Source organism: Asterias amurensis, chromosome 4 (genome assembly GCF_032118995.1).
Source record: "Asterias amurensis chromosome 4, ASM3211899v1".
NCBI lineage: Eukaryota > Metazoa > Echinodermata > Asteroidea > Forcipulatida > Asteriidae > Asterias > Asterias amurensis.
This window is the reverse complement of record NC_092651.1, coordinates 14801206-14903584: the sequence shown is the minus strand read 5'-3', so window position 1 is coordinate 14903584 and position 102379 is coordinate 14801206. Positions and strand designations below refer to the sequence as shown.

The 102379-nt window shown below is 36.7% G+C and overlaps 1 protein-coding gene across 9 annotated transcripts; it reads right to left on the bottom strand.

Annotated features, from left to right (window-relative positions):
* Window positions 1-4644: 4644 nt before the first annotated feature.
* LOC139936720 (uncharacterized) lies at window positions 4645-99691 on the bottom strand. 9 transcript variants are annotated; one of them, XM_071931613.1, is made up of 14 exons: window positions 99588-99691; window positions 90305-90420; window positions 85720-85874; window positions 83313-83435; window positions 82769-82876; window positions 82020-82187; window positions 73302-73441; window positions 68347-68492; window positions 66717-66977; window positions 66129-66287; window positions 7245-7400; window positions 6472-6637; window positions 5214-5478; window positions 4645-4784 (listed from the first exon to the last, which is right to left on the bottom strand). In XM_071931613.1, the coding sequence occupies exons 4-7, from the start codon at window positions 83367-83369 to the stop codon at window positions 73340-73342; spliced, it is 435 nt and encodes a 144-aa protein (XP_071787714.1). In that variant the 5' UTR covers window positions 83370-83435; window positions 85720-85874; window positions 90305-90420; window positions 99588-99691; the 3' UTR covers window positions 4645-4784; window positions 5214-5478; window positions 6472-6637; window positions 7245-7400; window positions 66129-66287; window positions 66717-66977; window positions 68347-68492; window positions 73302-73339. The 9 variants fall into 9 exon arrangements, with proteins under 9 accessions (XP_071787714.1, XP_071787710.1, XP_071787707.1 ...); XM_071931609.1 differs by lacking the exon at window positions 90305-90420 and having other exon boundaries at window positions 6472-6660; window positions 99588-99688; XM_071931606.1 differs by lacking the exon at window positions 90305-90420 and having other exon boundaries at window positions 99588-99688.
* Between the last annotated feature and the right edge of the window lie 2688 nt (window positions 99692-102379).

Here is a 102379-nt window from a genome sequence, read left to right as displayed (position 1 = left end):
AGTTTGGGTTATGGGCCAAAATTATAAAAAAATCTGTGATGCCGGCATCACCAAATTTTCAGATTCCGGGTCAACAAATTTTCAGTGATTTTATGGTTTCAAATGATACAGAAAGGACTACTAAACACATTTTATCAGTGTGGGATAGCTAATCCAGCAAAAGTTTGAGATTTATTGAGCATTTTGTAAGTTTGGGTTTTTGGGCCAAAATTAAAAAAATCTGTGATGCCGGCATCACAAAATTTTCAGATTTCGGGTCAACAAATTTTCAGTGATTTTATGGTTTCAAATGATACAGAAAGGACTACTTAACACATTTTATCAGTGTGGGATAGCTAATCCAGCAAAAGTTTGAGATTTATTGAGCATTTTGTAAGTTTGGGTTTTTGGGCCAAAATTAAAAAAATCTGTGATGCCGGCATCACCAAATTTTCAGATTCCGGGTCAACAAATTTTCAGTGATTTTATGGTTTCAAATGATACAGAAAGGACTACTAAACACATTTTATCAGTGTGGGATAGCTAATCCAGCAAAAGTTTGAGATTTATTGAGCATTTTGAAAGTTTGGGTTATGGGCCAAAATTATAAAAAAATCTGTGATGCCGGCATCACCAAATTTTCAGATTCCGGGTCAACAAATTTTCAGTGATTTTATGGTTTCAAATGATACAGAAAGGACTACTGAACACATTTTATCAGTGTGGGATGGGTTCACAAGCAAAAGTTTGAGATTTATTGAGCATTTTGAAAGTTTGGGTTATGGGCCAAAATTATAAAAAAATCTGTGATGCCGGCATCACCAAATTTTCAGATTCCGGGTCAACAAATTTTCAGTGATTTTATGGTTTCAAATGATACAGAAAGGACTACTAAACACATTTTATCAGTGTGGGATAGCTAATCCAGCAAAAGTTTGAGATTTATTGAGCATTTTGTAAGTTTGGGTTTTAGGGCCAAAATTATAAAAAATCTGTGATGCCGGCATCACAAAATTTTCAGATTTCGGGTCAATAAATTTTCAGTGATTTTATGGTTTCAAATGATACAGAAAGGACTACTGAACACATTTTATCAGTGTGGGATGGGTTAACAAGCAAAAGTTTGAGATTTATTGAGCATTTTTTAAGTTTGGGTTTTAGGGCCAAAATTATAAAAAATCTGTGATGCCGGCATCACAAAATTTTCAGATTTCGGGTCAACAAATTTTGGGTGATTTTATGGTTTCAAATGATACAGAAAGGAATACTGAACACATTTTATCAGTGTGGGATGGTTTAACAAGCAAAAGTTTGAGGTTTATTGAGCATTTTGTAATTTTGGGTTTTTGGGCCAAAATTATAAAAAAATCTGTGATGCCGGCATCACAAAATTTTCAGATTTCGGGTCAACAAATTTTTAGTGATTTTATGGTTTCAAATGATACAGAAAGGACTACTGAACACATTTCATCAGTGCGGGATGGGTAATCGAGCAAAAGTTTGAGATTTATTGAGCATTTTGGACGTTTGGGTTTTTGGGCCAAAATTTAAAAAATCTGTGATGCCGGCATCACAAAATTTTCAGATTTCGAGTCAACAAATTTTCAGTGATTTTATGGTTTCAAATGATACAGAAAGGACTACTGAACACTTTTTATCAGTGTGGGATAGCTAATCGAGCAAAAGTTTGAGATTTATTGAGCATTTTGGAGGTTTGGGTTTTTGGGCCAAAATTTAAAAAATCTGTGATGCCGGCATCACAAAATTTTCAGATTTCGGGTCAACAAATTTTCAGTGATTTTATGGTTTCAAATGATACAGAAAGGACTACTGAACACATTTCATCAGTGTGGGATGGGTAATCGAGCAAAAGTTTGAGATTTATTGAGCATTTTGGACGTTTGGGTTTTTGGGCCAAAATTTAAAAAATCTGTGATGCCGGCATCACAAAATTTTCAGATTTCGGGTCAACAAATTTTCAGTGATTTTATGGTTTCAAATGATACAGAAAGGACTACTGAACACTTTTTATCAGTGTGGGATAGCTAATCGAGCAAAAGTTTGAGGTTTATTGAGCATTTTGTAATTTTGGGTTTTTTGGTCCAAAATTAAAAAAATCTGTGATGCCGGCATCACAAAATTTTCAGATTTCGGGTCAACAAATTTTGGGTGATTTTATGGTTTCAAATGATACAGAAAGGACTACTGAACACATTTCATCAGTGTGGGATAGGTAAACGAGCAAAAGTTTGAGATTTATTGAGCATTTTGTAAGTTTAGGTTTTTTGGTCCAAAATTTAAAAAATCTGTGATGCCGGCTTTACAAAATTTTAAGATTTCGGGTCAACACATTTTGGGTGATTTTATGGTTTCAAATGATCCAGAAAGGGCTACTGAACACATTTTATCAGTGTGGGATGGGTAATCCATTAAAAGTTTGAGATTTATTGAGCATTTTTTAAGTTTGGGTTTTAGGGCCAAAATTAAAGAAATCTGTGATGCCGGCATCACAAAATTTTCAGATTTCGGGTCAACAAATTTTCGATGATTTTATGGTTTCAAATGATACAGAAAAGACTACTGAACACATATTATCAGTGTGGGATAGGTAAACGGGCAAAAGTTTGAGATTTATTGAGCATTTTGTAAGTTTGGGTTTTTGGGCCAAAATTAACAAAATCTGTGATGCCGGCATCACAAAAATTTCAGATTTCAGGTCAACAAATTTTCGGTGATTTTATGGTTTCAAATGATCAGAAAGGACTACTGAACACATTTTATCAGTGTGGGATGGGTAAACAAGCAAAAGTTTGAGATTTATTGAGCATTTTGTAAGTTTGGGTTTTTGCGCCAAAATTAACAAAATCTGTGATGCCAGCATCACAAATCTTTCAGATTTCGGGTCAACAAATTTTGGGTGATTTTATGGTTTCAAATGATAAAGAAATGACAACTGAACACATTTTATCAGTGTGGGATGGGTAAATAAGCAAAAGTTTGAGATTTATTCAGAATTTTGTAAATTTGGGTTTTGGGTTTGAACTGAAAAAAATCGACTATGCGGGTATGGTAAAACATTTCTGATTTGGGGTCAACAAATTTCCTTTGGTTTTATGGTTCTCAATGATACAGAGTTTGGACTACTCAATACATTTCATCAGTCGAGACTGGGTAAACAACAACTTTTTTTAGATTCATCAGAAAAAACAGTGATGCCGGCTTTACAAAATTTTTGGGTGAGTTTATGGTTCCAAATGATACAGAAAGGACTACTGTCACAAGAGGGCTCTGTAGTTTATGGTATTATTTGATTACGTGCAGGACATGTCTAGACAGCTAAAACGTAAGTTTGGGGCGTTGCCCTACCTCATTGACCATATATGGTATTAACAGGGTTCCATTTGTAAGTTATTTCTTGCATAGTAATGAGGTGATTTTGTATTGGGAACCTTACGGGCAGTGGATTGTCTGAGGTTCAGATCCGTCCAGCATCTCGAGGAGTGCATTAGCACAGTTTGGTGTTAGCCTAAGAAGCGATTGGCGCCAGCCTAAGGTAGTGGAGTCATGTTGGGCGATAGCCTAGTAATGTTTGGCGATAGCCTAAAGTATTAATGTAGTCGCGATAGCCAAAGTATTGCTGTCGTATTTGGCGATAGCCAAGGGGTATAGCGATAGCTGTTTAGCTGATAGATAAATAATTTGGTGGATGCAAGGGCAGTGCAGCAGAGGACAGACGGTCCAGACTCCGGAGAGACTCCCGGGCCTAATGATGAGAAGGATTGGTGATGTAAACTTGAAACAAACTTATATTGCAGGCAGTGGGCGGTGGAAGCCAGAAGAGTAATTTATGGCCCAATAGTCGTCGAGACTTTGAAGGATTATTGTTGAACTGATTTGTGACATCGTAATTTAATAATTTATTTGTACTTTATTTTCCTTTGTTAAATTGGTCCAAGTGTAAATACTCAATTGTAAATAAATAAGTTAGCATAAAACGCGTTAATTCACAAGTCACCGTTTATTTGTAATTTTGTGGTGTGCTTGGAGGAACAGTTTTCTTTAGTTTTGATTTTTGGTATTTGGGATAACACGGCTTTGTGACAACTACTGAGAACAATACTGGCATGGGCAAATTTTCAGAGTTGGGGGTCAAACAACTTTTGGTGTCTTTATGTTTTCAAATGAAACAGAACAGTTTACTGAAGACATTTCATCAGTGCAGACTGAGTCAATCAACCAAAGTTTGACACACATTGAGAATTTGTTGATGTTGAGTTTTTAGTAAAAAATCTGCCATGCGGGCATGGGACAATGTTCAGATTTAGGGTCAGACAATTTTCGGTGATTTTGTGGTTTCAAACGACACAGAATAGACTACTGAAGACATGTTATCAGTGCTGACTATGTTAATGAGTAAAAGTTCAAGATATAATTGAATTTTTGTGAAGTTCTCTATTAAACTTCCTCTATAGTAGGTTCCAGTTAAATATTGGAAGACAAAATCAACCAAGTGTTGTCTCATTGGTTGCCATTGTTGAAAGTATTTGCAAAAACTTCTGCTTTTTATGGGGAAAAAGAGTTATTACATGTGCATATATAATCAAGATTACTAGCAGAGAAAGCAAAGAAAAGTAAGCATGGATTACCTTAAGGCTATACGACGTATGCATCATCAGAGGCGCAGAGACTCTTGGACTAAATGGAGAGCAGCAAGTAGTACAAGTGGAATGGTGCAGGCAAGATTGCAGGGTGGGAAGAAGAGGCGTAGGGTGTAGAGGTGGCAACTGTCCTGTCTCAGCTTTCACCTGCAGTTTGTAGGGAAAATGACCTAACAGTGTTATAATAACAGTTCAGAATAAATTCTTACACTGATTTCTGACCAAGCTTTACTTAAAAACCAATGATTTTGTTTAGGAAAGATCAAATAATTTGTTTAAAGGATGAATTATATCCTGTATATTTCAATAATGCAATCAGAAAGTAGCTACGATATCTCAAAGTGAGTTCAATGTGTGAAGATTTTGATAATACAGATTGTCTTAAATGTTGGTACAATTACATTTCAAGTGTAACACTCCAAAGTGTGCGATGCTAGTATTTCAAGCCTGTATCTAGTACACAATACTTCTTGTACCAATTTAATTTCACTTTTCAGTTCACACAGTTTCACAAGTCATCTAACTGTTATTGTTGTGAACCATTTTGATGGTATAGAGGATGGGCTAACACTTTACCAAAATCTCCAACAACAAAAATGCTGAATACTGCCTGCTATTGAGAGTTGGCTGACCAAATTCTCCAACGCTGAAAATGTTTCCAGTGAAACAGAGAGAGTGTTTGTCTCTTAAAGGTTGACTCGCTGATGAGATCAGGGGAAGTCGGTAGGCATGAAGACAGACAAACTTTTGAGAAGCACCCAGTGAAATTCAGTCACCCATCAGTGGCACAGGGATGAAGTTTTTAAATGATACAGAATGGAATACTGAACACATTTTATCTCTGTGGAAAGGGTATATGAGAAATAGTTTAAAATTTATTAAAAACTTTGTGAAGGTTAATTTTTAGTCAAAAAATATTTAAAAATCTGTGATGCCGGCATCAAAACATTTTGAGATTTTGGGTCCAAAATGTTCATTGATTTTATCCACATGATACAGAACGGAATACTGAACACATTTTATCAAGGCAGATCATTTTCTGCATTACTTCACAGTGTAACGTTTCTCTGGATCATTTTTTTCCACAAACACTGATTAAGGCTTCTAACCAAGGGTTTAATTGCAATTAACTTTAGAGTGATCACCAAATGTACACCTTCCCTTGAACAACCTCTGGCGTACAGGGGCGCTTTAACATATGAACCCTAAACACAAAACCTTGGTTTCCTAAAAGGCTTTACTTGGTGCAAGACAGGTAAGCTGTCAGGGAAAAACATGATTTTCCTCAGGGTGAGGTATGAAACCTCCAGGCCGGCAAGGGCACTTTTATTCCAAGGGGTGCTGGGTTTTGCCAGAGACACGGTAGGCGAAGCCAATACGGCGTGGGGTCCGCAGCCTGTTTAAGGGGCCCGCAGCCCGTTTAAGGGGCCCAGATTTCTTTGGGCTCCTAGATGCTCAGCTGTCGTGCATTCTGAGCCATTATTTGGCACTTAAATTAATCTTTCGGAGGTGGGATACTATCAGCAATTAAAAAAAATAATAACCCCATAATGGACTTCATTTAACAAAAACAAAAAGGAAATACAGCACTAAATATTCTACAAAAGGTTTTTTTTTAAACAGCATCGACAGCTATGTTCTAACAAACCAGGGGCGTCAATCCTTCTTGACTCTGGGGGGACATACCATTTATAGCATGGGGTCCGGGCCCGCTTTATATATGAAACCTCATGACTGCAGCCTTCAATGGATTCCAACTTCTGACCACGAACTTGGGGTAAGATCTCTGCCAGAGGGTTTTAAGTAAAACATTTACATTAAAATTATGACTCACTTGTAGACTTGTTTCCGGACTCACTTGAGTTCATCAGATGTTAGAGCAAGATTTGGCTTCTTCCATGAGAAATAGTCTGGTACTTCATGATCTTCTACCTGGGTGTCTTCTCTAAATCGTGTGTCTTCTCTTGATCTCGGACAAAGCTTAAGAAAAAACAATAATTCTACGCTTTTTGTGAAACGTACTCTACAGGATTAGAAAGAGAAAAAACATCACTGTTCAAATTTGGTCTGAAGTTCATACTAGAACCATGACATGTTTGCATTCACAGGTTTGTTATTTTAAATGTTAATTTATGCATTATTGGGATATACCAAGTGAAAAGACTGGTCTTTGACAACTAGCAGAAGTGTCCAGTATAAAACATTGTGAGAAACGGCTTCTTTTGAAGTAACATCGTTTTCGTAAAAGAAAATATTTCTCACTAAAATATTTGAATTTGGTGTTAAGACCTCAGAATTTGATTTTGAGGCCTCGAAATCAAGCACCAGAAAGCACAAAATTTTGTGTGACAAGGGTGTTTTTTCTTCCATTAACAATTTACAACTTACATAACTCAAATCAAATAGGCCACTTGATAGAAGGTATATAAGGCCCATAATCTGAAATTCTGCCATGAATGGCTGATGAACTGCACATGGATTATCCCTGTTGTTATAACTGTTGTTGATAATCCATGTGCAGTGGCGTTTGTTGGCGAAGCAAAAAGTCACATGAATCTACTTTTAAAGTATAATTTAGCCAGTTTTGCATCAACCTAAGTAGCCTACCTTATCTTTAGAACAATATTATGTTGTTTTCAAGATCTCATAGTCAAAGTGGATGCCCAGTAGATGATCCATATTCCTGCTGCGGCACATGCTGCGGCACATCTTGAAGTAGAGGTAAGCTTTAGATCCAAGGCAGCACTGGTCCAAGTCAATCCTCTGCATATAGGAGAAACAAAATGATTAATCCTTACCTACTGGTATCCTTTACAATCTAGCTAATAATGGTTCCACTTGAATGTCATTTGATTCAACAACTATAATCTTCGCCTGAGGCTAGAAACACCAGAGTCTGACAATTTCGGACAGTTCATGGCTAATGTAAGCTTGTACTTTGAAGGGCCTCTCATTTTCACACACAGCCCATCCCAATTACATCTGCCACCCAGAACACCATGTGTCCAGACTGGCTGTCTGGGATTTGACAATATTTATGTGTTTTTATTTTAATGACTTCTAGCCACCTTCATTGGTAGGTTTAGAGGAGGAATTGAACCATGGAGATTTCTACCTCCATGGTTAAACAAACCCCTATTCAAAGCACCGCAGGTGTCCAAAAGATAAAAATGACTTAATCCAAAATGGGCTTGTGTTCACAGTGAGTTCATTATTGTCCAGCGGACTAAACTAGCCCATGAGGTAGAATATTTGGTCTTGCATCAGCGACCCCCCCCCCCCCCCCACACCCATGGCTAGTTCCAGTTCATTACATTGCGCATGCGTTTTCCACAGAGTTTGGATCCGCTATATGGACCTCACGGTCATCATGTAGCCCAACAAATACGGCCAAATCACTTCATATCCTTGGGCCACAGCATGCAATTCCATTTCTGTGCCCGCTGAAATTCTGATTCGCCCCGTCTTCGATCAAGAAAAAAATATTACACGCTGTTTGAAGCTTCAAATTGTTTTCGAGAGTGAAATTTAAATTGGAAATATCTCACAACTATAGTTGAGTAGTCGTAGCCTACACACATGCTCATGTTACTTTAACAAAAGTGTTTTTCAATCAAAAAATAGTCTGGTACATCACTGTTAAATAAAGTTGTTGAGGGAAGGAACTAGTACAACCAAACTTTGGTGTTAATTCTCGGTCCTATGTGTGTAGCTAGCTGTGTTTATGTGCCACTTTCTTGGTAAAACAAAACCTGTTCATTGTCATAAACCTGCGTCAATTTTAAAAAGTGGTACTAAAAACTGGTTCTGTTGCGATGTCCACTTGGAACTTTTTTGACAAAGGGAAACACCGGGGACCGGCACTGTCAGGGACTAAATAAAGGTAAGGCCGCCAGAAGAGAGACGCGAGAGACAGATGTTTTGCTTGTTCATACAGACACGCTAGTACTCACTGTCGATCCATACACAAGGATGATGTAACCTTTTTTGCCACGGTCGTTTGGGCTCAAATAGACCAGAAGAAGCAATAATTTTTGGGGTTTAGTTTAGCCTAGCTTTGTGGATCAAATTGACCCTGGCAGACCAGATCTGGGGGTAGGGGTTGAGCTTTGAAAAATCTCACGCATTGCTGGCCTGTGGACTTGGCATCTCTGGAATTGTGTATGGTTGTGTTGGTCCCATTGACTTGTGTATGGTTGTGTAGTTTCCCATTGACTTGTGTATGGTTGTGTAGTTTCCGATTGACTGGTGTATGGTTGTGTCAATTCCCATTGACTTGTGTATGGTTGTGAAGTGTCCCATTGACTTGTGTATGGTTGTGAAGTGTCCCATTGACTTGTGTATGGTTGTGTAGTGTTCCATTGACTTGTGTATGGTTGTGTAGTTTCCCATTGACATGTGTATGGTTGTGTAGTTACCCGTTAATTGTGTATGGTTGTGTAGTTTCCCATTTGTGTGTGTATGGTTGTGTAGTGTCTCATTTGAATTGCAGACCTACCAAGTCTCACGCATTAGGCGTGAGACTCACGCATTTGGGCTCTATTTCACGCTCACACGCACAGCAACCATTTTCTCACGCATTGGGGCCAGACCGACAAAAAAAAATTAAAATTAACGTCATGCATTGCCAAATCGCGCTCGTGTGTACAAAAAACGCAATCTACAATGTTTGCACAATCTTCAGATTGCACGCAGTTTATCAGAATCATCACTTTTGTGTACAAACTTTGTACAATTAAAGCACAAATTTGCATATTGCACTCACTTTTGCTCTCTCAGCAGGTTCTACTAAAATTCGGCAGAGCGCAAAACGCTTATTGCGCACAAGTTTTCCCGACTCATTTTAGCAAACTCGTTAAATGCGCTCCACTAGCAAAGACACAACAGGCAGAGGAAGTGAGCGGAGGATTTGGGACATCATTTTTAGTCAATTGTTTTTTAGTTAGGAAGGAAATAATTTGACACAATCGTACATCCACATTAACCATCAACATATTCTGTGTACCTCATGTTAGTTTTAATTATGGTTTAAAATGATACAGGAAGGACTACTGAACACATTTTATCAGTGTGGGATGGGTAATCGAGCAAAAGTATGAGATTTATTGAGCATTTTGTAAGTTTGGGTTTTTGGGCCAAAATTAAAAAAATCTGTGATGCCGGCATCACAAAATTTTCAGATTTCGGGTCAACAAATTTTGGGTGATTTTATGGTTTCAAATGATACAGAAAGGACTACTGAACACATTTTATCAGTGTGGGATGGGTAATCGAGCAAAAGTTTGAGATTTATTGAGCATTTTGTAAGTTTGAGTTTTTGGGCCAAAATTTAAAAAATCTGTGATGCCGGCATCACAAAATTTTCAGATTTCGGGTCAACAAATTTTCAGGGATTTTATGGTTTAAAATGATACAGAAAGGACTACTGAACACATTTTATCAGTGTGGGATGGGTAATCGAGCAAAAGTTTGAGATTTATTGAGCATTTTGTAAGTTTGAGTTTTTGGGCCAAAATTTAAAAAATCTGTGATGCCGGCATCACAAAATTTTCAGATTTCGGGTCAACAAATTTTCAGGGATTTTATGGTTTAAAATGATACAGGAAGGACTACTGAACACATTTTATCAGTGTGGGATGGGTAATCGAGCAAAAGTATGAGATTTATTGAGCATTTTGTAAGTTTGGGTTTTTGGGCCAAAATTAAAAAAATCTGTGATGCCGGCATCACAAAATTTTCAGATTTCGGGTCAACAAATTTTCGGTGATTTTATGGTTTCAAATGATACAGAAAGGACTACTGAACACATTTTATCAGTGTGGGATAGCTAATCGAGCAAAAGTTTGAGATTTATTGAGCATTTTGTAAGGTTGAGTTTTTGGGCCAAAATTTAAAAAATCTGTGATGCCGGCATCACAAAATTTTCAGAATTCTGGTCAACAAATTTTCGGTGATTTTATGGTTTCAAATGATACAGAAATGACTACTAGACACATTTCATCAGTGTGGGATGGGTAATCGAGCAAAAGTATGAGATTTATTGAGCATTTTGTAAGTTTGGGTTTTTGGGCCAAAATTAAAAAAATCTGTGATGCCGTCATCACAAAATTTTCAGATTTCGGGTCAACAAATTTTTGGTGATTTTATGGTTTCAAATGATACAGAAAAGACTACTGAACACATTTTATCAGACTGGGATGGGTAAACGAGCAGAAGTTTGAGATTTATTGAGCATTTTGTAAGTTTGGGGTTTTGGGCCAAAATTATGAAAAAATCACAAAATTTTCAGATTTTGGGTCAACAAATTTTCGGTGATTTTATGGTTTCAAATGATACAGAAAGGACTACTGAGCACATTTTATCAGTGTGGGATAGCTAATCGAGCAAAAGTATGAGATTTATTGAGCATTTTGTAAGTTTGGGTTTTTGGGCCAAAATTAAAAAAATCTGTGATGCCGGCATCACAAAATTTTCATTTTTCGGGTCAACAAATTTTCTGTGATGTTATGGTTTCAAATGATACAGAAAGGACTACTGAACACATTTTATCAGTGTGGGATAGCTAATCGAGCAAAAGTTTGAGATTTATTGAGCATTTTGTAAGTTTGAGTTTTTGGGCCAAAATTTAAAAAAATCACAAAATTTTCAGATTTTGGGTCAACAAATTTTCGGTGATTTTATGGTTTCAAATGATACAGAAAGGACTACTGAACACATTTTATCAGTGTGGGATGGGTAATCCAGCAAAAGTATGAGATTTATTGAGCATTTTGTAAGTTTGGGTTTTTGGGCCAAAATTAAAAAAAATCTGTGATGCCGGCATCACAAACTTTTCAGATTTCGGGTCAACAAATTTTCTGTGATTTTATGGTTTCAAATGATACAGAAAGGACTACTGAACACATTTTATCAGTGTGGGATGGGTAATCGAGCAAAAGTTTGAGATTTATTGAGCATTTTGTAAGTTTGGGTTTTTGGGCCAAAATTGTAAAAATCTGTGATGCCGGCATCACAAAATTTTCTGATTTCGGGTCAACAAACTTTCGGGGATTTTATGGTTTCAAATGATACAGGAAGGACTACTGAACACATTTTATCAGTGTGGGATAGCTAATCGAGCAAAAGTTTGAGATTTATTGAGCATTTTGTAAGGTTGAGTTTTTGGGCCAAAATTTAAAAAAATCACAAAAATTTCAGATTTCGGGTCAACAAATTTTCGGGGATTTTATGGTTTCAAATGATACAGGAAGGACTACTGAACACATTTTATCAGTGTGGGATGGGTAATCGAGCAAAAGTATGAGATTTATTGAGCATTTTGTAAGTTTGGGGTTTTGGGCCAAAATTATAAAAAAATCTGTGATGCCGGCATCACAAAATTTTCAGATCTCGGGTCAACAAATTTTGGGTGATATATGGTTTCAAATGATACAGAAAGAACTACTGAACACATTTTATCAGTGTGGGATGGGTAATCCAGAAAAAGTTTGAGATTTATTGAGCATTTTGTAAGTTTGGGTTTTTGGGCCAAAATTGTAAAAATCTGTGATGCCGGCATCACAAAATTTTCAGATTTCGGGTCAACAAACTTTCGGGGATTTTATGGTTTCAAATGATACAGGAAGGACTACTGAACACATTTTATCAGTGTGGGATAGCTAATCGAGCAAAAGTTTGAGATTTATTGAGCATTTTGTAAGTTTGGGTTTTTGGGCCAAAATTAACAAAATCTGTGATGCCGGCATCACAAAATTTTCAGATTTCGGGTCAACAAATTTTCGGTGATTTTATGGTTTCAAATGATACAGAAAGGACTACTGAACACCCTTTATCAGTGTGGGATAGCTAATCGAGCAAAAGTTTGAGATTTATTGAGCATTTTGTAAGTTTGAGTTTTTGGGCCAAAATTTAAAAAAAATCACAAAATTTTCAGATTTCGGGTCAACAAATTTTCGGTGATTTTATGGTTTCAAATGATACAGGAAGGACTACTGAACACATTTTATCAGTGTGGGATGGGTAATCGAGCAAAAGTATGAGATTTATTGAGCATTTTGTAAGTTTGGGTTTTTGGGCCAAAATTTTAAAAATCTGTGATGCCGGCATCACAAAATTTTCAGATTTCGGGTCAACAAATTTTGGATGATTTTATGGTTTCAAATGATACAGAAAGGACTACTGAACGCGTTTTATCAGTGTGGGATGGGTAAACGAGCAAAAGTTTGAGATTTATTGAGCATTTTGTAAGTTTGGGGTTTTGGGCCAAAATTATAAAAAAATCTGTGATGCCGGCATCACAAAATTTTCAGATCTCGGGTCAACAATTTTTGGGTGATTTAATGGTTTCAAATGATACAGAAAGGACTACTGAACACATTTCATCAGTGTGGGATGGGTAATCCAGCAAAAGTTTGAGATTTATTGAGCATTTTGTAAGTTTCGGTTTTTGGGCCAAAATTGTAAAAATCTGTGATGCCGGCATCACAAAATTTTCAGATTTCGGGTCAACAAATTTTCGGTGATTTTATGGTTTCAAATGATACAGAAAGGACTACTGAACACATTTTATCAGTGTGGGATGGGTAATCCAGCAAAAGTTTGAGATTTATTGAGCATTTTGTAAGTTTAGGTTTTTGGTCCAAAATCCCAAAAATCTGTGATGCCGGCATTACAAAATTTTAAGATTTCGGGTCAACAAATTTTCGGTGATTTTATGGTTTCAGATGATACAGAAAGGACTACTGAACACATTTTATCAGTGTGGGATGGGTAATCAAGCAAAAGTTTATCATTTATTGACCATTTTGTAAGTTTGGGTTTTTGGGCCAAAATTATAAAAAAATCTGTGATGCCGGCATCAGAAAATTTTCAGATTTCGGGTCAACAAATTTTGGGTGATTTTATGGATTCAAATGATACAGAAAGGGCTACTGAACACATTTTATTAGTGTGGGATGGGTAATCCATTAAAAGTTTGAGATTTATTGAGCATTTTGTAAGTTTGGGTTTTTGGGCCAGAATTAACAAAATCTGTGATGCCAGCATCACAAAATTTTCAGATTTCGGGTCAACAAATTTTCGGTGGTTTTATGGCTTCAAATGATACAGAAAGGACTACTGAACACATTTTATCAGTGTGGGATGGGTAATCCATTAAAAGTTTGAGATTTATTGAGCATTTTGTAAGTTTGGGTTTTTGGGCCAAAATTTAAAAAAATCTGTGATGCCGGCATCACAAAATTTTCAGATCTCGGGTCAACAAATTTTGGGTGATTTTATGGTTTCAAATGATACAGAAAGGACTACTGAACACATTTTATCAGTGTGGGATCAGTAATCCAGCAAAAGTTTGAGATTTATTGAGCATTTTGTAAGTTTGGGTTTTTGGGCCAAAATTGTAAAAATCTGTGATGCCGGCATCACAAAATTTTCTGATTTCGGGTCAACAAACTTTCGGGGATTTTATGGTTTCAAATGATACAGGAAGGACTACTGAACACATTTTATCAGTGTGGGATAGCTAATCGAGCAAAAGTTTGAGATTTATTGAGCATTTTGTAAGTTTGGGTTTTTGGGCCAAAATTGTAAAAATCTGTGATGCCGGCATCACAAAATTTTCTGATTTCGGGTCAACAAACTTTCGGGGATTTTATGGTTTCAAATGATACAGGAAGGACTACTGAACACATTTTATCAGTGTGGGATAGCTAATCGAGCAAAAGTTTGAGATTTATTGAGCATTTTGTAAGTTTGAGTTTTTGGGCCAAAATTTAAAAAAATCACAAAATTTTCAGATTTCGGGTCAACAAATTTTCGGTGATTTTAGGGTTTCAAATGATACAGAAAGGACTATTGAACACATTTTATCAGTGTGGGATGGGTAATCGAGCAAAAGTTTGAGATTTATTGAGCATTTTGTAAGTTTGGGTTTTTGGGCCAAAATTTTAAAAATCTGTGATGCCGGCATCACAAAATTTTCAGATTTCGGGTCAACAAATTTTCGGGGATTTTATGGTTTCAAATGATACAGGAAGGACTACTGAACACATTTTATCAGTGTGGGATGGGTAATCGAGCAAAAGTATGAGATTTATTGAGCATTTTGTAAGTTTGGGGTTTTGGGCCAAAATTATAAAAAAATCTGTGATGCCGGCCTCACAAAATTTTCAGATCTCGGGTCAACAAATTTTGGGTGATTTTATGGTTTCAAATGATACAGAAAGGACTACTGAACACATTTTATCAGTGTGGGATGGGTAATCCAGAAAAAGTTTGAGATTTATTGAGCATTTTGTAAGTTTGGGTTTTTGGGCCAAAATTGTAAAAATCTGTGATGCCGGCATCACAAAATTTTCAGATTTCGGGTCAACAAACTTTCGGGGATTTTATGGTTTCAAATGATACAGGAAGGACTACTGAACACATTTTATCAGTGTGGGATAGCTAATCGAGCAAAAGTTTGAGATTTATTGAGCATTTTGTAAGTTTGGGTTTTTGGGCCAAAATTAAAAGAATCTGTGATGCCGGCATCACAAAATTTTCAGATTTCGGGTCAACAAATTTTCGGTGATTTTATGGTTTCAAATGATACAGAAAGGACTACTGAACACCCTTTATCAGTGTGGGATAGCTAATCGAGCAAAAGTTTGAGATTTATTGAGCATTTTGTAAGTTTGAGTTTTTGGGCCAAAATTTAAAAAAAATCACAAAATTTTCAGATTTCGGGTCAACAAATTTTCGGTGATTTTATGGTTTCAAATGATACAGGAAGGACTACTGAACACATTTTATCAGTGTGGGATGGGTAATCGAGCAAAAGTATGAGATTTATTGAGCATTTTGTAAGTTTGGGTTTTTGGGCCAAAATTTTAAAAATCTGTGATGCCGGCATCACAAAATTTTCAGATTTCGGGTCAACAAATTTTGGATGATTTTATGGTTTCAAATGATACAGAAAGGACTACTGAACGCGTTTTATCAGTGTGGGATGGGTAAACGAGCAAAAGTTTGAGATTTATTGAGCATTTTGTAAGTTTGGGGTTTTGGGCCAAAATTATAAAAAAATCTGTGATGCCGGCATCACAAAATTTTCAGATCTCGGGTCAACAATTTTTGGGTGATTTAATGGTTTCAAATGATACAGAAAGGACTACTGAACACATTTCATCAGTGTGGGATGGGTAATCCAGCAAAAGTTTGAGATTTATTGAGCATTTTGTAAGTTTGGGTTTTTGGGCCAAAATTGTAAAAATCTGTGATGCCGGCATCACAAAATTTTCAGATTTCGGGTCAACAAATTTTCCGGGATTTTATGGTTTAAAATGATACAGGAAGGACTACTGAACACATTTTATCAGTGTGGGATGGGTAATCGAGCAAAAGTATGAGATTTATTGAGCATTTTGTAAGTTTGGGTTTTTGGGCCAAAATTAAAAAAATCTGTGATGCCGGCATCATAAACTTTTCAGATTTCGGGTCAACAAATTTTGGATGATTTTATGGTTTCAAATGATACAGAAAGGACTACTGAACGCGTTTTATCAGTGTGGGATGGGTAAACGAGCAAAAGTTTGAGATTTATTGAGCATTTTGTAAGTTTGGGGTTTTGGGCCAAAATTATAAAAATATCTGTGATGCCGGCATCACAAAATTTTCAGATCTCGGGTCAACAAATTTTGGGTGATTTTATGGTTTCAAATGATACAGAAAGGACTACTGAACACATTTTATCAGTGTGGGATGGGTAATCCAGCAAAAGTTTGAGATTTATTGAGCATTTTGTAAGTTTGGGTTTTTAGACCAAAATTTTAAAAATCTGTGATGCCGGCATCACAAAATTTTAAGATTTCGGGTCAACAAACTTTCGGGGATTTTATGGTTTCAAATGATACAGGAAGGACTACTGAACACATTTTATCAGTGTGGGATAGCTAATCGAGCAAAAGTTTGACATTTATTGAGCATTTTGTAAGTTTGGGTTTTTGGGCCAAAATTAAAAAAATCTGTGATGCCGGCATCACAAAATTTTCAGATTTCGGGTCAACAAATTTTGGGTGATTTTATGGTTTCAAATGATACAGAAAGGACTACTGAACACATTTTATCAGTGTGGGATAGCTAATCGAGCAAAAGTTTGAGATTTATTGAGCATTTTGTAAGTTTGAATTTTTGGGCCAAAATTTAAAAAAATCACAAAATTTTCAGATTTCGGGTCAACAAATTTTCGGTGATTTTATGGTTTCAAATGATACAGGAAGGACTACTGAACACATTTTATCAGTGTGGGATGGGTAATCAAGCAAAAGTTTGTCATTTATTGACCATTTTGTAAGTTTGGGTTTTTGGGCCAAAATTATAAAAAAATCTGTGATGCCGGCATCACAAAATTTTCAGATTTCGGGTCAACAACTTTTGGGTGATTTTATGGATTCAAATGATACAGAAAGGGCTACTGAACACATTTTATCAGTGTGGGATGGGTAATCCAGCAAAAGTTTGAGATTTATTGAGCATTTTGTAAGTTTAGGTTTTTGGTCCAAAATCCCAAAAATCTGTGATGCCGGCATTACAAAATTTTAAGATTTCGGGTCAACAAATTTTCGGTGATTTTATGGTTTCAAATGATACAGAAAGGACTACTGAACACATTTTATCAGTGTGGGATGGGTAATCAAGCAAAAGTTTATCATTTATTGACCATTTTGTAAGTTTGGGTTTTGGGGCCAAAATTATAAAAAAATCTGTGATGCCGGCATCACAAAATTTTCAGATTTCGGGTCAACAAATTTTGGGTGATTTTATGGATTCAAATGATACAGAAAGGGCTACTGAACACATTTTATCAGTGTGGGATGGGTAATCCATTAAAAGTTTGAGATTTATTGAGCATTTTGTAAGTTTGGGTTTTTGGGCCAGAATTAACAAAATCTGTGATGCCAGCATCACAAAATTTTCAGATTTCGGGTCAACAAATTTTCGGTGATTTTATGGCTTCAAATGATACAGAAAGGACTACTGAACACATTTTATCAGTGTGGGATGGGTAATCCATTAAAAGTTTGAGATTTATTGAGCATTTTGTAAGTTTGGGTTTTTGGGCCAAAATTTAAAAAAAATCTGTGATGCCGGCATCACAAAATTTTCAGATCTCGGGTCAACAAATTTTGGGTGATTTTATGGTTTCAAATGATACAGAAAGGACTACTGAACACATTTTATCAGTGTGGGATAGCTAATCGAGCAAAAGTTTGAGATTTATTGAGCATTTTGTAAGTTTGGGTTTTTGGGCCAAAATTGTAAAAATCTGTGATGCCGGCATCACAAAATTTTCTGATTTCGGGTCAACAAACTTTCGGGGATTTTATGGTTTCAAATGATACAGGAAGGACTACTGAACACATTTTATCAGTGTGGGATAGCTAATCGAGCAAAAGTTTGAGATTTATTGAGCATTTTGTAAGTTTGAGTTTTTGGGCCAAAATTTAAAAAAATCACAACATTTTCAGATTTCGGGTCAACAAATTTTCGGTGATTTTATGGTTTCAAATGATACAGAAAGGACTATTGAACACATTTTATCAGTGTGGGATGGGTAATCGAGCAAAAGTTTGAGATTTATTGAGCATTTTGTAAGTTTGGGTTTTTGGCCAAAAATTTTTAAAATCTGTGATGCCGGCATCACAAAATTTTCAGATTTCGGGTCAACAAATTTTCGGGGATTTTATGGTTTCAAATGATACAGGAAGGACTACTGAACACATTTTATCAGTGTGGGATGGGTAATCGAGCAAAAGTATGAGATTTATTGAGCATTTTGTAAGTTTGGGGTTTTGGGCCAAAATTATAAAAAAATCTGTGATGCCGGCATCACAAAATTTTCAGATCTCGGGTCAACAAATTTTGGGTGATTTTATGGTTTCAAATGATACAGAAAGGACTACTGAACACATTTTATCAGTGTGGGATGGGTAATCCAGAAAAAGTTTGAGATTTATTGAGCATTTTGTAAGTTTGGGTTTTTGGGCCAAAATTGTAAAAATCTGTGATGCCGGCATCACAAAATTTTCAGATTTCGGGTCAACAAACTTTCGGGGATTTTATGGTTTCAAATGATACAGAAAGGACTACTGAACACATTTTATCAGTGTGGGATAGCTAATCGAGCAAAAGTTTGAGATTTATTGAGCATTTTGTAAGTTTGAATTTTTGGGCCAAAATTTAAAAAAATCACAAAATTTTCAGATTTCGGGTCAACAAAATTTCGGTGATTTTATGGTTTCAAATGATACAGGAAGGACTACTGAACACATTTTATCAGTGTGGGATGGGTAATCAAGCAAAAGTTTGTCATTTATTGACCATTTTGTAAGTTTGGGTTTTTGGGCCAAAATTATAAAAAAATCTGTGATGCCGGCATCACAAAATTTTCAGATTTCGGGTCAACAAACTTTCGGGGATTTTATGGTTTCAAATGATACAGGAAGGACTACTGAACACATTTTATCAGTGTGGGATAGCTAATCGAGCAAAAGTTTGAGATTTATTGAGCATTTTGTAAGTTTGGGTTTTTGGGCCAAAATTAAAAGAATCTGTGATGCCGGCATCACAAAATTTTCAGATTTCAGGTCAACAAATTTTCGGTGATTTTATGGTTTCAAATGATACAGAAAGGACTACTGAACACCCTTTATCAGTGTGGGATAGCTAATCGAGCAAAAGTTTGAGATTTATTGAGCATTTTGTAAGTTTGAGTTTTTGGGCCAAAATTTAAAAAAAATCACAAAATTTTCAGATTTCGGGTCAATAAATTTTCGGTGATTTTATGGTTTCAAATGATACAGGAAGGACTACTGAACACATTTTATCAGTGTGGGATGGGTAATCGAGCAAAAGTATGAGATTTATTGAGCATTTTGTAAGTTTGGGTTTTTGGGCCAAAATTTTAAAAATCTGTGATGCCGGCATCACAAAATTTTCAGATTTCGGGTCAACAAATTTTGGATGATTTTATGGTTTCAAATGATACAGAAAGGACTACTGAACGCGTTTTATCAGTGTGGGATGGGTAAACGAGCAAAATTTGAGATTTATTGAGCATTTTGTAAGTTTGGGGTTTTGGGCCAAAATTATAAAAAAATCTGTGATGCCGGCATCACAAAATTTTCAGATCTCGGGTCAACAATTTTTGGGTGATTTAATGGTTTCAAATGATACAGAAAGGACTACTGAACACATTTCATCAGTGTGGGATGGGTAATCCAGCAAAAGTTTGAGATTTATTGAGCATTTTGTAAGTTTGGGGTTTTGGGCCAAAATTAAAAAAATCTGTGATGCCGGCATCACAAAATTTTCAGATTTCGGGTCAACAAATTTTCGGTGATTTTATGGTTTCAAATGATACAGAAAGGACTACTGAACACATTTTATCAGTGTGGGATAGCTAATCGAGCAAAAGTTTGAGATTTATTGAGCATTTTGTAAGTTTGAGTTTTGGGGTCAAAATTTAAAAAAATCACAAAAGTTTCAGATTTCGGGTCAACAAATTTTGGGTGATTTTATGGTTTCAAATGATACAGAAAAAACTACTGAACACAATTGATCAGTGTGGGATGGGTAACCCAGCAAAAGTATGAGATTTATTGAGCATTTTGTAAGTTTGGGTTTTTGGGCCAAAATTTTAAAAATCTGTGATGCCGGCATCACAAACTTTTCAGATTTCGGGTCAACAAATTTTCGGTGATTTTATGGTTTCAAATGATACAGGAAGGACTACTGAACACATTTTATCAGTGTGGGATGGGTAATCAAGCAAAAGTTTGTCATTTATTGACCATTTTGTAAGTTTGGGTTTTTGGGCCAAAATTATAAAAAAATCTGTGATGCCGGCATCACAAAATTTTCAGATTTCGGGTCAACAACTTTTGGGTGATTTTATGGATTCAAATGATACAGAAAGGGCTACTGAACACATTTTATCAGTGTGGGATGGGTAATCCAGCAAAAGTTTGAGATTTATTGAGCATTTTGTAAGTTTAGGTTTTTGGTCCAAAATCCCAAAAATCTGTGATGCCGGCATTACAAAATTTTAAGATTTCGGGTCAACAAATTTTCGGTGATTTTATGGTTTCAGATGATACAGAAAGGACTACTGAACACATTTTATCAGTGTGGGATGGGTAATCAAGCAAAAGTTTATCATTTATTGACCATTTTGTAAGTTTGGGTTTTGGGGCCAAAATTATAAAAAAATCTGTGATGCCGGCATCACAAAATTTTCAGATTTCGGGTCAACAAATTTTGGGTGATTTTATGGATTCAAATGATACAGAAAGGGCTACTGAACACATTTTATCAGTGTGGGATGGGTAATCCATTAAAAGTTTGAGATTTATTGAGCATTTTGTAAGTTTCGGTTTTTGGGCCAGAATTAACAAAATCTGTGATGCCAGCATCACAAAATTTTCAGATTTCGGGTCAACAAATTTTCGGTGATTTTATGGCTTCAAATGATACAGAAAGGACTACTGAACACATTTTATCAGTGTGGGATGGGTAATCCATTAAAAGTTTGAGATTTATTGAGCATTTTGTAAGTTTGGGTTTTTGGGCCAAAATTTAAAAAAATCTGTGATGCCGGCATCACAAAATTTTCAGATCTCGGGTCAACAAATTTTGGGTGATTTTATGGTTTCAAATGATACAGAAAGGACTACTGAACACATTTTATCAGTGTGGGATAGCTAATCGAGCAAAAGTTTGAGATTTATTGAGCATTTTGTAAGTTTGGGTTTTTGGGCCAAAATTGTAAAAATCTGTGATGCCGGCATCACAAAATTTTCTGATTTCGGGTCAACAAACTTTCGGGGATTTTATGGTTTCAAATGATACAGGAAGGACTACTGAACACATTTTATCAGTGTGGGATAGCTAATCGAGCAAAAGTTTGAGATTTATTGAGCATTTTGTAAGTTTGAGTTTTTGGGCCAAAATTTAAAAAAATCACAACATTTTCAGATTTCGGGTCAACAAATTTTCGGTGATTTTATGGTTTCAAATGATACAGAAAGGACTATTGAACACATTTTATCAGTGTGGGATGGGTAATCGAGCAAAAGTTTGAGATTTATTGAGCATTTTGTAAGTTTGGGTTTTTGGCCAAAAATTTTAAAAATCTGTGATGCCGGCATCACAAAATTTTCAGATTTCGGGTCAACAAATTTTCGGGGATTTTATGGTTTCAAATGATACAGGAAGGACTACTGAACACATTTTATCAGTGTGGGATGGGTAATCGAGCAAAAGTATGAGATTTATTGAGCATTTTGTAAGTTTGGGGTTTTGGGCCAAAATTATAAAAAAATCTGTGATGCCGGCATCACAAAATTTTCAGATCTCGGGTCAACAAATTTTGGGTGATTTTATGGTTTCAAATGATACAGAAAGGACCACTGAACACATTTTATCAGTGTGGGATGGGTAATCCAGAAAAAGTTTGAGATTTATTGAGCATTTTGTAAGTTTGGGTTTTTGGGCCAAAATTGTAAAAATCTGTGATGCCGGCATCACAAAATTTTCAGATTTCGGGTCAACAAACTTTCGGGGATTTTATGGTTTCAAATGATACAGAAAGGACTACTGAACACATTTTATCAGTGTGGGATAGCTAATCGAGCAAAAGTTTGAGATTTATTGAGCATTTTGTAAGTTTGAATTTTTGGGCCAAAATTTAAAAAAATCACAAAATTTTCAGATTTCGGGTCAACAAAATTTCGGTGATTTTATGGTTTCAAATGATACAGGAAGGACTACTGAACACATTTTATCAGTGTGGGATGGGTAATCAAGCAAAAGTTTGTCATTTATTGACCATTTTGTAAGTTTGGGTTTTTGGGCCAAAATTATAAAAAAATCTGTGATGCCGGCATCACAAAATTTTCAGATTTCGGGTCAACAAACTTTCGGGGATTTTATGGTTTCAAATGATACAGGAAGGACTACTGAACACATTTTATCAGTGTGGGATAGCTAATCGAGCAAAAGTTTGAGATTTATTGAGCATTTTGTAAGTTTGGGTTTTTGGGCCAAAATTAAAAGAATCTGTGATGCCGGCATCACAAAATTTTCAGATTTCGGGTCAACAAATTTTCGGTGATTTTATGGTTTCAAATGATACAGAAAGGACTACTGAACACCCTTTATCAGTGTGGGATAGCTAATCGAGCAAAAGTTTGAGATTTATTGAGCATTTTGTAAGTTTGAGTTTTTGGGCCAAAATTTAAAAAAAATCACAAAATTTTCAGATTTCGGGTCAATAAATTTTCGGTGATTTTATGGTTTCAAATGATACAGGAAGGACTACTGAACACATTTTATCAGTGTGGGATGGGTAATCGAGCAAAAGTATGAGATTTATTGAGCATTTTGTAAGTTTGGGTTTTTGGGCCAAAATTTTAAAAATCTGTGATGCCGGCATCACAAAATTTTCAGATTTCGGGTCAACAAATTTTGGATGATTTTATGGTTTCAAATGATACAGAAAGGACTACTGAACGCGTTTTATCAGTGTGGGATGGGTAAACGAGCAAAATTTGAGATTTATTGAGCATTTTGTAAGTTTGGGGTTTTGGGCCAAAATTATAAAAAAATCTGTGATGCCGGCATCACAAAATTTTCAGATCTCGGGTCAACAATTTTTGGGTGATTTAATGGTTTCAAATGATACAGAAAGGACTACTGAACACATTTCATCAGTGTGGGATGGGTAATCCAGCAAAAGTTTGAGATTTATTGAGCATTTTGTAAGTTTGGGGTTTTGGGCCAAAATTATAAAAAAATCTGTGATGCCGGCATCACAAAATTTTCAGATCTCGGGTCAACAATTTTTGGGTGATTTAATGGTTTCAAATGATACAGAAAGGACTACTGAACACATTTCATCAGTGTGGGATGGGTAATCCAGCAAAAGTTTGAGATTTATTGAGCATTTTGTAAGTTTGGGTTTTTGGGCCAAAATTGTAAAAATCTGTGATGCCGGCATCACAAAATTTTCAGATTTCGGGTCAACAAATTTTCCGGGATTTTATGGTTTAAAATGATACAGGAAGGACTACTGAACACATTTTATCAGTGTGGGATGGGTAATCGAGCAAAAGTATGAGATTTATTGAGCATTTTGTAAGTTTGGGTTTTTGGGCCAAAATTAAAAAAATCTGTGATGCCGGCATCATAAACTTTTCAGATTTCGGGTCAACAAATTTTGGATGATTTTATGGTTTCAAATGATACAGAAAGGACTACTGAACGCGTTTTATCAGTGTGGGATGGGTAAACGAGCAAAAGTTTGAGATTTATTGAGCATTTTGTAAGTTTGGGGTTTTGGGCCAAAATTATAAAAATATCTGTGATGCCGGCATCACAAAATTTTCAGATTTCGGGTCAACAAATTTTCGGTGATTTTATGGTTTCAAATGATACAGAAAGGACTACTGAACACCCTTTATCAGTGTGGGATAGCTAATCGAGCAAAAGTTTGAGATTTATTGAGCATTTTGTAAGTTTGAGTTTTTGGGCCAAAATTTAAAAAAAATCACAAAATTTTCAGATTTCGGGTCAACAAATTTTCGGTGATTTTATGGTTTCAAATGATACAGGAAGGACTACTGAACACATTTTATCAGTGTGGGATGGGTAATCGAGCAAAAGTATGAGATTTATTGAGCATTTTGTAAGTTTGGGTTTTTGGGCCAAAATTAAAAAAATCTGTGATGCCGGCATCATAAACTTTTCAGATTTCGGGTCAACAAATTTTGGATGATTTTATGGTTTCAAATGATACAGAAAGGACTACTGAACACATTTTATCAGTGTGGGATCGGTAATCCAGCAAAAGTTTGAGATTTATTGAGCATTTTGTAAGTTTGGGTTTTTGGGCCAAAATTGTAAAAATCTGTGATGCCGGCATCACAAAATTTTCTGATTTCGGGTCAACAAACTTTCGGGGATTTTATGGTTTCAAATGATACAGGAAGGACTACTGAACACATTTTATCAGTGTGGGATAGCTAATCGAGCAAAAGTTTGAGATTTATTGAGCATTTTGTAAGTTTAGGTTTTTGGTCCAAAATCCCAAAAATCTGTGATGCCGGCATTACAAAATTTTAAGATTTCGGGTCAACAAATTTTCGGTGATTTTATGGTTTCAGATGATACAGAAAGGACTACTGAACACATTTTATCAGTGTGGGATGGGTAATCAAGCAAAAGTTTATCATTTATTGACCATTTTGTAAGTTTGGGTTTTTGGGCCAAAATTATAAAAAAATCTGTGATGCCGGCATCAGAAAATTTTCAGATTTCGAGTCAACAAATTTTGGGTGATTTTATGGATTCAAATGATACAGAAAGGGCTACTGAACACATTTTATCAGTGTGGGATGGGTAATCCATTAAAAGTTTGAGATTTATTGAGCATTTTGTAAGTTTGGGTTTTTGGGCCAGAATTAACAAAATCTGTGATGCCAGCATCACAAAATTTTCAGATTTCGGGTCAACAAATTTTCGGTGATTTTATGGCTTCAAATGATACAGAAAGGACTACTGAACACATTTTATCAGTGTGGGATGGGTAATCCATTAAAAGTTTGAGATTTATTGAGCATTTTGTAAGTTTGGGTTTTTGGGCCAAAATTTAAAAAAATCTGTGATGCCGGCATCACAAAATTTTCAGATCTCGGGTCAACAAATTTTGGGTGATTTTATGGTTTCAAATGATACAGAAAGGACTACTGAACACCCTTTATCAGTGTGGGATAGCTAATCGAGCAAAAGTTTGAGATTTATTGAGCATTTTGTAAGTTTGAGTTTTTGGGCCAAAATTTAAAAAAAATCACAAAATTTTCAGATTTCGGGTCAACAAATTTTCGGTGATTTTATGGTTTCAAATGATACAGAAAGGACTACTGAACACATTTTATCAGTGTGGGATAGCTAATCGAGCAAAAGTTTGAGATTTATTGAGCATTTTGTAAGTTTGAGTTTTTGGGCCAAAATTTAAAAAAATCACAAAATTTTCAGATTTCGGGTCAACAAATTTTCGGTGATTTTATGGTTTCAAATGATACAGGAAGGACTATTGAACACATTTTATCAGTGTGGGATGGGTAATCGAGCAAAATTTTGAGATTTATTGAGCATTTTGTAAGTTTGGGTTTTTGGGCCAAAATTATAAAATAATCTGTGATGCCGGCATCACAAAATTTTCAGATTTCGGGTCAACAAATTTTCGGGGATTTTATGGTTTCAAATGATACAGGAAGGACTACTGAACACATTTTATCAGTGTGGGATGGGTAATCGAGCAAAAGTATGAGATTTATTGAGCATTTTGTAAGTTTGGGTTTTTGGGCCAAAATTAAAAAAATTTGTGATGCCGGCATCACAAAATTTTCAGATCTCGGGTCAACAAATTTTCGGTGATTTTATGGTTTCAAATGATACAGAAAGGACTACTGAACACATTTTATCAGTGTGGGATAGCTAATCGAGCAAAAGTTTGAGATTTATTGAGCATTTTGTAAGTTTGAGTTTTTGGGCCAAAATTTAAAAAAATCACAAAATTTTCAGATTTCGGGTCAACAAACTTTCGGTGATTTTATGGTTTCAAATGATACAGGAAGGACTACTGAACACATTTTATCAGTGTGGGATGGGTAATCGAGCAAAAGTATGAGATTTATTGAGCATTTTGTAAGTTTGGGTTTTTGGGCCAAAATTTAAAAAATCTGTGATGCCGGCATCACAAAATTTTCAGATTTCAGGTCAACAAATTTTGGGTGATTTTATGGATTCAAATGATACAGAAAGGGCTACTGAACACATTTTATCAGTGTGGGATGGGTAATCCATTAAAAGTTTGAGATTTATTGAGCATTTTGTAAGTTTGGGTTTTTGGGCCAGAATTAACAAAATCTGTGATGCCAGCATCACAAAATTTTCAGATTTCGGGTCAACAAATTTTCGGTGATTTTATGGCTTCAAATGATACAGAAAGGACTACTGAACACATTTTATCAGTGTGGGATGGGTAATCCATTAAAAGTTTGAGATTTATTGAGCATTTTGTAAGTTTGGGTTTTTGGGCCAAAATTTAAAAAAATCTGTGATGCCGGCATCACAAAATTTTCAGATCTCGGGTCAACAAATTTTGGGTGATTTTATGGTTTCAAATGATACAGAAAGGACTACTGAACACCCTTTATCAGTGTGGGATAGCTAATCGAGCAAAAGTTTGAGATTTATTGAGCATTTTGTAAGTTTGAGTTTTTGGGCCAAAATTTAAAAAAAATCACAAAATTTTCAGATTTCGGGTCAACAAATTTTCGGTGATTTTATGGTTTCAAATGATACAGAAAGGACTACTGAACACATTTTATCAGTGTGGGATAGCTAATCGAGCAAAAGTTTGAGATTTATTGAGCATTTTGTAAGTTTGAGTTTTTGGGCCAAAATTTAAAAAAATCACAAAATTTTCAGATTTCGGGTCAACAAATTTTCGGTGATTTTATGGTTTCAAATGATACAGGAAGGACTATTGAACACATTTTATCAGTGTGGGATGGGTAATCGAGCAAAATTTTGAGATTTATTGAGCATTTTGTAAGTTTGGGTTTTTGGGCCAAAATTATAAAATAATCTGTGATGCCGGCATCACAAAATTTTCAGATTTCGGGTCAACAAATTTTCGGGGATTTTATGGTTTCAAATGATACAGGAAGGACTACTGAACACATTTTATCAGTGTGGGATGGGTAATCGAGCAAAAGTATGAGATTTATTGAGCATTTTGTAAGTTTGGGTTTTTGGGCCAAAATTAAAAAAATTTGTGATGCCGGCATCACAAAATTTTCAGATCTCGGGTCAACAAATTTTCGGTGATTTTATGGTTTCAAATGATACAGAAAGGACTACTGAACACATTTTATCAGTGTGGGATAGCTAATCGAGCAAAAGTTTGAGATTTATTGAGCATTTTGTAAGTTTGAGTTTTTGGGCCAAAATTTAAAAAAATCACAAAATTTTCAGATTTCGGGTCAACAAACTTTCGGTGATTTTATGGTTTCAAATGATACAGGAAGGACTACTGAACACATTTTATCAGTGTGGGATGGGTAATCGAGCAAAAGTATGAGATTTATTGAGCATTTTGTAAGTTTGGGTTTTTGGGCCAAAATTTAAAAAATCTGTGATGCCGGCATCACAAAATTTTCAGATTTCAGGTCAACAAATTTTGGATGATTTTATGGTTTCAAATGATACAGAAAGGACTACTGAACACATTTTATCAGTGTGGGATGGGTAATCCAGCAAAAGTTTGAGATTTATTGAGCATTTTGTAAGTTTGGGTTTTTGGGCCAAAATTTTAAAAATCTGTGATGCCGGCATCACAAAATTTTCAGATTTCGGGTCAACAAACTTTCGGGGATTTTATGGTTTCAAATGATACAGGAAGGACAACTGAACACATTTTATCAATGTGGGATAGCTAATCGAGCAAAAGTTTGACATTTATTGAGCATTTTGTAAGTTTGGGTTTTTGGGCCAAAATTAAAAAAATCTGTGATGCCGGCATCACAAAATTTTCAGATTTCGGGTCAACAAATTTTCGGTGATTTTATGGTTTCAAATGATACAGAAAGGACTACTGAACACATTTTATCAGTGTGGGATAGCTAATCGAGCAAAAGTTTGAGATTTATTGAGCATTTTGTAAGTTTGAATTTTTGGGCCAAAATTTAAAAAAATCACAAAATTTTCAGATTTCGGGTCAACAAATTTTCGGTGATTTTATGGTTTCAAATGATACAGGAAGGACTACTGAACACATTTTATCAGTGTGGGATGGGTAATCAAGCAAAAGTTTGTCATTTATTGACCATTTTGTAAGTTTGGGTTTTTGGGCCAAAATTATAAAAAAAATCTGTGATGCCGGCATCAGAAAATTTTCAGATTTCGGGTCAACAACTTTTGGGTGATTTTATGGATTCAAATGATACAGAAAGGGCTACTGAACACATTTTATCAGTGTGGGATGGGTAATCCAGCAAAAGTTTGAGATTTATTGAGCATTTTGTAAGTTTAGGTTTTTGGTCCAAAATCCCAAAAATCTGTGATGCCGGCATTACAAAATTTTAAGATTTCGGGTCAACAAATTTTCGGTGATTTTATGGTTTCAGATGATACAGAAAGGACTACTGAACACATTTTATCAGTGTGGGATGGGTAATCAAGCAAAAGTTTATCATTTATTGACCATTTTGTAAGTTTGGGTTTTTGGGCCAAAATTATAAAAAAATCTGTGATGCCGGCATCAGAAAATTTTCAGATTTCGGGTCAACAAATTTTGGGTGATTTTATGGATTCAAATGATACAGAAAGGGCTACTGAACACATTTTATCAGTGTGGGATGGGTAATCCATTAAAAGTTTGAGATTTATTGAGCATTTTGTAAGTTTGGGTTTTTGGGCCAGAATTAACAAAATCTGTGATGCCAGCATCACAAAATTTTCAGATTTCGGGTCAACAAATTTTCGGTGGTTTTATGGCTTCAAATGATACAGAAAGGACTACTGAACACCCTTTATCAGTGTGGGATGGGTAATCCATTAAAAGTTTGAGATTTATTGAGCATTTTGTAAGTTTGGGTTTTTGGGCCAAAATTTATAAAAATCTGTGATGCCGGCATCACAAAATTTTCAGATCTCGGGTCAACAAATTTTGGGTGATTTTATGGTTTCAAATGATACAGAAAGGACTACTGAACACATTTTATCAGTGTGGGATCAGTAATCCAGCAAAAGTTTGAGATTTATTGAGCATTTTGTAAGTTTGGGTTTTTGGGCCAGAATTAACAAAATCTGTGATGCCAGCATCACAAAATTTTCTGATTTCGGGTCAACAAACTTTCGGGGATTTTATGGTTTCAAATGATACAGGAAGGACTACTGAACACATTTTATCAGTGTGGGATAGCTAATCGAGCAAAAGTTTGAGATTTATTGAGCATTTTGTAAGTTTGGGTTTTTGGGCCAAAATTGTAAAAATCTGTGATGCCGGCATCACAAAATTTTCTGATTTCGGGTCAACAAACTTTCGGGGATTTTATGGTTTCAAATGATACAGGAAGGACTACTGAACACATTTTATCAGTGTGGGATAGCTAATCGAGCAAAAGTTTGAGATTTATTGAGCATTTTGTAAGGTTGAGTTTTTGGGCCAAAATTTAAAAAAATCACAAAATTTTCAGATTTCGGGTCAACAAATTTTCGGTGATTTTATGGTTTCAAATGATACAGAAAGGACTATTGAACACATTTTATCAGTGTGGGATGGGTAATCGAGCAAAAGTTTGAGATTTATTGAGCATTTTGTAAGTTTGGGTTTTTGGGCCAAAATTTTAAAAATCTGTGATGCCGGCATCACAAAAATTTCAGATTTCGGGTCAACAAATTTTCGGGGATTTTATGGTTTCAAATGATACAGGAAGGACTACTGAACACATTTTATCAGTGTGGGATGGGTAATCGAGCAAAAGTATGAGATTTATTGAGCATTTTGTAAGTTTGGGGTTTTGGGCCAAAATTATAAAAAAATCTGTGATGCCGGCATCACAAAATTTTCAGATCTCGGGTCAACAAATTTTGGGTGATATATGGTTTCAAATGATACAGAAAGGACTACTGAACACATTTTATCAGTGTGGGATGGGTAATCCAGCAAAAGTTTGAGATTTATTGAGCATTTTGTAAGTTTGGGTTTTTGGGCCAAAATTGTAAAAATCTGTGATGCCGGCATCACAAAATTTTCAGATTTCGGGTCAACAAACTTTCGGGGATTTTATGGTTTCAAATGATACAGGAAGGACTACTGAACACATTTTATCAGTGTGGGATAGCTAATCGAGCAAAAGTTTGAGATTTATTGAGCATTTTGTAAGTTTGGGTTTTTGGGCCAAAATTAACAAAATCTGTGATGCCGGCATCACAAAATTTTCAGATTTCGGGTCAACAAATTTTCGGTGATTTTATGGTTTCAAATGATACAGAAAGGACTACTGAACACCCTTTATCAGTGTGGGATAGCTAATCGAGCAAAAGTTTGAGATTTATTGAGCATTTTGTAAGTTTGAGTTTTTGGGCCAAAATTTAAAAAAAATCACAAAATTTTCAGATTTCGGGTCAACAAATTTTCGGTGATTTTATGGTTTCAAATGATACAGGAAGGACTACTGAACACATTTTATCAGTGTGGGATGGGTAATCGAGCAAAAGTATGAGATTTATTGAGCATTTTGTAAGTTTGGGTTTTTGGGCCAAAATTAAAAAAATCTGTGATGCCGGCATCATAAACTTTTCAGATTTCGGGTCAACAAATTTTGGATGATTTTATGGTTTCAAATGATACAGAAAGGACTACTGAACACATTTTATCAGTGTGGGATCGGTAATCCAGCAAAAGTTTGAGATTTATTGAGCATTTTGTAAGTTTGGGTTTTTGGGCCAAAATTGTAAAAATCTGTGATGCCGGCATCACAAAATTTTCTGATTTCGGGTCAACAAACTTTCGGGGATTTTATGGTTTCAAATGATACAGGAAGGACTACTGAACACATTTTATCAGTGTGGGATAGCTAATCGAGCAAAAGTTTGAGATTTATTGAGCATTTTGTAAGTTTAGGTTTTTGGTCCAAAATCCCAAAAATCTGTGATGCCGGCATTACAAAATTTTAAGATTTCGGGTCAACAAATTTTCGGTGATTTTATGGTTTCAGATGATACAGAAAGGACTACTGAACACATTTTATCAGTGTGGGATGGGTAATCAAGCAAAAGTTTATCATTTATTGACCATTTTGTAAGTTTGGGTTTTTGGGCCAAAATTATAAAAAAATCTGTGATGCCGGCATCAGAAAATTTTCAGATTTCGGGTCAACAAATTTTGGGTGATTTTATGGATTCAAATGATACAGAAAGGGCTACTGAACACATTTTATCAGTGTGGGATGGGTAATCCATTAAAAGTTTGAGATTTATTGAGCATTTTGTAAGTTTGGGTTTTTGGGCCAGAATTAACAAAATCTGTGATGCCAGCATCACAAAATTTTCAGATCTCGGGTCAACAAATTTTGGGTGATATATGGTTTCAAATGATACAGAAAGGACTACTGAACACATTTTATCAGTGTGGGATGGGTAATCCAGAAAAAGTTTGAGATTTATTGAGCATTTTGTAAGTTTGAGTTTTTGGGCCAAAATTAAAAAAAAATCACAAAATTTTCAGATTTCGGGTCAACAAATTTTCGGTGATTTTATGGTTTCAAATGATACAGGAAGGACTACTGAACACATTTTATCAGTGTGGGATGGGTAATCGAGCAAAAGTATGAGATTTATTGAGCATTTTGTAAGTTTGGGTTTTTGGTCCAAAATTGTAAAAATCTGTGATGCCGGCATCACAAAATTTTCAGATTTCGGGTCAACAAACTTTCGGGGATTTTATGGTTTCAAATGATACAGGAAGGACTACTGAACACATTTTATCAGTGTGGGATAGCTAATCGAGCAAAAGTTTGAGATTTATTGAGCATTTTGTAAGTTTGGGTTTTTGGGCCAAAATTAACAAAATCTGTGATGCCGGCATCACAAAATTTTCAGATTTCGGGTCAACAAATTTTCGGTGATTTTATGGTTTCAAATGATACAGAAAGGACTACTGAACACCCTTTATCAGTGTGGGATAGCTAATCGAGCAAAAGTTTGAGATTTATTGAGCATTTTGTAAGTTTGAGTTTTTGGGCCAAAATTTAAAAAAAATCACAAAATTTTCAGATTTCGGGTCAACAAATTTTCGGTGATTTTATGGTTTCAAATGATACAGAAAGGACTACTGAACACATTTTATCAGTGTGGGATGGGTAATCAAGCAAAAGTTTATCATTTATTGACCATTTTGTAAGTTTGGGTTTTTGGGCCAAAATTATAAAAAAATCTGTGATGCCGGCATCAGAAAATTTTCAGATTTCGGGTCAACAAATTTTGGGTGATTTTATGGATTCAAATGATACAGAAAAGGCTACTGAACACATTTTATCAGTGTGGGATCGGTAATCCATTAAAAGTTTGAGATTTATTGAGCATTTTGTAAGTTTGGGTTTTTGGGCCAGAATTAACAAAATCTGTGATGCCAGCATCACAAAATTTTCAGATTTCGGGTCAACAAATTTTCGGTGATTTTATGGCTTCAAATGATACAGAAAGGACTACTGAACACATTTTATCAGTGTGGGATGGGTAATCCATTAAAAGTTTGAGATTTATTGAGCATTTTGTAAGTTTGGGTTTTTGGGCCAAAATTTAAAAAAATCTGTGATGCCGGCATCACAAAATTTTCAGATCTCGGGTCAACAAATTTTGGGTGATTTTATGGTTTCAAATGATACAGAAAGGACTACTGAACACCCTTTATCAGTGTGGGATAGCTAATCGAGCAAAAGTTTGAGATTTATTGAGCATTTTGTAAGTTTGAGTTTTTGGGCCAAAATTTAAAAAAAATCACAAAATTTTCAGATTTCGGGTCAACAAATTTTCGGTGATTTTATGGTTTCAAATGATACAGGAAGGACTACTGAACACATTTTATCAGTGTGGGATAGCTAATCGAGCAAAAGTTTGAGATTTATTGAGCATTTTGTAAGTTTAGGTTTTTGGTCCAAAATCCCAAAAATCTGTGATGCCGGCATTACAAAATTTTAAGATTTCGGGTCAACAAATTTTCGGTGATTTTATGGTTTCAGATGATACAGAAAGGACTACTGAACACATTTTATCAGTGTGGGATGGGTAATCAAGCAAAAGTTTATCATTTATTGACCATTTTGTAAGTTTGGGTTTTTGGGCCAAAATTATAAAAAAATCTGTGATGCCGGCATCAGAAAATTTTCAGATTTCGGGTCAACAAATTTTGGGTGATTTTATGGATTCAAATGATACAGAAAGGGCTACTGAACACATTTTATCAGTGTGGGATGGGTAATCCATTAAAAGTTTGAGATTTATTGAGCATTTTGTAAGTTTGGGTTTTTGGGCCAGAATTAACAAAATCTGTGATGCCAGCATCACAAAATTTTCAGATTTCGGGTCAACAAATTTTCGGTGATTTTATGGCTTCAAATGATACAGAAAGGACTACTGAACACATTTTATCAGTGTGGGATGGGTAATCCATTAAAAGTTTGAGATTTATTGAGCATTTTGTAAGTTTGGGTTTTTGGGCCAAAATTTAAAAAAAATTTGTGATGCCGGCATCACAAAATTTTCAGATCTCGGGTCAACAAATTTTGGGTGATTTTATGGTTTCAAATGATACAGAAAGGACTACTGAACACCCTTTATCAGTGTGGGATAGCTAATCGAGCAAAAGTTTGAGATTTATTGAGCATTTTGTAAGTTTCAGTTTTTGGGCCAAAATTAAAAAAAAATCACAAAATTTTCAGATTTCGGGTCAACAAATTTTCGGTGATTTTATGGTTTCAAATGATACAGGAAGGACTACTGAACACATTTTATCAGTGTGGGATGGGTAATCGAGCAAAAGTATGAGATTTATTGAGCATTTTGTAAGTTTGGGTTTTTGGGCCAAAATTTTAAAAATCTGTGATGCCGGCATCACAAAATTTTCAGATTTCGGGTCAACAAATTTTGGATGATTTTATGGTTTCAAATGATACAGAAAGGACTACTGAACGCGTTTTATCAGTGTGGGATGGGTAAACGAGCAAAAGTTTGAGATTTATTGAGCATTTTGTAAGTTTGGGGTTTTGGGCCAAAATTATAAAAAAATCTGTGATGCCGGCATCACAAAATTTTCAGATCTCGGGTCAACAATTTTTGGGTGATTTAATGGTTTCAAATGATACAGAAAGGACTACTGAACACATTTCATCAGTGTGGGATGGGTAATCCAGCAAAAGTTTGAGATTTATTGAGCATTTTGTAAGTTTCGGTTTTTGGGCCAAAATTGTAAAAATCTGTGATGCCGGCATCACAAAATTTTCAGATTTCGGGTCAACAAATTTTCGGTGATTTTATGGTTTCAAATGATACAGAAAGGACTACTGAACACATTTTATCAGTGTGGGATGGGTAATCAAGCAAAAGTTTGTCATTTATTGACCATTTTGTAAGTTTGGGTTTTTGGGCCAAAATTATAAAAAAATCTGTGATGCCGGCATCAGAAAATTTTCAGATTTCGGGTCAACAACTTTTGGGTGATTTTATGGATTCCAATGATACAGAAAGGGCTACTGAACACATTTTATCAGTGTGGGATGGGTAATCCAGCAAAAGTTTGAGATTTATTGAGCATTTTGTAAGTTTAGGTTTTTGGTCCAAAATCCCAAAAATCTGTGATGCCGGCATTACAAAATTTTAAGATTTCGGGTCAACAAATTTTCGGTGATTTTATGGTTTCAGATGATACAGAAAGGACTACTGAACACATTTTATCAGTGTGGGATGGGTAATCAAGCAAAAGTTTATCATTTATTGACCATTTTGTAAGTTTGGGTTTTTGGGCCAAAATTATAAAAAAATCTGTGATGCCGGCATCAGAAAATTTTCAGATTTCGGGTCAACAAATTTTGGGTGATTTTATGGATTCAAATGATACAGAAAGGGCTACTGAACACATTTTATTAGTGTGGGATGGGTAATCCATTAAAAGTTTGAGATTTATTGAGCATTTTGTAAGTTTGGGTTTTTGGGCCAGAATTAACAAAATCTGTGATGCCAGCATCACAAAATTTTCAGATTTCGAGTCAACAAATTTTCGGTGGTTTTATGGCTTCAAATGATACAGAAAGGACTACTGAACACATTTTATCAGTGTGGGATGGGTAATCCATTAAAAGTTTGAGATTTATTGAGCATTTTGTAAGTTTGGGTTTTTGGGCCAAAATTTAAAAAAATCTGTGATGCCGGCATCACAAAATTTTCAGATCTCGGGTCAACAAATTTTGGGTGATTTTATGGTTTCAAATGATACAGAAAGGACTACTGAACACATTTTATCAGTGTGGGATCAGTAATCCAGCAAAAGTTTGAGATTTATTGAGCATTTTGTAAGTTTGGGTTTTTGGGCCAAAATTGTAAAAATCTGTGATGCCGGCATCACAAAATTTTCTGATTTCGGGTCAACAAACTTTCGGGGATTTTATGGTTTCAAATGATACAGGAAGGACTACTGAACACATTTTATCAGTGTGGGATAGCTAATCGAGCAAAAGTTTGAGATTTATTGAGCATTTTGTAAGTTTGGGTTTTTGGGCCAAAATTGTAAAAATCTGTGATGCCGGCATCACAAAATTTTCTGATTTCGGGTCAACAAACTTTCGGGGATTTTATGGTTTCAAATGATACAGGAAGGACTACTGAACACATTTTATCAGTGTGGGATAGCTAATCGAGCAAAAGTTTGAGATTTATTGAGCATTTTGTAAGTTTGAGTTTTTGGGCCAAAATTTAAAAAAATCACAAAATTTTCAGATTTCGGGTCAACAAATTTTCGGTGATTTTAGGGTTTCAAATGATACAGAAAGGACTATTGAACACATTTTATCAGTGTGGGATGGGTAATCGAGCAAAAGTTTGAGATTTATTGAGCATTTTGTAAGTTTGGGTTTTTGGGCCAAAATTTTAAAAATCTGTGATGCCGGCATCACAAAATTTTCAGATTTCGGGTCAACAAATTTTCGGGGATTTTATGGTTTCAAATGATACAGGAAGGACTACTGAACACATTTTATCAGTGTGGGATGGGTAATCGAGCAAAAGTATGAGATTTATTGAGCATTTTGTAAGTTTGGGGTTTTGGGCCAAAATTATAAAAAAATCTGTGATGCCGGCCTCACAAAATTTTCAGATCTCGGGTCAACAAATTTTGGGTGATTTTATGGTTTCAAATGATACAGAAAGGACTACTGAACACATTTTATCAGTGTGGGATGGGTAATCCAGAAAAAGTTTGAGATTTATTGAGCATTTTGTAAGTTTGGGTTTTTGGGCCAAAATTGTAAAAATCTGTGATGCCGGCATCACAAAATTTTCAGATTTCGGGTCAATAAACTTTCGGGGATTTTATGGTTTCAAATGATACAGGAAGGACTACTGAACACATTTTATCAGTGTGGGATAGCTAATCGAGCAAAAGTTTGAGATTTATTGAGCATTTTGTAAGTTTGGGTTTTTGGGCCAAAATTAAAAGAATCTGTGATGCCGGCATCACAAAATTTTCAGATTTCGGGTCAACAAATTTTCGGTGATTTTATGGTTTCAAATGATACAGAAAGGACTACTGAACACCCTTTATCAGTGTGGGATAGCTAATCGAGCAAAAGTTTGAGATTTATTGAGCATTTTGTAAGTTTGAGTTTTTGGGCCAAAATTTAAAAAAAATCACAAAATTTTCAGATTTCGGGTCAACAAATTTTCGGTGATTTTATGGTTTCAAATGATACAGGAAGGACTACTGAACACATTTTATCAGTGTGGGATGGGTAATCGAGCAAAAGTATGAGATTTATTGAGCATTTTGTAAGTTTGGGTTTTTGGGCCAAAATTTTAAAAATCTGTGATGCCGGCATCACAAAATTTTCAGATTTCGGGTCAACAAATTTTGGATGATTTTATGGTTTCAAATGATACAGAAAGGACTACTGAACGCGTTTTATCAGTGTGGGATGGGTAAACGAGCAAAAGTTTGAGATTTATTGAGCATTTTGTAAGTTTGGGGTTTTGGGCCAAAATTATAAAAAAATCTGTGATGCCGGCATCACAAAATTTTCAGATCTCGGGTCAACAATTTTTGGGTGATTTAATGGTTTCAAATGATACAGAAAGGACTACTGAACACATTTCATCAGTGTGGGATGGGTAATCCAGCAAAAGTTTGAGATTTATTGAGCATTTTGTAAGTTTGGGTTTTTGGGCCAAAATTGTAAAAATCTGTGATGCCGGCATCACAAAATTTTCAGATTTCGGGTCAACAAATTTTCCGGGATTTTATGGTTTAAAATGATACAGGAAGGACTACTGAACACATTTTATCAGTGTGGGATGGGTAATCGAGCAAAAGTATGAGATTTATTGAGCATTTTGTAAGTTTGGGTTTTTGGGCCAAAATTAAAAAAATCTGTGATGCCGGCATCATAAACTTTTCAGATTTCGGGTCAACAAATTTTGGATGATTTTATGGTTTCAAATGATACAGAAAGGACTACTGAACGCGTTTTATCAGTGTGGGATGGGTAAACGAGCAAAAGTTTGAGATTTATTGAGCATTTTGTAAGTTTGGGGTTTTGGGCCAAAATTATAAAAATATCTGTGATGCCGGCATCACAAAATTTTCAGATCTCGGGTCAACAAATTTTGGGTGATTTTATGGTTTCAAATGATACAGAAAGGACTACTGAACACATTTTATCAGTGTGGGATGGGTAATCCAGCAAAAGTTTGAGATTTATTGAGCATTTTGTAAGTTTGGGTTTTTGGACCAAAATTTTAAAAATCTGTGATGCCGGCATCACAAAATTTTAAGATTTCGGGTCAACAAACTTTCGGGGATTTTATGGTTTCAAATGATACAGGAAGGACTACTGAACACATTTTATCAGTGTGGGATAGCTAATCGAGCAAAAGTTTGACATTTATTGAGCATTTTGTAAGTTTGGGTTTTTGGGCCAAAATTAAAAAAATCTGTGATGCCGGCATCACAAAATTTTCAGATTTCGGGTCAACAAATTTTCGGTGATTTTATGGTTTCAAATGATACAGAAAGGACTACTGAACACATTTTATCAGTGTGGGATAGCTAATCGAGCAAAAGTTTGAGATTTATTGAGCATTTTGTAAGTTTGAATTTTTGGGCCAAAATTTAAAAAAATCACAAAATTTTCAGATTTCGGGTCAACAAATTTTCGGTGATTTTATGGTTTCAAATGATACAGGAAGGACTACTGAACACATTTTATCAGTGTGGGATGGGTAATCAAGCAAAAGTTTGTCATTTATTGACCATTTTGTAAGTTTGGGTTTTTGGGCCAAAATTATAAAAAAATCTGTGATGCCGGCATCACAAAATTTTAAGATTTCGGGTCAACAACTTTTGGGTGATTTTATGGATTCAAATGATACAGAAAGGGCTACTGAACACATTTTATCAGTGTGGGATGGGTAATCCAGCAAAAGTTTGAGATTTATTGAGCATTTTGTAAGTTTAGGTTTTTGGTCCAAAATCCCAAAAATCTGTGATGCCGGCATTACAAAATTTTAAGATTTCGGGTCAACAAATTTTCGGTGATTTTATGGTTTCAGATGATACAGAAAGGACTACTGAACACATTTTATCAGTGTGGGATGGGTAATCAAGCAAAAGTTTATCATTTATTGACCATTTTGTAAGTTTGGGTTTTGGGGCCAAAATTATAAAAAAATCTGTGATGCCGGCATCACAAAATTTTCAGATTTCGGGTCAACAAATTTTGGGTGATTTTATGGATTCAAATGATACAGAAAGGGCTACTGAACACATTTTATCAGTGTGGGATGGGTAATCCATTAAAAGTTTGAGATTTATTGAGCATTTTGTAAGTTTGGGTTTTTGGGCCAGAATTAACAAAATCTGTGATGCCAGCATCACAAAATTTTCAGATTTCGGGTCAACAAATTTTCGGTGATTTTATGGCTTCAAATGATACAGAAAGGACTACTGAACACATTTTATCAGTGTGGGATGGGTAATCCATTAAAAGTTTGAGATTTATTGAGCATTTTGTAAGTTTGGGTTTTTGGGCCAAAATTTAAAAAAATCTGTGATGCCGGCATCACAAAATTTTCAGATCTCGGGTCAACAAATTTTGGGTGATTTCATGGTTTCAAATGATACAGAAAGGACTACTGAACACATTTTATCAGTGTGGGATAGCTAATCGAGCAAAAGTTTGAGATTTATTGAGCATTTTGTAAGTTTGGGTTTTTGGGCCAAAATTGTAAAAATCTGTGATGCCGGCATCACAAAATTTTCTGATTTCGGGTCAACAAACTTTCGGGGATTTTATGGTTTCAAATGATACAGGAAGGACTACTGAACACATTTTATCAGTGTGGGATAGCTAATCGAGCAAAAGTTTGAGATTTATTGAGCATTTTGTAAGTTTGAGTTTTTGGGCCAAAATTTAAAAAAATCACAACATTTTCAGATTTCGGGTCAACAAATTTTCGGTGATTTTATGGTTTCAAATGATACAGAAAGGACTATTGAACACATTTTATCAGTGTGGGATGGGTAATCGAGCAAAAGTTTGAGATTTATTGAGCATTTTGTAAGTTTGGGTTTTTGGCCAAAAATTTTAAAAATCTGTGATGCCGGCATCACAAAATTTTCAGATTTCGGGTCAACAAATTTTCGGGGATTTTATGGTTTCAAATGATACAGGAAGGACTACTGAACACATTTTATCAGTGTGGGATGGGTAATCGAGCAAAAGTATGAGATTTATTGAGCATTTTGTAAGTTTGGGGTTTTGGGCCAAAATTATAAAAAAATCTGTGATGCCGGCATCACAAAATTTTCAGATCTCGGGTCAACAAATTTTGGGTGATTTTATGGTTTCAAATGATACAGAAAGGACTACTGAACACATTTTATCAGTGTGGGATGGGTAATCCAGAAAAAGTTTGAGATTTATTGAGCATTTTGTAAGTTTGGGTTTTTGGGCCAAAATTGTAAAAATCTGTGATGCCGGCATCACAAAATTTTCAGATTTCGGGTCAACAAACTTTCGGGGATTTTATGGTTTCAAATGATACAGAAAGGACTACTGAACACATTTTATCAGTGTGGGATAGCTAATCGAGCAAAAGTTTGAGATTTATTGAGCATTTTGTAAGTTTGAATTTTTGGGCCAAAATTTAAAAAAATCACAAAATTTTCAGATTTCGGGTCAACAAAATTTCGGTGATTTTATGGTTTCAAATGATACAGGAAGGACTACTGAACACATTTTATCAGTGTGGGATGGGTAATCAAGCAAAAGTTTGTCATTTATTGACCATTTTGTAAGTTTGGGTTTTTGGGCCAAAATTATAAAAAAATCTGTGATGCCGGCATCACAAAATTTTCAGATTTCGGGTCAACAAACTTTCGGGGATTTTATGGTTTCAAATGATACAGGAAGGACTACTGAACACATTTTATCAGTGTGGGATAGCTAATCGAGCAAAAGTTTGAGATTTATTGAGCATTTTGTAAGTTTGGGTTTTTGGGCCAAAATTAAAAGAATCTGTGATGCCGGCATCACAAAATTTTCAGATTTCGGGTCAACAAATTTTCGGTGATTTTATGGTTTCAAATGATACAGAAAGGACTACTGAACACCCTTTATCAGTGTGGGATAGCTAATCGAGCAAAAGTTTGAGATTTATTGAGCATTTTGTAAGTTTGAGTTTTTGGGCCAAAATTTAAAAAAAAATCACAAAATTTTCAGATTTCGGGTCAATAAATTTTCGGTGATTTTATGGTTTCAAATGATACAGGAAGGACTACTGAACACATTTTATCAGTGTGGGATGGGTAATCGAGCAAAAGTATGAGATTTATTGAGCATTTTGTAAGTTTGGGTTTTTGGGCCAAAATTTTAAAAATCTGTGATGCCGGCATCACAAAATTTTCAGATTTCGGGTCAACAAATTTTGGATGATTTTATGGTTTCAAATGATACAGAAAGGACTACTGAACGCGTTTTATCAGTGTGGGATGGGTAAACGAGCAAAATTTGAGATTTATTGAGCATTTTGTAAGTTTGGGGTTTTGGGCCAAAATTATAAAAAAATCTGTGATGCCGGCATCACAAAATTTTCAGATCTCGGGTCAACAATTTTTGGGTGATTTAATGGTTTCAAATGATACAGAAAGGACTACTGAACACATTTCATCAGTGTGGGATGGGTAATCCAGCAAAAGTTTGAGATTTATTGAGCATTTTGTAAGTTTCGGTTTTTGGGCCAAAATTGTAAAAATCTGTGATGCCGGCATCATAAACTTTTCAGATTTCGGGTCAACAAATTTTGGATGATTTTATGGTTTCAAATGATACAGAAAGGACTACTGAACGCGTTTTATCAGTGTGGGATGGGTAAACGAGCAAAAGTTTGAGATTTATTGAGCATTTTGTAAGTTTGGGGTTTTGGGCCAAAATTATAAAAAAATCTGTGATGCCGGCATCACAAAATTTTCAGATCTCGGGTCAACAAATTTTGGGTGATTTTATGGTTTCAAATGATACAGAAAGGACTACTGAACACATTTTATCAGTGTGGGATGGGTAATCCAGCAAAAGTTTGAGATTTATTGAGCATTTTGTAAGTTTGGGTTTTTGGGCCAAAATTGTAAAAATCTGTGATTTCAAATGATACAGGAAGGACTACTGAACACATTTTATCAGTGTGGGATAGCTAATCGAGCAAAAGTTTGAGATTTATTGAGCATTTTGTAAGGTTGAGTTTTTGGGCCAAAATTTAAAAAAATCACAAAATTTTCAGATTTCGGGTCAACAAATTTTCGGTGATTTTATGGTTTCAAATGATACAGAAAGGACTATTGAACACATTTTATCAGTGTGGGATGGGTAATCGAGCAAAAGTTTGAGATTTATTGAGCATTTTGTAAGTTTGGGTTTTTGGGCCAAAATTTTAAAAATCTGTGATGCCGGCATCACAAAAATTTCAGATTTCGGGTCAACAAATTTTCGGGGATTTTATGGTTTCAAATGATACAGGAAGGACTACTGAACACATTTTATCAGTGTGGGATGGGTAATCGAGCAAAAGTATGAGATTTATTGAGCATTTTGTAAGTTTGGGGTTTTGGGCCAAAATTATAAAAAAATCTGTGATGCCGGCATCACAAAATTTTCAGATCTCGGGTCAACAAATTTTGGGTGATATATGGTTTCAAATGATACAGAAAGGACTACTGAACACATTTTATCAGTGTGGGATGGGTAATCCAGAAAAAGTTTGAGATTTATTGAGCATTTTGTAAGTTTGGGTTTTTGGGCCAAAATTGTAAAAATCTGTGATGCCGGCATCACAAAATTTTCAGATTTCGGGTCAACAAACTTTCGGGGATTTTATGGTTTCAAATGATACAGGAAGGACTACTGAACACATTTTATCAGTGTGGGATAGCTAATCGAGCAAAAGTTTGAGATTTATTGAGCATTTTGTAAGTTTGGGTTTTTGGGCCAAAATTAACAAAATCTGTGATGCCGGCATCACAAAATTTTCAGATTTCGGGTCAACAAATTTTCGGTGATTTTATGGTTTCAAATGATACAGAAAGGACTACTGAACACCCTTTATCAGTGTGGGATAGCTAATCGAGCAAAAGTTTGAGATTTATTGAGCATTTTGTAAGTTTGAGTTTTTGGGCCAAAATTTAAAAAAAATCACAAAATTTTCAGATTTGGGGTCAACAAATTTTCGGTGATTTTATGGTTTCAAATGATACAGGAAGGACTACTGAACACATTTTATCAGTGTGGGATGGGTAATCGAGCAAAAGTATGAGATTTATTGAGCATTTTGTAAGTTTGGGTTTTTGGGCCAAAATTAAAAAAATCTGTGATGCCGGCATCATAAACTTTTCAGATTTCGGGTCAACAAATTTTGGATGATTTTATGGTTTCAAATGATACAGAAAGGACTACTGAACACATTTTATCAGTGTGGGATCGGTAATCCAGCAAAAGTTTGAGATTTATTGAGCATTTTGTAAGTTTGGGTTTTTGGGCCAAAATTGTAAAAATCTGTGATGCCGGCATCACAAAATTTTCTGATTTCGGGTCAACAAACTTTCGGGGATTTTATGGTTTCAAATGATACAGGAAGGACTACTGAACACATTTTATCAGTGTGGGATAGCTAATCGAGCAAAAGTTTGAGATTTATTGAGCATTTTGTAAGTTTAGGTTTTTGGTCCAAAATCCCAAAAATCTGTGATGCCGGCATTACAAAATTTTAAGATTTCGGGTCAACAAATTTTCGGTGATTTTATGGTTTCAGATGATACAGAAAGGACTACTGAACACATTTTATCAGTGTGGGATGGGTAATCAAGCAAAAGTTTATCATTTATTGACCATTTTGTAAGTTTGGGTTTTTGGGCCAAAATTATAAAAAAATCTGTGATGCCGGCATCAGAAAATTTTCAGATTTCGGGTCAACAAATTTTGGGTGATTTTATGGATTCAAATGATACAGAAAGGGCTACTGAACACATTTTATCAGTGTGGGATGGGTAATCCATTAAAAGTTTGAGATTTATTGAGCATTTTGTAAGTTTGGGTTTTTGGGCCAGAATTAACAAAATCTGTGATGCCAGCATCACAAAATTTTCAGATTTCGGGTCAACAAATTTTCGGTGATTTTATGGCTTCAAATGATACAGAAAGGACTACTGAACACATTTTATCAGTGTGGGATGGGTAATCCATTAAAAGTTTGAGATTTATTGAGCATTTTGTAAGTTTGGGTTTTTGGGCCAAAATTTAAAAAAATCTGTGATGCCGGCATCACAAAATTTTCAGATCTCGGGTCAACAAATTTTGGGTGATTTTATGGTTTCAAATGATACAGAAAGGACTACTGAACACCCTTTATCAGTGTGGGATAGCTAATCGAGCAAAAGTTTGAGATTTATTGAGCATTTTGTAAGTTTGAGTTTTTGGGCCAAAATTTAAAAAAAATCACAAAATTTTCAGATTTCGGGTCAACAAATTTTCGGTGATTTTATGGTTTCAAATGATACAGGAAGGACTACTGAACACATTTTATCAGTGTGGGATAGCTAATCGAGCAAAAGTTTGAGATTTATTGAGCATTTTGTAAGTTTAGGTTTTTGGTCCAAAATCCCAAAAATCTGTGATGCCGGCATTACAAAATTTTAAGATTTCGGGTCAACAAATTTTCGGTGATTTTATGGTTTCAGATGATACAGAAAGGACTACTGAACACATTTTATCAGTGTGGGATGGGCAATCAAGCAAAAGTTTATCATTTATTGACCATTTTGTAAGTTTGGGTTTTTGGGCCAAAATTATAAAAAAATCTGTGATGCCGGCATCAGAAAATTTTCAGATTTCGGGTCAACAAATTTTGGGTGATTTTATGGATTCAAATGATACAGAAAGGGCTACTGAACACATTTTATCAGTGTGGGATGGGTAATCCATTAAAAGTTTGAGATTTATTGAGCATTTTGTAAGTTTGGGTTTTTGGGCCAGAATTAACAAAATCTGTGATGCCAGCATCACAAAATTTTCAGATTTCGGGTCAACAAATTTTCGGTGATTTTATGGCTTCAAATGATACAGAAAGGACTACTGAACACATTTTATCAGTGTGGGATGGGTAATCCATTAAAAGTTTGAGATTTATTGAGCATTTTGTAAGTTTGGGTTTTTGGGCCAAAATTTAAAAAAAATTTGTGATGCCGGCATCACAAAATTTTCAGATCTCGGGTCAACAAATTTTGGGTGATTTTATGGTTTCAAATGATACAGAAAGGACTACTGAACACCCTTTATCAGTGTGGGATAGCTAATCGAGCAAAAGTTTGAGATTTATTGAGCATTTTGTAAGTTTGAGTTTTTGGGCCAAAATTTAAAAAAAATCACAAAATTTTCAGATTTCGGGTCAACAAATTTTCGGTGATTTTATGGTTTCAAATGATACAGGAAGGACTACTGAACACATTTTATCAGTGTGGGATGGGTAATCGAGCAAAAGTATGAGATTTATTGAGCATTTTGTAAGTTTGGGTTTTTGGGCCAAAATTGTAAAAATCTGTGATGCCGGCATCACAAAATTTTCAGATTTCGGGTCAACAAACTTTCGGGGATTTTATGGTTTCAAATGATACAGGAAGGACTACTGAACACATTTTATCAGTGTGGGATAGCTAATCGAGCAAAAGTTTGAGATTTATTGAGCATTTTGTAAGTTTGGGTTTTTGGGCCAAAATTAACAAAATCTGTGATGCCGGCATCACAAAATTTTCAGATTTCGGGTCAACAAATTTTCGGTGATTTTATGGTTTCAAATGATACAGAAAGGACTACTGAACACCCTTTATCAGTGTGGGATAGCTAATCGAGCAAAAGTTTGAGATTTATTGAGCATTTTGTAAGTTTGAGTTTTTGGGCCAAAATTTAAAAAAAATCACAAAATTTTCAGATTTCGGGTCAACAAATTTTCGGTGATTTTATGGTTTCAAATGATACAGGAAGGACTACTGAACACATTTTATCAGTGTGGGATGGGTAATCGAGCAAAAGTATGAGATTTATTGAGCATTTTGTAAGTTTGGGTTTTTGGGCCAAAATTAAAAAAATCTGTGATGCCGGCATCATAAACTTTTCAGATTTCGGGTCAACAAATTTTGGATGATTTTATGGTTTCAAATGATACAGAAAGGACTACTGAACACATTTTATCAGTGTGGGATCGGTAATCCAGCAAAAGTTTGAGATTTATTGAGCATTTTGTAAGTTTGGGTTTTTGGGCCAAAATTGTAAAAATCTGTGATGCCGGCATCACAAAATTTTCTGATTTCGGGTCAACAAACTTTCGGGGATTTTATGGTTTCAAATGATACAGGAAGGACTACTGAACACATTTTATCAGTGTGGGATAGCTAATCGAGCAAAAGTTTGAGATTTATTGAGCATTTTGTAAGTTTAGGTTTTTGGTCCAAAATCCCAAAAATCTGTGATGCCGGCATTACAAAATTTTAAGATTTCGGGTCAACAAATTTTCGGTGATTTTATGGTTTCAGATGATACAGAAAGGACTACTGAACACATTTTATCAGTGTGGGATGGGTAATCAAGCAAAAGTTTATCATTTATTGACCATTTTGTAAGTTTGGGTTTTTGGGCCAAAATTATAAAAAAATCTGTGATGCCGGCATCAGAAAATTTTCAGATTTCGGGTCAACAAATTTTGGGTGATTTTATGGATTCAAATGATACAGAAAGGGCTACTGAACACATTTTATCAGTGTGGGATGGGTAATCCATTAAAAGTTTGAGATTTATTGAGCATTTTGTAAGTTTGGGTTTTTGGGCCAGAATTAACAAAATCTGTGATGCCAGCATCACCAAATTTTCAGATTTCGGGTCAACAAATTTTCGGTGATTTTATGGCTTCAAATGATACAGAAAGGACTACTGAACACATTTTATCAGTGTGGGATGGGTAATCCATTAAAAGTTTGAGATTTATTGAGCATTTTGTAAGTTTGGGTTTTTGGGCCAAAATTTAAAAAAATCTGTGATGCCGGCATCACAAAATTTTCAGATCTCGGGTCAACAAATTTTGGGTGATTTTATGGTTTCAAATGATACAGAAAGGACTACTGAACACATTTTATCAGTGTGGGATAGCTAATCGAGCAAAAGTTTGAGATTTATTGAGCATTTTGTAAGTTTAGGTTTTTGGTCCAAAATCCCAAAAATCTGTGATGCCGGCATTACAAAATTTTAAGATTTCGGGTCAACAAATTTTCGGTGATTTTATGGTTTCAGATGATACAGAAAGGACTACTGAACACATTTTATCAGTGTGGGATGGGTAATCAAGCAAAAGTTTATCATTTATTGACCATTTTGTAAGTTTGGGTTTTTGGGCCAAAATTATAAAAAAATCTGTGATGCCGGCATCAGAAAATTTTCAGATTTCGGGTCAACAAATTTTGGGTGATTTTATGGATTCAAATGATACAGAAAGGGCTACTGAACACATTTTATCAGTGTGGGATGGGTAATCCATTAAAAGTTTGAGATTTATTGAGCATTTTGTAAGTTTGGGTTTTTGGGCCAGAATTAACAAAATCTGTGATGCCAGCATCACAAAATTTTCAGATTTCGGGTCAACAAATTTTCGGTGATTTTATGGCTTCAAATGATACAGAAAGGACTACTGAACACATTTTATCAGTGTGGGATGGGTAATCCATTAAAAGTTTGAGATTTATTGAGCATTTTGTAAGTTTGGGTTTTTGGGCCAAAATTTAAAAAAAATTTGTGATGCCGGCATCACAAAATTTTCAGATCTCGGGTCAACAAATTTTGGGTGATTTTATGGTTTCAAATGATACAGAAAGGACTACTGAACACCCTTTATCAGTGTGGGATAGCTAATCGAGCAAAAGTTTGAGATTTATTGAGCATTTTGTAAGTTTCAGTTTTTGGGCCAAAATTAAAAAAAAATCACAAAATTTTCAGATTTCGGGTCAACAAATTTTCGGTGATTTTATGGTTTCAAATGATACAGGAAGGACTACTGAACACATTTTATCAGTGTGGGATGGGTAATCGAGCAAAAGTATGAGATTTATTGAGCATTTTGTAAGTTTGGGTTTTTGGGCCAAAATTTTAAAAATCTGTGATGCCGGCATCACAAAATTTTCAGATTTCGGGTCAACAAATTTTGGATGATTTTATGGTTTCAAATGATACAGAAAGGACTACTGAACGCGTTTTATCAGTGTGGGATGGGTAAACGAGCAAAAGTTTGAGATTTATTGAGCATTTTGTAAGTTTGGGGTTTTGGGCCAAAATTATAAAAAAATCTGTGATGCCGGCATCACAAAATTTTCAGATCTCGGGTCAACAATTTTTGGGTGATTTAATGGTTTCAAATGATACAGAAAGGACTACTGAACACATTTCATCAGTGTGGGATGGGTAATCCAGCAAAAGTTTGAGATTTATTGAGCATTTTGTAAGTTTAGGTTTTTGGTCCAAAATCCCAAAAATCTGTGATGCCGGCATTACAAAATTTTAAGATTTCGGGTCAACAAATTTTCGGTGATTTTATGGTTTCAGATGATACAGAAAGGACTACTGAACACATTTTATCAGTGTGGGATGGGTAATCAAGCAAAAGTTTATCATTTATTGACCATTTTGTAAGTTTGGGTTTTTGGGCCAAAATTATAAAAAAATCTGTGATGCCGGCATCAGAAAATTTTCAGATTTCGGGTCAACAAATTTTGGGTGATTTTATGGATTCAAATGATACAGAAAGGGCTACTGAACACATTTTATCAGTGTGGGATGGGTAATCCATTAAAAGTTTGAGATTTATTGAGCATTTTGTAAGTTTGGGTTTTTGGGCCAGAATTAACAAAATCTGTGATGCCAGCATCACAAAATTTTCAGATTTCGGGTCAACAAATTTTCGGTGATTTTATGGCTTCAAATGATACAGAAAGGACTACTGAACACATTTTATCAGTGTGGGATGGGTAATCCATTAAAAGTTTGAGATTTATTGAGCATTTTGTAAGTTTGGGTTTTTGGGCCAAAATTTAAAAAAAATTTGTGATGCCGGCATCACAAAATTTTCAGATCTCGGGTCAACAAATTTTGGGTGATTTTATGGTTTCAAATGATACAGAAAGGACTACTGAACACCCTTTATCAGTGTGGGATAGCTAATCGAGCAAAAGTTTGAGATTTATTGAGCATTTTGTAAGTTTCAGTTTTTGGGCCAAAATTAAAAAAAAATCACAAAATTTTCAGATTTCGGGTCAACAAATTTTCGGTGATTTTATGGTTTCAAATGATACAGGAAGGACTACTGAACACATTTTATCAGTGTGGGATGGGTAATCGAGCAAAAGTATGAGATTTATTGAGCATTTTGTAAGTTTGGGTTTTTGGGCCAAAATTTTAAAAATCTGTGATGCCGGCATCACAAAATTTTCAGATTTCGGGTCAACAAATTTTGGATGATTTTATGGTTTCAAATGATACAGAAAGGACTACTGAACGCGTTTTATCAGTGTGGGATGGGTAAACGAGCAAAAGTTTGAGATTTATTGAGCATTTTGTAAGTTTGGGGTTTTGGGCCAAAATTATAAAAAAATCTGTGATGCCGGCATCACAAAATTTTCAGATCTCGGGTCAACAATTTTTGGGTGATTTAATGGTTTCAAATGATACAGAAAGGACTACTGAACACATTTCATCAGTGTGGGATGGGTAATCCAGCAAAAGTTTGAGATTTATTGAGCATTTTGTAAGTTTAGGTTTTTGGTCCAAAATCCCAAAAATCTGTGATGCCGGCATTACAAAATTTTAAGATTTCGGGTCAACAAATTTTCGGTGATTTTATGGTTTCAGATGATACAGAAAGGACTACTGAACACATTTTATCAGTGTGGGATGGGTAATCAAGCAAAAGTTTATCATTTATTGACCATTTTGTAAGTTTGGGTTTTTGGGCCAAAATTATAAAAAAATCTGTGATGCCGGCATCAGAAAATTTTCAGATTTCGGGTCAACAAATTTTGGGTGATTTTATGGATTCAAATGATACAGAAAGGGCTACTGAACACATTTTATTAGTGTGGGATGGGTAATCCATTAAAAGTTTGAGATTTATTGAGCATTTTGTAAGTTTGGGTTTTTGGGCCAGAATTAACAAAATCTGTGATGCCAGCATCACAAAATTTTCAGATTTCGGGTCAACAAATTTTCGGTGGTTTTATGGCTTCAAATGATACAGAAAGGACTACTGAACACATTTTATCAGTGTGGGATGGGTAATCCATTAAAAGTTTGAGATTTATTGAGCATTTTGTAAGTTTGGGTTTTTGGGCCAAAATTTAAAAAAATCTGTGATGCCGGCATCACAAAATTTTCAGATCTCGGGTCAACAAATTTTGGGTGATTTTATGGTTTCAAATGATACAGAAAGGACTACTGAACACATTTTATCAGTGTGGGATCAGTAATCCAGCAAAAGTTTGAGATTTATTGAGCATTTTGTAAGTTTGGGTTTTTGGGCCAAAATTGTAAAAATCTGTGATGCCGGCATCACAAAATTTTCTGATTTCGGGTCAACAAACTTTCGGGGATTTTATGGTTTCAAATGATACAGGAAGGACTACTGAACACATTTTATCAGTGTGGGATAGCTAATCGAGCAAAAGTTTGAGATTTATTGAGCATTTTGTAAGTTTGGGTTTTTGGGCCAAAATTGTAAAAATCTGTGATGCCGGCATCACAAAATTTTCTGATTTCGGGTCAACAAACTTTCGGGGATTTTATGGTTTCAAATGATACAGGAAGGACTACTGAACACATTTTATCAGTGTGGGATAGCTAATCGAGCAAAAGTTTGAGATTTATTGAGCATTTTGTAAGTTTGAGTTTTTGGGCCAAAATTTAAAAAAATCACAAAATTTTCAGATTTCGGGTCAACAAATTTTCGGTGATTTTAGGGTTTCAAATGATACAGAAAGGACTATTGAACACATTTTATCAGTGTGGGATGGGTAATCGAGCAAAAGTTTGAGATTTATTGAGCATTTTGTAAGTTTGGGTTTTTGGGCCAAAATTTTAAAAATCTGTGATGCCGGCATCACAAAATTTTCAGATTTCGGGTCAACAAATTTTCGGGGATTTTATGGTTTCAAATGATACAGGAAGGACTACTGAACACATTTTATCAGTGTGGGATGGGTAATCGAGCAAAAGTATGAGATTTATTGAGCATTTTGTAAGTTTGGGGTTTTGGGCCAAAATTATAAAAAAATCTGTGATGCCGGCCTCACAAAATTTTCAGATCTCGGGTCAACAAATTTTGGGTGATTTTATGGTTTCAAATGATACAGAAAGGACTACTGAACACATTTTATCAGTGTGGGATGGGTAATCCAGAAAAAGTTTGAGATTTATTGAGCATTTTGTAAGTTTGGGTTTTTGGGCCAAAATTGTAAAAATCTGTGATGCCGGCATCACAAAATTTTCAGATTTCGGGTCAATAAACTTTCGGGGATTTTATGGTTTCAAATGATACAGGAAGGACTACTGAACACATTTTATCAGTGTGGGATAGCTAATCGAGCAAAAGTTTGAGATTTATTGAGCATTTTGTAAGTTTGGGTTTTTGGGCCAAAATTAAAAGAATCTGTGATGCCGGCATCACAAAATTTTCAGATTTCGGGTCAACAAATTTTCGGTGATTTTATGGTTTCAAATGATACAGAAAGGACTACTGAACACCCTTTATCAGTGTGGGATAGCTAATCGAGCAAAAGTTTGAGATTTATTGAGCATTTTGTAAGTTTGAGTTTTTGGGCCAAAATTTAAAAAAAATCACAAAATTTTCAGATTTCGGGTCAACAAATTTTCGGTGATTTTATGGTTTCAAATGATACAGGAAGGACTACTGAACACATTTTATCAGTGTGGGATGGGTAATCGAGCAAAAGTATGAGATTTATTGAGCATTTTGTAAGTTTGGGTTTTTGGGCCAAAATTTTAAAAATCTGTGATGCCGGCATCACAAAATTTTCAGATTTCGGGTCAACAAATTTTGGATGATTTTATGGTTTCAAATGATACAGAAAGGACTACTGAACGCGTTTTATCAGTGTGGGATGGGTAAACGAGCAAAAGTTTGAGATTTATTGAGCATTTTGTAAGTTTGGGGTTTTGGGCCAAAATTATAAAAAAATCTGTGATGCCGGCATCACAAAATTTTCAGATCTCGGGTCAACAATTTTTGGGTGATTTAATGGTTTCAAATGATACAGAAAGGACTACTGAACACATTTCATCAGTGTGGGATGGGTAATCCAGCAAAAGTTTGAGATTTATTGAGCATTTTGTAAGTTTGGGTTTTTGGGCCAAAATTGTAAAAATCTGTGATGCCGGCATCACAAAATTTTCAGATTTCGGGTCAACAAATTTTCCGGGATTTTATGGTTTAAAATGATACAGGAATTACTACTGAACACATTTTATCAGTGTGGGATGGGTAATCGAGCAAAAGTATGAGATTTATTGAGCATTTTGTAAGTTTGGGTTTTTGGGCCAAAATTAAAAAAATCTGTGATGCCGGCATCATAAACTTTTCAGATTTCGGGTCAACAAATTTTGGATGATTTTATGGTTTCAAATGATACAGAAAGGACTACTGAACGCGTTTTATCAGTGTGGGATGGGTAAACGAGCAAAAGTTTGAGATTTATTGAGCATTTTGTAAGTTTGGGGTTTTGGGCCAAAATTATAAAAATATCTGTGATGCCGGCATCACAAAATTTTCAGATCTCGGGTCAACAAATTTTGGGTGATTTTATGGTTTCAAATGATACAGAAAGGACTACTGAACACATTTTATCAGTGTGGGATGGGTAATCCAGCAAAAGTTTGAGATTTATTGAGCATTTTGTAAGTTTGGGTTTTTGGACCAAAATTTTAAAAATCTGTGATGCCGGCATCACAAAATTTTAAGATTTCGGGTCAACAAACTTTCGGGGATTTTATGGTTTCAAATGATACAGGAAGGACTACTGAACACATTTTATCAGTGTGGGATAGCTAATCGAGCAAAAGTTTGACATTTATTGAGCATTTTGTAAGTTTGGGTTTTTGGGCCAAAATTAAAAAAATCTGTGATGCCGGCATCACAAAATTTTCAGATTTCGGGTCAACAAATTTTCGGTGATTTTATGGTTTCAAATGATACAGAAAGGACTACTGAACACATTTTATCAGTGTGGGATAGCTAATCGAGCAAAAGTTTGAGATTTATTGAGCATTTTGTAAGTTTGAATTTTTGGGCCAAAATTTAAAAAAATCACAAAATTTTCAGATTTCGGGTCAACAAATTTTCGGTGATTTTATGGTTTCAAATGATACAGGAAGGACTACTGAACACATTTTATCAGTGTGGGATGGGTAATCAAGCAAAAGTTTGTCATTTATTGACCATTTTGTAAGTTTGGGTTTTTGGGCCAAAATTATAAAAAAATCTGTGATGCCGGCATCACAAAATTTTCAGATTTCGGGTCAACAACTTTTGGGTGATTTTATGGATTCAAATGATACAGAAAGGGCTACTGAACACATTTTATCAGTGTGGGATGGGTAATCCAGCAAAAGTTTGAGATTTATTGAGCATTTTGTAAGTTTAGGTTTTTGGTCCAAAATCCCAAAAATCTGTGATGCCGGCATTACAAAATTTTAAGATTTCGGGTCAACAAATTTTCGGTGATTTTATGGTTTCAGATGATACAGAAAGGACTACTGAACACATTTTATCAGTGTGGGATGGGTAATCAAGCAAAAGTTTATCATTTATTGACCATTTTGTAAGTTTGGGTTTTGGGGCCAAAATTATAAAAAAATCTGTGATGCCGGCATCACAAAATTTTCAGATTTCGGGTCAACAAATTTTGGGTGATTTTATGGATTCAAATGATACAGAAAGGGCTACTGAACACATTTTATCAGTGTGGGATGGGTAATCCATTAAAAGTTTGAGATTTATTGAGCATTTTGTAAGTTTGGGTTTTTGGGCCAGAATTAACAAAATCTGTGATGCCAGCATCACAAAATTTTCAGATTTCGGGTCAACAAATTTTCGGTGATTTTATGGCTTCAAATGATACAGAAAGGACTACTGAACACATTTTATCAGTGTGGGATGGGTAATCCATTAAAAGTTTGAGATTTATTGAGCATTTTGTAAGTTTGGGTTTTTGGGCCAAAATTTAAAAAAATCTGTGATGCCGGCATCACAAAATTTTCAGATCTCGGGTCAACAAATTTTGGGTGATTTTATGGTTTCAAATGATACAGAAAGGACTACTGAACACATTTTATCAGTGTGGGATAGCTAATCGAGCAAAAGTTTGAGATTTATTGAGCATTTTGTAAGTTTGGGTTTTTGGGCCAAAATTGTAAAAATCTGTGATGCCGGCATCACAAAATTTTCTGATTTCGGGTCAACAAACTTTCGGGGATTTTATGGTTTCAAATGATACAGGAAGGACTACTGAACACATTTTATCAGTGTGGGATAGCTAATCGAGCAAAAGTTTGAGATTTATTGAGCATTTTGTAAGTTTGAGTTTTTGGGCCAAAATTTAAAAAAATCACAACATTTTCAGATTTCGGGTCAACAAATTTTCGGTGATTTTATGGTTTCAAATGATACAGAAAGGACTATTGAACACATTTTATCAGTGTGGGATGGGTAATCGAGCAAAAGTTTGAGATTTATTGAGCATTTTGTAAGTTTGGGTTTTTGGCCAAAAATTTTAAAAATCTGTGATGCCGGCATCACAAAATTTTCAGATTTCGGGTCAACAAATTTTCGGGGATTTTATGGTTTCAAATGATACAGGAAGGACTACTGAACACATTTTATCAGTGTGGGATGGGTAATCGAGCAAAAGTATGAGATTTATTGAGCATTTTGTAAGTTTGGGGTTTTGGGCCAAAATTATAAAAAAATCTGTGATGCCGGCATCACAAAATTTTCAGATCTCGGGTCAACAAATTTTGGGTGATTTTATGGTTTCAAATGATACAGAAAGGACTACTGAACACATTTTATCAGTGTGGGATGGGTAATCCAGAAAAAGTTTGAGATTTATTGAGCATTTTGTAAGTTTGGGTTTTTGGGCCAAAATTGTAAAAATCTGTGATGCCGGCATCACAAAATTTTCAGATTTCGGGTCAACAAACTTTCGGGGATTTTATGGTTTCAAATGATACAGAAAGGACTACTGAACACATTTTATCAGTGTGGGATAGCTAATCGAGCAAAAGTTTGAGATTTATTGAGCATTTTGTAAGTTTGAATTTTTGGGCCAAAATTTAAAAAAATCACAAAATTTTCAGATTTCGGGTCAACAAAATTTCGGTGATTTTATGGTTTCAAATGATACAGGAAGGACTACTGAACACATTTTATCAGTGTGGGATGGGTAATCAAGCAAAAGTTTGTCATTTATTGACCATTTTGTAAGTTTGGGTTTTTGGGCCAAAATTATAAAAAAATCTGTGATGCCGGCATCACAAAATTTTCAGATTTCGGGTCAACAAACTTTCGGGGATTTTATGGTTTCAAATGATACAGGAAGGACTACTGAACACATTTTATCAGTGTGGGATAGCTAATCGAGCAAAAGTTTGAGATTTATTGAGCATTTTGTAAGTTTGGGTTTTTGGGCCAAAATTAAAAGAATCTGTGATGCCGGCATCACAAAATTTTCAGATTTCGGGTCAACAAATTTTCGGTGATTTTATGGTTTCAAATGATACAGAAAGGACTACTGAACACCCTTTATCAGTGTGGGATAGCTAATCCAGCAAAAGTTTGAGATTTATTGAGCATTTTGTAAGTTTAGGTTTTTGGTCCAAAATCCCAAAAATCTGTGATGCCGGCATTACAAAATTTTAAGATTTCGGGTCAACAAATTTTCGGTGATTTTATGGTTTCAGATGATACAGAAAGGACTACTGAACACATTTTATCAGTGTGGGATGGGTAATCAAGCAAAAGTTTATCATTTATTGACCATTTTGTAAGTTTGGGTTTTTGGGCCAAAATTATAAAAAAATCTGTGATGCCGGCATCAGAAAATTTTCAGATTTCGGGTCAACAAATTTTGGGTGATTTTATGGATTCAAATGATACAGAAAGGGCTACTGAACACATTTTATTAGTGTGGGATGGGTAATCCATTAAAAGTTTGAGATTTATTGAGCATTTTGTAAGTTTGGGTTTTTGGGCCAGAATTAACAAAATCTGTGATGCCAGCATCACAAAATTTTCAGATTTCGGGTCAACAAATTTTCGGTGGTTTTATGGCTTCAAATGATACAGAAAGGACTACTGAACACATTTTATCAGTGTGGGATGGGTAATCCATTAAAAGTTTGAGATTTATTGAGCATTTTGTAAGTTTGGGTTTTTGGGCCAAAATTTAAAAAAATCTGTGATGCCGGCATCACAAAATTTTCAGATCTCGGGTCAACAAATTTTGGGTGATTTTATGGTTTCAAATGATACAGAAAGGACTACTGAACACATTTTATCAGTGTGGGATCAGTAATCCAGCAAAAGTTTGAGATTTATTGAGCATTTTGTAAGTTTGGGTTTTTGGGCCAAAATTGTAAAAATCTGTGATGCCGGCATCACAAAATTTTCTGATTTCGGGTCAACAAACTTTCGGGGATTTTATGGTTTCAAATGATACAGGAAGGACTACTGAACACATTTTATCAGTGTGGGATAGCTAATCGAGCAAAAGTTTGAGATTTATTGAGCATTTTGTAAGTTTGGGTTTTTGGGCCAAAATTGTAAAAATCTGTGATGCCGGCATCACAAAATTTTCTGATTTCGGGTCAACAAACTTTCGGGGATTTTATGGTTTCAAATGATACAGGAAGGACTACTGAACACATTTTATCAGTGTGGGATAGCTAATCGAGCAAAAGTTTGAGATTTATTGAGCATTTTGTAAGTTTGAGTTTTTGGGCCAAAATTTAAAAAAATCACAAAATTTTCAGATTTCGGGTCAACAAATTTTCGGTGATTTTAGGGTTTCAAATGATACAGAAAGGACTATTGAACACATTTTATCAGTGTGGGATGGGTAATCGAGCAAAAGTTTGAGATTTATTGAGCATTTTGTAAGTTTGGGTTTTTGGGCCAAAATTTTAAAAATCTGTGATGCCGGCATCACAAAATTTTCAGATTTCGGGTCAACAAATTTTCGGGGATTTTATGGTTTCAAATGATACAGGAAGGACTACTGAACACATTTTATCAGTGTGGGATGGGTAATCGAGCAAAAGTATGAGATTTATTGAGCATTTTGTAAGTTTGGGGTTTTGGGCCAAAATTATAAAAAAATCTGTGATGCCGGCCTCACAAAATTTTCAGATCTCGGGTCAACAAATTTTGGGTGATTTTATGGTTTCAAATGATACAGAAAGGACTACTGAACACATTTTATCAGTGTGGGATGGGTAATCCAGAAAAAGTTTGAGATTTATTGAGCATTTTGTAAGTTTGGGTTTTTGGGCCAAAATTGTAAAAATCTGTGATGCCGGCATCACAAAATTTTCAGATTTCGGGTCAATAAACTTTCGGGGATTTTATGGTTTCAAATGATACAGGAAGGACTACTGAACACATTTTATCAGTGTGGGATAGCTAATCGAGCAAAAGTTTGAGATTTATTGAGCATTTTGTAAGTTTGGGTTTTTGGGCCAAAATTAAAAGAATCTGTGATGCCGGCATCACAAAATTTTCAGATTTCGGGTCAACAAATTTTCGGTGATTTTATGGTTTCAAATGATACAGAAAGGACTACTGAACACCCTTTATCAGTGTGGGATAGCTAATCGAGCAAAAGTTTGAGATTTATTGAGCATTTTGTAAGTTTGAGTTTTTGGGCCAAAATTTAAAAAAAATCACAAAATTTTCAGATTTCGGGTCAACAAATTTTCGGTGATTTTATGGTTTCAAATGATACAGGAAGGACTACTGAACACATTTTATCAGTGTGGGATGGGTAATCGAGCAAAAGTATGAGATTTATTGAGCATTTTGTAAGTTTGGGTTTTTGGGCCAAAATTTTAAAAATCTGTGATGCCGGCATCACAAAATTTTCAGATTTCGGGTCAACAAATTTTGGATGATTTTATGGTTTCAAATGATACAGAAAGGACTACTGAACGCGTTTTATCAGTGTGGGATGGGTAAACGAGCAAAAGTTTGAGATTTATTGAGCATTTTGTAAGTTTGGGGTTTTGGGCCAAAATTATAAAAAAATCTGTGATGCCGGCATCACAAAATTTTCAGATCTCGGGTCAACAATTTTTGGGTGATTTAATGGTTTCAAATGATACAGAAAGGACTACTGAACACATTTCATCAGTGTGGGATGGGTAATCCAGCAAAAGTTTGAGATTTATTGAGCATTTTGTAAGTTTGGGTTTTTGGGCCAAAATTGTAAAAATCTGTGATGCCGGCATCACAAAATTTTCAGATTTCGGGTCAACAAATTTTCCGGGATTTTATGGTTTAAAATGATACAGGAATTACTACTGAACACATTTTATCAGTGTGGGATGGGTAATCGAGCAAAAGTATGAGATTTATTGAGCATTTTGTAAGTTTGGGTTTTTGGGCCAAAATTAAAAAAATCTGTGATGCCGGCATCATAAACTTTTCAGATTTCGGGTCAACAAATTTTGGATGATTTTATGGTTTCAAATGATACAGAAAGGACTACTGAACGCGTTTTATCAGTGTGGGATGGGTAAACGAGCAAAAGTTTGAGATTTATTGAGCATTTTGTAAGTTTGGGGTTTTGGGCCAAAATTATAAAAATATCTGTGATGCCGGCATCACAAAATTTTCAGATCTCGGGTCAACAAATTTTGGGTGATTTTATGGTTTCAAATGATACAGAAAGGACTACTGAACACATTTTATCAGTGTGGGATGGGTAATCCAGCAAAAGTTTGAGATTTATTGAGCATTTTGTAAGTTTGGGTTTTTGGACCAAAATTTTAAAAATCTGTGATGCCGGCATCACAAAATTTTAAGATTTCGGGTCAACAAACTTTCGGGGATTTTATGGTTTCAAATGATACAGGAAGGACTACTGAACACATTTTATCAGTGTGGGATAGCTAATCGAGCAAAAGTTTGACATTTATTGAGCATTTTGTAAGTTTGGGTTTTTGGGCCAAAATTAAAAAAATCTGTGATGCCGGCATCACAAAATTTTCAGATTTCGGGTCAACAAATTTTCGGTGATTTTATGGTTTCAAATGATACAGAAAGGACTACTGAACACATTTTATCAGTGTGGGATAGCTAATCGAGCAAAAGTTTGAGATTTATTGAGCATTTTGTAAGTTTGAATTTTTGGGCCAAAATTTAAAAAAATCACAAAATTTTCAGATTTCGGGTCAACAAATTTTCGGTGATTTTATGGTTTCAAATGATACAGGAAGGACTACTGAACACATTTTATCAGTGTGGGATGGGTAATCAAGCAAAAGTTTGTCATTTATTGACCATTTTGTAAGTTTGGGTTTTTGGGCCAAAATTATAAAAAAATCTGTGATGCCGGCATCACAAAATTTTCAGATTTCGGGTCAACAACTTTTGGGTGATTTTATGGATTCAAATGATACAGAAAGGGCTACTGAACACATTTTATCAGTGTGGGATGGGTAATCCAGCAAAAGTTTGAGATTTATTGAGCATTTTGTAAGTTTAGGTTTTTGGTCCAAAATCCCAAAAATCTGTGATGCCGGCATTACAAAATTTTAAGATTTCGGGTCAACAAATTTTCGGTGATTTTATGGTTTCAGATGATACAGAAAGGACTACTGAACACATTTTATCAGTGTGGGATGGGTAATCAAGCAAAAGTTTATCATTTATTGACCATTTTGTAAGTTTGGGTTTTGGGGCCAAAATTATAAAAAAATCTGTGATGCCGGCATCACAAAATTTTCAGATTTCGGGTCAACAAATTTTGGGTGATTTTATGGATTCAAATGATACAGAAAGGGCTACTGAACACATTTTATCAGTGTGGGATGGGTAATCCATTAAAAGTTTGAGATTTATTGAGCATTTTGTAAGTTTGGGTTTTTGGGCCAGAATTAACAAAATCTGTGATGCCAGCATCACAAAATTTTCAGATTTCGGGTCAACAAATTTTCGGTGATTTTATGGCTTCAAATGATACAGAAAGGACTACTGAACACATTTTATCAGTGTGGGATGGGTAATCCATTAAAAGTTTGAGATTTATTGAGCATTTTGTAAGTTTGGGTTTTTGGGCCATAATTTAAAAAAATCTGTGATGCCGGCATCACAAAATTTTCAGATCTCGGGTCAACAAATTTTGGGTGATTTTATGGTTTCAAATGATACAGAAAGGACTACTGAACACATTTTATCAGTGTGGGATAGCTAATCGAGCAAAAGTTTGAGATTTATTGAGCATTTTGTAAGTTTGGGTTTTTGGGCCAAAATTGTAAAAATCTGTGATGCCGGCATCACAAAATTTTCTGATTTCGGGTCAACAAACTTTCGGGGATTTTATGGTTTCAAATGATACAGGAAGGACTACTGAACACATTTTATCAGTGTGGGATAGCTAATCGAGCAAAAGTTTGAGATTTATTGAGCATTTTGTAAGTTTGAGTTTTTGGGCCAAAATTTAAAAAAATCACAACATTTTCAGATTTCGGGTCAACAAATTTTCGGTGATTTTATGGTTTCAAATGATACAGAAAGGACTATTGAACACATTTTATCAGTGTGGGATGGGTAATCGAGCAAAAGTTTGAGATTTATTGAGCATTTTGTAAGTTTGGGTTTTTGGCCAAAAATTTTAAAAATCTGTGATGCCGGCATCACAAAATTTTCAGATTTCGGGTCAACAAATTTTCGGGGATTTTATGGTTTCAAATGATACAGGAAGGACTACTGAACACATTTTATCAGTGTGGGATGGGTAATCGAGCAAAAGTATGAGATTTATTGAGCATTTTGTAAGTTTGGGGTTTTGGGCCAAAATTATAAAAAAATCTGTGATGCCGGCATCACAAAATTTTCAGATCTCGGGTCAACAAATTTTGGGTGATTTTATGGTTTCAAATGATACAGAAAGGACTACTGAACACATTTTATCAGTGTGGGATGGGTAATCCAGAAAAAGTTTGAGATTTATTGAGCATTTTGTAAGTTTGGGTTTTTGGGCCAAAATTGTAAAAATCTGTGATGCCGGCATCACAAAATTTTCAGATTTCGGGTCAACAAACTTTCGGGGATTTTATGGTTTCAAATGATACAGAAAGGACTACTGAACACATTTTATCAGTGTGGGATAGCTAATCGAGCAAAAGTTTGAGATTTATTGAGCATTTTGTAAGTTTGAATTTTTGGGCCAAAATTTAAAAAAATCACAAAATTTTCAGATTTCGGGTCAACAAAATTTCGGTGATTTTATGGTTTCAAATGATACAGGAAGGACTACTGAACACATTTTATCAGTGTGGGATGGGTAATCAAGCAAAAGTTTGTCATTTATTGACCATTTTGTAAGTTTGGGTTTTTGGGCCAAAATTATAAAAAAATCTGTGATGCCGGCATCACAAAATTTTCAGATTTCGGGTCAACAAACTTTCGGGGATTTTATGGTTTCAAATGATACAGGAAGGACTACTGAACACATTTTATCAGTGTGGGATAGCTAATCGAGCAAAAGTTTGAGATTTATTGAGCATTTTGTAAGTTTGGGTTTTTGGGCCAAAATTAAAAGAATCTGTGATGCCGGCATCACAAAATTTTCAGATTTCGGGTCAACAAATTTTCGGTGATTTTATGGTTTCAAATGATACAGAAAGGACTACTGAACACCCTTTATCAGTGTGGGATAGCTAATCGAGCAAAAGTTTGAGATTTATTGAGCATTTTGTAAGTTTGAGTTTTTGGGCCAAAATTTAAAAAAAATCACAAAATTTTCAGATTTCGGGTCAATAAATTTTCGGTGATTTTATGGTTTCAAATGATACAGGAAGGACTACTGAACACATTTTATCAGTGTGGGATGGGTAATCGAGCAAAAGTATGAGATTTATTGAGCATTTTGTAAGTTTGGGTTTTTGGGCCAAAATTTTAAAAATCTGTGATGCCGGCATCACAAAATTTTCAGATTTCGGGTCAACAAATTTTGGATGATTTTATGGTTTCAAATGATACAGAAAGGACTACTGAACGCGTTTTATCAGTGTGGGATGGGTAAACGAGCAAAATTTGAGATTTATTGAGCATTTTGTAAGTTTGGGGTTTTGGGCCAAAATTATAAAAAAATCTGTGATGCCGGCATCACAAAATTTTCAGATCTCGGGTCAACAATTTTTGGGTGATTTAATGGTTTCAAATGATACAGAAAGGACTACTGAACACATTTCATCAGTGTGGGATGGGTAATCCAGCAAAAGTTTGAGATTTATTGAGCATTTTGTAAGTTTCGGTTTTTGGGCCAAAATTGTAAAAATCTGTGATGCCGGCATCATAAACTTTTCAGATTTCGGGTCAACAAATTTTGGATGATTTTATGGTTTCAAATGATACAGAAAGGACTACTGAACGCGTTTTATCAGTGTGGGATGGGTAAACGAGCAAAAGTTTGAGATTTATTGAGCATTTTGTAAGTTTGGGGTTTTGGGCCAAAATTATAAAAAAATCTGTGATGCCGGCATCACAAAATTTTCAGATCTCGGGTCAACAAATTTTGGGTGATTTTATGGTTTCAAATGATACAGAAAGGACTACTGAACACATTTTATCAGTGTGGGATGGGTAATCCAGCAAAAGTTTGAGATTTATTGAGCATTTTGTAAGTTTGGGTTTTTGGGCCAAAATTGTAAAAATCTGTGATGCCGGCATCACAAAATTTTCTGATTTCGGGTCAACAAATTTTGGGTGATTTTATGGTTTCAAATGATACAGGAAGGACTACTGAACACATTTTATCAGTGTGGGATAGCTAATCGAGCAAAAGTTTGACATTTATTGAGCATTTTGTAAGTTTGGGTTTTTGGGCCAAAATTAAAAAAATCTGTGATGCCGGCATCACAAAATTTTCAGATTTCGGGTCAACAAATTTTGGGTGATTTTATGGTTTCAAATGATACAGAAAGGACTACTGAACACATTTTATCAGTGTGGGATGGGTAATCGAGCAAAAGTTTGAGATTTATTGAGCATTTTGTAAGTTTGGGTTTTAGGGCCAAAATTAAAAAAATCTGTGATGCCGGCATCACAAAAATTTCAGATTTCAGGTCAACAAATTTTGGGTGATTTTATGGTTTCAAATGATGTAGAAAGGACTACTGAACACATTTTATCAGTGTGGGATAGCTAATCGAGCAAAAGTTTAAGATTTATTGAGCATTTTGTAAGTTTGGGTTTTTGGGCCAGAATTAACAAAATCTGTGATGCCAGCATCACAAATCTTTCAGATTTCGGGTCAACAAATTTTGGGTGATTTTATGGATTCAAATGATACAGAAAGGTCTACTGAACACATTTTATCAGTGTGGGATGGGTAATCCATTAAAAGTTTGAGATTTATTGAGCATTTTGTAAGTTTGGGTTTTTGGGCCAAAAGTAAAGAAATCTGTGATGCCGGCATCACAAAATTTTCAGATTTCGGGTCAACAAATTTTCGGTGATTTTATGGTTTCAAATGATACAGAAAAGACTACTGAACACATATCACAAGTGTGGGATAGGTAAACGGGCAAAAGTTTGAGATTTATTGAGCATTTTGTAAGTTTACGTTTTTGGGCCAAAATTTAAAAAAATCTGTGATGCCGGCATCACAAAATTTTCAGAATTCAGGTCAACAAATTTCGCGTGATTTTATGGTTTCAAATGACACAGAAAGGACTACTGAACAAATTTTGTCAGTGTGGGATGGGTAAACGAGCAAAAGTTTGAGATTTATTGAGCATTTTGTAAGTTTAGGTTTTTGGTCCAAAATTTAAAAAATCTGTGATGCCGGCATCACAAAAATTTCAGATTTCAGGTCAACAAATTTTGGGTGATTTTATGGTTTCAAATGATACAGAAAGGACTACTGAACACATTTTATCAGTGTGGGATAGCTAATCGAGCAAAAGTTTAAGATTTATTGAGCATTTTGTAAGTTTGGGTTTTTGGGCCAAAATTAACAAAATCTGTGATGCCAGCATCACAAATCTTTCAGATTTCGGGTCAACAAATTTTGGGTGATTTTATGGTTTCAAATGATAAAGAAATGATTACTGAACACATTTAATCAGTGTGGGATGGGTAAACAAGCAAAAGTTTGAGATTTATTCAGAATTTTGTAAATTTGGGTTTTGGGTACGAACTCAAAAAAAACGACTATGCGGGTATGGTAAAAAATTTCTGATTTGGGGTCAACAAATTTCCTTTGGTTTTATGGTTCTCAATGATACAGAGTTTGGACTACTCAATACATTTCATCAGTCGAGACTGGGTAAACAACAACTTTTTTTAGATTCATCAGAAAAAACAGTGATGCCGGCTTTACAAAATTTTTGGGTGAGTTTATGGTTCCAAATGATACAGAAAGGACTACTGTCACAAGAGGGCTCTTTAGTTTATGGTATTATTTGATTACGTGCAGGACATGTCTAGACAGCTAAAACGTAAGTTTGGGGCGTTGCCCTACCTCATTGACCATATATGGTATTAACAGGGTTCCATTTGTAAGTTATTTCTTACTTAGTAATGTATTGGGAACCTTATGGGCAGTGGAATGTCTTAGGTTCAGATCCGTCCAGCATCTCGAGGAGTGCATTAGCACAGTTTGGTGTTAGCCTAAGAAGCGATTGGCGCCAGCCTAAGGTAGTGGAGTCATGTTGGGCGATAGCCTAGTAATGTTTGGCGATAGCCTAAAGTATTAATGTAGTCGCGATAACCAAAGTATTGCTGTCGTATTTGGCGATAGCCAAGGGGTATAGCGATAGCTGTTTAGCTGATAGATAAATAATTTGGTGGATGCAAGGGCAGTGCAGCAGAGGACAGACGGTCCAGACTCCGGAGAGACTCCCGGGCCTAATGATGAGAAGGATTGGTGATGTAAACTTAAAACAAACTTATATTGCAGGCAGTGGGCGGTGGAAGCCAGAAGAGTAATTTATGGCCCAATAGTCGTCGAGACTTTGAAGGATTATTGTTGAACTGATTTGTGACATCGTAATTTAATAATTTATTTGTACTTTATTTTCCTTTGTTAAATTGGTCCAAGTGTAAATACTCAATTGTAAATAAATAAGTTAGCATAAAACGCGTTAATTCACAAGTCACCGTTTATTTGTAATTTTGTGGTGTGCTTGGAGGAACAGTTTTCTTTAGTTTTGATTTTTTGGTATTTGGGATAACACGGCTTTGTGACAATGACAACTACTGAGAACAATACTGGCATGGGCAAATTTTCAGAGTTGGGGGTCAAACAACTTTTGGTGTCTTTATGTTTTCAAATGAAACAGAACAGTTTACTGAAGACATTTCATCAGTGCAGACTGAGTCAATCAACCAAAGTTTGAGACACATTGAGAATTTGTTGATGTTGAGTTTTTAGTAAAAAATCTGAAACAATCTGCCATTCGGGCATGGGACAATGTTCAGATTTAGGGTCAGACAATTTTCGGTGATTTTGTGGTTTCAAACGACACAGAATAGACTACTGAAGACATGTTATCAGTGCTGACTATGTTAATGAGTAAAAGTTCAAGATATAATTGGATTTTTGTGAAGTTCTCTATTAAACTTCCTCTATAGTAGGTTCCAGTTAAATATTGGAAGACAAAATCAACCAAGTGTTGTCTCATTGGTTGCCATTGTTGAAAGTATTTGCAAAAACTTCTGCTTTTTATGGGGAAAAAGAGTTATTACATGTGCATATATAATCAAGATTACTAGCAGAGAAAGCAAAGAAAAGTAAGCATGGATTACCTTAAGGCTATACGACGTATGCATCATCAGAGGCGCAGAGACTCTTGGACTAAATGGAGAGCAGCAAGTAGTACAAATGGAATGGTGCAGGCAAGATTGCAGGGTGGGAAGAAGAGGCGTAGGGTGTAGAGGTGGCAACTGTCCTGTCTCAGCTTTCACCTGCAGTTTGTAGGGAAAATGACCTAACAGTGTTATGATAACAGTTCAGAATGAATTCTTACACTGATTTCTGACCAAGCTTTACTTAAAAACCAATGATTTTATTTAGGAAAGATCAAATAATTTGTTTAAAGGATGAATTATATCCTGTATATTTCAATAATGCAATCAGGAAGTAGCTACGATATCTCAAAGTGAGTTCAATGTGTTAAGATTTTGATAATACAGATTGTCTTAAATGTTGGTACAATTACATTTCAAGTGTAACACTCCAAAGTGTGCGATGCTAGTATTTCAAGCCTGTATCTAGTACACAATACTTCTTGTACCAATTTAATTTCACTTTTCAGTTCACACAGTTTTACAAGTCATCTAAATGTTATTGTTGTCAACCATTTCGATGGTTGAGAGGGTGGGCTAACACTTTACCAAAATCTCCAACAACAAAAATGCTGAACACTGCCTGCTATTGAGTGTTGGCTGACCAAACTCTCCAACGCTGAAAATGTTTCCAGTACAACAGAGAGAGTGTTTGTCTCTTAAAGGTTGACTCGCTGATGAGATCAAGGGAAGTCGGTAGGCATGAAGACAGACAAACTTTTGAGAAGTACCCAGTGAAAATCAGTCACCCATCAGTGGCACAGGGATGAAGTTTTCAAATGATACAGAACGGAATACTGAACACAATCTCTGTGGAAAGGGTATGTTAGAAATAATTTGAGATTTATTGAGAACTTTGAGTAATTTTTAGTAAAAATTTTTTAAAATCTGTCATGCCGGCATCAAAACATTTTCAGATTTTGGGTCAAAAATGTTCATTAATTTTATCAAAATGATACAGAACGGACTACTGAAAACATTTTATCAAGGCAGATCATTTTCTGCATTACTTCACAGTGTAACGTTTCTCTGGATCATTTTTTTCCACAAACACTGATAAAGGCTTCTAACCAAGGGTTTAATTGCAATTAACTTTAGAGTGATCACCAAATGTACACCTTCCCTTGAACAACCTCTGGCGTACAGGGGCGCTTTAACATTTGAACCCCACACAAAATAGTAATAATAAATAATAAAAACTGATTATAACGCGCCTTTTGCCAAAGGATACAAAGCGCCAGGTATTATTACTGCAAGGAGTGGGGCGATTTTTGAGATATAAGACCTAATCCTTAAGCACCGTGTAATGGTTTACAAGGTGCTGTGTCGCGAAATGCTGCCAATCCAGCCAGGAACACCGGGGCAAACCCCTTCTCTTTTCAATAAGTGCACTGGGTTCTTTTACATGCGTTTACACAACACATGGAACGTCTTTACGTCCCATCCGAAGGACTAAGCAATGGTTATGTGTCTTGCTTAAGGACACAAGTGTCACGGCTGGGGAGTCGAACCCACACTCTGCTGTTGAGAAACACCAGAGTTTGAATTCGGTGCTATTAACCGCTCAGCCACGACACTCACCAGAACATTTGTCTCCTAAAAGGCTTTACTTGATGCAAGACAGGTAAGCTGTCAGGGAAAAACATGATTTTCCTCAGGGTGAGGTATGAAACCTCCGGGCCCACAAGAGCACTTTATTCCAAGGGGTGCTGGGTTTTGCCAGAGACACGGTATGCCATACCATGGCGTGGGGTCCGCAGCCCGTTTAAGGGCCCCAGATTTTGTTGGGCTCCTAGATGCTCTAGTCATTTATTCTGAGCCATTATTTGGCACTTAAATGAACCTTTTGGAGGCGGGATAGTTTCAGCAATTTAAAAAAATAGTAACCCCATATTGCATTTCATTTAACAAAAACAAAAAGGAAATACAGCACTAAATATTCTACAAAAGTTTTTCTTTTTTAAACAGCATCGACAGCTATGTTCCAACAAACCAGGGGCGTCAATTCTTCTTTACTCTGGGGGGACATACCATTTATAGCATGGGGTCCGGGCCCGCTTTAAGTATGAAACCTCATGACTGCAGCCTTCAATGGATTCCAACTTCTGACTACGAACTTGGGGTAAGATCTCCGCCAGAAGATTTTAAGTAAAACATTTACATTAAAATTATGACTCACTTGTAGACTTGTTTCTGGACTCACTTGAGTTCATCAGATGTTAGAGCAAGATTTAGCTTCTTCCATGAGAAATAGTCTGGTACTTCATGATCTTCTACCTGGGTGTCTTCTCTTGATCTTGTGTCTTCTCTTGATCTCGGACAAAGCTAAAGAAAAAACAATAATTCTACACTTTTTGTGAAACGTACTCTACAGGATTAGAAAGAGAAAAAACATCACTGTGTCCAGACTGGCTGTCTGGGATTTGACAATATTTATGTGTTTTTATTTTAATGACTTCTAGCCACCTTCATTGGTAGGTTTAGAGGAGGAGTTTAACCATGGAGATTTCTACCTCCATGGTTAAACTAACCCTTATTCAAAGCACTGCAGGTGTCCAAAAGATAAAAATGACTTAATCCAAAATGGGCTTGCGTTCACAGTAAGTTTATCATCATCCAGCGGACTAAACTAGCCCATGAGGTAGAATATTGGGTCTTGCATCGGGGCGCCCCCCCCCCCACCCCCATGGCTAGTTCCAGTTCATTACATTGTGCATGCGTTTTCCACAGGGTTTCGATCCGCTATATGGACCTCACGGTCATCATGTAGCCCAACAAATACGGCCAAATCACTTCATATCCTTGGCCACAGCATGCAATTCCATTTCTGTGCCAGCTGAAGTTCTGATTCGCCCTGTCCTCGATCAAGAAACAAATATTACACGCTTCAAATTATTTTCGAGAGTGAAATTTAAATTGGAAATATCTCACAACTATAGTTGAGAAGTCGTAGCCTTCACACATGCTCATGTTACTTTAACAAAAGTGTTTTTCAATCAAAAATTAGTCTGGTACCAATACATTTGGCTTGATCTTATCACTGTTAAATAAAGTTGTTGAGGGAAGGAACTAGTACAACCTAGTTTTTCGAACCCAAACTTTGGTGTTAATTCTCGGTCCTGTGTGTGTAGCTAGCTGTGTTTATGTGCCACTTTCTTGGTTAAAAACAAAACATGTTCGTTGTCATAAACCTGCGTTAATTTCAAAAAGTGGAACTTTTCGACGAAGGGAAACACCGGGGACCGGCACTGTCAGGGACTAAATAAAGGTAAGGCCGCCAGCAGAGAGACGCGAGAGACAGATGTTTTGCTTGGTCATACAGACACGTTAGTACTCACTGTCGATCCATACACAAGGATGACGTAACCTTTGACCTTTGAAAAATCTCACGCACAGCTGGCCTCTGGACTTGGCATCTCTGGAATTGTGTATGGTTGTGTATATTCCCATTGACTTGTGTACAGTTGTGTAGTTTCCCATTGACTTGTGTATGGTTGTATATTTCCCATTGAATGGTGTATGGTTTTGTCAATTCCCATTGACTTGTGCATGGTTGTGAAGTGTCCCATTGACTTGTGTATGGTTGTGAAGTGTCCCATTGACTTGTGTATGGTTGTGAAGTGTCCCATTGACTTGTGTATGGTTGTGTATATTCCCATTGACTTGTGTACGGTTGTGTAGTTTCCCATTGACTTGTGTATGGTTGTGTATATTCCCATTGACTTGTGTATGGTTGTGTAGTTTCCCATTGACTTGTGTATAGTTGTATAGTTTCCCATTGACTTGTGTATGGTTGTATATTTCCCATTGAATGGTGTATGGTTGTGTCAATTCCCATTGACTTGTGCATGGTTGTGAAGTGTCCCATTGACTTGTGTATGGTTGTGAAGTGTCCCATTGACTTGTGTATGGTTGTGAAGTGTCCCATTGACTTGTGTATGGTTGTGAAGTTTCCCATTGACTTGTGTATGGTTGTGTATATTCCCATTGACTTGTGTATGGTTGTGTAGTTTCCCATTGACTTGTGTATAGTTGTATAGTTTCCCATTGACTGGTGTATGGTTGTGTCAATTCCCATTGACTTGTGTATGGTTGTGAAGTGTCCCATTGACTTGTGTATGGTTGTGAAGTGTCCCATTGACTTGTGTATGGTTGTGAAGTGTCCCATTGACTTGTGTATGGTTGTGAAGTTTCCCATTGACTTGTGTATGGTTGTGTATATTCCCATTGACTTGTGTATGGTTGTGTAGTTTCCCATTGACTTGTGTATAGTTGTATAGTTTCCCATTGAATGGTGTATGGTTGTGTCAATTCCCATTGACTTGTGTATGGTTGTGAAGTGTCCCATTGACTTGTGTATGGTTGTGAAGTGTCCCATTGACTTGTGTATGGTTGTGAAGTGTCCCACTGACTTGTGTATGGTTGTGAAGTTTCCCATTGACTTGTGTATGGTTGTGAAGTTTCCCATTGACTTGTGTATGGTTGTGTATATTCCCATTGACTTGTGTACGGTTGTGTAGTTTCCCATTGACTTGTGTATGGTTGTATATTTCCCATTGAATGGTGTATGGTTGTGTCATTTCCCATTGACTTGTGCATGGTTGTGAAGTGTCCCATTGACTTGTGTATGGTTGTGAAGTGTCCCATTGACTTGTGTATGGTTGTGAAATTTCCCATTGACTTGTGTATGGTTGTATATATTCCCATTGACTTGTGTATGGTTGTGTAGTTTCCCATTGACTTGTGTATAGTTGTATAGTTTCCCATTGACTGGTGTATGGTTATGTTAATTCCCATTGACTTGTGTATGGTTGTGAAGTGTCCCATTGACTTGTGTATGGTTGTGAAGTGTCCCATTGACTTGTGTATGGTTGTGATGTGTCCCATTGACTTGTGTATGGTTGTGTAGTTTCTCATTGACTTTTGTATGGTTGTGTAGTTACCCCTTAATTGTGTATGGTTGTGTAGTTTCCCATTTGTGTGTGTATGGTTGTGTAGTGTCTCATTTGAATTGCAGTCCTACTAAGTCTCACGCATTAGGTGTGAGACTCACGCATTTGGGCTCTGTCTCATGCTCACATGCACAGCAACCATTTTCTCACGCATTGGGGCCAGACCAGGAAAAAAAATAAAAATTAACATCATGCATTGCTAAATCACGCTCGTGTGTACAAAAAACGCAATCTACAATGTTTGCACAATCTTCAGATTGCACGCAGTTTATCAGAATCATTATTTTTTTGTACAAACTTTGTACAAACAGAGCACAAATTTGTATATTGTGCACGCTTTTGCTCTTCCAGCAGGTTCAACAAATTCGGCAGAGCGCAAAACGCTTATTGCGCACAAGTTTTCCCGATTCGTTTTAGCAAACTCGTTAAATGCGCTCCACTAGCGAAGACACAACAGGCAGAGGAAGTGAGCAGAGGATTTTGGACATCTTTTTTAGTCATTTTTTTTTTTTTTAGTTAGGAAGGAAATAATTTGACACAATCGTACATCCACATTAACCATCAACATACATGTATTCTGTGTACCTCATGTTAGTTTTAATTATTATGAAGAGGTTTTTGATGCATTTTGAAACACTTTTTTGTCCACAATTAAATTTCTGATTTTTTTTTTTTATAAAAAAAAATATATATATTTTTTTATCGAAAGGCCTTCTAAAACTGGAAAAAAAATTTATTCGAGGGTGGGGGGGGGGGGTTGAGCTTTGAAAAATCTCACGCATAGCTGGGCTCTGGACTTGGCATCTCTGAAGTAGGGTTAGTTTACCAATTTTGGATTAATGGGTTTATCCCCACGTCTGAACGTACCCTATGACCATGTCACACTGTTCTTCCTCCATGCACTGACCAATGTATAAATGTCCTATTTTCCCTTTCGGTCATTAGTTCTTCTCTAGTCTGCTCTCCTTGACAGACCTTCTGGCTAGCCCAGTGCAAAATAAATGCACTGTGAGCCTAATCCAGTCTTCTTGTTTATTCTTGCCTTATCTTCTCATCTTGACACTTCTCTGGATATGTATGCTGTATCGCTTCATAAATAAACAGTAGCAGTACTGTTTTAAGCCCAAAGAGCACAGCATAACTGAGTGTACAGTGTACTTAGTACTGTAGTTAAAACACAATAGTACTGTTTACAATAACACTATGCCTTCGATACCTTCCCTGGGTTGATCCCCGCTCTGCCCCTGGTACGTTCAAAAAGCTTTAACGTCACCACTGTTTCTAGGGGCTCACCCAAGTCAGCCCAAAGTGCCCTGTTTGTGGAATGACTGGGTCACTTGGGGCTGGCCCGAGGTGCATGATGTCACCACAAGAGGGTGAGTGATCGTTCGATAATAGCTCTTGTCAGGGGCTCACCCGACAAAGTTTAGAGCACCAGTAAAAAATATTTGTATAAGACCAGGGAAATCAGTCTGAAAAAGGTGTTAAGTTTTGCATAGGACATTTCATTTCCAGAACTTGTTGAGTTTAGAACAAAGTGAGAAAAAAAAGAATGTCAACAATCAATTCAAGATTTCACACGTTTGTTAAAATGCGCAGTACATAGTCACCACTAAAATGATGTAAAACAAACCATGCCAACTGTTTATATCTCTATTTAGTAAATTAATAGAAATTAAAATTTGAGGTCCACCAGTTTAATTAAAGAAAATCAAATCCTGAAGCAGTTTTTTTAAAGAGTTTTAGCAGAGACTTTATCATGAATAAAAGGCTGGCTGAGCTGATTGTATGTTTTTGGTGTCTTACAGATGATGATGCAGGTGTTAGAGCTGAAGTTTTGCTTTCATGTTATGCTCTCTACCAAATGCAGTTATAGATGGGTACAAGTTGTAGCAGAGGCCACCCTAAGCTGCACTTGATAGATATTCAGGAAAACTGTTGTATTCATTTAGAGTACTCCAGCATGGTGAGTGATCAAATAGTGACATCATCTGAGAGTGGTCTATAGGTGGATTGCACATAGCGTCATCAACCGCAATACTTAATTATAAACACTGGATAAGTGCACACGTGTCCGAGATGCACACAACTCTTGGTCAATACCTTTATACGCGTGCACGATTTTTGATGGTCAATGACATCATGTGCAATCCATTATCTATTGATGAGTGGTGTACTTTACCTTCCAATCAGATCCATGACTTTGGTAACTAGTGGAGATCAACTTTGGTTGTCTCTACTGCAGTCCATCTTCTGCATCATATTGAGAGAGTCCAACTTGTGGAGATTCATCAGGGTCTTGAATTGTTTACATCGTTGGCTCTTGACAGTGAAACGAAATGGTTATTTTTCCAAGTCTATGCATTCATGTATCAGTTTGTTGTAACCATAGAGCACATGAAATTTTGTATGTAGATTCCACTCACTGGTTTAACCACAGAGCTAGGACCCTTTAACTCCCATGGGTCATTAAGGTAATTGTAATGTAAACATTCTTGGGAGAACCCTTTTTCCCCAGACAGTGATTCTTTGCCCAAGGCTATTTATGGTTTCCAGTGTATCAAATTTTCAAACTGGGGTTGCTGGTTTAAGGCTCGGTCACACAGGCCCGATAACGAGAACGAAAACGATACAATAAAAATGCATGCCCTCGATTGGTTGAATGAGCGTGGGCGTATTCTGCGTGGAGCAATTCAACCAATCGTGAGCGTGCATTTTTATTGTTATCGTTCTCGTTATCGTTATCGGGGCCTGTGTGACCGGGCTTTTTACACTATATGGTGTATCTTTATATTGTGTGTGAGTATGCATTTACTTGTAAAAGTTGTAGTCACTGACCAGGGTTCATGTTGGAGAGTCATGAATTTATGAGTGTATTGTTTAAGCTTTTAGTCACTGTACTTTTTTGTTGTGTTACTCATTTTCTTTACACATTGTTTTAGCCAATAGGAGAGTTTTGTAAATGAAGCAGTGATCATGGGAGGGGCTTAGTAGAGCATATAAAAGAGCATGTTTTGCCCAAATCTAAGTGACAGACTTGGGATGCACTCCAAGGAACTACTGGATCTCATCAGGAGAAACAGTGGACGACTGGAGGAGGGAGGACTGGATTGGATCATTGGATCCTTGAGGATTGTTTAGGGAAAGCTCGCTCTGTTTGGGTTAAGGAACAACCCAACACACAGAGACTGTTATCCCAAGGGCTTGCTCCACTAGTAGGAATCCCCTAAACACTGCGCCAGCCACTGTCCTCGCTTTGACAGCCGTTTACTGTGCACCCTAGCCTAGTGGGTCATTACCACACTTAGTTCCACCTACATGTAGTATAATTTCACTAGACAAAACATAATATTGACTAATTGCCCCCTTGATAATGTATACCCTGTTGTAAGGTGAATAAATATAATATCTTTGTTTCACTATCTCTGGCAGTGGACACTATTAGTAATTGTCAAAGACTAGCCTTCACAGTTGGTGTATCTCAACATATGCATCAAATAACAAACCTGTGAAAATTTGAGCTCAAACGGTCATCGAAGTTGCAAAATAATAATAGAAGAAAAAGCCACCCTTGTCACACCAAGTTGTGTGTGTTTAGATGGTTGGTTTTGAGACCTCAAGTTATAAATTTGAGGTCTCTAAATCAAATTCGTGGAACATTACTTATTTCTCGAAAACTACTTCACTTCAGAGGGAGCCGTTTCTCACGATGTTTTATACCATCAACCTCTCCCTATTACTCGTCACCAAGAAAGGTTTTATGCAAACAATTATTTTGAGTAATTACCAATAGTGTCCACTGCCTTTAAGGAATTCCCCATTTACTCAAGTGTTCAATTTAAATCCTGGTGGTATATTTCCGTCAATTGATGTGGGATAAACTGCAAGTACTGCAGGTTATATAACTTTTAAGTATTCTCTTTGATGTATTCATCAAATATAATCACTAGCCTTAACATAAGCACAGATGCACAAACATACATGACCCTAGAACCAAATTTTTGAGGAGTTCATCGCAGAAAGGGAGTGGCTAATGCTTGATGCTCATGCAAACTCCAACGTCTCATTACAAAATATGGTGGTGTCTACTAAATTAAACTAGACTTAATTAATTGGGTAATAATACTCTTGTTAAGTGTGTTTTGAGAGATAAAAGCTAGTCTTTGCACCAACTTTGACACGCAAGTAAACACAATATACACCATTAATTTAATTTCAATGACCTAATTTGGAGTAATAATACTATTCTTTATAACTAAGATAAATGTAAGCCTTAACACAAAGCACAGGCGTGCAACCATACATGATATAGGCCCTAGAACTTTGTTCTTACGGCAGAACTTTTGTCATTCTGACAATAGAGGGGGTGCTCAAGATATTCCAGGTACTCATTACAAACTCATTACAACTTTTTTCAGGTTAACCCTAAACACGGACACAAAATGGCCTAACTTTATTCATTTGTCACTCTGGCAATAGAGGGCGTGGTCATCCTAGCGCTACTTCCCGCTACTCTTTACAAACTGTGTCTACTAGACTAAAATGTATCAAAAGATAAATGTATATCCTTTACATTAAACAAGGCATGCAAGCATACATGGTAGGCCTAAAGGCCCTATAACTTCACTTTATACAAAGTTCATTCTTTATGGCAGCACTTTCATCATTCTGACAGTAGAGGGGGTGCTCATGTTAGATATTCCAGGTACTCATTACAAACTCATTACAAACTTTTTCAAGTTAACCCTAAACAGAGACACAAAACGGCCTAACTTTATTCATTTGTCACTCTGACAATAGAGGGCGTGGTCTTCCTAGCGCTACTTCCCGCAACTCTTTACAAACTGTGTCTACTAGACTAAATTTTATCAAAAGGTAAATTTATAGCCTTTACATAAACACAGGCGTGCAAGCATACATGATAGGCATACAGTGCCTATAACTTAAGTTCATTCTTATGGCAGAACTTTCATCATTTTGACAATAGAGGGAGTGCTCATATATATTCTCAGTAAGCCTACTCATTACAAACTTTTTGAAGTATTTATCAATGATAAATACATAAAAACAGATGCAAAAGCATTGGTTACAAGATATAAAGCAAATTTTTAAGAGCTCATGGCAGAACATTATTATTTCTTTCAGTTTTGACAATAAAGGAGGTGTTTGATGCTAATTTCAATTCCCACGACTCATAACAAACTTAGGCATACTGATACATGATATATGCTCTGAAGTGAATTTTATCAAGTTTATTTTTATGGTAGAACTGACTCATTAATAATTTATTTACTTTTCTGACAATAGAGGGCACCCTTACTGCTTATAAATGTGACTTCTTGCTACTCCTTGCAAACTTAAGATGGTTTCTATTTTAGACTAATTTTATACTAAATTAATCCGGTCGTTAATGTCAGAGCATTCAGATTAGTCGTTCTACTTGATGTGGTACATGTATGTAGCTAAGTTTTCCAAAGGTCCACGAGTAAAGATTTTTAATATATGTGTTTGAAGAGAAAACCATTTAGCTTTAACAAACAAAAACCTAATTAAGAGAATGTTTGTTGATGTCATTAAAATTGATTTTCATATACCAAAGGTGGTAAAAGAAATGATGTGGGGAGTTCGTGTTTCCACAATTAATAAAAAAAAATGCAAAACTTCTTTGGCTTTTTATTATTATGCCAGTATTTAAGTATTACATTGAAGAAACTTAACATGTCAAACACTGGTCCTTCACAGCCCAAGAAAACTTCTGCCCAAAAAAACTTATTGTTTGCATCACTGGCTACGACCATATGCAATACAAGACAGACCATTAGAACTAGATGCCATAGTGGCATCATCACAAAGGAAGGTAAATTAACGTTGACCAACATCAACCAGCACCTATATTATGTTTGGGGTTTTTTTATGAAAAAAAATGAGGAGAATATTGGGAGGAAACTGTTAGTTTTTCGCTTACCTCCATCCATTGAATCTTGAAATGAATGAGCTTACCCAACTGATGATGTGTTCATCTCTTCCATAGACTGGTAGACACTGGCGAAGCACACACCACATATCCATAGACAAAACACACACACAGAGTCAATCCATAGACAACACAGCAGACACACGGCATGCAAGTAAGGGTTGAACTTTGTTCATTGAAGAAAGTCTCTTCACATGATAATAGTCAGTGCATGTTACAGAGTAGAGTTTGTAGGTTCATAAATTCAGGCACTTTGAGTTCATAAGAGTTTAGTACAACAAAAAAAGGTTTAAAAAAAAGTTAAGTTTACATTTCCTTGGTTAGGCACAGAGTTCATTATAGGCCTACCAAGGTTTGAAAAGTTTGGTACAATAGAAGAAGTTTAGTCCACATTTCCTTGGTTAGAGTTCATATACCAAGTGTGAAGAGTTCGGTGAACAAAGGAAAAATCAGTTCAATTGAAGTACTAATCGCTCATTAGACAAACTGAATTATCACCGTCCTCTCTGAAATTCTTCCAAAAGATCATGTCTGAAGTATTTGAAGTTCATGTTTATTTCTATTTTTGATCTTTGGAAAGAAAATTCACATGAAGGAACACTACTTGCCCTTGCTGAAACGCTCCCACTACGACTGAGGTCTTGTCGAAACTGCTGACTGTGGTCTCGGCCTCCGGAGGCAATGCGCGTGTTTGAATGCATGCCGTGTGTTTGGTGTCTCTCTCCCCTTCATGCTCGTGTCTCCGCCCGGTCATGTCATCCGTCTCCGTGCTCCCCTGGCCAGTGGTCGTATTGCTACAGCTACAGTCTTCGGGCAAAACTCCGTGGAATTCGCACAGCCAAGAGTTCCACAACGACGTTGCAGAACTCTCAAAGCCGTTTGCAAACTCAACACAGAATTGTCGCCCAAATTTGAGCAATAAATCTGTTCCAAAGAGTAGAAAATAGATGGCCCCCATCCTGCGGTTCTTGGCCTATATGAGGCCAGTGAAGTTAGTCTAACTGTTGGCTACAGTCTTCAGGCTAAACTCCGTGGAATTCGCACAGCCAAGAGTTCCACAATGAAGTCGGCCGACAGTTTGTTTTGTAAGTTCAAGTTGCAGACGTTCGTTGCCTAGTTCTCAAGGGCACTGCCAAACCTCGTGTAGAACTCTCAAAGCCGGTTGCAAACTCAACACAGAATGTTCGCCCAAATGTGAGCCACATATTCATTCCAAAGAGAATAAAAATGTCCCCTGGCCGGTGGTGGAAAGGTGGAACAACAGTCCGAACATGGGGGTAGACGGGTCCGAGTCACATAAAAATTCAGCTTTCTCCAAAACAAACCCACGTGCGTTTAAAGCACTATAGCTGCAGCACACACACCCTCTTTGTGCTGACACTTTTCTAGAAATGGCATCTCTTCCAAAAAGTGAGCAATTCGACAAACCGCATGTTTGCATAAAATAAAGGAAACCCGTTCCGTTTCGCTGGTATGCCGAATTTCGGCCAATCGAATGCCTAGTAAAGGCAAGTGGAAAATAAGCCCCGCCCATTGCTCACTTATGCTGTCACATCTCATACACACACGTGGGTGACAACAACTTTGGCTTGATGTCAAGTTTTCTTGATTTGCATACTAGAACAACAATTATGTAAAGGAATGTGCAGGTGTGCAAAATGTCGTCCGTTAGCTTTTTTGGATGTTGAATAGGATTGGGCATGTTGAGATAGCCTATTACATGTAATACACACACAAGCCTCTATAACGGAAAGGTAAACCTACTTTTCTTTACCTACAAATCTTAATTTCGATTCAATTGCCAGTGTCAATCGTACAACATGCACGCGCTGGTGTTTTGATTATGCCAAATAAATAAGATGACAACCAATATTATGGTAGGCTGCCCACATCACAAGACAACAATAAGGGCATAATAAAGCAAGTAAAGTTATCTAATTTCTAAAAATAAATACAACAATGTTGTATCAGTAAAGGAATGTATATTCAAGTAGTAATACTTTGTAACAAATAAAATCTTAGACGCCAACGATTGTCTGGGAATGAAACTTTTGTGGTTTTTAATGCATCTCACTAAAAAATTCTGCCTTCTTTAATTTCTAGGGAACTAATGCTGTTAAGCATACAGTCACAACTAAATATACCGGTACTTTATTATATAATCCAATGGTTTTTGCCAAGTATTTGTATTTATCTAAGCTCATGTATTGTCTGCTGTGAGGATCCGAAGGCTGGTTGTAATATCCATCAACAGAGGGCGCTATTTACAATTAACGGTCTCAAAATTTTTGGCAATTTTGGCGATGCATCACCCGCAAATGTACATGTATGCACCTACTATTTTTGTTCACAAATCTAGCCTTTCTTTGTTTTGCCTGTAAGCAAGGAAACTTGCTAAGCACAGAAAAGTATAGCTTAACAGAAACTGGTTACCAGACACAAGGCCACAATTATTTCCATAGCCCCTGAAGAAATTGATAAATTACACAAACTTTTTTCAGGGACAAGAGACTTCCATGTTATTTTTCATGTATCTTCCCCCACCCCTTCCCCAGATTGATGATAAACAATGAGTAAACGTTTACTCAAAATCATTGGGTTTCTTTAAAAGACACAGCTTTGATTAGTCGAGACACAACTGTGATTAGTCGATAGACCACGTTACCAATTACTTCCCACACACAAACAGAAATTTAAACATAAAACCCCACATTTGATAAGAATTGCACCATAGTTTAATCACTGGTGGAATGAGCTAAAAGGCCAGTGTCCAAACCTGTCCAGCTAATTACAGGTCAACGTCTAGCCAGACTGCGATTGGCCAAATTTTACGAATAATTAGTCACTGAAATGATTGCACCACATTGTCCTTCATGCCAAGTATAAAGATTTGTATCAAATAAATTTGTTTAGCTAACGAGCTCTTCATGCAAATTCAAGAAGTGTATAAATATGATTGTTCAAACCCCCAAATCATTTAGAAAGTTACAAAGTTACCCAATCAGTTTCTCCAGTGGTTTATTTTGTTCAGAACTGTTTATAGACGATGGAATGTGTGATGTAGTTCTTCATGTAGTGGTGCTTTATAATTGTATATCCAAGAACAATAGACCTTTAACCATGCTGTCTCCATATTGGTCATGTTTCTTGTATCGAATAACAGTTATGAATGATAATAACAATTTTGCAAATAGGAACCAGACTGGTTTGTTCAACAAGCCTCGGTTTGGTTACATTGACGTCAAGGGGAAAACTTCAACATGGCTGCACCATGATAAAGGTCTATACCCTACTCTTTCTGAATAACAATACAACAAATCACTGTCCGAAATGTTTTCATTTATATGTACGTTTATTTGATATTTACACTTTCTCAATTCCTGCTTTTTGTTTTAACTTCCCACACCACAACGTCCACATTTTACAACTTACATCTTACACACTGGCAATTTTTCTGACAATTTGTATAAAGAAGGACATAGATATAGTCTCCCAACAGAAAGGAGCATCAATGTACAAACACACACATCCACATGTTAACTGTGCTTAGCAGGAACAAATGTCGCTAAGAAACTGTATGCAGGGAACCGATCACAAGCAATATACAATCACATGGCATTTTAGGGAGCTAGTAACCTGTCTATCTGCGAAGCAAAGATTTTTTATGCTTAGTAAATTTGGCTGCTTTTCTTTGGAATTGTGCAGATATGAAAATTTGTCGACCTCCCCAATGTGAATAGGTGGGGAATGGTTCCCTGAAGGTTCATCGACAAACTGTTTTGCGGCCTTCTGTATCTACACCTGTACCGGTCTTAAGTGACCAGGGGTGGATTTCACAAGTTAAGACTTCTTTTATCTCCAGAATAGGTTGAGTTACTCGTCCTCACTTAGGACTAGCCTTAAGTTTTTAATATCTCCAAGGACTAGTCCTAACCTAACTCTTTCTGAATGCTGTAAATCAAGCACATTGTGCAGACAGTATAAGTGCCTATTTTAACGCATTCCTGATTTATCATTCCAACTTACTGATGACTGATATGCAGCAAACATAGTAGTCATCATGTAAAAAAAAAAGCAATCGGTTTGGCGTAAAATTCTGGCAGGAATGTCTTTAATTCTAATGGAACTAATTGACCAGTTTGTACACACTAATATCGAGTGACATCATGCATATCCCAATTTGAAAGTCCAGCCTTAAGCTGTGTCCAAAACGGTGACTTTGGCTACTGCTGTGGCTAGATCAGTGTTGCTGACAGTGTTGAAGAATAGGCAGAGGTGCGCATTCTAGCCGTAGCTGTAGCAAAAGTCATTGTTTCGGACATGGCCATAGTCCATCTCAAAAGTCGATTTTACATGGCTCAATTGTATAACATCATTTTTATATGTTTTTTTTTTATCAATGTTCTTTTGTGCGGACACTATACTAAATAGCTAAACTCTTTTTCTTGGTACCCGAAACAACTTGGCAGGATGGCAGATGAGCTCTTAAGATGTGGGAACATGTTGGCAGCTGCAAACTTTTTTTTGACAGACAAAGTCTTTGAGCTGACATGTCAGTAAATCACAAGGCAATCAGATTTCAGATACATGCAGTGCATATAATTTTATGTACCATGAAATTTTCCCAACAATCTTCAGTCCAACTCAAACCCTATCAATCCATCCACCCCAACCCTTCAAGTATGAAGCCTGGTTCATATTTCCTGCAACAAATTAATCGCAACAGATGAATTGTGTTCAACTAGTGTGAAACATTGGGTGCAAAAACAGCCATGAGACATCAAAAACGCTTTACATTCACAGAAAGTATGAACCAGGCTTAATTCTCTATCGATCCATAGTTGAAGGGTTGGAGCGACCAACACTTCAACTATCACTCATGTTCCATCCCCTATCCTTCCCTATCCAACCCCAGTACACTCTTACCAGCAGTGCAGTGAGGAAGATCTGGCTTTGGAATGCTGGTGATCCTTTGTAAGTCATCGTGGCAAGCATTGCAGAAATGTGTGGTCGACCAAAGCAGAAGAACACAGCAACTGAACGGCAGTAGCGGCAATTGTACTCAAGGAAATCTGTCCCATGCTTTGGACACATCTGGGGTCAAACAAATTGGAAAAAAGATGGAGCATTAGTTAGGAGGAATTTGGTTTGATAAACAAAACATTGTTTGCAAAATGTTTTATTCAAAATTGTTCATATCTTGTTAGGTGAAATTCCCTAAATGTTGTATTAACTCTTCTATTTGTCGTACGTAAAACTAGTTGTAACACAAAACACCGTACGCCCACAGTTTTCTGATTTGGAAAGAGGACGCTTGAGGATGCTATTGTGACCTTGTTTTGGGGTGGTTGACATTCACAAATGAATGAACAATAAATGTGTCCATATGATCAAATTAATACTCAAATAAATAATCCATGAAACGGTTAACTATGTAATCAGTAATTCTACAATTATCTCAACAGTTATTTTGACCCTTTGTTCTTTATCATGCTTTTGGCTCAATACAGCTGTCTTTGTATTTGTATGTGGGGAGGGGGGGGGGGATTTTCCCCTTATTCGGTCTGTGCTTAATGCATTGTCTCACTGGGCACCATTAAAAAAGCAGTGTTGGTCTCCCCGGGTTAAACAATACATAAAAACAAGAAATAAAACTTTGGTGCAAAACCCCCTACCTGAGCCCTGGATACATCTGAGCATGCTCCACACACTAACTCAGTAGGGTCATAGTCACCCTGTATCCCAACCTCTTGATCGCAGCGAGCTTCACCTCCGTAATAAGCCTGAAGAAACCAGGGAAAAACAACCAACATTAACATTGAATGCATTGAATACATAATAACATCAATGCATTATTAAATGCATTTTTAAAATTATGAAACATATTTGCGATGATACCATCTAAATAAATCTCTTTTGATTGATGGCGGTTGTGAGAGGAATGGGAGGACTCAACAGTTGGACTCTATACTCGTCCCACCATCAGGGAAAGAATATACATGCGTCGTTATCAAATTTCGCTCTCAAATGTGCAAAAGGCGTTTTTATCAAAAGAGTCTTATCTACATGTCACCGCAAAAATATATCTCATTATCATTCCACCATGCAAACCTTCATGTCTTATAAAACTACATTTAATTGTTGTCTTTGGACCAGCACCATTTTCATAGAGCTATTTAAACACAACAAAATAGCTAAGCCCAGCAAAATTATGCTTACCGGAATAAGGTTACCTGCACATCCAGCCAGCAACCAACTCACAAGCTCCATCACCATCGGTAGTCCTGCATTCTCTTGACGACGAGCAGAGTACAGCGGCTCTGTTCAGAGCCAACACTCCCACTAAAAAGATTTGCACATGGGTGTACCCTTAATGTTCATCATGTATTTATAGTTTCTTTAAATTTATCCACATCATGCAAAACTTCAAACAATAGTTAAATAAATGTTGTCCAATTGCACAGCATCAATTCAATTCCGAAGACAATGAAAGAAATAGAAAAACTGTAATACTGTTGTTTTGAACCATTAAAGCTTTAAACAAACGTTGCGACTTTTATAACAGCGAGCTAATACACCCAAATAAAAAGTACGGTTCGACAGTTTCAATGAAACTGGAAATTTTTTTTTGACTTCAACATTTTAGTTACAATTCTTTTTAAATAACCATTTCTAAAACAAAATGTCGACAGAGTATGTAGACTACTGTTTCTTTTCCTTGACATACTGTTCTCTTTAGATAGATAACATCAAAGTAACTAACAAGTTCACAATGACAAGTTGACAATTACCCTTTGTGGCAGTTTCTGGGACAAGTCAAAGGGTCATCTTAGCCCACATTTGAAAGTTGGCTGTTAAAGTGACATGTTGCGCTAGATCAGGGCCTAATTTCATAGCATTGCTTAGTGGCCGATTTTGTGCTTACTGCGTGATTACCATTTCATAGCGCTGCTAGCCATAAGCTACCGAAGAGGCATGCTAACCCTCTGGTGCGTACCGCACAAAATTATCGTTAAAGACAGTGGACACTATTGGTAATTACTGGAAATAATTATTGGCATAAAACCTTTCTTGGTGACAAGTAATGGGGAGAGGTTGATGGTATAAAAAAACATTGTGAGAAACGGCTCCCTCTGAAGTGGTGCCATAGTATTTGAGAAAGAAGTAATTTACCACAAATGTGATTTCGAGACGTCAGATTTAAAACTTGGTCTCGAAAAGCACACAACTTTCTGTGACAAGGCTATTTTTCTTTCATTATTATCTCGCAACTTGAGCTAAAATTTTCACAAGTTTGTTATTTTATGCATATATGCTGAGATACACCAACTATGAAGACTAGTCTTTGACAATAACCAAAAGTGTCCACTGTCTTTAAGCAGCGTTATGAAGTTAGGCCCTGGTGAGTTGGTCTATGAAAAAAGTTGTAACCTTTTTTTGTTAAAAAAAAGTAAACCTAAAGTAACCTACAATAATCCACACAAGTATGCCTCAACATTGCCGGTTGTGATCTGTCTTTTACTTCCTGAACTAAAATGGTCCGCCATTTAGTGGAGTAAGAAATTAGACTGAACAAAATGGCATGCCATGTACCATAACCAAGCATGCCAAGTAAAAGGAAAACCATGCAATTTTGAGGCATGTTTGTGTGGGTCATATTCTACTTTTAAAGGTATCTTTCTCACAATATGCAAACGGTTTCAAAGGCTTTTTCATAGGCCAACTCGCCTGATCCAAGGAAACACGTTCCTTCAACAGAAAAACTTTTGAGGAATGAAAAGTTCATCAGGTAAGGTGTCAAATAGTCATGACCATGGCTATAGCCCTCTAATTCAGATACATGTACATGTACAGCCTAAGTGAACAATTAGGAAACCACTTTGGATACGCAATTTTGCAGTGCATACATGTACATATGTACACATGTCCATGTACATGTACATGTACATATGCATTTTGGCTGAACATGTAGTTTGTTTTGTAGTAACATCTCTAAAGGTTTATGTTCTTAAAATATACAACGTTGTTTTTATTCAACTAATGGAAATTAGTCTTTGTGATTTTATAATTATTATTTAGTTGTTATGAATCAGGGTATTCCATTATTTTAAGGAATTAATTTGGAAACAATTTTAGAGTCAGCCATCTTGAAACTAAGCCTAACCGAGCCAACAAGTTGGTTAGTATGTGGTGTTTGAAGCTTTGCATGGTGTGGAGAATAAGAGTTACTATAAATGTGAATAGCCCTGAGTAAAATCTCTTTTGAAGGAGTGGTGGCTCTGAAAAGAGCTGGTTTGGTCTTGATAATTCAAAAAGTATACTCTGCTCGTATTCAGGAGAAAGATGAGCAGGAGTATACTGTTTGAAACGCCAAGACCAAACCGGCTCTTTTCAGAGCCACCACTCATTGAAAAGAGACTTTACTCATGGTTGTACCTGCAAGTTTACTATTCATATTTATATTTATAGCTACTTTTACGTCGGTTATTGTTTGGTCGGACCAGCCTTGTCACTGTTACCGTGGTTCAATCAAACGCACGAAAAAACACTCAACCAATGACCAAAGCTCAAACATGCTTCTGGTTTGGGTAATTAAAACGCACCCTTAACAACATGATTCTCTTACCATTCCCGATCCTCTCTAAGGGAAACGTGACATTGGTATCAGCCATGTAGCCAGCTCCTGCACTCAATGACCTGCCAAGTGTTGGATGGATGTCAAAGAAGAACACTTGCTTGAGATACATATTGATGAACTTGCCAAAGTGGAACTCATCAAATCTGCAGACCAAAGATAAATTTATTTTGTTATAGGCAATCCACTACAATAGTAATACTAATAACCAGTTTTTATATAGTGCTTTTCACACCCAAAGGGCGTCTCGAAGCGCTTCCAACATTATTACCCCTGGTCACTGGGCTTTAAATCATTTCTTAAACCATCTCAGCTCCCTAGGGAGTATACATCCTGTGCAAAATTAATATGCGTTTCTCGCCTAAATCAATCACAAGAACCATCTCTGCTCTCACAGTTACCCATTTACCCCTGGGTGGAGAGAAGCATCTATAGTTACGTGTCATTGCTCTTGCACAAGTGGTACGACCAGGAATCGAACCCACACTCTGCTGAACAAGCGCACCAGAGCTGGAGTTCAGTGCTCCTATCCACTCAGCCATGACACCCTACAATGTAGGGAGCCTACTATGTACCGAACAGGCCTAAAATAAAATAATATAAATCATAATGCATGCTTGTATGCTTCGTTTTTTGAAAGGGCAAGGGCACCAATGAATTGCTCTTTCATAAAGGGAGGACATGTAAATTGTAGGAGGCAATCACCTTCCTTGCCTCCAAGAAGTATCAGGCCTGCATAATGCCACAAACATTAGGCTGTGGCAAGATGTTTTCACAGCATCCTTGTCAAGGATGCATGAACAAATCCTTGACAAAATACAATACAATGCAGATCAATGATAAAATAAATCAAGTACATGTATGTGTGTGCTAACAGGCTGTAGGATACATCTTCTTGCTTTGAAAAGCAAGATCTCAATTGAATAGATTTGGCAGAATGTCAATAAGGAACTCCGATTACTTTGTGATAAACTAACACTGGAATATTTTACAGTCACAAAGTTGCTCAAGCACAGAGAGACACTCACCATGCCAAGTAACTATAAAGCACTGGAGGCCTTTCAAGTTTGTATTTATTATACTACAGTGTTGTCCTTGATGTGAGGGTAGCCTTCAGTCAAGGCGCACGTGGCACACCGGATGGCACGCACAACCCCAAAAATGTAACGCACGAAAAAAGAATATCACCACGAGCGGCGAAGGCAAGCGCCTTTACCAACTCGTTTTGGGGGCCTTATGTTTTTCAATACATTTGCCAACGACTTTGGTGGGAAAAATGCATAATGCATTGCGGCGTGGTGAGTTGCTGGCCAATAAGAAGCCACCATTACTCGCATGACCTCACAAGAACGTTGGATGCAAATTCGTTACATTTTCTCCCACCAAAATCGTTAAGTATTTCAAATTCAACAGGTCACCAATTCTTCAGTTTGAACCCACCACAAACTAATTTTTTATCCTATTTGTTGCATCAGGCCCTGCTGGTATAACACGGGGATTATTACACTAAAAAGATGCATGCAAAGGTACCGCTGACCAGCTTGTGATCGCACAAAACACAACGCACATAATCACACAGTATACAAACGCACCATCCAGCGACACACACAGACATCATTTAAATTTACAGGCCTGTACCCTTCTTATACTTTGCGTGCGACAAACAATGCAAGAAGGGCCTAACGCTATGTTTTTAAAATCAGAGTTGATAGATGACGTTTTACGACCGTCAGCCACCAATAACTACAATTTCATTTGTACTATCCCAGTGTACACAATCAAAACTTATCCCACACTCTCAATACATTCATGATGCTTTTATTTCCCTTTTGTTGAGTTAAATTAAAAAACATTTAAAAGCTTGGTACTCACTATTGTTTTTCTGTCGCATCGCAAGTTTTTTTACTTCTCAATATGTTCAACGCTTTATTTTTTGGTCACCTGGAATGCTCATGACATGTTATTACACTCTGAGGTGAAAGTTTGTTCTTTCATGCATTGAAAACATAAAAGACTTTCCAGCTGTAAAAATAACTTTTCCTGAGAGTTAAATCCTTTGTGATCTGTTGTGGGCGATACCTTGACTCATGGAGAATGGACACATGTGTAGTCCAAAAGTTGCTTTCTACAACCAAATGGCCCCTCCTCATCCTCAACCATAGAAAAAGTATGTATACTTTTTCTATGGTTGAGGAGGGGCCATTTGGTTGTAGAGAGCAACTTTTTAAGAAAAGTTTACTTTCTCTTTCTTGACAATTAGTGTTTTGAAATGATATCAAAAATCTTTCTTTTTAACCTAAATAAAATTGTTAAATGGATTTATTTTATTCTGGGGGGTTTCCTGTCTGTAGATTTGTTTATTTACAAATTATTTTACACATGAAAATCTCTTTTCAAATTAAGCAAATTTCCCTTTGAAGTTCTCGCACACGGCATAACAAAGTGTGCAAAAAGGCGTGACGTAAATACACTTTCGCCCATGGTTTGAGAAAGTACAAAATTACAGTTCGGCGCCCCCCTACTGTCCGTCTATAGATTCTTTATGTCTGTGACGGCATCAAGAACGCAGAGCTTTTTTTTAAGATGTTTTTTAATCTAACTCAACAAAAAGTAATACAAGCACCATGAATGTATATTGAGAGTGTTGGATTAGTTTAGGGTAGTGTAGTTCAAAGGAAACTTCAGTTATTGGTGGCTAATGGTTGTAAAACTTTCATCAATCAACGCCGATTTCAAAATGTGTAGCGTTAAGGAGGCCCAAAATATTAGACCTCTAAGGCTCATGGGGAGCCTTATAGTTTCTAGAAGTACTAAGAATATGGACTTTCAACTTCTCAAATCAGGTAAAAAAAAATGTAAATTTTAGTCAACTTTGTGTTCCTATTGTGAGGGAGAATTAAACCCAGGCAGAAGTGCACGGCACTGACTAACATCCTTACTGTTCACCAAAATCACCATGGTAACTTGAAAAAAAATAATAACAATACTAATAAAAAGTGTGAATAATTACTGGCTTTCAAATCTGATTTTTTATTTATTATTTTTTTTTCTTGATATTTAAAATAAAGCGTATAAATAAACTGTGATAATTGAATCAACAAGCTGATGTTTAAACTTTAATATTAATAACAATATTGGTATGACTATGAGGGTTAAAAATTAAAATCTCAAGAAATATAAGAAAATCATATTTATAAGGCACTAGCCCTATATAGGACTCTTTCTCTGTACACAGGAACAGAGCCCTAACTGTTTAGGCCTGTTTCTGGGGCGGAAAAATTTCACAGCTTCATAACTTAAATCTTACCTGCAACAAGCCCCTAATTTTCAACAGATTCACATTCCATGGCGGCATATATTTTTTTGCGCTGGGTTTTGGTCCTCATATATTCCTCACAAATCCCACCATTTTCGTGAAATAATGCAGCTTCCAACGTTAAAGAATTCCCCAAATTGTTACCCACGTGTGTGCTTGCGTGTGTGCGTTTGTGTTCATGTTTGTGAGTGCGAGCGCCCATTGTGCACACCTCGCAAAATAAAAATAAAAATGAAGTGAACGTGACGCTTGAGCGTACGGTGTCCTCAAAGAGCAGTCAAAATGTACGCAAATGTACGCGTACGCATGGAAAACAACTGTGAGCATTGATCAAAACAGGAATTCTTTAACCTTGGAAGCTGCATTATTTCACAAAAATGACGGATTTGTGAGGAATAGAATGTGAATCTGTTGAAATTTGTGGCTTGTTACAGGTAAGATTTGAGTTATGAAGCTGTGAACATTTTCCGCCCCAGAAATGTACCCTGATGTCCAGGACGTCACTGTAGTACAAAATGAAAGTGTAAGGCCGCCAGGGCTAATAAGGCGCATGGCTTCTTTCCTGTACTTTTTTTTCAGAATGTTCAGAAAATATTCAGTCACATGATTTGATTATCATGAATTGTGAATTGAAATAGTGTTTTATGATACTTTTTCGGTGGGCAAACAACATATAAGGCCTCAACATATATGACATATTTTTGTAACTTGTTTGTAGAAATGCCTAAAGGCTAAATTACCAAACTTTTTGCATTTACACAATACAACTTACAACTACAAGTGCAAGTATTAAGTAATAAGTAACCACAAAATAAACACAACATTACGACTGCAAGAGACTAATCACAACTTGCGCATGCGTATTTTAATCACAACCATTCGTGGTTTAGCTTCATACGTCGTGTTGGTTATATGCCTCGTTTTGTCACATACCTAAGTGTTTTTTCTAAGTTTTGGTCAATGGAGAGGAGACTCTTTGCTTGGCGCATAAAACCACACAATTTTTATTTAGGCACTGTTTACATGGCGCACAGAGAGGTAAAGGATTTGTCACGATTTTAGGGACACCACAGAAACAGGACCACCTACGAATTATAACTCCATCAACAAATTATCACGAAATAGGTGCTGCATAAAAACCCATTCACCTCGTTTCGGTAGAGAACCTTCAAAAACAAGTCATAAAAACACTTCTTTTGATCATCCAAACACCAAAATTATTACTGTAATTGGAAATATAATGAGTCAATATGTATTTACCTGTGTCCAAGGTCTGTAGGGTCGATTCATAGCAAACGTGTTCCGTAAATCTTTGTATGATTTGTATACACTTGTCACGGTGGAAAAAAAACAGCAACTGGCTGCAACACAGTGCCCTCAAGAGGCGAGAATCCAAGAAAGAAAAAGAAATTAATAAAAGTTTTAAAATTTAATTATAGACTAGCAGGATGCCGCACTTCGCGCGGCACCCCGTTAAATGATTAGATTCATTTATATAGTGCTGTTTACATAAGTGTAGTGTAAGTTATTTTAGATTAGTATATTGTAGTTTAACTTAGTTAAAAATATTGTTAAAAATAATTTAAGGGAATTTTTAAATTGGTTTTTAATTTGGTTTTTAATTTGATTTTTAATTTGATTTTAATTAATTTAGTTTAATTCAACTAAATTTAGATAAAATGTCTTGTTTACTGTAATGTGTAGCGCCGTTATGTGCCATGATGAACCTACCTATTAAGGCAGAACAACGCCCCCCCCCCACCCCCGCTATTAAGGAAATGTCACATGACATTGATGAAAAATCACATGACATACCCAATTACATGACATACACAATTAGGCAGAAGCCCATCAACAACCCCCCCCCCCCCCCCGGCTAGGAAAATGTCACATGACATACCCAATAAGCCTCAAGTGCCACCCTGCCCCCCTAATAACAAAATGTCACATGACATGCACCCCCAGCGCCCCCCCCAGAGAAATGTCACATATGACATACCTAATAAGGCAAAAGCCCCCCCACCCCCCTCATTAAGGAAATGCCACATGACATACCCTTAGACAGAAGTGCACCCCCAGCTTATACAGAAATGTCACATGACATACCTAATTAGCCAGAAGTGCGGCCCCCCCCCCTCCCTGCTATTAAGAAAATGTGACATGAATGCACTCCCCCTGCCAAATACCTAATCAGGCAAAAGTGCACCCCCAGCCCCACCTCCTATTAAAGAAATGTCACATGACATATCTAATTAGGCAGTGCAACCCCCCCCCCCACCGCTGTTAAGGATGTCACATGACATACATGTACCTATTAGCCAGCCCGTCCCCATCTCCCGCCCCCCCCCCCCTCCATTAAAGAAATTTCACAGACAACCCTATAGGCAGAAGTACCCCCCTCCTAAAATGGCCAGAAGACTGCACCCCCTTGCTATTAAGGATGTCACATTAAATACCTGATTAGCCAGAAGTGCACCCCCCAATATTAACATATTAAGGAAATGTCACATGACATAGGCAGAAGTGCATCCCCCACCCAGGCCCGCCCCCTACTAACAAAAATGTCTTAAGACATACCTAATCTAATTAGGCTGAAGTCCAACACCCCCCTCCCCCCGCTAATAAGGACATGTCAGATTACATACCCTTAGGCAGAACATTTAGGAAATGTCACATGACCCACTAATTAGCCAGGAGTGCAACCCCCCCTCCCCGCTATTAAAAACATGTCAAATACCTAATTAACCAGAAGTGCACCCCCCCCCAGTAAGGAAATGTCACATGACATATACCTAATTAGCCATAAGTGCCCCCCCTCCCATGTAAGGAAATGTCATATAACATATACCAAATAAGGCAGAAGTGCAACCCCCAGCCCCTATTAAAAAATGTCACATGACATACCTAATAAGGCAGAAGGTACCCCTAGTAAGGAAATGTCACATGACATATACCTAATAAGGCAGAAGTGCACCCCCAGCCCCCTTATTAAACAAATGTCACATGACAACCTAATAAGTCAGAACAACGCCCCCACCCACGCTATTAAGGAAATGTCACATGACATTTATAATAATATCACATGCAGACCTAATTATATGACATACCTAATTCGCCTCAAGTGCAACCCCCCCCCCCCTAAAACAAAATGTCACATGACAAGTGGAGCGCCCCCCAGAGAAATGTCACACAACATACCTACAAATGTAAGGCAGAAGACCCGGCCCCCACCCCCCCCCCCTACTAAGGAAATGTCACATGACCTACCCTTAGGCAGAAGTCCACCCTCAAGTTCTCAGCCACTTGACTGTGAACGTGAACAACACAACATTTAAGCCATCTCAAACAGTGCGAAATTTAGGCGTCTTTTTCGACAGCTCAATGACAATGAGCACACACGTCACACGTACATGCAAGTCCATCAACTATCACATCAGAAACATCTCCAAAATACGCAAATATATTGACACAAACACATGCCACGCTGCTGCCAGAGCCCTTGTGTTGTCTAGACTGGATTATTGTAACTCTCTCCTCAATGGTATTAAGCAAGCTGACATTGACCGTCTACAAAGGCTCCAAAACAATGCTGCTCGTATCATTTTCTTGCAACCCAAATACACACACGCATCCACTCTTCTCAAACAATTACACTGGTTACCAGTTAAACAATGCATCACCTTCAAAACATCAGTGAACATGCACAAAGCACTCTCCAACGTACTTCCACAATACCTTGCAGAGTCGCTAAATTTCAACAAACCTGGCCGGAGTGGGCTCCGCTCCGGCCAGAATCTTACAATCCCTCGCACACACAAAATGGCAGGGGACCGGTCCTTTTCAGTCGCTGGTCCCCGGTGCTGGAACGCCCTACCAAGTCATATTCGGAACACCAACACACTCCAGACATTCAAGAGTAAATTAAAAACACATCTATTCTCATAATCATCTTTTCCGTAGCACTCTTCCAGCGCATTGAATTTTGTAAAATGCGCTTTATAAGTCTCATTTATTATTATTATTATTATTAATACGGAAATGTCACATGACATACCTAATAAGGCAAAAGTGCACCCCCAGCACCACCCCCTATTAAAGAATACCCTCCGCCCCCCGCTATTAAAGTCACATGACTTGCCAGAGCTTTACCCCCCCCCCCATTAAGGAAATGTCACATGACACAGGCAGAAGTGCGTCCCCAAAGCCCCACCCCCCCTATTAAAGAAATGTCACATGACATACCTAATTAGGCAGTAGTCCAACACCCCCCCCCGCCCCGCCATAAGGTAACGTCACTAACGACATAGCCAGAAGTGCACCCCCCCCCCTTTATTAAGGGAATGTCACAGGACATAGCTAACTAGGAAGAAGTAACCCCCCCCCCCGGCTAATACATATTGGCCAGAAGTGCCCCGCCCCCTCCCCAGCTGTTACGGAATTTTCACATGACACACCTAATCAGCCAGAAGTGAACCTCCCCCCCCCCACCACCCCTATTATTATTATTATCTATATCAGTTTTTTGTAAATGAGATATAGGCCTACCGGTTCATAATAATTATTACGATTAATGCTTACTCGGTAGTGATATTCCTGGTAATTATTATAACTTTGTGTTCCTGCATTTTCCTGTCTTTTCAAAGCCCCTTCGTAATTAATTGTCATTGCTAACAAGTATTGGTATATTTTGAAATTGCTTGCGCCCGAACACTAAAACAAATTATTTAGATCTAAAAAGAACACAATTAGAAGGGCCAAATATAAATAAATGACTTTGTGTCTCGGTTTCTGTTCACAGTGTTTGGGCTTATTATTGTTGCTTTCTTCGGAAAAGAAAAAGGTTTTTAAAAGAGGGAATTTATACTATTGTTTATGTTTGTTCGTGTTCTGTTTTAGCTCAATTATCTTTGATGTAATATAATTTTACAATAGCCAAGAGGTAACAAGAGATGAATAAGCCCCATTCGTTGTCAGAGTGCCACTTTAGGCCAAAAGTCATGCGCAAAACTGGGTTATCATAATTATTTCCATGCCCTCAAATTCTTTTTAATAAATATTGTTTTGGGGTCATGCAATTAACTGTGTCGCTACGGGCCTATAACAATTTATCACAACCTGGGTGCTACATGTATGTGCTTCAGCTTTTGAGGAGACGTGAAAAATATAGGCTTTGAGGTTGGTCCTATTTGGCTTGGGAAGTGAAAAGTGATCATACTTGCACCGGTTTAGGAAAAAACACATTATTTGTCTGTGTTTTTTCCAGGGTATGGCCTAATAAGCAAAAATTTCAAAAAGCTGACCTGCCAAAAATTGAAAAGAAATCAGATGTTTTATTAGTTGTACGAAAGTATATTTGATTGGTTTTCAAGAGGTACAGATACCTAAAATAGTTTTTAAAATAATTTTTGAATATTAATTAGCACAAGCATTTGGTGCGGCTATGAATCTATCTATGAGCACCTTTTAGAGCTTTTTGGCGCCCTCCCGTGTTAACAAACTGAGATGCAAAACACTGGGTTGAACTTTACCCTAAATGCATATTCATGAATATGCAAATCACACTGTTTATTTGGGAAATAGTGTGAACACAGGGTAAGAAAACCTCCATTCATGATCCAACCATTAAAAGGTGTCAGTAGACAGTTTACCCAAAGCAGTAACGCTACAAAATATGACGGGGTTGAACTTTAGAAACATTTAATACAGAAAATAGTATTGGCTAAAAAATAAACACAACATTACGACTGCAAGAGATCACAACTTGCGTATGCGTATTTTAATGACAACCATTCGTGGTTTAGCTTCATACGTCGTGTTGGTTATATGCCTCGTTTTGTCACATACCTACTTGTGTTGAGAACCTTCAAAACAAGTCATAAAAAAACACTTCTTTTGATCATGCAAACACCAAAATTATTACTGTAAATGGAAATATAATAAGTCAATATGTATTTACCTGTGTCTAAGGTCTGTATGGTCGAGGAAAAATCACCAATTCATAGCAAAGGTCTTCCGTAAATCTTTGTATGATTAGTGTACACTTGTCACGGTGGAAAAAAAAACAGTAACTGGCTGCAACACAGCGCCCTCAAGAGGCGCCCTTTGCGCGGCACCCCGTTAAATGATTAGATTAGTTTATTTAGTGCTGTTTACATAAGTGTAGTGTAAGTTATTTTAGATTAGTGTATTGAAGTTTAACTTAGTTAAAAATATTGTGAAAATTAAAGGAATTTTTATTTTGATTTTTAATTTGATTTTTAATCTGATTTTATTTAATTTAATTCAATTCAACTAAATTTAGATTAAATGTCTAGTTTACTGTAATGTGTAGTGCAGTTTTGTGCCATGATGGATGTAGTGATGCAGTTTTATGACTAACCTAATAAGGCAGCCCAGGTCAAAATTCCAGTTGAACCTAGTTAACTGGGGTCAACTGGTTCAACTGGAAAGTGACCAAACTCGTCCATTTTCCATATTAACCAACTGGTTTTGACTAGGTTTAACCGTGTTCAACTAAGTTGAAATTATAAACCAGTTGGTCTCTGTCCATTTTCCATATTAAACCAACTGGTTTTAACTGTGTTTAACTAGTTTATTAACTGGTTTCAACTAGTTCCAGTTAAACCCAGTTTAACTAGGTTCAACTGGAATTTCAACCTGGGAGAAGAACAATGCCCCCCCCACCCCTGCTATTAAGGAAATGTCACATGACATTGGTTAAAAATGACATGACATACCTAATTACATGACATGTACATAATTAGGCAGAAGCCCATCAACCCCCCCCCCCCTCCGCTAGGAAAATGTCACATGACATACCCAAGTAGCCAGCTCAAGTGCCACCTGCCCCCCCCCCATAATAACAAAATGTCACATGACAAGTAGACCCCCAGCGACCCACAGAAAAATGTCACATATGACATACCTGAAGTCCCCCCCCCCCACCCCCGCTATTAAGAAAATGTGACATGACATAATTAGCCGGAAGGGCACCCCCCCCCCCCCAATGCCATAGATATACCTAACTAGGCAAAAGTGCACCCCCAAGCCCGACCCCCTATTAAAGAAATGTCACACGAAATATCTAATTAGCCAGAAGTGCCCCCCCCCCCATGTATGGAAATGTCACACGACTAGACCTTATAAGGCAGAAGTGCACACCCAGCCCCCTATTAAACAAATGTCACATGACATACCTAATAAGGCAGAGAACAACGCCCCCACCCCCGCTATTAAGGAAATGTCACATGACATTTATGAAAACATGTCACATGGAGACCTAATTATATGACATACCTAATTAGCCTTAAGTGCACCCCCCCCCCCAATAACAAAATGCCACATGACAAGTGCAGCGCCCCCCCCCTGCAGAGAAATTGTCACATGACATACCTAATGAGGCAGAAGTCCTTGCCCCCCAACACCCCACTCCCTACTATGGAAATGTCACATGACATATACCTACATGTAATTAGCCAGAAGTGCCCCCCCCCATGTATGGAAATGTCACATGACATATACCTAATAAGGCAGAAATGCACACCCAGCCCCCCATTAAACAAATGTCACATATGACATACCTAATAAGGCAGAGAACAACGCCTCCAGCCCCGCTATTAAGGAAATGTCACATGACATTTATAAAAACATGTCACATGCAGACCTAATTATATGACATACCTAATTAGCCTTAAGTGCAACCCCCCCCCCCCCACAATAACAAAATGCCACATGACAAGTGCAGCGCCCCCCCCCCCCCCTGCAGAGAAATTGAGAAAAGGTGCAAGTCACCAGTAGAGCCTTTAGCCCTGGTAGGACGTCAGTCAGTGCCACTGCACTGACGTATAAAGGTAAAAAGGTTCTTTACAATGTGAACACAAGTTTGACTACAATTTACTTTATTTTTCACCTGATTTGAGAAGCTGAAATTCTGTTCATATATTCATAGTGTCCCTCACTATATTCTCAACGGTTCACTGCTATAATAGATGTTAAATTTTAATAAGATGTTAAATTTTAATAAGAGTTCACAGCTAACAAATATATCCATGGAAGAAATTATATCCGAAAAAATGCTTTGCTGCGCTCATGAAGTCTTAGCACAAGATGCAATGCTCGTAGCCCTGGTAGGACGTCAGTCAGTGCCACTGCACTGATGTCCTGGGTATAAAGGTTCTCTACAATGCAAACACAAGTTTGACAACAATTTTCTTTATTTTTTACCTGATTTGAGAAGCTGAAATTTCGTTCATATATTCATGATGTCCCTAACTATATTCTAAACGAGTTTACAGCTAACAAGGTGTTGATCATCGTATACCAATTGATAGTGTGAGCCCAAGTGCGCATGGCTTTAGAGTGCAGCGCATTGTCTTGCCGCTATTCGCCGTCAACTGGGTAGGTGCCATCAAATCGCCTTCAACTCCTCCAATACACATTTAAAATCCAGGAGGCATAGAACTGGAAAGCACTACACCTCAAATAGAATTTTTTTAAGTTTCAGGTTGAATTTCGGTTACAAAGTGAGTTTTTTCTTTAAAAATATTTATAAGCAGCAAAGCCGTCTGCCGCCATCTTGCTTTTTTCACATGGCTTCTTCTTGCCATATCGACGGACAACAGAGGGCGCTTTCCTGCATGCGTATGTTTTTTTCCTAGAACAGATGTGGCCACTTAGCATGCGCCAATTGAACGGCCTCATCTGTCCTGGGAAAAAGATACGCTTCCAGCACATGGAGTCTTGGCACAAGCAGCTATGCTCGGTATACTATGTACTGTAGTGCTGGGCGAATAGTGAATTTTTGTTATTCGGATACCGCTGGCCAACTATCCGAAATTAACCGGATATTCGAATAGTTTTTTTTTGCCGCTAGAGGGCGCTATTTAAAAAAAATAAAATTAAAAAAAAATTAAAAATTTTTTTTTTTTGCCGCTAGAGGGCGCTGTTCGTTTGTGAATGAGATCTTATGGGCGGATTGATATTAGTTTTAGACAGTGTCACTCGGTTCATTCATAAAAATGACCGGATCTAATTTAAAGATGGCGATTTGCTTTTTCTTTTGATCGTGATTGACTCTACGTGAAGGAAAACTTTTGTAATCTTTGAACAAATTACGTCAGAAATGTCATTGTTTTAACTCTTCACGGAGGTGAGCATAGTTAAATACTTAATATATGCTGTTTTATGCTGTCTTAATAGAAGTTTCATAAGGATTCAGACAAAATATTCATATCAGTTGTCGCCCGACGTCCGCGGATATTCGGATATTAAAGAATATCCGGTTACTCGGTTGTAATTACAGAATTATCCGGTTTGTAAATAGGTATTCGCGCCCTATGCGGATATCCGGTTAAGAAAAAAAAGGCATTCGCGGTTACGGATAGGAAAACCTATTCGCCATTAACCGGATATTCGAATAATTCGCCCAGGCCTAATGTACTGCGCTTTGTGTAAATTGCTCGCTGACTATTATCCATCTGCTTAGTGGGTGGTTGATGCAAGTTGATGGCGCCGCCAGTGATCAGTGCAAGAAAGTGTTTACACGGAAGTTAGTGCACGACGTGGGATTGGAACACGCTAATTTCAATTTTCTTTGCACAAAATATTAACACCAAAGGAGAAAATTCAACAACTTTAAATAATGCGATCTTTGAGTTCCAACTACAAGGAACATGTGAGTAAAAGTTCAGACTCCCGAGTTGGGTAGAATTATTTTTAACAGATTTTTGAAAACTTTTCGCAATGGTACGAGACCTTTATAACCTGGACTCCGTCGCGTTGCCTGCAACTGAGGAGTCCAACCTTGGCTACAATGCTCGGTATCGCATAGTTCTGCGCTTTGTGTAAATTGCTCACCGACTATTATCCATCTGCTTAGTGTTTGATTAACGCAGGTTGACAGCGATTTGGCTGCAAATAGTAGGCCGCCAGTGATCAGTGCAAGAAAGTGTTTACACGGAAGTTAGTGCACGACGTGGGATCGAAACACGCTAATTTTAATTTTCTTTTCACAAAATATTATTATTAATACCAAAGGAGAAAATTCAACAATTTTAATAAATGCGATCTTTGAGTTCCAACTACAAGGAACATGCGAGTAAAAGTTCAGACTCCCAAGTTAGATAGAAATATTTTTCACAGATTTTTAAAAAATGTTTGCAATGGTACGGGACGTTTATACCCTGGACTCCGTCGCGTTGCCTGCAACGGAGGAGTCCAACCTGGGCTACGGAGCCTTAAGGCTTATGTCATGTTTTTTCTAAGTTTTGGTCACTGGAGAGGAGACTCTTTGCTTGGCAAATGAAAAACATCGCGCACAGAGAGGTAAAAGATTTGCCACGATTTTAGGGACACCACGGAAACAGGACCTCCTACGATGCGACTCTATGAACAAATTATCACGAAATAGATGCTGCATAAAAACCCATTCACTTCGTTAACGTTAGAGAACTTTCAAAACAAATCATCAAAAACACTTCTTTGATCATCCAAACACCAAAATTATCACTGTAAATGGAAATAAAATAAGTCAATTTGTATTTACCTGTGTCCAAGGTCTGTAGGGTCGAGGAAAAATCACCAATTCATAGCAAAGGTGTTCCGATGACTTGTGTTCACTTGTCACGGTAACTGGCTGCAACACAGGTAACTGGCTGCAACACAGCGCCCTCAAGAGGCGAGAATCCAAGAAAGAAAACCAAATTAATAAGTTTCAAAATTTAATTATAGACTAGCAGGATGCCGCGCTTCGCGCGGCACCCTGCTAAATGATTAGATTAGTTTATTTAGTGCTGTTTACATTAAGTATAGTGTAAGTTATTATTTTAGATTAGTGTATTGTAGTTTAACTTATTTAAAAATATTGTGAAAATAATTTAAAGTAATATTTAATTTGATTTTTAATTTGATTTTATTTAATTTAATTCAATTCAACTAAATATAGATTAAATGTCTAGTTTACTGTAATGTGTGGTGCAGTTTTGTGCCATGATGAATGTAGTGATGCAGTTTTACGATTACCTAATAAGGAAGAGAACAACGCCCCCACCCCCCCCCCCCCACCCCCGCTATTAAGGAAATGTCACATGACATTTATGAAACATGTCACATGCAGACCTAATTATGACGTACCTAGCCTCAAGTGCAACCCCCCCTTAATAACAAAATGTCACATGACAAGTGCAGCACCCCCCCTGCAGAGAAATTGTCACATGACATACCTAATAAGGCAGAAGTCCTTGCCCCCCACCCCACCCCCTACTAAGGAAATGTCACATGACATACCTAATTAGCCAGAAGTGCCCCCCTCCCATGTATGGAAATGTCACGACATATACCTAATTAGCCAGAAGTGCCCCCATGTATGGAAATGTCACATGACATATACCTAATAAGGCAGAAGTGCAAACCCAGCCCCCCTATTAAACAAATGTCACATGACATACCTAATAAGGCAGAGAACAACGCCCCAACCCCCGCTATTAAGGAAATGTCACATGACATTTATGAAAACATGTCACATGCAGACCTAATTATATGACAAACCTAATTAGTCTCAAGTGCAACCCCCCCTAATAACAAAATGTCACATGACAAGCGCAGCGCCCCCCCCCCTGCAGAGAAATTGTCACATGACATACCTAATAAGGCAGAAGGCCTTGTTCCCCACCCCACCCCTATTAAGGAAATGTCACATGACATACCCTCAGGCAGAAATGCACCCCCCAGCTTGTACGGAAATGTCACATGACATACCTAATTAGGCAAAAGTGCACCCCCAGCACCACCCGCTATTAAAATGTCACATAATGTCACATGACATACCTAATTAGGCAGAGGTTCACCCCCCCCCCCCCCTATTAAGGAAATGTCACATGACATAGGCAGAAATGCATCCCCAAAGCCCCACCCACCCTATTAAAGAAATGTCACATGACATACCTAATTAGGCAGTAGTCCAACACCCCCCCCCCCCGCCCCGCTATTAAGGTAATGTCACTTGACATAGCCAGAAGTGCACCCCCATTAAGGAAGTGTCACAGGACATAGCTAACTAGGAAGAAGTACCCCCCCCCCCCCCTATTAAGGAAATGCCACATGACATACCTAATTAGCCAGAAGTGCACCCCAGCTATTTAGCAAATGTCACATACACATATAGGCAGAAGTGCACCCCCCCCCCCCCCATTAAAGAGATGTCACATGACACACCTAAATAGGCAGAAGTGCACCACCCAAGCCTGATTGTTCCCATCCATCCCAGACTCAGAGACAATAAAGCAAAAATTCACAAAGTAAACAGTTTGTATCTTCATATGTTTTATTTGTATACAAAATCAAGGCAAACTTTTAAACAATATTTTAGAGTAAACAAACATAATAGGATAAAAACGTCTCAAAATAGTAACAAATTAGGTAATGTTATAAAAACAAACAAACAAACAAACAAACAAACAAACAAACAAACAAACAAACAAACAAACAAACAAACAAACAAACAGACAAACAGACAGACAGACAGACAGACAGACAAACAGACTAACAGACAAACAGACAAAACAGACAAAACAGACAAACAGACAAAACAGACAAACAGACAAACAGACAAACAGACAAACAGACAGACAGACAGACAGACAGACAGACAGACAGACAGACAGACAGACAGACAGACAGACAGACAGACAGACAGACAGACAGACAGACAGACAGACAGACAGACAGACAGACAGACAGACAGACAGACAGACAGACAGACAGACAGACAGACAGACAGACAGACAGACAGACAGACAGACAGACAGACAGACAGACAGACAGACAGACAGACAGACAGACAGACAGACAGACAGACAGACAAACAAACAAACAAACCATCAAACCATCAAACAAACAAACAAATCCTCTTAGAAGCCAATGAACACATAGAAAACAACACAAGCACAAAGATACAAGAACAAACACACTGAGTAAGCAGAGAGCCATGAGTAAGCACAGCCATGAGCAAGCAGAGAGCCATGAGTAAGCAGAGAGCCATGAGTAAGCACAGCCATGAGCAAGCAGAGACCCATGAGTAAGCACAGCCATAAGCAAGCAGAGAGCCATGAGTAAGCAGAGAACCATGAGTAAGCACAGCCATGAGAAAGCAGAGAGCCATGAGTAAGCAGAGAGCCATGAGTAAGCACAGCCATGAGCAAGCAGAGAGCCATGAGTAAGCACAGCCATGAGTAAGCAGAGAGCCACGAATAAGCAGAGAGCCATGAGTAAGCAGAGAACCATGAGTAAGTACAGCCATGAGTAAGCAGAGAGCCATGAGTAAGCACAGCCATGAGCCAT

Coding starts and splice junctions, on each gene's coding strand:
- LOC139936720 (XM_071931613.1), bottom strand. CDS start 83,369: ATGGTGATGGAGCTTGTGAGTTGGTTGCTGGCTGGATGTGCAGGTAAC. Junction 82,877..83,312: donor GTGCAGGTAACCTTATTCCG/GTAAGCATAATT, acceptor TGGTTTCTTCAG/GCTTATTACGGAGGTGAAGC. Junction 73,442..82,019: donor TCTTCCTCACTGCACTGCTG/GTAAGAGTGTAC, acceptor TTCACTGTCAAG/AGCCAACGATGTAAACAATT.